The 144,179-nt window shown below is 42.4% G+C and overlaps 1 protein-coding gene across 2 annotated transcripts; it reads left to right on the forward strand.

Annotated features, from left to right (window-relative positions):
- Window positions 1-202: 202 nt before the first annotated feature.
- On the forward strand, window positions 203-114,766 carry FAM171A1 (family with sequence similarity 171 member A1; the record flags this gene model as incomplete). 2 transcript variants are annotated; one of them, XM_084253489.1, is made up of 8 exons in its annotated part: window positions 203-299; window positions 63,813-64,040; window positions 68,850-68,942; window positions 81,319-81,477; window positions 85,904-86,080; window positions 109,278-109,394; window positions 112,359-112,473; window positions 113,062-114,766. In XM_084253489.1, the coding sequence occupies 8 exons, from the start codon at window positions 203-205 to the stop codon at window positions 114,764-114,766; spliced, it is 2,691 nt and encodes an 896-aa protein (XP_084109615.1). The 2 variants fall into 2 exon arrangements, with proteins under 2 accessions (XP_084109615.1, XP_084109616.1); XM_084253490.1 differs by having other exon boundaries at window positions 203-284.
- Between the last annotated feature and the right edge of the window lie 29,413 nt (window positions 114,767-144,179).

Consider the following 144,179-nt stretch of genomic DNA (forward strand, 5'->3'; position numbering starts at 1 on the left):
CGGGGTGCGCGGAGGAGGGAGCGGCCGTGGGCTGCGGCGCCCGGCCCCGCGCCGGGGTGGGGGGCGCGGCCAATCGGGCGGCGGGCCCGGCGCGCGCGGAGCCAGGAGCCATGGAGGGAGGCGCGGCGCCCCGCCGCCCCTGACGCGCCGCTCCGTCCCGGTGGTCGGGGAGCGCGAGCCGCCCGGGCCCCGCGGCGCGGAGATGGGCAGGTCCGCCGCGCTCCTGCTCTGCCTGCTGGGCTGCCACGTCTGGAAGGCGGTGACCAAGACGCTGCGGGAGCCGGGCGCGGGAGCCCAAGGTCGGTGCGCGGCGGCGGGGCCCGGGAGGCGCAGGGCCGGGGCCGGCGGGCTTTTGTGTCGGCCGCGGGCCTGCCGCAGAGAAGGGGCGGGCGGGGACCTCCGGGCCGCATTGTGGCGGCGGCGGCCGGAGCCCGAGCTGCAGCCCCCGCCGCCGGGCCTGCACCCCCGCGCCGGTGCCCGAGGGGGCGGCGCCGCCCGGGGACGCCGGGGTGCCCGGGGCAGATGCTCCCCGGGGACCCGGCCCGGGGGCGGGAGAGACTGCGGGTGGCACCAGCTGTCGCTGCTTTGGGGAGCCGGTTTGGATGCACCCGAAGGTCCTTTCTTTTATACCGTGACACGGACACGCGGCTCTGGATCCTGGGGTGAAGGGGCTGTCTCGGGGTCGCCGCTGCCTGCGCCCTGTCGGGGCTCAGGGGCTGGAAGCCGGAGCACCCAGGCTGCGCTCGGCCCTTTTGTTGTGGTGGGCCACCGGGTGGCCGCCGACCCGGGGATGCCCCCTGCGCCCCAGGACCCCGGCATTTGCGGTCGCTGCTCGCCACCAGCCTGCCGCAGTTTGGGAAAGTTTCGGGGTCTCCTCCCCCTCCCCATCCGACGTCTTTAACAGGCCTTAAGAGATCTGCTTAGCGGCCCAAGAATCATCCCAAAGGGGAGAAAGAATGGGAACCGGGAGGCCCTAATCACTAAAAAAAAAAAAAAAAAAAAAATTCATTTCCAGGTCTGTATCTCGCCAGCTCATGCCTTTTGTTTAATCTTTGGCCTCTGCAGATCTGCTTTCCAGCCCTGGGAGTAATGTGGTCGCCTCTGAGAATGGCCACGAGCCTGGCTTTTGTTTTTAAAATAAGAATTTATTTGGGGGGACCCCGAACCTTCCTTTGCACGCGTTTGTGGGCACCAAATCCATTGCTTCTCTGCTGCTTCCCTTTTCAAAAGGGTGATTGAGCATCTGCATCCACCAGTGCTGGGCCTCTCCGAGGCCTCTGGGTCTCCCTCTGGGGAGTTGCCCTGTGGAACCCCCAGACTCCTTGCCCTTGTCCTTTTCTCCTCGAAAGGTGGGTGCCCTGCAAAGTCTGCTCTGCAGACTGAATGAGCTAGGATCTCCATCCCAGCTTCCTCTGGTTGGAAGTCTGCCTTTCCCCTTTCCTCAGGCTAACCCTACTCCCTTTTAAAATAAATATTCAGAGCTTCTGGTGTCCAGAGCTGAAACCCTGCATGGCCTCCCACTCCTGATTCCCTGACAGGGAAAAGCAGTGCTGCCCACAGTCTGCTGTGTTTAGTTTGCTACCTACACATTGCATTAAAGGTTCATCACTTGCGAAACCATTTGCCAACATCTTTTTCATGCATTGCTTTTTCTATTGCCAGAGTATACTATGAGCATTATGAATTGTGTATAAATTTAGTAATATATTATGGAAGGGGAATTATTGACTAGTGCAAAGACCCACATGTCTTTTCATGTAGGAAATGAATGGCTAGGACATTAGATCATCCGTGTTGAATTGTAGCCTAGTTCATTAATACCCTACAGCTATTTTAATGAATATGATATTGGCATTTAAACAAGGCCATTAGTTCCAAAGATACAGGTTGATTTTTTGTTGTGTGCTTGAAATAGGCAATATACAGAAACATTAAATTAATGCACTTAAAAAATAGGGGATGGCATGGCCTCGGTTGAAAAAAAAAAATGATGAAAAAGCCTGGTAGACTTAGGACCAGCACTACATTTTACAAGATATTGCTGCTGAATATCAGACCAGGTAGCTCTCAGAAATGGAATATTCTGTGAATTGAGTGAGAAATGGTCAACCTTGGAGGATATTTATGTCACAGTTAGGAGTATCTTAGAATATAGTGTGTCTTGAGTAGAAGACTGGTCTTGGAACTGCTTTCCTCCAGAATTATTTCCATGATCGGGTACGATGGCTTTTTAAAGAGTTGAGCCTAAAAGTCAGGCTCTCACTGTATGGTCACCAGGTTTAGAGCAAGCACTGTTTTTTAAGGGACTGGACACTTTCCTTTTGACATTCCATGGTAATCACCACCCATTGAGGTTCTTCAAACCATCTTGACACTTACACATTGTTTTCAAATTTATGTCTTCTTGATTCTCCCAGATCATATAAAAACATGAAGACAAATGCTCCTTCTGATTTTCCACAGCAGGTCGTAGATGTTTTACACATAGTAATGGGGAAGGGGTTGAAGATGTTAATGCATGTGCTATAGTGCAACATGTGGTCATCTTTGTTAGGTTGCATTTTAAGAAGAAAACTTCAATGTTTACCTTCTCTGAAGCCTAATTTACAAGAGTTTTGCTTTTATTGTAGAAACTTATTTGAATCACACATTGAATATACATTGTGCACACATAGATAGTGTGTACCAATAGGATTTAGAAACTACTTAGAAACTTAGAACATGCAAAAGTCATATACTATAGATTGCTAGAATTAGGTGATACTTTCTTTATTAAATAAATCCTTATTAAACTATCTGAGGAAACAGACATCTGCAAAGTTTCTTGGCATTAGTTTGCCATTTATATATTCAAGATAAAATTTGAGGTTTGGCTTCAAATTCTCCCTTCTTACTATTGCTGCTTTGAATTGGCAGAGGATTTTTGAATACCAACAGTTAATTGTAACTGCTTGGAATCAGAAGAGGAATTTAGAACACCAGCAGTTGTCACTGTGAGGCTTTTCTTTGATAACCATGAATTTGAACTTGTTCTAGCATATGATTGCATGTTTTTATTAAGTGTTTTTGTCTATAAACTACATATGAAGTGTTTATAGTACTTACTTTTTTTTCCACTGGGAAATCTGCAAAAACTTATTCCAAAATATTGACTAATTTGACTCTTTTGACCTCTACAAAATTGTGCATTAAGGCCAACTTGATTGGGGTGTGGGGAAGGGGGCCTCCTTGAAGAACGGTAAGCCATGCAGATACACTGTACAGAGATGTACTTCTGAGGCCCAGCAATCTCTTCATGTGCCAAAAGAAAGGTCAGAGCTAGGTTAAAGCCTTCGTGCTCAGACTGCCATTGTGTGATCTTCATTTTGCTGCTCATTATCTAATAATAAGGCATTTTGCAATGATGTGCTAACTTCTTGTTCATCTCAGAAAAGCTACAATCTGTCATAACATTTGAGGTGAGAGGTTGGCTTTCTTCTCTATAAGAAGTCCTATTCTTTGCCAGACTCAAATTTCGCTTAGAACACCATGATCAGCTGAGAGACCAGTGGAGGATCATCCAGCGAGCATGACTTATGCTGACGTTATATTAAGAACATAACATTTTAATACTATTCACGGGCTCCCAAGTCCCTGGAAACTGCTGGACTTGGACTTGCAGAGGCAGTTGGACTTCATTGCGAGTCAGGTGTGAGAACTTGGTATGGAAGCAACAGCAATGCCTAGAGAATTTCAGAATTTTAAATTACTCTATGAATTATTTTTGTATCCTATTTGCCCTTGCCCTATAATACTTTGTAACGTACAGTTTATTAGCTTAAAATCCTAGCCAAAAACAAGGAAATACTACATGGGTTTCTAAACTAATAGCTTTCAAATGAAAATACTTCCTAAGTTTTTTTTTTAAAAGATTTATTTACTTATGCATACAAGAACTGGGGTACAGGCCAGAGGTGTGGGGGTGGGGTGAGAGGATTCACCAGAGACAGAGTTGGGAACAGAACAGGCAGATCGAGGGAAATACACTGCTCACAGGAGCAGCGGGCGAGTCAGGAGGGGTCTGTTGGGCCATGTGGGTTGCTCCCTGGCCTGCCTGGGATCGAACTTGTGCTGCAGAGGCTGCAAACAGCTTCATAGGTTGCGTCTTAACCCCTTGCGCCACCGAGGAGACACACTTTCTAAGTTTTAATTAGCTCTTCATTTTTTAATAAATTACTGATATTTCTGTAAATCTAACTGGTCACTTTTATTATTGGCAGATACTAATTTACTGGCTTCGGTAGATTCTACTTACTAAAATAAGGAAATAAGTTGAACAGTATACTGGTATAAAACTGTACATTGATGGAAAAGTGACCAAAATAGCTCTGAAATCTAGATGGAATAATTTGTCCTGCAATAACTACCTTTTGTATTTTCCTTAATGTAGGGATAATATTGGATTACACTGTAGAAGTTATTTTAATTTTAAAAGATTTGTTTATTTATGCATACAAGGACTGGGGTACAGGCCAGAAGTACGGAGGTTGAGAGGACTCACCAGAGACAGAGTGGGGCGCAGAATGGGCTGATCTACTGAAATACACTGCTGAGGGGAGCAGTGGGCAAGATAGGAGAGGTCTGATGCGCCATGTGGGTAGCTCCCTGGCTGGGGATTGAACTCGTGCTGCAGAGGTTGCGGACAACTTCACTGTTTTGTGCTTAACCCCTTGCGCCACTGGGAAGGCCTGAAGTTATTTAAAAAAAAAAAAAAATTATTTTGTCACTATTGAACAAAACGATATTATTTGAGGACCTGCAGTTTTTAAGATGATTCACCTTTCCTCTGATCAAGCTTCTGTTTGAAATGATTTGCCAAATCCCCTTCCACGTGGATTCAGTCAGTATGCAGGCATTTGCTGTTTTGTCTTCCATTTACCCCTTACAGGATGTGTTAATCCATACAAATTCCAGTAATAAAACCCTTGTATGTGGATGACTCCAGGTTTTCTCTTGGCTTAAGCTGGTGCCCTAGTGTATTTCTTTCTATTCTACACACTACTAGGCTTCTCCACTTCAATACACCAAGTCTGCGTCAAACTCATCTACCAACCTCCTTCTCCAGCCAAGCATACCTTAGGTTCATTATCAACTAAACTCAGAATCTGTGTGTCCCCTTAGACTCTGTTTTCGCCCTGTTATCAGTACAGTGAGTAATTTTGCAGATGCATTTATATTAAGTGTCTTGAGATCAGGATAGCTGCATTTATTTAGCATAGGAAGGATCTTGGAGGTCAAATTTATACTTGTTCTGGAGACCAAGAAACCCAGGCTGAGAGAAGCAAAATGAGCTAAAGTAATGGTTCTTTCTAGCCACACAGTGCTTGGGGGTGTATTCTGCCTGATAGTAGGTAGAATAACGCCCCCCAGACATGTCCATGTCTGAGACCCTGGAACCTCTGAATATATTACTTTACTGGCAAAATAAATTTTGCAGAACTGATTAAAGAAGGATCTCCAGATGGGGAGATTACTCTAGATGATCTGGGTGGACACAGTATGAAAATCACAGGGATCCTTCTAAGAGGGAATCAGGAAGACCAGAGTTGGAGGAGGACATATGAAAGTCGAGCAGAGCTTCAGAATCAGAGGTTGAAGATGTTACACTGATGATTGTGAAGATGGAGGAAGGGGCCACACGCCAAGGAAAGCAGGCAGCCTCTAGAAGCTGGAAAAGGTGAGGAAATGGATTCTGGCCTAGAGCCCTCAGAGAGAATGCTGCCTTGCCAACACCTTGACTTGATTTGGGGCTTCTGACTTCCAGAACCTTAAGATAGTGCATTCATGTTGTTCTAAATCACTAAGTTATAGCAATTTATTGTATAGTAGCAAGAAAACTAACATAGACCATAACTAACATGGGCCATAACCCCCAAACTGCTGAAGATAACGTTTGGGGAGATGCATGGAGTTTTTGCATCTTTTAAAGACAATTCTTGTGTTAAATCAAATTGGAGCTATGTTGGGGATCCTTGGCAAACACCTGAAGGGCCTCCCACCACCTCTATCAAAATAATTTTTATTCCCTGTTGAGTTCAGTGATCTATAACTTTTGTTTATAAGCAAGGTGTATCAAGTCTTCCATGTCACTTCCAGAGTTGAAATTATTCACCAACTCCTGCCAAAAGCTACTTTTAGAAATCTTGCTTACTTTTCAACTTTTCCCTGGTTTTTTTGCTAGAACATGTCTATTGGCAACTAAATGTGATTTAAAAAATATGATTGGATGTCAATGTAGACAAGAATGCCTTTATGTCATAAAATGACAGGGACTCCCCAGCTTAGAACTGAGAACACCCCCTCTGATATTTCTCCACCTTTCTTAGGCAAATGAACCCCGCCAGCCTTCCAAACCATGTGGGTATTTGAAGATATCCCCCATGTAGGCAAAGGGCAGAAACTGTGTGGAGACCCCTGGATGATCCTTGACCCTGAGCCTGTTAGGGAATACAGAAAGAGTGAAATTTAGCATCTTGTGTAATTTCTATCTGACTGGGATCAAAAGCATTAAGTTCATCATAGCCCAGACGGGAGGCACATGCCACTGGGCAAATCCCAGAACAGTTAAAGGGATAGTAGAGTGGTGGAGTGGTGTGGGATGCGAACTTCATGGATTGGGACCAGGGTAATGAAGTGTCTTGGCACAAATCTGCCCCAGAGGAACTGAACTCAAAAAAGGACAGGGTTTTGATTTCAGGGATTTAGCCAAAAAGTAAACAAATAATGGAGAAAGGAGGGGAATCACTCAGTTATTTTAAGCCTGTTTTTTGCTAGAACATGTCTATTGGCAACTAAAAGACCTTTCCACATGTTAAACTATTGTATTTACCTTCCCAGTATCTTACAACCATGTATTCAGGCCAGTCTCTTCATTTTCACCACCATGCTTACTTGGCCCTCATGAATGTGGAATGACTTTCTGTCTGTTTTAGTCTCTTCTTCCTACCTAAGCTATCCCCATGCTATCCCTCTCCAACACTATTTTTTTCATATTTCTCTTCTGCAGAAAAACATTTAATATTTTCCAGTGAAATCTGAATTGCTAAATCTGGCTTACAATCTCCTTGGCTTTTCTCCTCTGCTTGTTCCAACTTTATCTCTAATTCCTCACCAGTTTAAGTCATCTTTTCTAGCTACAACATTTCATCTATCACCGCTGAAGAACTGCTGCATATCCTCATTTCTTCATCTACAGCTACGCTTCTCTTTTGTGCTCTTGCAAGCCTAGATATTCAGCATCTGCTCTGTGAAGACAGTATATACTAAATATTCCTGAGACAAAAAGAGATGGTGTGGAGGAGGATAATATACTTTGGGGCAAACTTGATTATTCAGAAGTTCTTACAATGTGATATTTTACAGTCTAACTCAAAAAGATATGGAAAACTAATAAAATAAGAAGGATATCACGAGAGCTCTTTTTTTCTAATTAGGCAGAAGTCTCTTGAGTAAGATAAAACCTTCTAAAGGATGACTAAAAGTCCATCTATGTCTGTGATGCTCATTTCAAGGATTTACACATGGTAGAACTTAGGAAGTTTGCTTTCAGAGAGCGTAATAAGCATGCGGAGGATCACTCAGTGCTCCTAAAAACTGTAGGTTAGATATGAGATATGGTGATCAAGTATTGAAGCAGGGACAGCATATATTGGATGTGGCTGTCACATTACTTAAATTGGATGGGGAAATACCATGATCAAATATGGATTTAATGTGTTCATCAAACAGTTTGAAACCTTCATTTTCCTTAAGACATATAAACACATACTCAGGTGTTAAAATTGGTAAGATCTTTTACACTGTGGAAAGTGGCAGATTACACAGGAAAAAGTGACAGGAAAAGATACCTTGGAAGTGAGTGTTGAGTATATAAGAAATTGTTTTGTTTTAAACTGTACCCCACAGGGATAGAGAAAGCATGAGTTTAATGAAGACAGACAGCTATTTCTAAGTCAGATGAACATTTCATTTGCTTAGTCTAACTTTTTTGACCTCTGAAATTGAGTAGAAAACATTTTTGGTTTTTATTATTGAGGGAAAGATTTTTAGTGTAAAATTAAAAGTAATTTTGACAGAGCTAACCTAAAGACACAGAACACTTAGATGAAAGCTGTCCTCAACCCATAGGTGTGTCATATCACCAAGGCTTTTGATATCTAAACAGTAATTAGTACAGTCTCAATGGACAAGGTTCACTGTCTTCTTTATAGTGGGAGAGTTTTTTTTTTTAAAGATTTATTCATTTATGCATACAAGAGCTGGGGTATAGGCCAGCAATGCGGGGTAGGGGGGAGTGAGAGGATTCACCAGAGACAGAGTGAGCAACAGAACAGGTGGACTGACTGAAATACACTGTTGAGGGGAGCAGTGGGTGAGACAGGAGAGGTCTGCTGCACCATGTGGGTAGCTCCCTGGCCGACCAGGGATCGAACTCGTGCAGCAGAGGCTGCGGATTGCTTCACAGTGCGGTGCTTAACCCCTTGTGCCACCAGGTTACTGTGGATGTGTTTTGGTTCCTTTGCGCCACAATTACACCCTGTATCTCTCCTCTCAGAGAGAAACTCAACACAAGAAGCATTTTTTTTTCTAATTGTATCATTTTTTATTGAAGTAAAATTGGTTTACAACACTGTATATGATTGAGAGGTATAGGTTCATACCTCTTCAGATATTTGTTAGCACACCACATACACCACCAACGCCCAGTAATCTTCCACCATAGTCCCTTGCTCTTTTCCATTTATTCCCCACCTCCACCCTGTCCTCACTCAATTCTGCAGTGAGATTTCTGGGTTTGTTTAGGTTTAGTTTTATCTGCTTCTTTGTTTTGTTTCTTTATAGTCTACATATGAGTGAAATCATCTAGTATTTATTTGTCTTTCTCCACCTGACTTATTTTGCTTATCATAATCCCCTCCAGTGTCATCCATGTTGTAAATGGCAAGATTTCCTTTTTTTAATAGCTGAGTAGTATTCTATTATGTATATGTACAACATCTTAATCCTCTCATCTGTCATTAAGCACTTAAGTTGTTCCCATAACTTTGCTATTGTAAACATTGCTGTCATCAACAGAGGAGTGCATGTATCCCTTTGAGTCAAGTTTTTGTATACTTCAGATAGATACCTAGGAGTGGGATTGCTCTTGTAGATTATTTTTAATAATTTCAGAAACCTCCATATTTTTTTCCGTAGGGGCTGGACAGGTCTACATTCCCACCAACAGTATAAGGGGTTCCTTTTTGTCCACATCTTGCCTACACTTTCTGTTTTAGTCTTTTTAACATGGGTAATTCTCACATGTGTGAGTAGAAACTCACTATGGTTTTGATATGCAGTTCCCTGATAAGTGATGGTGAACATTTTTTCATATTCCTGTTGGTCAAAGTTATCTTAATACAAGATTAGACGAGTACAGACTACGTGCTATGTGTGACTTGATTACCAAAGCAGCCAGGATGGTCTTGGGCTGTTCTGATGCACATGAAGTTTCTGGAATAGCTGATTTGGACGGGGACTGCTGTGTCATGTGCTGGTTTGCTCACACTTGGAGCCTTGTGTTTGATCCTAGATGCCAGATTGCTTGACCCTCTAGCACTCATTCAAAGGACAGCTCGAAATCAGGTCAGTTGACTTTGTGTGCCATGGTTATCCATCTCATGTGGTCACCCACCCATGATTCAGCTAAGTGCCGGCCTGGACCCCAGCCCTCCAGGAGAACCTCACCCTCCACGTTATCACAGGCTCAGCCTCAGAATTGCTGAACTGAATTAATCAGATAGAAGAGTTCCAGGCCTGTTGCTGACATTTCTGTTTTTAAACCTCAGCCAGCTAACTGGTTGGTTTCAAAGTATTATTTGTAAAGAATGGTCAGTGACAGGATATTTCATCTAGACCAAAAAAAAAAAAAAAAAAGCTATAGGAAGACATGTAAGAAACTTCAAATATTTTAAGGGCCTTTGCATTAGTTTTCCATCTCTACCTTCACAGCACATAGTGACTTGAAGTAGTACCCATCATACAGTTTCCATGGATGGGAAAGTTTAAGCATAGCACAACTCAGCTGAATCACTGCTTGGGTTTCCTGAGGCCAACATCAAAGCGTCAGCAGGCTGTGCTCCTTTTTGGAAGCTTCCAGTCTCTTTCAAGTGGTCAGAATTCAGTTTCTTGAAGACAGTGGGCTGGATTCCCTGTCTCTTTGCTGGTTGACATCTAGGAGCCTTTCTTTGCTTGTTAAGGTCACCTGCATTAATTTGACACCTGTCCCTTTCATTGCTAAGCCAGCAAATAGCACATGGAGTCCTTATATTACATTCTTCAGCGCTTTGACTCTTGGACCATAACCAGACAAAGCTCTCTCCTTCAAGGGCTCATACAATTAGATGGACTTGCCAGATAATCCAGGAAAATTCCCTTTTTTAAAGTCTATAACCTTAATTACCTCTGCAGTTCCTTTTGCCATTTAATGTAATATATTCTCAGGTTGTAGGTGTGAGGGCATGGACATCTTTGGGGTCACTCATTCTGCTTACCACACTGTAATATATAGTCTGGGTCACCCCATCTCCCTCCAGTGTGCAGAGGCGAAGAGGAGGGGATTTCTCAGCCATTGGAATGTTGAAGAGCTAAAGGTGTTCTGGACAGGTCTTGAAAAGTATTCTGTCTCTTCCCTCCCTGGGATGAGAACTCTGGCATGGACTTGTATTTGAGGAAAACCTAGGACAGCTTATGCAGTCCCTCCAGTGCTTGAAAATTGAGATTATGGTGAGTTCTGCGTAAACCGCATAAGCCCTTGAGATATTTGAGGTTCTCTACAAGTCTTCTTGATCTTTTTAAAAAGAGGTTCTGAGTTTTTGTATTTTGAGCCTGAGGACCTGAAAGGGAACTTTATTTTGGTAATGGTGATTTACTAAATTCCTTGAATGGTAACAATATATATCTTGGTTATACTAGATGTCAACTTAATGTAATAATGATGGGCAGTCTCAGCTTCATTCACCCAGACATGAAAAAATTGTAATGATGATTAGAGAACCTGCACTGGGTGCTTATTGCATGCCAGGCACAATGCTAAATACCTGACTGGAATATTTTATTTATTCTTCACATCAGTGCTGTGAGGTGTAAATATTCTCTTTGTAGAAGAGGAATGTGAGGCATAAGGAAGTTAAACCACCTTCCTAAACACACAGGGAGGACCCTGCCACTTACCCGGCACTTCACCCGCAGATGGAGCAGCTTTGTGATCTGGGGGATTAAATTCTAATTTTACATGATTTTCGTCTTCATGGCATTTTACCAATATAAATAAGGGGCTCTTAATAAGCTTGGTTATTTTTATAAAAAAGACTAAACGTACCTTTGTTTGGCCCTTGTTTACCTTTGGACCTTGGGGAGCCAAGCTTGAACAGTTATTCACTCAGCAGTTCCTCAGAACAAAGCTATGTGCCTGGTGTTATGTGGACTCCAGATGTAGGATCGATAAGAAGTTTGCACAAATAGCTCATGAGCCCTTGAGGGAGGTCCAGTACAGCAGGGTGGGATTTGGGGTTACACCCATTTGGGCTTCAGAGAATCTTCTGGCTTGTGTTCAGAGCCCATTAGTGTTTGGCAAACTGTTTATATAACTAGGGAAACTTGTTTGAACCCAACCATTGGAGAGTTGGTAGTAGGAAAGGATGTGGTTATTGTAAAACAGTCCTTTAGGTATGTGTGCATCTGTGAAGCATAATGAGATGTCCTTTTTCTCTTTTGGCACCAAGTGAGGGCTTTATCCACTCTGACGTAAGTGTGAAATACCTGTATTGATTTGGTGTTTGAACTTACTTGCAAAAGTTTAATCTTTTTCACTCTTAAGGAAAAAAAGCTTCATAGTTCCTCTTTGCTAATACATTAATTTTAAGATGGCATTACTATGGAATTAGGACAGATTCTTTCCAACTTACTTCATGAAAACTCTTGGCCGTACCAAAAAATTGAAAGAATTTCAGTGTCTCCACATACTCATCACTTAGAGTCTGCAACAAACATTTTACTATACTTTCTTTATTATCTATCAACGTGTTCATCCTCTATCTATCCATTAATCTATTTTTAATGCATTTTAAATTGTGCCTCAGATATAAATGTCCTTTGCTCCAAGTACTGCAGCAGGCATCTCATTAACTAGTGTTCAATATTTGTTCATGTTTTTTTTTTCTCTCATAGAAAGTGTGTATAAAAGGGAATACGCAAATCTTGGGTCAACATATGCATACACTTGTGTAACCCAAATCCCATCATGATACAAAATATTACCATCACCCCAGAAAGTTTTCTCATGCCCCTTCTCAGAAATCCCACTCCAACCCTTTAAGGATAACCACTATTCTAATTCTTTCCTCCATCATTCTGTTTTTTGCCTGTTCTAAGAATTATGGAAATGGAATCATACAGTATGTGCTTCCTTATTCACTAGGACAATTTTTGAAATCCATTTATACTGTTGCTTTTCTCAATAGGTTGGTTCTTTTTATTGTTTTCTACTATGTGAATATTCTAAGTTTATGTATCTATTCTCCTATTGTTAAGCATAAAAGTTGGTCCTGGCTTTTGTTATTGTAAATATAATTCTTTTTTTTTCTAAGTTTTTTTTTAAGATTTTTAAATTTAATTTATTTATACAACTAATGGGTAAAGTCAGAAGCGCGGGAGGGTGAGAGAATTCACCAGAGCCAGAGCGGGGAACAGAACAGACAGACTGACGAAATACACTGCTAGGGGAGCAGCGGGCGGCAGGAGAGGTCTGCGCGCCATGTGGGACCCTCGCCCAGTGGCCGGGGATCGAACCGGCGTTGCAGAAGCTGCGGGCAGCTTCGCAACCCAGCGCTCAACCGCTGCGCCACCGGAGAGGCCCTGTAAATATAATTCTTATACCATTATATTCTGTGGATATAGGTATTCATTGTTCTTGGGAATATACTGAAGAATAGAATTGCTGAGTTATAGAGCAAGCAAATGTCTAGTTTCCTAAGAAACTACTAGACCTTTTCCCAAATTGATTGTAACTTTCCATACTCCCACCAAGAAATATGTGAGAATTATCAACAATTGGTGGTGTTAGTGTTTTTCATTTTAGCCATTTTCGTGGGCAGATTTAAATATTTTAGATAGGTAAGTAGATAGGTAGGTAGGTAGAAAGATAAATATGTAGATGCAAAGAGATAGGTAATATAGTACATACATTTTGTTTCACAGATATAAAGGGCTTTGGTTTCTGAAGTGTGTGAAGCACTTTTAGGTACCAGTATTGAGATTTCACCATTATGTTTGTTTAATTTCAACAGTATGTTCATACGGACTTTTTTTTTTACATTTTATTATTAAAGCCCATCACTTGGCCAGGTTGTCTCTCAATGAAGATCCATCTGATTGTGTAGATATATTTTATATATGCGTGGCGTGTACCTCCATGTGCGAGTTTATGAGGGTGGAAAAGAAACGGGAAAGATTAAAATAACCCAGATTTTAGCATTTGCTATTCATGCAAAGCTAGAGTTTATATAGTACTGTTTTAATGGCTGTTCTCCTCTTTAAAGAAAACCCAAATGTATTAATGCAAGTTGTAATGTGCACTACCTCAAACAAGTGCCTAGATCTCCTCGTGACTGTGCAACTTCTAGGATTTACTTGGACACTTCATTAGCCCTTTTGAGTCATAGTGTATTATGTCAATTCCTCAAGGTTTTCTAATAGTTATTATTTTAAAGTTCAGATACAGTTATAAACATATGTATAACTGAAGTCAGGAAATTTGAATCAGTGTTTAACATATCAGAAGATGGTTTCTAAGACCAGTAAAAAGTGAAATCTCTTGAAATTTTAAGGACCGAGTATTGGAAAATTAGGTATGATCATTTCCTTATCTCCTCTGCTTATGTCATAAGCCTCTTGTCTGTTGACAAGTTTCAGTGATAGGAGTATTAGTCTAATTGCAGTATCTGTTGTATAGTAAAAGTTTAGGCTAGAGCACTTTCTAGTTCCAGGTGACTGTTTCAGATGGCGCCTCAGCCCATGTGGTCTCTGTGGGAGGTGCTGGTGGAAAAAGACCTCGTCTATTAGACACAGTGTTTCCCAGGACCCTTCCTGAGATGTGTAGGGAGACAGTCGCCAGCTTCTGTGCTCTCAAGGCCACTGCCTTCTTTAATTCTTTTTAGAACTCTCAGAGAGTGGGAAGGGACAGAGAACCAAAGGCAGCAAGGGTTTATGGTTGCTGCTGTTGAGTGATGACAGCCAACTTGGTGATTGTCCATGCTGTCAGATGTGGGTTGACGCTCACTTGGGTCCACTCCATTCTCCTGCTCAGAAGACACACCTGTGCTGCCCTAGAAGTGACTTTTACAAGGACGATGCATGGTGTTGGCTAACTCATTCATTCTGAGTGGCCACGTGACATGTTAGAACTACACGTTTGTACTTCAAATACAGATGTAGGTCCCCGTGCAGGCCTCAGGGAGCTGAGCCATTCCAGAGGTGTGCTGGGGTTTTTGTCTTAGGCCTTCCATTTCTATTTCTGTTATAGTCTCTCCTAATTTATTCTATTTCAGAGCCACTTGATTTTTAGAAACCGTATCCACACAAAGAACAGTGCGGTCTGTATAGTTTTCCTGCTGAATATACTGTTGTCCTTTTAACAACGGTCATTTTCCTCTTGCCCTTTCCCTGGCCTCTTTGGACTTCTGCAGAGATGATTAGTGGTATAAGTATGCCTTCTGTTGTATATTAAAATGGAGATTTTGTAAAAGGAGAGGGATTTTTCTGAATGAGAACATTTTTTGTGTCGATGCTCATGAGATGTTTGTTGGGTCTGATTTCTGAACGTGGACTCTCAGAAACTGAATATATTCATTTCTCATGTGACCAAGTCATCCTCCAGGAACTGCTGACTAATCTGTTAGTGTGTGATTAGTTTTCTGATAGTAAGGAAATCTGTGATAGAAAATAATGGCACTAGGTAAATACAAGTCTGTTGTTCCAAATAGTATAGCTCAAAAAAAACAGTAACTGCTTCCTATGCATGACATAGAAGAAATGACTTATATTTAATGTCATTTGATTACTTAAAATATTCCCACCTAGTCGGAGGTTGGAGGTGATTGGTTTTGGTTGCTTTCTTTGAAAGAAGGGTTGTTACTTTTTGCTCTGCTGATCGATCATTCTTTGTTACCTGCCATCTGCTGTACATGTTTTTGAATGTGCAATAAGGCATATGGGAAAGGGATAGAAAAGTTAATGCATTCAACTGGTGAGGGTGAGGATACTGTCTGCTGTCTGGGCAATTTTGCAGCCCATCTGTTGGAGCACAGGGGGCCCTTGTAAAATGTCGCTTTGCTCTCCAGACTCTGTGTGCGAGAGCCCCTCTGTCCTTTGAATGACCACATGTTACTTGAATGGCCATAGCAAAATGAAGTTTCTCCTTCCTAGAGGACTTCACTTGGCACACAGTGCATATACTCAGTACACGGTTTTATGCATACATTTTTTTTTCTTTTACTATAAACTCAAAGACTGCCTATGATATTAAACTCAGAAAGTGATCCCTTTTGCTCATTTTCCCCTTGGCAGAGAAAACTGTTAAAATGGCCTTTAATGCAAACTTTCTATTTTCTTTAGAATTGATTATTGTGCTCTAATTGGGTTTTTTGGTTGGATTTAAAACTGATAAAAGGCTTCTCTGTGTATTTTCCTTTTTTGAAAGTTTTTTTTTTATTGTCTTGAACCTTATTTGCTTTTTCAAATTAAAAAAAAAAAACACTGCATAGAATGATTTTTTTCAGTGCCTTGATGGAAATCTATTAGATGTCACATTAAATATTAAACTTAGGCATTCTAAATCAATACACATTAGAGTGCTACACAAGTGCTAAGTAAATACAAGAAAGGAATACTGGCTTTCAGATCAGGGGTATTGTTTATGTGCACTCATCAGATGACATTTTGTTAATTGGGCAGGGCTGATTATATCTTCCCTTTTCTCAATTCAGAATCCTAAGAGAGATGATTACACAAAAGAGTGGGGCAAGACTTGAAGTTGGACACTTCTTAACCTTGTCTTCCTGTTCTGCTTTATGGCTGATGAGACACTCTTACCCAGCTACCCACCCACACATCCATCTACTTATCCACTTATCCCTCCACCCTCCCATCTGCCCATCAACCTGCCACCCATTCATCCATCCGCGCACACACACCTTTCCATCCACTCACCTACCCAACTACCCTTCTATCCGCCTACCCATCCATCATTCATTTATCCAACCAAGAGTCTTTTTTCCTTACCTTTTACCACCAAAATGTTGATATTATTACCTTAAATTTGCATGATCCATTATAGATTTTCAAGTGCTTTCACATCCATTATCTATTTAGCTCTTCATAATCCTGAGAGGTAGTCAGGAGAGATAATATTCCTTTTTTTTACATGAAACAAAGCTGACTTGCAATCTGGCTGGTGAGCGAGGAGGCGGTCATCCCACACAAACTCCTTTTTTCTGCTCTTTACTTGTCTCTCTCCGTTGCTTTAGGCACTCACACTCTCTCTTCAGGTGTGCTTTCTGCACAGAGACTGTCCAATCTGAGCTACCAGTTCCAGGCATCCTTCACATAGTCATCATGAAGTAGGCATTATCAGTCATTGCTTATGGGCCCAGGCTCTGGGGAACCAAAGATAATTAAGACCTAGCCTGGGCTTTTCAGGAACTCAGGTTCCTCTGGGGGAAGCATAGATAAACAAAAAGCCCTGTAGGTAAGAGCAAAGTCTGTATGGGTACAGAGGAGGGAATCACTAATTGGGTAGTCAGGGAGGCTTTGCAGGGAAATAACTTTTGAGCTGGGGTTTAAAGGCTAACGATTAATCATATAGAAAAGGGGGGGGGGAAGGCACTCCCTGGGCCTCACTGCTATCACTGAGAATTGTAACTTTTGGGGGGTAGGGGTGGATTAGAAGGGAATAATGACATCATTCCAAACCAGGCCTCCTGAGTTTCTAAAGCATTTGAAAAGGAACCTATTTTTTGTTTTTTGGCAAAATTATCCGTGGAATTACTGAGCCTGTGAGTAAATGCAGTTATGGGTATTATTTTTTCTAATTCTATGAACTGGTTCTGTCTTCCTTTTAAGTTATTAGATTGTATGCACCATTTATTATGCTGCAAGATTGGTTAATCTTCCACCAGATATTCCAACATCAAAGGATCTGGCTTTTACAGCATCTTTGCTCAACCAGAGCCTCCTCTGCTAATCTCATGACATTTATTTAGAACACAGTTAGTCATCCTTGTTACTGATCTCCTTTACTTTTTTCCCTCATTCTTGTGCTTATTTGTCAATTAAGTTAATGGAAAGTGTCCACATCACAGCAACCAAAAGGGTACAGGAAGTTCAGCGTCTTTAAAGTCATTTTCAGCAATACAAAGAGTCTTTGAAAATAACCACCACATCTTAGTTTATATAAGTTTATTGAATATGCAGTGTTTATCTTCTCCAGGTCCTTATAGTGTTCAAGATAAGGGAGCTGATGATATCATAGTGATGGGATGGAAGCAATTTAGTTCCAAGAGGAAAAGGTCTGTCAAACATGGAAGCCACCATGGAGACAACTTACTGCGAGTGTCTGCTTGGCAATCAGGACAAGAAGTTCCTTTATCTTGCCTTTGTAGGAATTGAAAAAGAAGGAGCAGAGTGTTGTTGGGGGGAAGCTAGCTGTAAGTGCTATTCATTTATTCACTCATTCACGGATATTTATTGAACCCCTCTTGCTATTTGTCAGGCAGTATGAAGTAGATTCATGACCTCCACTCTTGCAGAGTGGACAATTTAGTGGATACGATTAACTGTTCACTTGCGAGGTCTGCTATTCCAGATAGAAATGTGTGTGTAGGTCTATTGGAGAACATCTGTCTATATAGTGATTTGTGCATACAATCTTATTTTGTGATTTATAAGACACCAGCCCTCATAAAGGGCTTTGTGTAGTTCTAGTTACATGTCATTTTTCTAGATAAAGTTCTAAGCGATGCCCTAACTCACTGTGAAAATACAGGCTTGCTAATGCGTCAATAAACAGGTCTCAAAAAAGAAAAAACTGTGTAATCCTATCTAACATTGAATGTCAAAAATATTTCCATTTCCTCCTGCCCATTACTGTACATAATTCAATATTGGCTATTCTTTGAAAAATTAAGGCTTATGGATAAAGAAAAGGAAAACAGCTGTATTACTTTAAAGAAAAAGTAATAATACCAGAAAATATATGGTGAAATGTAATCTAATACATTATTAATGTAATCTAAGTAATCTAAGTAGTGCTTGATAACTTCCAGAGGCCCCTTGCATTTGGGGTGACAGTGCAGAAAGCCAGCCAGCCAGTCTTATTCTTCTAACCACTGCTTCCCAAACCTCAGTGTGGGTTTGAATCACCTGTGGATCATATGCACCTACTGGTTCTGAAGACTCAGTGTGACCCCTAAATTGCCACAGCAATTGCTGCTGACGGATGAACTACCTTGAAATGGGGGTGTTCTCCCCTGCCCATCAGGCCCTAATGTTAGAGACACACTGAGGCTGTCTTGAGAAACAGTCCAGCCAATCTGGCTACTTTCATAGCCCCTGTATTCTCTGCTTCTGCTCCTGCCAACAGATAAACAGGACGCTACTTTTTCCTTAGATTTTTAACTTCCCAGTTTAAGAAAATTTCCTAGAAAATTCTTGACCTAGTGTAAGCCTCCCATCAAAAGAGATAGCTTAGTTCATTCAAGTGTTGGGGTAGAACACAAAGGGGGTAGAAACACAAAGGGATGCGGTATATTTTCCTAGGTATCATTGGTCAATAAAATATTCATTGATTATAGGAATTCGATGTGCATAATAAAAACTCACCATAGCTTGTAGTGAACCTAATTGTGGACTTCCGTTAGGTTATCTTTAATCTGCCTTTAGTCCCCTATAATTATACAACATGTATTTCCAACCTATGAAAATTATTTAGGAGGGCAACAGAAATGCCTACAATGACATCGATCCGGTTTGTGCTTGATGTTGAACTACCTTTTTATGTTCTTTAAACAGGGTGCAACCATTATAAACTGTAAACCTTGGCACATTCTTACTGGTTTTATGTAGTATGGTTTTTAGTATTACATAAATGGCATTTTTGAGTAAGTCATTTATTGCCTACTATTTGGGGCTTGTTTTAAGAAATAATAGTTGACTATTGCTACTCAGAGATGTAGAGTATTTGTTTGTCCCCCACCCATTGCCTTTTTTCCTCTCTTTTTTTAAGGACTAAGGAATGGCTAGATCTTTGAGTTGCTTTATTCAAAAGTCATAGTTTTTCCACCACACCCATATAATAGTGGAAGCCCTGTCAGCTGCTGCTGGCTGTGATTTCTTCTTCGTACCTATGTAGCAGGTGGTTCTGGCACTGCTGAGACAGCAGAATTCTGGAGTGACCTTTCAGTAATTTATCTCCCTAGAGATTCCTGGCTGCCTGCAGAGTCCCAAGAGATCTTAGAGGAGCCAATAGAATGTGGTTTTTTGATGAGATGTGTGGGCACTTGTCTTTCCAGCTCAGTGGGTTTATTTTATTTTGTGTTTTTAACTGGAGTGGACTAAGATTTGGTCTCCTAATCCCTTATCTCTTGAAATGTTCATGTCCTCACCTTCAGTAGAAGTATCACTCACCTAGATAAAGCAAGGGCACTCAGGGGTGGGCAGGGCTCATTCCTGTTGTAGGGAATCTGGAGCTTGTGGAGGGAACACAAGGGAGAGGGGGGGTGAGAAAAGTCACCCCATCGTCCTTGTGCCCAGCTTTCCAATTTTCAACCAGGAGCTGTGTTATCTCCCTGTCTATAACCCATGTCTTCACTTAATGCAGATCTGAGGCCTCTCTCACCATGTGAGATGCACCCCCTTTCACCTCACAGATCCCCTCAAATTTCATTTCTTCCATTCCACTCCAGAAAAGCTGCTCTCCACACTCAGTCTCACCCCTAAATTCATCCCTTAGCCTTTTTGCTCTCTGTCTTGGTTGATCCTGGAACCCTGTACCCCCCAGGTCTGTGACAATATCTCTGTCTTCCATGACAGTAGCCGCTCCTGGCTGATTTTCAGCTACGGCTGCCCTTTCATAGTCTCCTTTGAATATGTCCTGATCTCCAATTCCCCTTGAGAGGAAGATGTAGACAAGGGCTTTACCTCTGAACCCCCAGAACATCCTGTTTACACTGGGACTTCAGTTTCCAGCCATCTTCTTGGTGGACTCCAGGTCTCCATCCCCAGTTCAGAGCCCTCTACTCCCCCTCTCCCCCAAAACACCACCCTGGACCTCAGAAGTGTGTTGGATGACCGTACACATGGAGTCCCACATGCTCACCTTCCTGCACCCTGGCACAAGCCGCTCCTTCTGAATGGAATTATTTTGCCTGATTAACTCTTACTCTTCCTTAAGAAACAGGTGTTGCCCACTTTGACAAACCATCTTCAGTCTCCTGTTCCCTCCTTAGGTTTGTGTTTTGCTGTGATTCAAAAATTGGAATGCTTCTGTGTTCTAGACACTGTTCTAGGTACTGAGGGCACAGCAGGAAGTCTCCCAAACCCTTACCACCCAGTACCGAGCAGTTGTGCTATAATATCCATAGTACATTGTCTGTCTTGAGCCAGAGTCACATCTCTGCCATCTGGTCCACAGTCAGTGTTCGCTGAACGAGCAGACTCGGTGATGCCCATTTTTTCCCCCAGCTCTACTGTATGTCTTTCCTCCAACTCTCACAGAGCAAAAACAGGAAATAGAACTTCATAATTACAAGATTAGCCAGATAAAATTTCATCACTGGTTCTGATTTCTACATATAGCTTGTTGAAGTTTTTTTTGTGTGAGTTGATGCAAAGTGGGACTAGAATGCCTCCTTTGTTTGATAAATTTGCTCAGCTGCAGCCAACAACAAAAGTTTCACTTCTGATGTGGCCTTTGTTCAGAGCTGAAGAGTTCAGTTCTTTGAAAAGTCAATGTGAGAGGAATATTCTGCTTATTCTTAGATAGTCCCTGTGCCTGTGAATAAATAACAGAGCAGTTTGTTGGGGTATAAACACAGGATTTTCAAATGTTTTTATCTTGTAGCACTATCATTCTTTTCTCCTGAAACAAAACAACTCAGCTAGACATTTTACTTGGTGACTATTAACCAGTAGATTTGCCAGATATAATACAGGACACACAGTTAAAGCTGTTTTTCAGATCAACAGCGAATTAAGTTTTGAGTAGAAGTTTGTCCAAATATTTTATGGGACATAATGACACGAAAAAATTAACTACTTGTTCATCTGAGATTCAAATGAAACTGTGCATCCTGCACTTTTATCTGCTAAGGTTGATAACCCTTGTAACTGGCAGAAAGCAGTTGCATTTTTAGCTCTCATTTTCGGTCATCTGATGTTTCGAGGGAAATCCCAGTATTTGGTAAAAGCTGCTGCCTTTGCTAACTAATCCCAGCCCCACTTAGAGTGCACTTATCTACCATCCTCCGGACTCACAGGAGCCTCATCGCTCCCCCTTCCACTGCAGGTGGGATGCTCTGTGTCCCAGCCTGTACAGCCAGAAGGTGAGATCACAATGGCAACCCTGCTATAGAGCTGGGAATCGTCTGATGTCTAAATATCAGTTAGTTCAGCAGTGATTTAAGTATGCCATTTGTGAGGCAGAAGAAAGGTGAGCTTGTCCCCCTTAAGACGCCCACAGTTTGGGGAATATGAAAAGCCTTCCCAGGGGGACTGAACCCCTGGGGGCATTATCATACCCAGGAGCATTTTACTCTCCAACCCTCTCTTCCAGGACACACCCGAGAGAGTCTGAGTGAAGGATCTGGTGGGCCTGAGGACAAAGTATTCCACCAAGGTTGAGACCTACTGAGATTTCAGTATCATGTATTGTTCCGCAGTCTTCTTGGAGTGCCAGTGTGGAGGAAGAGTGTTGGCAGAACAAAGCTGACAGAACCTTGTTTACAGGTTATGCAAGTTTAATTCTGGGCATGACTCACAGACGGGGCTCCAGTATTACTTTCGGTAGTCACCAAAATGATCAGAAACCCATGTGTGTGCCAACTGCGTTTTAGAAATAATTGTGATCAGTGGAACTTGAGAAGGTCAGACTTGGCACCACAGAGTGTCTCAAACTGCAGTTAAAACAAAATAGGCTCTATTTTTATGCTTACTTTCCATTTGTCATTAATCCTTCACGCCGTGCACTTTGTTGACGTCATTTTGATAGCATTAACCTGGAGGAGTTAAAATATTGACTATAATTAAATATAAGAATTTTCTGATAGAAGCCTGTTACAGATGCTTACTCACACACAATAAATGGTAGCACCAGGCTGTTGATGAAACCCTCTCCCAACCAGGGTGCCACCTAATTTGGTTAACAAATTTGTCCATTTACTGAAGTCTCAAGGGACAAATCCCAGGTTGGAGTGAGCTGGTCTGGCCTACAGATAGCCTGTTTTGTAGCCCCAAGACACTGTTTCTCAAAGTGTCATTAAGGACCTCCTGCATCTGAATCTTGGGATGCTGGTTAAACATGCAGATGCTGAGCTATACCTGTGAGCTAAGGGATCAGGGGTAAGGTTGATTTCTGGGGTAAGCCTATGAATCCAGGAAATAGCCCCTGTGATTCAGTTTCTGAGGCCAAAGGGTTCGCCTGACAACGTTTTGTGGGTGACAGACTCAGATGTTGGAGGAGGGTAGAAGCCAACCTTCATCATCATCATCATTGTCATCACCATTATCACCACATCGTCTTCATGTCCCTGGCCCTCCCTCTGCTTGGGGCACTGGCATGTAGCCTCTTTCCTTTGCAAAAGGGCCTCTCTGCCCCCTGTGATGTGTCTGAGGACACAGCGGGCATCCTGAGAAGTCCCAGGCAGCTCCAGAGTCATCTCCAGGGGCATCTCCAGCTCTGTGCAGTAGCTGAGGATTTGGGCTCTGCTGTGCTGCAAACACTTTTCCTCTTTAATACTTTTTTCTTCCTGTTTTGAAGGCAGATTGATTTTTTTTTTTTTTAAATCACAAGTGGAGTCTTCTGTGTTTAACTCATAAGCAATTCCATGTATTTTATATCAAATCTTCATTAATGCTTAACTGAGCCAAAAATAGAACATTGACTGCTGTCAGGATTTGGGGGAAAAGGAGCTATTGAATAAAGATTTTAAAATTGGTATTGTGCAGCCTCTTTATTTTTCACTAACTTGGATTTTGTAGTGATTTAGGCAGAGAATGACCTCTTATCATTAGCTGCGAACAGGATTTGTTATACAAATTAGTCATGTTGTAAGCCAGCAGTTCTCAAATAGGACTTTTGTAAACTAAGCAGAGTGTTTTGATAATCAAAATTGAGACATTTAGGGGCTTACCCCAGTTTATACTGGGAAATACAGTATCATAGTTTTAAATTTTTCCTCCTATAAACCCTTCTTGCCCATGCTGCTTGTTTATCTACTAGGAACTTTGCGATGATGAATTTTATGTTAAGTTTGTTATACTCAGATATCAGTGCAGATTTCACCATAATTTCTAGGTGTTCCACCAACTGAAAGGTTTGAGATCTGTTGGCATTAAATAAGATTGCAAATTTAAAAGAATTAGATGTTATTTTTAGGGACTTTATTGGGTAAGAGGTATATGGGAACTCTCTGCGCTATCTTTGTAATGTTTCTGTAAATCTAATACTGTTCAAAATTGAAAGTTTATTTAACAAATGAAATAAAATAATCCCAAGGAGGAAGATAACTGTGCTGGGGGCAGAAGTGAGCAAGTTTTAGGGCCTCCCCTGGTAGCGCAGCGGTGGAGTGCTGGGCTGCGAAGCTGCCCGCAGCCTCTGCAGTGTCAGTTCGATCTCCGGCCTGCAAGGGTCCCATATGGCGCGCAGACCTCTCCTGCCGGGCCTGCTGCTCCCTTCAGCACTGTACTTTGTCAGTCTGCCTGTTCTGTTCCCTGCTCTGGCTCTGGTGAATTCTCTCACCCTCCCGCGCTTCTTACTGTACCCAGTGCAGTATAAATAAATAAATAAATCTTAAAAAAAAAAAAAAAAGAAGTGAGCAAGTTTTAGAAGGTAACACTTATTAGCTGTAAAAAATTTTTAAAATTTTTTATTTATTTATGCATATAAGAGCTGGGGTGTAGGCCAGAGGTGCGGGGGATATGACATGGAAGGTGAGAGGATTCACCAGAGGCAGAGTGGGAAGCGGAACAGGCGGATTGACTGAAATACACTGCTGAGGGGGGCAGTGGGCAAGACAAGAGAGGTCTGCTGTACTATGTGGGTTAGCTTCCTGGTCGGGGATTGAACTCATGCTGTAGTGGCTGCTATAGCTTGATAGTGCTGAGACTTTAACCCGTTGTGCCACCAGGGAGGCCCTATTAGCTATAAGTTTTATAGGAGAAAATACATGCCATATTTGAACTTGACGGCTTTTAATACTGTTAGAATTCTCTTTGGTCTTGTATGTTTTAATTTCAGATAAAATATATATAAAAAATTAAATCTGTTGCATATTTATTTATGGGCACTAAATAAGTCTAATAAAGGTAATAGATGTCAAAACAGATCATTAGTGAAGACAACAGAAGCAAAAGCTGTACCACAATTACTACTTTGCTAATAACTGTTTTTTTTATTAATTAGCATTCATTTTTTAGTCTGGCATACCCATTGTAAATATTGTTTATTTTTATAGCTATTATGAGAGAGCATATGAGATAGTAACTTTCCTTCTTAACTATTCCAGATGTGAATTAGATCAAGATGAAATTCTTTTTTTTTAAAGATTTATTTTATATATTTATACAAGAACTGGGGTACAGGCCAGATGTGTGGGAGGGTGAGAGGATTCATCAGAGACAGAGTGGGGAACAGCAGAACAGGCAGACTGACGAAATACACTGCTGAGGGGAGCAGTGGGCGAGACAGGAGAGGTCTGCCGCACCATGTGGGACCCTCGCCGGCTGACCAGGATCAAACCAGCACTGCAGAGGCTGTGGACAGCCTCACAGCGCAGTGCTCAACCACCAGCTCCACTATGGGAGGAACTTTTTTTTTTTAAAGATTTTTTTATTTATTTATACAAGAGCTGGGGTATAGGCCAGAGGCGTGGGAGGGTGAGAGGATTTACCAGAGACAGAGTGGGGAGCAGAACAGGCAGACTGACTGAATGCACTGCTGAAGGGAGCAGCGGGCGAGACAGGAGAGGTCTGCCTCGCCATGTGGGTATCTCCCCGGCCAGCCAGGAATCAAACCCGCCCTGCAGAGGCTGCAGACAGCTTCACAGTGCTGCACTCAATCCACTGCGCCACTGGGGAGGTCCCCAAGATGAAATTCTGCTTGTGTTTAGCAAGATCACTTTTAAGAATGTGGAATTAGTAACTTTCCCCTGTAGTAAGCTTATTTTTTGAATACGTGAGATGCAGGTGAAGAACTGGTTTCTATAACTGAGCATTCATGGTCAGGTCATGTTCATCCAAATCAGACCTCAGGATTAATTACAAAGTGAATATTTCAGTGAAGATGTTAATTGGACTGTTTATATGGAGTATTCTGTTTTTTAAATAGGCATTTATTTAAAACCATGGTAAATGAGCTGTAATAATCTTGAAAGTATTTTTTCCCTACCATTAATTCAAGTGGTAGGTTCCCCCTCTCCCAACACACACACTTTAAACACCAGTAAGTGTACACTGCTCTTCTTTCCTTGCTAGCAGAACTCCAGTTTTGTTCCAGCTTCAGGGTAGGTGGGCACAGCCTCAGGACTGGGGTGGCCAGCTCAGTCAGTTAGGGTATGAGCCCAGATTCCAGTCCACCAGGGGCCTCTGGAAGTTTCTGTGTCCTTATGAGTGTCAGGCTTGTGAAAATGGGAGTGTCTTGCCCTCCTTCCTTCCTAGGCACTTTGGGATGAGCCATGCTTGAGCCATGAGACTTTTGACTAGCAAGCAATAAAAAGCCAATCTGCTGAGGATAGTGAACCCCTGTAAAGACCCCAAGTTTTTGACACCACCACTGAGCAGCTGAGCACAGCCTGCGATGCTTCTTCCAGACTTCTTGTTCTGAAAAATATAAATGTCTACTCGTGTAAGCCACTGCTCACTGGGTTTTTACTACTCTAGCCAAAAGCAATTTCTTAAATTTTCTTAAAAATCAGGGAGGTTTCTGGGCCTCCCTGGTGGCTCAAGGGGTTAAGCCCTGCACTGCAAAGCAATCCACAGCCTCTGCAGCACGAGTTTGATCCCCAGCCGGCCAGGGAGAAACCCACATCCTGCTGCTCCCTCAGCAGTGTATTTCAGTCAATCTGCCTGTTCTGTTCCCCACTCTGTCTCTGGTGGATCCTCTCACGCACACACACACCCATCTCTGGCCTGTATCCCAGCTCTTGTATGCATAAATAAATAAATCTTTAAAAAAATAAAAATCAGGGAGGTTTCACTTCCAGCATTAATTCCCAACCTTGCCTGTGGTACTGGGCTTGGACTTCTAGAGCAATTGCTCCAGCCATGGCCTGGGAGGAGACAGCATGTTCTGTTTAGAGCTCAAATGTGCTACAGGAGTGAGAAAGTCAGTGTGATCCTGTCACTCTCCACCGTGTTTAGAAAATTCAGCCCCAACATTGATTCAAAATTATTGAATGTGAGGGTCTGTTTCTTATCAAAACAGTTTGTAGGTGGTACTTGAAACCATTGCATACATATTATGATTGAATAGGAAAATACAATTATTCTTCACACTTCACACTTAACTGGAATTTCATTAGCTAAAACTATATTTCTAGAGCTGAAAATAATGGGAGGGCATAGACTTGATGGTAAAGAAGCATTTCTGGTTGGACCTTATGATATCTTAGGCCCCTGTTGACTGTAAATTATATCCTCATTTCAGAAATATTAAAATATAGTAGAAAAGTTACATCCTAAAATCACATTTTTAGATTTTTCAGTTCACTAAAAATGTTTCCATACATGACTTTGCAAGTCCACCATCCCCACATGCTGGCAACCTCTCCTCTAATGTATCAGGTTGGGTCTCCCCCTAATGTCTATGGACTTCAAATGTGTTTTACTGAAAACTCTGCCCTCTTTGGTTATTATCCATTGATTGATTGATTGATTGGTTGGTTGGATAATTGATTGATTGTCTGACCTGGGTCTTTTTTCGGTCAAACTTTGCCACAGGAGGGACATGCACAAAACACCAATGACCCCAGTCTGCCTGGAGGTGACAGATGCCCCCCAGATGTGGTCTCACATCCTGGTTTGTCTCTATAGGTTTCCCTCTATTTCCCTAACTCTATTTTTTGAGGGTAACATGCTCTGAAGAACATCCTTTTCATTTTTAAACCCTTTCCCTTCAGAATACTGCATTGTTGACTTGTGTGTAAATCAAAGATTTCACAGTTGTCACTCATAAGGACCTCTGACACCAGATGTTGTATTAGGTTCCTGATGGCTGAGTAAGAATCTGAGGACTGTTGCAGAGTTGAAAAGAATTTCTCTCTATCACCAGTCAAGGTAAATAATGAAAGCTTAAACAAGCCAGAAACTTGAGACTTCGGGAAGATAAAAATGAACCTAACCTTTATTATCAATCTTAAGAATTTATTCTTACTTCCTCCTTCATTTTTTAATCTACATTAGAGAAAAAAGCAATATATCTTTATGTACACACTTCTACTTCACTGGAATGGAAACAAAGATAAAGTATAGTTGTGCACACTGTTTGCTTTTGCTGAAAAATAAATACACAAAGAATGTGTCTGGAGTCTGCACAGAAAAAAAAGATTGAAAAGCTGGTGTCACTTTCAGACCATGAATCAAATTTAGCATTTTATTTTTCCAATCTCCACATTATTGCTAAACAGAAGCATACCTCTTAGAAATGTTTAATTGCTGTTTACAATTTAATAATATGCTTTGGCCCACATTTTGTTCTCCTGTTTGAAAATCCTGACTGATTTCTTTATTTTTTAGCAGCAAAATCTTTCCATCAAGCAAATAGATATTTTAAGCAGTATTATTGGTGTAATTTTATTATTATTTAAGTTGGCCTATAATTGTCATATAACCATGTAATATCTTTAGGTATACAACATGGTGATTTAATACATATATGCTCTTAAAAATCCACAGTAAGTTTAATTAACATCCATCACCACATATAATTATGCTTTTTTTATGATGTTTTTAAAGATCTACTCTCTTAGCAACTTTCAAATATACAGTATTATTAGCTGTATGCTGTAACATTACCTTCCCAGAGCTTATTCATCTTATAACTAGAAGTTTTTACCTTTTGACCACCTTCACTCACTACGCTCCCACCCCCTCACCCCACTCCTTGGTTATATAAACCACCAATCTGGTTTATTATCATTTCAGAGTTATAGTCCTTCTCTTACAAAATAAATGAGAGCACTACTATAATGTAATATGTTGAGTGTGCATGTTGATAATCCTAAATCTATTTTTAATGCATATTCTGAATAGGGATTTTTCAGAACCCTGATGTGATTTGGAAGGCACTTAGGGAAGCTGTGTTCCTGGATGGTGGGTTCTGAAATTACAGATTTCTAGGATAATTCTGTGGCATAAAGTCTGTTCAGCTGTTTTCAGAAGACAGGCAGAACATTCTAAAGTTTTTTGGGGCCGTGATATGTTAGAAACGACTTTGGACCTCCAAAGTAAGGTGCACTGTCAAGACAGGGACCTTTGCTCAGCCCAGGCTTCACCAGATGTATTGTGCTCTCCCCACCACACCCGCCCCAAAGCAACTGATGTCCTACAAACACAGTATGGCAAACACCATTTTAAGCATTTGAAATCTTTTGTTTGTTGTCTTTAAATATATCTAAAAAGTTCTGGAAAAGCACTGTTAATGATATTAGTAGTTCACCACCAAATGTTTCATTTGCTGAAATTTTTTGTGAGTCAGTTTAAGGTTTAAGAGATGCTAGCTCAGCTCTCCTCATTCCTAGAGCAACATCGATGCTGGGAGTGTTTGCAGTGCATGGCAAGCAAGGAGGTGATGGAGTCTCCCTTGGTAACAGAACCAAATTCTAAAATCTAATGCTAAAGAACAGTTTCCATTTTTCTAATGCTGTATTTCTCAGAATTAGAAAAAGGAGAAAGGGTCTCTAGAAAACCCTTACTGCAGTTAAACCACTACTCAAGCGGTTCTGTAGAGAGAAACCTTAGTCTTGCTGGAATACAGAGACAGAATACAGAGCTATAACATCTGGGCTAGTTCATGTCAATGCCCATATTTAGAGTTGGGAAATCAGGAGCTGGAGATCTGGAAGGAAGGGCTCCCTGAGGGAAGGGACTTTGGATATTCAAGAGGCAAATCTGAAAAGCTAGGCTTGTGATTGTGGTGGGAAGGCCAGTGAAACCTTGAACTTTGAAATGGATTCCTCAGAAGGCAGGGAAATGGTGAGCAGGGAAGGTTAAGATGCTGTGTGAGGAGCCAAGGACCTGAGCAACCCCAGGTCCCAGATGCTAGTGGTGGACGTCCTGCAAGGAAGGGAATGCCTTGACTGGACTGAGTTCTCCCGGAGCTGAGTGTAGGGTTTAGGGGGTGTCAGGTGGGAACTTGAATGGTGGGTTTTAATGGTGAGTTGTATACTCTAATGGGGTGGTGTTGATGATACAATGAGCCGTGTGTGTGGTAAGTGACCGCTGCTCTGTGTTTAGGATGTTGGGGGGCATTAGGCCCATTTGCAGGAATATCCCTTAATAGAATCTGTTCACTTTTTCTTCTTTCTTTATCATAAATACTGTATGATTGCAAAGTGGTTCTCTTAACTGTTCCTTCCTACCCATACCCAGACAGATTCGCTGGAATTTTTTGCTCCCAGCCCACCCATTCCTTAAATGAACTTCAAAAACACTTTTGTGAAGATCAGGAGAGAATTGCAGAGGCTATGGAGCAGAGCAGTTGCATTCTCCAGACCCACCATAAGCCTGTAGTACCATTGCTCTGACCTGATTTGTACCAGAAGGCTCCAGCTATGATTCTTTGCTGTTGTTAGTTATTTCAGTTTGGTAGGTTCTGTCCAGCAAACGAAGATTTTCTACTTGTATTCCTAATTCCACGGGATAGAAGATTGAAAAACCATTTACATATTATACAAAAGAGAGTGTTGTGCAGGCAGCCCCCACATCAGCATCTGCACTCCTGTGGAAGAGCATAGCACTGCCTCCATTAGACCCCAGTCAGCTTGAGAGGTATAAAAACGCTCAGGTTTAAAAGAATAAAAGGGGACTGTGGGGCATCACAGAAACTGAGGGTGTTCCCAGTAAATCAAATACTCTCTCGTCTCCTAGGAAGGGAAACACTGGATTGAGACTTGGTTATATTTCTAAGAAGCTGAACTTAAAATACAAATGCCTCAAAATGCTGATATCTGTTTTTAGGTATTCTAGATAGTAGCACTTGAACTTTTGGATTTTAAATGTATTTTTTTTAATGTAAAAATCAATGCTGTAGTATATATGTGACTTTGAGTGCAGGGTATTTCAAGTACCAAACAAAGCCTTTTGCTCTCTGAGGATGCGACATGGCTACTGGAGGCAGAAGTACAATGGAGTACGTTTCTAAGGCTCATTTTTAATTTTCATATTGCTAGTTGCATTTTTAGAGCACTTGTTTCTTAATCCTTTGTTCTGCCTACTCACTTTCCTTGGCAGGAGATACTTGCAAAACTGGAAGCGATGAAGTGATATGTTAGAAGGGCCTTGGATTTGAGTTATAAGACTGGGGGCTTCCAATTTCTGGTTCCTCCAGCTGTTTAGTCCTGTAACCTTAGTCCTGTAAGCCAAATTTTGTGGACCTCAGTTTCTTCATTTGCGATAACATTTTCTAGTCCACAGAGCCTCGTCTGGTTGCAGGCGATGCGTGTGAAAGCGTGCTACAGACTACGCACACCCTTGGGGTGACGGAAGGCTTCTCAGGCAGAGGCGGAGAAGACTCATGGAAGGTGCCTGTGGGTGGCAACTTATATTTGTGTCAGAAGAAATTAACTGAACAGCTTTTGATTAGTGTACCTCTCTTATTATAGGGTGAAATGAATAACAACTAAAAGAAGGTCTTAAGCTCCTCTGTGACATCTGAATATCTGTCAGCTCTCTCCACTGGACTATTCCATAGAAGCTTTGCTCTTCTTTCTACTTATGTTTGCCTCCTCCTTGGCTTCCCAAAGAATGGCTTTACCTTTAAAAATGGAAGGAAATCATGATTTTGACAATAGTAAAATAATGGAATCTGAAACAAACTAAAGCTTATTGATTATACCAACCATTCCTGAAGGGAAAAATGTTTGCCAACCAAATTAAACTCACAGACAACAATCCTCTCTATCCTCTCCCAAAAAAAAAAAAAAAAAAAAAAAAGAGCATATCTTAGATGTGTTCTGGAACAGGACACTTTAGACTGCAGGTAATAAGAAACACAGCTCAAGACTGACAGAAATGATAGAGCGTTTGGTTTATGAAACTAAAAAACCAAAAGGCACAGCGCTGACACATGGCACTGTAAAAGCTCAGCTCTTCCTTCTTATGGGATCTGCTCAGGTCACAGGTCCAGCACGGAAGTCATGACAGCAAAGGGAATTGGGCTGTGCTGATTGGCTTAATCCAGATTCAAACAGATGTCACCCTAGGACCTAATGGAGCCCCCACTGGAAACTGGGGACTCCTAGTCAGCAGAGGTCCTCCCGAAGTGTCTATCCATTCATTGTGGCTGGCTCATCAAGATTCCTATTGATAAACTCTTAGTTATTAGTTTAAGAAAAGTGTGCATTTTAAACTTACAACTGAATTTCTGGGGGGACAAAAATGTGCCTTACTTGACCTCGTGCTTTTCACGCTGTTCTGTACCTACCCCAGAGGCCCTCTCAGCCTTTTTCCCCTCACTGCACCTGAGGGTCTCCTTCCACCTGGAACCATCTTGGAAGCCCGCAGTCACAGTGTCTCACTACACTGGTTTTGTCGGTGCTGCTCATTTGTTGTATGACCAAGAGTGAATTACTTAACCTCTGAGGTTCTTCATATAATTTACCCTCTTTGCAGGATTACTTTGAATATTTTCCAAGATGCTATCTCTGTCACAGGAAGCAGCTTCATGGTGGACTTGTGGTTTCTGACCTCGAACCTGATCATCAGAGGCCAAGTCTGCTGGTGCCCTGGAGATACTTTCGGAGGCAGGATACCAACGTGTGGGGTGGCGGTGCTTGCCAGGCGCTGAGCTGTTTGAAAACTAGGTTACCAATTCCTCAGGGCTAGATAGGAATTGGAGGCAAAAATGGGTGAGGAAATCAACAAAGCCAATGAAGGAAGAATGCTGATTTCATCCCAGCAGGAGCAGCCACACTCCCACAGGACCGCAGCCACAAGACCCAAGCTGCGACCCCCCATGAAAGCAGGAAGGGACAGGGCGTGCCCTTTCAGCAGTTCTTGAGAGATTCAGTGTTTCCGTACTTAGAGGGTTAAACTGCAAGGTACTGCCTAGTCATGTTTAGAATAACTCAATTCCTGATGAAAACCAGTAATTGGATATCTAGTTGTAAAAAGATTTTCTTAAAGGGTGTATAAGTACTACTAAGTACCCTGTTTGTTCTGAGGCAAGTTTCCTTACTGAGATAGAGAAAATTGCCAATTGGGTCATCTTTGCTCTCCTCAGAGAAATAATATGGGTAGCTGGCACCTGGGGAGCACCAATGCCAGACTCTGTTGCTGGGGGTTGGGGGCTGTGTGTGTGTGTGTGTGTGTGTGCACGTGAGCGTGTTTTACTCTGCTGCTATCCACAATAAGTGGTCTCCAAGCGGTGGGCACTGACTGCAGGTTCCTCAGCTGACTCAAGAGGCAAAGCTGGGACTGGAACCAGTATTCCTGTGCCAGAGTTTTTGACCCCCAGACAGCTTTTGGCCTAGTGAATTGATCACAGTTAAATATTTTTTAAGAGAACTTAAAAAACAGTGCTTCCATTGATGCTGATTGGTGGTTAAGGGGAGAGATGGTTAATCGTTTCACACACATGTGTTGCCACTATATGTAGCTTTGTCCTCCTGACCAAAAAAAAAAAAACAAGAATAGTAGGAAACTCTCACTCTCACCAGGGGCAGCCATGTGAGACTTGTTTTTAACTATTTACTGAGCCTACTTCAACAAACCGACTATGACTGAGATAGCAGTTCCTGGGGAGGCAGGGAGATTAGTAAGTCAGTTGACTCTTTAAGTTATTTATGGAACATAAAATAGTAGAATCTAAACTTGCCCAACACATAAATTAGAGGATAATTAACTGCAGTGGAAAAATTCTTTTACTGAACACTTCATCACAGATTTCCTAATCCTGAACATCTTCGAGTTTTTATAATGAAATTTGGTCTAGATATGTCTAATCTGTACTAGGTTGAAGTCAGAAATGTAATGTACTAATAGTGAAGTGATAATTATTTAAAAATGACTATGAGAAGATAAGCTGATGGCCTCAAACAGGCTGTTTCTCTGTACATCTTATAACTGACCTTCACCCATATCAGAGTAAAATGGCATTTTGCTATAGTGTTCATACTCAGCATCCACCCCAGTCATTCCCTTACCAGTCTGATTAAAGATGGAAGCCACTCCCACCCTGGGCGGGCTGAGCATGTCATTTGGTGATGAGAAAAAGGAATGTAATATACATTCTAGGATTTATCTAATAGATCTAAGTTTAATTCTACATGTTGGCTCCCACAGAACACAGTAAGCTTTTGCACAGCCAAGTCCAGCCCAATGTAAATCCTGACATAGACTAGAAATGTTTGGGGTACACAGTGTTGGGACAGAAAGACCTGGAACGAGGGCAAAGAACAGATGGAACTGGGCCACGCCTGAAAAAGCAGTGGGGGTTAAGCTAACAGAGAGGAAAGGCCAGCAGGAGGGCTGGAAACCAGGCCCAGACTTAGGATAGTCAAGGAACCCTCAGTGGAGATGGAGGGAGGGGTATGCACTGTGCAGGAGTTCTACGTGCCTCTGCAGGGTCGACAGTTGGAGAACCAAGGAAGCAGGGAAGATGAGGCAAAAGGCCAGTTCTCTACCGCAGAGTCTTGAGCAGCAAGGTCATCTGCAGAGATGACCTTGAAAGAAGAGGCAATTTATAAAACAGTCCACTTAGTTTTCCTGATGGTAGATTCAGGTGTCATAAGTACTTGGAGCTTGCAGGTTCACTGGGCGTCCCACAAGGAATACCAGGTGGGTGCCCAGAGCTGGCTGAACGCAAGAGAGAGGGTAGGGCACGGGAGAAGGGGCAGCGGTGGTAGTCCACCATGCAGGGCTGCCCTGGGAGCTAAGTCTTGTTGAGACAATTTTGTTCCCAAACTCTTATCACCAGTTGATCATCTGTCCTAGCCGGTTTTAAGTATCACAACAAAAACGTGAAAGAACGTTTTCTTTCCGTGAGACACAGTAGAAGTTCTGGAAGGACTCATGAAAGGCTAGCCAGTGAAAAAAGGGTTGGGTGAAACACAACGGTTAAAAAAAGGATTGGAAGGGGAACAGTTGTTAAAAGTTAGAATTCTGCATCAGACTGCTTTAAACGTGTCTTGAAAAGTTCTCTCCATGTGAAGGAACAGAAGCTGGAGACTGTACAAGTGCATTACGTGGAGATTCCACAAGAAAGTGACTTGGAAATCCACCAGCTCTGAGGAAAGCCGTGCAGAGCTCATCTCGTTTGAACCGATTGCTCCTACCTGTCGTTGACAGCCCAGGCTGTGCGGCTGCCTTTTCTCAAGTCTTGTCACTTGGTTGCTTTTCCATTTTGTTCAGAATCCTCATATGTGGGAGCAAGTGCTGGCGGGAAGGCCTCGGCACAGATGTTTCTACTCTGCGAGTGATTAGAAATAAAGACTTTTGTTTAGTGTGGGTCGGTCTGTCTGCGACTTGTCGTTAAATCCATGACTAAACTGCAGTTCCTATCAAGTCAGTGAGGGTATTGATAGATCGGTTTGATTTTTTGTTCTTTTTTTCCGCAGACTCTTTTCTTCCTCATCCGTATATACGAGGCTTTTATAGAAGCTGGTGCTTAAGCAGATTTTAAAGTTGTCGATAGGAATCCTCTTAACCATCCCCTTGAGGAGATGTGTGAGTAAAACCGCCTCTGAAAACAAGCCCTGACCCTCTGCTGGGTGTGCTTGGTGCGGCCAGAGGCCAAGGTGTTCCACGCTGCGGGAAACACCTTCACCGGGTGCTGGGATTGCAGGAGAGTATGAAACATGGGAGGATTAACAATATGTAATGCTATGGGGATCAAAGTATATTTGATTCCAATAGATAAAGAATAGCGCCCCGGCTCTCCATAATAGGACCTCTCGAGGAGTGTCATTTTGAGGACTGGTCAGAGATTCTGTAACACTGGGTTAGTCTGACATTCACACCCTGCTAGGGGTGGACTTCTCCTGCACTTAAATACTATCACCTTCTCTGAGAAGAAGACAGAAGAGGATGACAAGTAGATCCCAAATGTTAAATTCCATGTTAATCTAAGCCAGACATTATCCAAGTCATTTTCCATTGACTCTTACTCATTTTTGGGAGCAGATTAAAGCTTTATCTTGCTGTCATTCACTTCACTTGCCATGTTTTATGAATGTGAAGAATTCTACATAAAAACTACCTGATAACACTCTTCCGAAATTAACCACCATCCTTTCTGTCTTTGATGGTCTGTTTGGAAATGGTTTATGCCCTGTGTGTACTTGTTCATCAGCGTGTTTTTGGTAGTACTGAAAGGAGAAGCTTCTCCTGGCAAGGTGGCCATTACTTTATACTCTTTGCACTGCGTTTATGGATTGTAGTTGTTGAAACTAGACTAGGTACTGTATCACCCTGGCATCTTAGTACCAAGTTCTTTCTTCCCACCTGTATTACTTTCCACTTGCTCAAATAAAATCATAACACAGAGGGTAGGAAATAGCAAAGTCCCGTTCACAAGACTATTCCCATGGTAGAAGTGTATGCATTGAGTTAGTTTAGCCTGATGCCATCTTGTACTTGAATCCTATAATGAGCTCTCATTTTTCTACTTCTTTATGCCCCCGCCACCTACATGATAAATAATCTAAGATACTTAGATAATCTAAGTAAATGTTTGATTATAAGTTGGCTTCTTGAGTTGGGCTGCTTTCAAAGGAGGGAACTACAGGTTATTTGATGGAAGTGTTGCCATCTTAACGATGGGTGTATTTTTCTTTGCAAATTAAAACTTCAGTATTTTGTTTTCATATGTCACTCTCCATTAGCCTGATAAAGGTGGGGTCCATGCTGGGGGCAAGATCTCCATCAGGGCTGAAGACCAGACCCATATACAGTGAGGAACTTACCAGAAACATCCCGCTCTGGGAAACCACTTGAAAGAAATCCCCTGCTACTTCTACAAGTACCATCCTTTTACTCTTCACCGGGAACGTAAATAATTACCATTCAGTTGTTTTGTGATAGTGACAAATAGTGTCAACTAGGACTCAATACATTTGAGAGTACTGGAGGTAACTTAAAGGTAATCAGCCATGTCTCACCTATTCTAGCCAAAGTTTAGGCGAGTAGGGTAACCTTAAGTTCTATCTCCGTTAAGTCCACAGTTTAAATTATCTACTGTGGGTAAAGCATGATGGGAAAGAATTAAAATAAGAATCATCTTTTTTAATGCACTTAAGATAAATAAGACTAGTTAAGAGTATTGAAAAGCATTCTGGAAAGGAAACCCTGGTAGCGAACCAAATAGAATCTCTTGGCAGCTAACTCTCTCTCCAGCTGTATTCAGTTATTGAACAGCTGTCAAAGAAAGCAAAGCATTATTTGTCCATTTAGAACGATTTCAGAAAGCTGTTTTTAACCCCCAGTGGTTTTTTTGTGTGCAGTCTTCTAATCTCTGCAAAGGTTTTCAAGGATCTAATAACCCAGGGTTGTTTCAGGCCTGAGGTTACCACTGGAGCATAAAGAGACACAGTTAGTACTCAGGAGAAAGGAATTATAACCATTAGAGTTTTATTTCCTGAAAAATTCTGCACCGTGGCCCATAATCATTTATAGCTGTACTGGCTCATAGATATAGTTAAAGCAGTTTATCTACAATTTGCTTTCTCAACTACATGATAAATAATCTGAGATAAAAATCAGAGTTACATGTATTCCTTGCCTAATTACAGAACTGGAAACAACTCTCGGGTCAATTTCTATTCTAAACATTTCATCTTATAGAGAAGCGGGTTGACGTAGCTTTGGGAGCTAATGGTATATGTAATACAGTCAACATGGTCTTTTTGACTTGAGGCACAAACCATTTGACTGTGAAGCTTTAATTTTTTTCTTTGTTTTTATAAAACGGTTTAGGTTTCTGATGGGGTATGCTAGTATTTGAATATATAAAAATTTTATCCTTAAAAATTTTGAGAAGTTTCTCTTTTGGTTTTCCTTTGTGGCTTCATGTTTGCCAAAAAAGTTTATATTTTAGTGAAAGTTTTGTAAAACTGTAAATCCACAATTTCAACATGAAACTGAGTCACAGTTTTAGTGAAAAAATTTCATAAAGATCTAATTGGCGGAATCTAAGATTTGAAACTGAAACTAAGGCTTTTTTCTTTGTGTTCCTAAGCAGTCATCCTGAGAAGTACCTTGGAAGGTGTGAGAAGGCAGAGGGCCCATCTGAGAAGCAGAACTTAGCTTCTGTTAAGTCCTGGCCTGGGTTCTGCTGGAGTTCTAGGTTCCCCTCATTTTCCTAACCAGGTATTACACAAAAATCATATGTGCTATCTTCTTTCTTAGTTAAAATATTTAATATTTTGAATATTTGGGAGTTATCTTGGTTACCTTTCCCAAATAGCAAAGTTGAACACATAAGGACATTCTTTTATATGGTAACCTTTTTGAGTCAGGCCACACAATGTTCAAACATGATACCAGCCAAGATGATGGTACGAGGTCAACTTTGAATGCCAAGGTCAGTAGAAAAATCTGCCCATGTTCTATCGCAGCTACACTCTTTTCAAAGCAGCATCTAGTCACCATTTGATATAGACATTTAAAATTTGGCTGAATTACCTAAACTCTTTCATACCTCTTATTGATAAGTTTAGTACATCAATTGCACAATATAACTATATAGATAAAATTATGAGATGATTTCTTATGTGCATAATTATGTAATAAATTATTCTATCTGTATGCAAATGTCTTTTTACCTGCTGTTTTCATTTCTTTCATTAAGAGGGCTATAGATGGTGAACAATATTATAAAGAAATGTTTTGTGTTCTGTGCTTTTCTTGGGTTCTTGAATTAAGGAATTGCTTTTACTGTTGGTTTCCTTTCTCCTCCTCCACTCCAGTTGCAAGAGTGCTTTTTTTTTTAAGAATTTATTTATTTATTTATATAGAAGAACTGGGGTATAGTCCAGAAGTGTGGGAATGGGGGGAGGGGATGAGAGGATTAACCAGAGACGGAGTGGGGAGCAGAACAGATAAATCTACTGAAATACACTGCTGACGGGCCTCCCCAGTGGGGCAGCGGTTGAGCGCTGGGTTGCGAAGCTGCTGGCAGCCTCTGCAGCGCTGGTTCGATCCCCGGCCACCGGCGAGGGTCCCACGTGGTACGCAGACCTCTCCTGCCGCCCGCTGCTCCCCTCAGCAGAGTACTTTGTCAGTCTGCCCATTCTACTTTCCGCTCTGGCTCTGGCTCTGGCTCTGGTGAATTCTCTCACCCTCCCGCGCCTCTGACTGTACCCAGTGCTTGTATAAATAAATTAATTAATTAAAAAAAAAGAAAAGAAATACATTGCTGAGGGGAGCAGCAGGCAAGACAGGAGAAGTCTGCTGTGCCATGTGGGTCAGCTCCCGGGCTGGAGATCAAACTCAGGCCATAGCAGTGATAGCGCTGAAACTTAACTCCTATGCCACCAGGGAGGTACCAGAAAGAACCTTCCCATATGTGTTCAAAATCCCTGTCCATCTTATTTTTTTATTTTCAAAGAGATGTGTCCTTTTTCTTTTGTGGTGACATGGGCTTTCTGATGGAATGGACAGGAGACAGAAAAGAGAGGCAGAGATTCTGTGATTAGTTGAACAAGCGACCCATCCTCAGGCTCGCAGTGAGGGATGGGTTTGGGCTCTGCTTCCAGAAGCCTCTTCACCATCCTCAGAGTTGAACTGTATCCCCCCTGAAACATAACCCTCATGTCAGCCTTCCTGATTGGTCTCTGAACACCTTGATAGTCTCCTTTAGACTGAAATGGGGGTGGGAGTGGTCTTCCCACTGGTGACTTTGTGGTTCTTGTTCTCTCCTGCTTGTCCCCTCCAAAGCCTTTCATCTTGCTTGGAACCATTACGAGACCTCTGAAATTTCCTTCTCATGCTGTCAAAATCAGGATTTCACTCCTTTCCCAGAACAATCTGAAATCACCTTATCCTTTGCTTCACCAAGCAAAACAGTATGAATAGGTTCCCAAAATAGTAAGGGTTTCAACACCCCCAGTGTGTGGGCCCAGGAACTACTCCCGCAGTAGCACCTGGAAAGTCTTAAAGGGATGAGAAGAAAATTAAAATGTGAAACACACTTAGATGAAGGAAGTAAAATTAAGCATATATTAACAAGAAATATGAGACTGCATACACCAAAATTAAAAGTAACTGACCAGTTACTGAACTTTCAGAAAAGCCTAAGAGGAGCCATTTTTAGCATTTGATAAGGGATTTTGTCACCCAGGATCCAAGGGGGAGCATTTTGGGTGACATGGACTGCCCAGCAGAAGGTGAATGGATTTCTCTGCAAGAGGCCAGAATTGACTACCCTTTCTTCTTTAGAACTGCCACCCCCAAATCATATTGCATATGATCACATATCTCAAGCTTCACAGCCCTTCTCTTGCAGTGTGATCTCATCACCAATCTTATTATCTGCTCCTACCCCAGAAGAGCTGAGCTGGATCTCAGCACCCACTCTCCAGGCTTCCCTGGCAACCCTTCGCTCCTGCAGATTCATTGCTCCTGAATTAAGAAGGAGCTTCAGGCTCCCTATGTTCTCTATAACAATAAATTTAATCATATCACTTTCCTGCCAGTGAAGTTCCAGTGCTTGCCACCCTGGAGATGCTCGTATGTATACTTCTCTCATTGCTTTTCTCTAGGTATAGAATGGAGCATGTGCCCCAATATGTGCATATTTATGTATGGTTAGGTCATAGATACAGAATAAGATGTTAGTTCAACCTGACTTCTTTATTAGATATAAATATAGCTAAGTGGTTTCTGTGTTTCATGTTAATGACCATGAGCATGGGGGGTGGATCCAGACTGATCTGTGGTGTGAGGATCGTTTCACAGTTACCTTCTTTCTGCATACTCTTCACTGTCTGGCATAACCGTCCTCTCTCCTGCCCCCTTGAATCCTATTGGCCTGCTTTTCTTCCCTGTGCAGCTTTTGGCCCCTTGTAATTTTTCTTCAACCTCACCCAGAAGAAATCTTTTCAGACAACTCCTACTAGATATCAAGTATCTCAATATTGGTCAAATGTGGCCTCCCTGTGTCCCTCGAACTGCTATAGGACACCCAGGGGGCTTTTACTTTGTGTCAGAGAATACATGAATCATTGAGTCTGTAGAATAAATTCCTAAAAGGAGAATTGCCTATCGAAGCATGTATACATTTGTAATTTGGACAGATATCATCATCCTACCCTCTAGAGGAGTTATACTAATTTATGTTCCCACCAGGAATGAATATTGTGTGTCCATTTTACCAAAATTATGCCAGCATAATTTATTATCAAACTTTTGGATTTTTGCCCAAGAGGTGAAAAATGGTATCTGACAGATAGTTTTGTCTGTGACTCTACTTATACTTTGCCTCTTCTTGGGAACTGAGGAAAAAAGTTTTTGTGTCTAAGAGGTTAAAAAAAAAAAAGCAAAAAATCCTTCAATGGAGGTGTTCATCCTGCTTCAGTCACTAAGCCAGCCACTGCTAAAAGCTGGAGGGGCTTCTTAGAATTAAAGGGGTCAAAGGCCCTGGATCACTTAGGCACTGGTGCTCTTGTCCTAAGAGTGTGGCTGTAAGAGGCCTTTCATGTAACAAATACTAACTTTGCTCTGGAAGGACCCCCTCCAATGCATGCAGAGTGAATGGCCTGGAGGGTGAATGGCCTGCAGAGGAAGGAAGCCACCCTCTGGCGTGATGCCCACACATTTCAAAGACAGCCCAAGCAGTATGAACAGAAAATACAGCTGCTCTGTAAGCCAAGAAATACCTGTCACTCAAAACAGGTAGATTATACACAAGGATATTCATAACATTATTTATAGTAATGAAAAACTGGAAATAATCTACAAAGTCCAAAATAGGGAATAATTATATATGACACAGATGGACTAAATACATGATATATGAAGGAATGTAATAAGTTTTTCATGACAAGGGAGGTTATATGTGATATGCTGAATTTAAGTTAAAATGTAGACATGTACATGTATCCTAATCTTCATGCTTTGTAAAGAAAAAAAGACAAAAAATCAAAAACATAGAGTAAACCTAAAAGGAAATGTGCCCAAATGTTAGCTTTAGTTGCCTTTAGGAGGTGAGGTTGTATCTTGGGAGTTTTTTCTTTCTTTCTGCTTCTTTATAGTTTTTCTATATATTCTGCCTTGTTTGACGATCAGGCAGGAAAAGCTTAAACAAAATCTTTATGCCCTCAGTGGCTCCTCCTTAACTCCAATAAAAAGGACATCAGAGCTTTTGAAAGCTTTCTGTGAACACCACATTTTCAGGGAAGTGGAGGTGTCTTGCCAGTGTGATCAAGCTCTCAGTTATCCTGATTAACTGGACTATAGTAAACTCTTACAGTTGAGATAGAGTAATCTCTTCCTGAGACTTATGAATAAATGTGTAGCATGTATATTCATCCTGGGATAATATGGTTTTAAAAGCAGGTCTCATGGGGAAGACCCTATCACAGATACCCTCTGCCCTAGGGGAGTTCAGTCAGATAATCTCAGCTGTTTATGGTATTGGGGGTGACAGTGACAGCCTACAGGGACAACTGTGACTAGGCAGGGCTTGCTGTGCCAAGCACATATCTAATGCTCAGCTTGTATCACACCGTATAATCTATCCACCGGGTGCAACCTTTAAGATATTATTGCTGTTCCCATTTTGCAGATGAAGAAACTGGGAAAGAGATTAGATAACTCATTTGGTCCCATAGGTACTAAATGGCCGGCCAGCTGACTCCAAAGGAGACCAGAGGACAAGGGAGCTTTGGAATACTGCGGAAATGTCCTCTGCTTATGTACCTCGTGGTGGTGGTTAATGTGGGTGTAGACATTTGTCCAAATTCATACACCTGAACACTAATTGTTCATGTCTTTGCATCTAAATTATATCACAATAAAGTTGATTTTAAAAAATAAAGACCCGAGAATGACTTCTTTCCCTAATCCCATGCTGGAGTCTGAGAATTGACCCTGTCACAGGAGAAATGGCAGAATCAATCCGCAGAACACCGCCCACTCCAGAGGAAAAAGGACAGACAGAGTGGGTTGAGCCTCCTCCCCACTGCAGTGACCTCACAGACATGGGGTGGTGGGTCAATTGCTGGGGCATTTTTTCTGGCCTTCCCTGAACTCATGAGAGAAGGGAGCACTGCACCAGGTGTTCCCCAACATTTCACTCAGGAACAGCAGGAAGTTGGGGTATTTGGAGACTTGTTCGCCCCATCTCAGGGTCAGGGTGAGATGCCTCAATTAGCCCCAGAGATGGGAAGGGATTCTGGGTTCCTTTGAGCTCTTTCCCAAGAAGTTACTTGATTCTTACAGAAAAGTTGCTGCCAGGTTAAGCCTGGGGCATGGGGACATGGGCCAAATGTCTTTCTTGTGCAGGATGAACACCCCTGGCAAATGGCAATTTCCCCCACACTGCCAGCCTCAAAAGACTTACAAATAGGCAAAGCTACAAAAGTTAAAATCAACAAGTTCCCAAGCCTGTTGTGGTTTTGAAAATGAATATTCAGTTAATCAACTAAATCAAAGAATTCTAAAACATGCCAGAGAAATGATTTTTGCGGCAATGGCAGATCTGAGTGATGTCGTGGGGTGCATTCAGGCCTGTGATTTTATACCATCCCTGTGGCTTCCTGTTTTGAAATCCCCTCCAATCTTAGGGTGGTGGTTTGTCCTGCCATATGCCATAAGCTCAGACACCTGGCTTGCCTTCCCTCCCATCACCAGGCAAAAGCAGAGGAGATGGGCTTCTCTGGGCTTCATCAGGGAAGTACGTCATCAACAGGAAAGAGTGACATGGACTGAAAGATTCTGAGAGGGGAGACCAGATCGCGGTCTGGTGTTTAACTCTGGGGACCAAGGACACAGGGCAGGAGCAGCTCCTACTTGCTCGGAATGTAGACCCATCACCTTCTTTCAGGGATGTGGAGGTTTGCTTTTCTTGGATCACACACTACTGCTCATCTTAAAATGACCTGCACAAGTACATTGTATTTGACCTTTTCAAAATTAGCAATAAGAATGTGAATAGCGAGGGGCCTCCCCAGTGGCGCAGGTGGTTGAGCGCAGCACTGTGAAGCTGTCTGTAGCCTCTGCAGTGCCGGTTCGATCCCCGCACCCTGCAGAGCAACCCACATGGTGCAGCAGACCTCTCCTGTCTCGCCCGCTGCTCCCCTCAGCAGTGTATTTCAGTCAATCTGCCTGTTCTGTTCCCCACTCTGTCTCTGGCCTGTACCCCGGTTCTCGTATAAGTAAAATAAATATTTTTTTTAAAAAAACAATGTGAATAGCGAATGGAATTATCTATGCAGAAGGGTGAATTTTCTTTACTCTCAGAATGTTTATGCACTCTAATTTTCCTTTTGGTTTGGATATTTCTTTGTATAAAAGACTTGGAAAGATACAAGGACACAGAAGTTAACATCTATAAGTAACCGGGTGTCCTGCATATTAAAAATGGCCAGTTCCTTTATTTTGATAAAGTTACCTTGTATATCTAATTAGAGACAGTCTATATTTCAGATATTGTCGTCTCTAAATTCTTGCTAGGCTGCCTCTTGAGCAGGGAAACTAAGTGTTAATCCTTCACTCCAAGTCCTCATTTTGGACAGTGAAGAGAGTACAGTTACAGAAGGGAAACTTTTAGCTCAGGAAAAGTAGGATTTTCTAATATCCGGAGCTTTCCAGTTTGGAATGGGCCGCTGCCCCGGGCAAGGAAGCTGGTGGCAGACACTAAGGGCTTTGAGCCACGGGTGAGGAAATTCTCCCTTAGAAGGCTGCCAGGATCTCCCCAGTTCCCTTCATCCAGCTGCCAAGTTCAGAAACAGAGACGGTTCTGCTGCTGCGAATGGGCATGGAGGAGAGACTCCTGCTTTCTGAGTAGGGGCTGCGCATGTGTGGAAGGCACAAGTCCTAACCGAGCACTGTGAGACTCCAGGATCTGGGGCTGGTCCCCTAGGATGGTGCCCTGTGCCTGACTTGCAGGGGATGCAGAGCTGACACCAGGATGCCATCAGCGCCGCTCTCCTTACTTTATCAAGAATGTCTTGGTGGAAAATTAAAAGGTGCTAAACCCAGAATGATAGTGGATTGCATTCTGGTGCCAAGTTTAAAAAAAGGTAACTTTTTTCAGTGAGCAGATGGGCACTCCTGTGAAACTCTGCTTAAGTGGTATTTAAGGGTGAGGTGGAGGTCAGGCTGCCATGCCCTCTCTGACCTTGCCTTGCTGCTCCAACCAGAGCGGACTCCATGCCCTCTTAGCTTTGGCACAGCATTTTAAAGAAAGGACTCTAAGGCTAAACAATATTGGAAACTCCTGTACATATTAGTGGGCCAACATCTTAGCTCAGCAGCAAGGTAGCAAGGTAGGCTTAGGGATGCGAGTGAAGTCAACATCAGTATCGTTCATTTCTAGCCTCACTTCTTTAGAACTTGGGGCAGACTTTACTGCTTTTTCCAGTGCACTTTGCTAAATGGGGATTTTTTTAAACCTCATTTAGGTGACCTTTAGATCTGGTCAGATTTGCATTGCAGGCAGTTTTGGTGTAATAGAAAGTGCACCAGAATTCGTAGAGGCAGCCTAGATTTCAGTTGAAGCCCCTACCCCATCTTGGCCCAGCAGTGTTTCAGCACTTATTTAAGGAGAGCCCCGGGATGAATGGAGATTATGCTATACTTAGTATTCATTTTTAGTGCAGGGAGTTTACATCTTTAAAAGAGAAAAGGAGGGCCTCCCCGTTGGCGCAGCGGTTGAGCGCTGGGTTGCGAAGCTGCCCGCAGCCTCTGCAGCGCCGGTTCGATCCCCAGCTGCTCCCCAGCCACCGAAGGAGGGTCCCACATGGCCCGCAGACCTCTCCTGCCGCCCGCTGCTCCCCTCAGCAGTGTACTTCGATCCTTCTGCCTGCTCTGCTCCCTGCTCTGGCTCTGGTGAATTCTCTCACCCTCCCGCGCTTCTGACTACCCAGTGCTTGTATAAACAAACGAACAAACAAATAAATAAATAAATATGCCTCTATTAAAAAAAAAAAGAGAGAGAGAAATGGATTTGCACAGGTTACTTCATGCAAACTTTAAGTGCCTTTACCCTTGTAGCAAGCAAGTCAAAACTAATTGAAAGGGAATATGGGCCTTGAATTTTTTTCTGTCTTCTTCCTCCGTTCTAATAAGTTTAAAATGTTAAATGCAAATGGTGGGGGGGGGGGATTAAAACAATACACTGAGATTAAACCTGTGCTGGCAGAAAGCTTGTACCTGGTATATATGTGCTTATAAAATGCAAATACCTGCTCAGTCTTTCAAAACAGAAATGCTTAGACTCTCGGTTTAAAACAAGTGATCAGGGTTGTTTGGGGAAAACTTGTGAGCTGCAGCTGCAGTAGGAGCAGAGAGGAGGCCCAGAACAGAAATATGTCAGGACAGCCTTCCTGCAGGCCCCGGTTCTACACCCTCCAGCGCCACATGCCCCTCATCACCTGGACTCACTCCTTTCTTTGCAACTCTCTCCTCCTCACACCTTGTGCTTCAAGTCCATCTGCTGCAGAACTGTTTCCCAGACACAAGGAGGTCGAAAGGGAGGAAGACTTCTGGAGGATCAGTGCCTAACCCAGCAGATTTTTTTTTTAATTTTTAATTTTTTTTTTTATTTTTTACATCATTGCTCATTTTTGAACAATATTTGCTTCCCTCCACTCCCTCAGGTGTAGTCCCCATAGAATTTTCTTCACCAATGCACCCGTGCACCATCACCTCAGTCCCTGGTGCTCCTCCCACCCTCCCTCCCTCTGATCCCTCTCCCTCCTCCTCCCCTGCAGGATGTCTCTGAATTATAATTGTCTGTTTTTGCTTTCTTGTGTTTTGTATTGTTATTTTTTTACAGTGATGTCTTATTTGGTTCCCCTATATTCCTGCTATAAGTGAAACCATCTGATATTTTTTCTTTTCCCTTCTGACCTATTTCACTGAGCATAATCCCTTCCAGCTCCATTAGTGTTGCTGCAAATGGCATGACTTTATCTTTTTTTAAAAAAAAAGATTTATTTATGCATACAAGAGCTGGGGTACAAGCCAGAGATGCAGGGGGTGAGAAAATTCACCAGATTGGGGAATAGAACAGGCAGATTGACTGAAATACACTGCTGAGGGGAGCAGTGGGTGAGACAGGAGAGGTCTGCTGCGCCATGTGGCTCTCTGGCTGGCCTGGGGAACAAACTCATGCTGCAGGGGCTGCTATTGCTTCATGGTGCGTTGCTTAATCCCTTACACCACAAGGGAGGCCCTGAGTTTATCTTTTTTGATTGCTGAATAATATTCCATTGTGTATATATACCACATCTTCTTGATCCAGTCATCTATTTTTGGGCATTTGGGTTATTTCCAGGTTTTACCTATTGTAAATAGTGCTGCAATAAACATAGGGGTACAGGTGTTCTTTTGAATCAATGTTTTTGGGTCCTTCGATTTTATACAAGAGGAAATTATTGCTGTAAAGACAGGGCAGTTGAGGAGAGCTTTCAGTGTAGGGTTGGACCCAAGAGGGGGCCAGTTGCACCCTTGGCAGAGCAGCACAGGCCAGCACAAGGCTCAGCACTGCAGGGCCACAAGATCAGACTAGTTAGCATCTCAACTCTGCCATTTTTAAGGCATGTAAAGCTTTTTGGGCCACAATTCCCTCTATTAAAAACCAAGGACGTAACCTAAATTCTGTCATGAGATTACTGCTGAGATCAAGCATAGAATCTATGGGATAGTTATTTAGAGACTGTAGTATCCCAAACATAGGTTTTTTTCTTTAATTAATTTTTCTTTTAATTACTTTTATGTTACTCTTTCCCACCAAATTCATCCCTCACCAAAACTCTCCCACAACCCACACCTGCCCCCATGCAGACCATGGCAACAGAAATTAGAAACTGGTCATTCTTTGACATATTTTGTCATTCAAAGTCAGAAAGATAATTTAACTGAAAGTGCAGTTGGTGAATAAAACTCAATTCTCTTTTATCATCAGACTGGCGGGGTCCTGGATCCAAAAGACAGCTTGCATCTGTTGCTTAAGAACAACCTCCAGATATCTACCAACCTTGGGGATCCAAGTTCAGAAATTAAACACACCACTTATGTTCTTCTTTCCTCCAAATTAAAGATTTGCCCTATTAATAAGAATAACAATTTAATGATCACTGAAAGTTTTCAACACTTAAATATTAGCATTTTCTGGTTTTAATTGACAAGTGGTTTTTCACATTGCAGAAAAGGCATAGAGAATGCAAATATCCTTCAAGCCCTTAAACAAATACTTAGATGTAAGATTCCTAACCTCCAAATATTTTGTTTTCTTTGTGGATTTAAATTCACATGCTATTGAATATTTAATTTTAAACTTGTCCTCCAAGACTATACATACTATGGTTTGCTTTAAATTGTGAATTGTAAACACATGCTTAGCTTACGGGAATATTGATAATTTCAGTAAATATGTGTATTAGAAAATAAGATAAACTGGATTCTCTTTGCCTCTAATTCTTTCCTTCTATCCACATGCATCCAAACATGAATAAATTATGTTCATATTTTAGTTATCTACATATGCTAATTTATTGTTTGCAAATTACATAATAAAAAATTAGCAAGCAAACTAGAAGTTCAAGGGCTTAAAGTAGAACCAGATTCACAGTAAGGGATATGTTCATGGTAAGATTGTATTTGTTTTTTTACAGTTGAAAAACTAGAGCAGTTATTTATGGAAACAATGATCAAAATAGACTTTGTTGAAGTAATGTGTCTAAGCTGTTCCCTACCTTTAAACCTAACTTTCTGTTTTTAAAAACTAAATGTTAGCAGATGTGTATCTGTTTACAAGACTTTATTCTTCTAGCATGTGCTAACTTTCACAATGAGGCTACGATTTTACTTTCTGATTAACTACAGTAATCTGTATGTACTTGAACATGAAGTATAATATAATGTATATAATATATTGCATTTGGATTTTGTCCATAACAACCACTGATTTTGAAAAATTTAGGCTTCAGTCTGGCAGTATGAAAATGGCCAAAATGTTTAATCCTTTCTAATCTTACAAGTTTTCATTGCTCTACATTGCCTCCATGCTCCTAAATAAGTACAAAATACTCACTGATTGGTTGATTGGAAAGACAACATCACAATGTTGGAAGAATATATTCACATGCTTCGTGGAGATAGATGTTATTTTTGGGGGTCATCCTCCAGTCTTTTCCTACTTTAGGATGAAATCTTAACTGTTATTTGTTCCTATGCATGGCCTGTTAATTCAAGCTTTTGGAACCCTGTATGTGTCCCATCAAGGTCATGGGTTGAGCCTCCATATGGTCCATGGATATGGCATCTAATGCATCAAGCAATTGAATGGGAAGTTGTAGGAAACTACAATTTTGTGCTGATTCATCACTTCCTAGAGAACAAAAGTATTGCCCTGTTGAGTATAAGTAAATTGTGTCATCCTGAAATTCCTGGGTCAGCACATGGAATTAGGAAATAAAATAATACAACAGAGACTGTTGCAAACAGTGAATTGCACCTCAGTATGTATCTGCACCTGCAAAATGTCGCAACCCAAAGTCCTGAATAGTCCTGGAGTTCACTCCAGAATTGTTGTTCCCTTATGGGAACTCTGACCTGGCAGAGGTTTCAGCCATTGCGGATGCTTGCTGAATATAGCTCAATGAGAAGGTAGATATGACCTAATTGAGCAGAAGAATTGGAATGCTGAAGTAATTGATGGTTCTAGTGAGCAGATTGTTGTGTTTAGCAGGCTCTTTTCTGCCACTGCCCTCATTTCTGTTTTTTGGGTCGTCCTTGAAAGTCTTCACTCTGAGGTGGTCCTGACAGTCAATTTCAAAAGAACATCTCACCCTAAAAAAAGCTAAATAAATGATTCACATTTACTGATATTGATGACAGGGTGATTTAAACATCTTTCCTCTGCATGATTTTAATATTTCAATGTGACTTTTTCAAAGAAGAACCAAAAATACTTTGCCTGAAACATCTAAACCTAAATCTATAACTTAAAATCTTTTTGAATCAAATGATTCTGATAGATGCTACTTCTGAGTGTGAAGATAGGGGCCAGCCCCCAAAAGATATACAGTCAAGTTGCTCCCCGAAGTGATATCCAGGATGTGCTCCCCATATGGTGAATGGACTAAACTCTGCTTTGGGAAGTTCTTTTGCAGACCAGTGTCCATGCTTATGATGCTTCTTGTGATATTTTGGTATCTGTTCCACCAAGGACCTCTGCTCAGCCCTTCTCTCCTCTCCTGGCTGGAGAGAAATAAATTCAAGTTTGTATTTCTCCTGTTTTTGTCATGCACATAGGCACCCACAAGCTGCTCTATAATCTTGAGACTGGACTTCAAAAGCAATCTCCTAATTATCCTTTCCGCGGACAGTCTCCCTCTGTTGCAGTGCATTTTGCTTTTTGGTTCTAAGATGAATCACAGCACTTCCCTGCTTAAAAATCTTTAGTGTTCCTTTGTTCTTTGTAAGTCTGCACTTTGTCACTACTGCCTGATACATTTGGTCATTTTACAACTGTCACAGATTCTGTAAGGTAACTTAGAGGTTCATCAGGGCTGATCTGAGTCCTCTGTTGTGCCTCCCTGATGTAGTCATCTTTTCCTCTCACTGCTGAAGTATATTCTGTGATGTGGAACATACTGTTTATTCATGCAGCCAAGACTTTTTAGAAAATTCTTCCTCATAGTAAGTAAGGTGTAACTATAACTAGTTTTGCACCTACTCTCTCCAAGTCTTATCCTCAGCCTGGAAAACTTTGCGTCATCTAATGTCTTAAGCCAAGGTCTTATATTATTCAGGTATGGCAAGGCCAATAGATCAGAAAACCATCGCCATTGAAAAGATAATTTATTATACTCACAGTTACCAAAAGGAAGGGGCAGGGCATGCCATGGAGTTACATGGGAAAGAACCAGGGTAGATTAAGAGGCAGAGGAAGTGAGGAGAACATGGCAAGCACCTTCTTTTTTTGTGTGTGTGATTTCTTGAGGAGCGAAAACAGCATCAACTTCCATGTGTAAGACAAAATATGGCAAACCTTTTGTTCTACATCTTGGAAAAATAAATCTCCATTTTATGTTGCAGAATTATTAATTGAGTTGGCAGTGAAGGCATGTGGAACTCTTATCAAGGCAAGACAGAAAAATAAAATCCCTTTATTAATAACATCGATGCCAGCACATGAGCTGTAAAGGTTAGAATGCTAAACGTTAATCCTTTTGGCACAAATTAAATACCATTCTATAAACTTAAACTGTGTGGAAAATATTGTAGGTTTATGTTCACTATGGAAAAAAATTGTAAGGACCAGTACTTTGTGATCCAGAATAGTCACGGAGCAGGAAATATATGATGTTGTGAGACATTTTAAATGTCCAGGAAACCTCTTCACATTGGATTTATAAATACTGATGTTAATGTGAACATTGTGAGTCTACGTAACACGTAGGAGTGAGCCTACAGTGCTGCCTCATTAATGCAGAATTTATTCAAACAGATGAGAAAAGCAGAAATGGTATTTTACTTAAACACGGACATTTTCAAATGTTAAATGAAAAGCAACTAGCAACCTAATGAGCACTTAATTTTGCCCATCACTTATAGCTTGTGGTGACCTACATGTGGTTTTTTTACCCTTAAGGTTTAACAGAGGGCTAAAATGGGCAGTGCTTTAAAAGCAAACAAAACACCCATTAAGGTTGATGGACTCAAACTGAGACCACACTACTCCTGGAAGCGGAGCCCAGACGATGTGGCCCTACAATGTGTGTTCTATTCATACTCCCCACGGCCGTGGACATTCACTTCCAAGACTCGCGTGCCCTCTGCTATTTAAACTGCTTCTGAAACAGAAGAAAGTTTTAATAATCGGATCACAGTAGCTTGTTTAATAGTTCTATTTCCTTGAAAAGATAGGCCCATGTGTATGATTTAATCACTGCATTGACTAAACTGCAGCTGTTTCCAGGACCTTTATCTTTCTTTCATATTTTTTCAAGTATCAGAGAGCCTCACACACTAACACCATTCACAGCCTTCCAGCAAGCCACTTGAGCTTGCCATTTTTGGCCCTTTCTTTAATTCTGAAAGTAATGAATGAGTCGACTTCCTCACTACTAGCTCCCTCTTAGCACTTTCTAACTGATCTCTTCCTAGAGAGAAAAATGACTTGCTAAATACTGTCGTAGTAGTCATTATCATCATCTGAAGACTGCTTATTCAAAATAAATGCCATTTAACTTTGTTTTTGGCATAGCCTTACACAAAAACTATTAAAATGCATATCCATAGATGTAAGAAAATCTGGAAGAGCGCACGCACACACACACACACACACACACACACAGAATTTTTCCTCCAGTGGTTCCCTTGGCAACCACTCCACTAGCGTCTTCCAACAGATATTTAAAATTTGGCAAAGGTGTATATGTTAATTTTATCGACATGCTTAATATTGCTTATTAAGTTCACAGTTCCCAGATCCTTCCAGATTCTCTTGAGGGGACTTTGTGCCTTTGTGAGAATGTTAAAACACCAACAAAACAGAAGCTGTTTAAAGTGGTTTCTTAGAGTGATTTCCTTACAAATACTTGTGGGTCCTCTCCTCACCACAGAGTTGCCTTATCGTAATTCTCTTGTGTAATCGTGAAGGATATTGTATGAAGCTTATAAACACATCTGCTGTATTTACATTTCCGTGTTATAGTTGTTACATTTCTGTGTTATAGTTGTTATATATGGTTGTTATATACAATCTCATATCTGACTAAAATGAGGATATTGTTTGATGTATGTGTGTATTGACTTTATGGAAAAGTTCTTAAAAGTTAGAACCATAGCTTTTTAAGCTATATTTAGCATCACTTTGGTGTTAGATAACTGCTTCAATTCTTATCTCTGAATTGCTAAAGATTTCTTTTATTTAAATCAGTTTGAATTTTTTTGGAGACATCTCCCCCAAGATAAGTTCGTGTAGCACTTTAAAGCTAATCTAAGCAATTCCTGCTACCACATAAAGAGAATTGGGACTGTGTCAGCTTAGTCTGCTATCAGATACTATGTTAGGTAAAATCATAAAACACTCTGTCATTAATTTTGCTTGAGAACAAGCGCTTAGCTACACCTGTAAATTGTATAGTTGAGTCAGCAATAAATTTTTAGATTATCACGGGGATGTTTACCTAAATAATCCTTGATTAGTTACAATAATGTAGCACTTTAAAGTTACTCTTTTAGCCTAACCCATATATGGAACCAGCCTTAGGAAGCCTCATTTTGTACTAGCTACAGAAACAGAGAATGACTTCTGCTCTTTTACTGGTAAATGGTTAGACTTAATAAAATTCTTAGCCAAAAGCTTGTCAGAAGCTGAGGGTATTTGAATATTACCTTTTCTGTTTCCATTCTCAAGTGTTCAAAGTGAGGGGGAAAAGGCATCCTGTCACTTGAAGAGAACAGAATGTCAGTGTCACACATATCATACGTGTATATGTCAGCTTGCGTTCTGTATGTGTATAGCATGGCTTCTTTAATTGCTGTACTTCTGTGAATGTTTATGGTGTATTGGCAACTCACTGATGTTGGTTAGGAAACATGGTTTACACAATGATTGTCAGTTCCTTGTACAAATGTCTTGTTGGAGCAGAGAGTGTGGGAGGAATTCACTGATTGATGCCCAGAGATATCCTGGCAGCCCTGGAAAGACAGAAGTTTATATACCGGAAGGGCAGAAAGACCAGGAGGTTGAGTGGTGAGAATGAATTGTATGCCAAGCCTGCTGAGACTACGACAGGGAAAAGTTCAAATCGCATCCCCTCTCCCAAGGGGTTGGGGTGCAGCTGGCAGGAGCAGCTCTTGAGCTCCCTGCACAGCTCTCTTCTCCTTACTCCAAATGGGCTGTAACTGTTGGGTCTACCACTCAGCCATATTTTCTTGAGACTCAGAGTCTGGAGACTGCAGAACACAGAAAGTCTCAAAATGGGATTCCATTTTGCCAGCTTGTAACAGCAAGCTTATCACATATGTTTTTTCAAGTGAAGAGAAAGTCAAATGGACATACAGAGATTATTGTCCTCCACTGAAAATTAAGGGACACATTACAAGGAATACTCCACATGAGTCAGAATTCTGTATCAGATACTGTAACCTCAAATTAAGAGAGATTTCAGGACAACGCTCAGTACAGTCAAGAGCAAAAGTTGTCTAAGTAGAAAATGGTTGCAGAGGGGACATTGGGGGGACCTGGAGGAACATTTGTCTTTCTGAAATATCCCTGCATTTGTCCTTTCTCATCTTCATAACAGAACAGAAATCGTGTTCCTTGCAGAACAACAAACTGAGTATTACTTTTAGAATTAAATACATGTAAGGACTGCCAGTGCTTTAGAACAGCTAGAGATTGGATGTAAATCCTAAGATGTGTGAGTTGTAACATGATTTTATTGTGCTATATGCTATATGTAATATGTAATATTTATTATACATGACATATATTATTCACATATAATGTATATGAGTTACTATATCACTATAGTATTACCCATTATATATTAATGCATAATATAATTATATAATTCATGTGTGGCATATTATATATAATATTATATGATATTTTATAATGTTAATTTCAGGTCTTTTTTAGAACATATAATTTGCTTGAAGAACAAGACTCATTACATTTTGAGAAGAAAATTAAATTGAACAATATAAAGTTACATATACATTATGTGAAATAGAGAATATAAATTATAAATTACAAGAAAAACAAAGTGCATTCTAACTTTGTCAGAGTACAAAGTGAAGTAAATCTTTCAAATTTATCAGTGAAATAAATTAATAGAAACCGATCCTTAACCCGTTGGTTATTCTAGGATGTGTGTTTAATTGCTCTGTGAAGACACGGAAATTCTGTGGACATACTGGCACTGTGAGATTTTAGTGCCACGGAACATGGGGCAAACTCTTTGAGCAAAGGTCTGGTAACATTTTAAAAATAATCGTATATTTGGAAAATATTTTTAAATAAGCAAATAATTTCCTGTTGTTTTAAAGTAAGCTGAAAAGCCATTGTGACTTCCTCGAATTTGGGGTAAAGATTGCTCACTGTGGTGCTGGAGGCTCAGTAGAGCGACTTGCTTTTCCTGTTTCCCTGGTCTTAGGCAGCTCCGGGAAACTTGGGGTAAAGCCTTTGTTTGATATGCTGGTGGCAATGGCCTTGCTTTCTGCCAGGTCCTAAGACCATCCTAGCAAATATTGGATTTCCAACGAGGTAGGTCACTGTTGAAGTCAGCAGTTCTAAACACCAAAAAGAAAGTAATAATTAAAATTGCAGAACAGAGGCCAATTTGAGGGAACACAAAGTGACAAAGAAAGCCAAAAACTTCACAGAAACAAACAAGAAGATGTTCTCCACAAACTTCACTTTCTCTTCCAAGATACAGCCAGAGGTTGTTAGAATATGGGTGACGGCCGGTAGTGTCGACTATCCAAAGAGCAGGTTCAGGTTGTTCTAGCTCTGTTGCCAGTGAAAGCCACACAGATTGACATTATGATCTGGAGGAGGCCATTGTTAGCAGGTGATTATAAAAAGAGATTGAGAATGCTGGCTTTAGAGTCTGGATGAGAAGTTAAAATGTAAATGCATTCTGTTATTTGTAGAAAATAACTGTGAGTATAAATTATTATTTGAAAATGAAGACGGAGAAGGAGGGAAAAACGGCCTTTTGCCATTTGCAGGCACTTTGTGAGGTATTGGTTGAGGGCTCTTGTGTGAGCCTGTGAAGTACGCATTGTCCTTCCTTCCTGATGTGGCTGCCATTATGTTTGCTCCAAACTTGCTACTTAGTGGTGTCCTCTCTCAAGCCAACAATTTGAAACCATGTTGCTGCATTTAGTTCTAAATCTGTGGCAGATAGAAAGGAAATGACTAAAAGATAATATTACACTAAAAGATGGTTTTTAGTTTTCTACCCACAAAGCAGATGCTCCACTTAAAACAGACTCGTTTGTTCCCACAGAGCCAGATTCTTTGTGCCTGCCCAAAGCAAAGGCTCTCTGAATCCTGGCGGAGGAAGAATTCCTGAACGCTTGGTTCTATCTTCCTTGACTCCCCATTGGCTGATGGAAATTCGAGAAGAATGCTGTAGAGGCAGGGACTATATTTCTAATCATGAAATAATTCACTGAGTAAGCGTGTAGAGCACCCATTTTCGGGGCATTCCCCCCAACCCCACCTCATGAGCAGGCAAAATTAGAACCTATGATGAGGACAATGTTTGTCAGGATTCTCAGAAAAACAGAATCAAAAAGATGTGTGTGTGTGTGTGTGTGTGTGTGTGTAGAAAGAGTCATTTCAAAGAATTGTCTACATGACCGTGAAGCTGACAAGTCCAAGAACTTGAGGGTGAGTTGGTCATCTGGAAACCCAAAAGAGCAAGTGGAACAGGTCTAGCCCAAAAGCTGGTGAGCTTAAGATCCAGGGAAAGTCCGAGTTCAGTTCAACTCTGAAATCAGGAAAATGCCGGTGTCCAACTGCAAAGATTGTTAGGTGGGAGGATGTCTCCCTCACCCAGGTGAGGGTCAGCCTTTTTGTTCTGTTTAGGTCCTCAAGTGATTGGATGAGACCCACCACGTTAGGGAGGACAACCTCATTCTACCAATTCAGAAGTTAATCTCACCCAAAAACAGCCTCACAGAAACATCCAGAATAATGTTTGAACAAATATATGGACACATGGTGGCACAATGAAATTAACTCATGAAATTAACCATCACAGGTATTGAAAACCAAAGGGTGGGGAGAAAACTAGATGGGTGCATTTTCAGGATGGTTGACAGTCCTCAGTCATATTCTGTCATGCCGAACAGCACAGAGCCTGCACAGTGCAAACACCACAACCCACGCTGGCTGCTTTAACTTGAAAGACATTTATGAGAGCTTCTGGTAGCTCACAGAACTTCTGGGAAGATGAGCCTCAGAGCCAGAACAGGGCCAAACCACATGGCAAGACTGAGCCAGGGATACACTACTGCCTTCCTGGACTGAGCCAGGGCAGCTTGCACTGCTGCCCCCAAACCAGATGCCTCCTCCCTAGTCCCTGTGATCAGAAAAAGTACCTGCTTCTCTCTGTTACTTTCTAAATCAAAATCAAGGGTAAGAGCATCATATTTGCAGAGCCAAAGCCTTAGACACTAGAAAGGCTAGGAAAAGGTTTATGGCTTTTACCTGGTGCTGAACATGTGATATGGGAACAAACTCAAATGGAGGAAGGCTCTTCAAAGATATGAGGTCACGCTTACTACATGCTGCACTTATCCATCCTCTTGCAGCTTCACTTCTCATCTGTTGCACAAAGCATTACCCACTGAAGTCAATGAGCCACAATCAGGGCCAGTATTCATGCAGTATGGACCCAAATAACCAGAGCCCATTCCATCCAAGTCAATAGAATGGCTCCGGGATACCCCTGACTTGCCTCTGTGCTTACTTTCAGATCTTTATTCTTTGTTTCTGGTTCTGTTTTTAAACTCCAGGCTTCATTAAACTCTTCTATATTTTTTACTCTGTCTTACCCAGTTTTATTCTTTTTACTTTCTGCCACATTGGGTTGGTCTTACTAAATCCCAGCTCACTCCAAAACTGTAAACTCCTTAGAAATAGGAGCCATGTCTTTTTTCTTCTTAATCTCCCACTGTATCTAGTATCATACTAAGCATGTAGGAGCAGCTGAACAATAAATATTTTGATTATGTGCAATAAATTATTCATCTGAATTAATCCTTATCAGGTGAATTTTAATAGTATCTAGATTATAAATGTCTCTGGAAAGTTGATCATTGCAACTTGTTTATGGGGGAGGGAGGTTAGTTCTCATACTATTCTGTTTACTTTCATATGTGTTCAAAATTTTCCACAATAAAAGTTTTTAAAAGTGATGTGACAGTTATCATTCAGGAGGTAACATTTAAACAGACTGGAGGAGGGCCTACCTGGTGACGCAAGGGGTTAAGTCTGAGCACTGTGAAGCTGTCCGTAGCCACCGCAGCATGAGTTCGATCCCTGGCCAGGGAGGTGACCCACATGGTACAGCAGACCTCTCTTGTCTTGCCTGCTACTCCCCTCAGCAGTGTATTTCCGTCAATCTGCCTGTTCTGCTCCCCACTCTGTCTCTGGCAAATCCTCTCAAATTCCCCCTTCCCCACACCTCTGAACTGTGCCCCAGTTCTTGTATGCATAAATAAATAAATCTTAAAAAAATAAACAGACTGGAGGAGCTAAAGAAGATAAGGGAAAGAGCTGTGTGTGTGTGTGTGTGTGTATGTGCGTGTAGGGAATGTGCCAAGCAAAGAAATAGCCAACACAAAGCATACTGGCAGAATGCTGTTCTCCATGAAACCCTGAATGGAGGAAGGTATAGGAATAGGTAGGAAGGTAATTTGTTTGGGGGTTTAGGTCACTTTAGTGACTTCACATGAAGGTCATATCCATCCATAAGGGCTTCAAAGACACTGCTGCAGAGTTGGGTTCAGATGTATTTTCCTTGGCAATTCATTAAACCATTTAAACACCCTGCATTTCTTTACTTTGATTCTGAAATAAGAATCTCTAATACATATTATCCTCACCATCCAATAGCACTTGCTGTCATAATGGAAGTGTTCCCTGTCTGCTGTCCAGTGTGAGAGCTACTATCCACTTGTGGCTGTTGAGTGCTTGAAGGTGTCTGGTATAACCAAGGAGCTCAATTTTTAATCTAATTTTGTTTTCATTAAATTGAACTTGAATTTCTATGCCCATGATAAATAATATAAAAGAGGAAACAAGAGTGCCATCCAGAGTCTGGGTAAGAACCAAAGAGTTGGGTGGGTCCATCCCAGGCATGTCCAGGCACTAGGACAGGTTTAGGCATGCCCAGGCATGTCTAGCTCCTAGACGACCACTCAGAATTGAGATACAACCAGTCACCACATAGGATCTTTCCACCCATTAGAACTTCACTGCCAATGACTTCATTTGCATAAAGCATAAACGAGTGGTGACTACCCATCACCCCATGGAAGCAGCTCACAGCTCGAGTTCTTGAATCTATGCCCTCTGGATTGTAGTTCTAAAGTCCCGAATAAACATTTTTCCGTTGCTGCAACTTGACCAGACTTGGGTTTCTCAGTCTGCATCCTCCTGTGGCTGGTGTCTACCATATTGAGAGATGGTTCATTCATTTGGCTTTTCCTTCCCCACTGGTTTTTATTTAGTTCAAGCATCCAGGTCAGTCTCACCCCCAAGCATATACAAATTTTTTTTTTAATAGAGGCATGTTTTATTTATTTGTTTGTTTTGTTTATACATGCACTGGGTACAGTCAGAAGCACGGGAGGGTGAGAGAATCCACCAGAGCCAGAGCGGGGAGCAGAGCAGGCAGAAGGACCGAAGCACACTGCTGAGGGGAGCAGCGGGCGGCAGGAGAGGTCTGCGCGCCATGTGGGACCCTCCTCCAGTGGCCGGGGAGCAGCCGGGGATCGAACCGGCGCCGCAGAGGCCGCGGGCAGCTTTGCAACCCAAAGCTCAACCGCTGCGCCACCGGGGAGGCCCAAGCATATACAAATTTGCCTGACTATTTCCTGTGTATCCTTCAGGTCCGAGCTGAAGTGATATCTTTCCTGCTAGAAGTAGGTCCCCCTCCTTTTTGCTCTCATGGTACCTAGTTTTCCTTGAAGGCACTTCTCCCCATGCACAACTGCACTTTGGTACTTAATGAATATCTAAAGCCAAAAGCTCTTCAAGGTTGGGGTGTGGTCACCATTGTCTAGCCACATAGTAGGTCTACACTAAATACTGACTCAAGTGGAAATAAGGAAGGAGCCTTGTCTATGTATACGGTTTGAGGAGGTGGAAATGAGGGGCCTCTAACCCAGTTTGGGGAGGGGGTGGTAGTTAGGGAGTAGTTTCTCCAATAAACCTTATTTAGGATTTTAAAGGATAAGTAGGAATGAGCAACATGAAAGTAGGTTGTAGAAAGCTATTTCCTACAAAAATGAAAGCCAACAACAGGAAGAAGTAGGAAAAGTATGGGACAGTTTGGGGGTCCATGGGTAGTATGTGGCGATTGGGTGGGGACTGAATGTAAGGACAGGGGTTGCCTTGAAATGGATCCTATTGGTCTAGTGTTGCCAGAGGTTTTCTTTGTTTATTTCTCTTTTTTTTTTTTTTTCTTTTTAGAGTCATAAGTAAATAGTTCAGCTTTGCTGGTCAGAAGCTAGGTCAAAGTTTCTAAACTTCTGAATTCTGCAATACAAAACCCGCCTTAGACAATATACAAATGATGGGGTGTGGCTGTGTTCCAAGGAAGCTTTGTTTATGGACACTGCAATTTGTATTCCAGATAGTTTTCATTTGACATATCATTTAAAGGTTTAAACAACCATTCTTAGCTTATGGAAGTTATGAAAAGAAGGAAGCTGGCCATACATGGCCCTTGGTAGTTGCTCTGGGGGAAGGGAAGACACTGGAGGGTTTGAAGGAGGGCAGGGAATGGCCAGACCAGTTTAACTGTGGCTGCCTCCCTCTGCCTTCAGTGGGATCTCAGTGGTCCTGTCCATAGCAGTTTTGGTTGAGAGACTGAGCAGCAGTCTGGGTGATAGATGGTGAGGGCCTGAACCAGAGCATTGTTAACAAGGATGGGAGAGAAAGGCCTGCTTGGAGACATACATATTGGAATCAGCTGGACTCAGTGATGGATGTGCAGGGTAGGGAGTAAAAAAATGATGTCCCAGCTATGATTCAGCAATCATCTCAGCAGGATCCCTGTGTTCTCATTGACCAAAAAAGAAACAGCACATCCTAATGCATGTTTAGTTCTGGGGCCATTTGTAGGGTCTTTCTTTAATCTGCAAGATATCTCACCTGGTTCTAAATTTATAACCTACTTGTTATAATATATAGCAAATACAAACTACATGCTATTTAATAGGAATAGCTTTGTTTGCTGGTGAATGGATTATCTAATTCTGTTACTTTATAAAAATGATACCCCTCGTGGGAAATTCCTTTAACTTTTGTTCAGTTTTGCTGTGAACCTAAAGCTGTTCTTAAAAACAAAAACAAAAAATAAATAAACTTTTTTTTTTAAAGGTACTAGATCCAGAGCTACTAAACTGGGGACTGCATGACATAGTGTCATACAAGTAAATTGCAAAAGTAAAGAATATTGATACTCAGTCATCTGTAATCATTGACATATTTGCACATCCTATAGCACCTGAAAAAGTAGCTAAACAATCTCAAAGTACACAATTGCAGAACATAAACTTGGCATCCCATGTTAGAAAAACTCATGTACTGAAACCTAAGATTTTGAGTGTAGTTGACCTCCTATAGCTTTTTCCAAATCTCAGTTGCTTTCCTCTTTACTGTAAACAGTGAAGAGGGATTAAAAATCTTGTTATTCCAATTGTTAGTAAATGTTGCATTACCATAAAATTGCATAAATCATCAATGCAGCCCTATAAAGCCTCCTTCCCACTTGCCCTGGTCTAGAGGATGTCTACTATGTGAATGTTAATGAAAACTGAATTCATTTGTGAGATAACTTTGAATACTACTTGAGGGCTAGAGCAATCTAGTTAAATAAGAAAATTTGTGGTGTGTGCCCTGCAGATCTGCATTAAGATACCACTGATAAGGGACTCCCTGGTGGTGCAAGGGGTTAAGACGCAACCTATGAAGCTGTCCATGGCCGCTGCAGCGTGAGTTCGATCTCCAGCCTGGGAGCTACCCACATGGCACAGCAGACCTTTCCTGGCTCGCCCACTGCTCCCCTCAGCAGTGTATTTCGGTCACTCTGCCTATTCTGTTCCCCACTCTGTCTTTGGTAAATCCTTTCACCCCCAGCACCTCGGGAGCCTGTTCCTCAACTCTTGTATGCATAAATAAATAAATCTTTTTAAAAAAAGATACCACTGATAAGATTGGAGGGAATTGACTGTTTTTTGTAATGATGTCCTTGATTTTTATGGCGTTGCTTTTATCCCTGTTTAGGCATTCGGTTTTGCCTCTGGTAGGAAGTAACCAAGTTCTGATTTTGTAGTATTGTTTTTCTGTCTACAAGATTCCGAGAGATTTATTTCTTGCAAATCTGTAATGAGGTCTAGGATTCTTTACCTATTCTCTGTGGTCGTCTAGTTCAATAAATGTATTAAGTCAGTATATGAGAAAGCAGGTGAGAAAATGATGGATTAACTGAAATTTACAGTTAGTAAATTAACAGCTAGTAAAAGGTTGCCTTATTATCATAAGATATTTGTCAAAAAAAGCAAAAGAAATTCTCAATGTGGTGGTCCTAGTTAAAGAGCTTTGTGTAGAAAGTTATTACCCCTAAGAAGAATGTCTCACACCTCCTCTTTGTTTTAACCATCCCCTCCCACCTCAGCTCCCTCCTTAGTGCCTGTTTTGCACCTTTGGACACTGTGACCCAATAGTTCAGCCCTTGGCATAACATAATGGTGATGGCTTGTGTCTATGCTCACTGTCAGCGATTATCCTGAATGTCTCTTCCCATGTGTCATTACCGCCCCCTGCATGCAGATGAGGAAACTGAGACCTGAAGAGTATAAGCCCCTTGCCCAAGACCACCTGGCTAGAACTTGGTGGAGCTGAAATTCCAACCTAGGGAGTGAGCGGCAGTTCCAGCCTTGACACAATTCCTCCCCTTACTACAAGGCCACGGCCTCAACTAGATTCAAATGAGCTAGATTCAAATGAGCTTCTGTGAACATGTTCTTTGCTATTCCTTGCCCCCATCTTCTATTCCAAGTCCCCACTAGGGCTTTCAGATCTGAGGAAACTCAAAATATATGGCAAGTGGCGGCCAGGAGTGGGCTTACAGGGCTTACGGAAATTTACTAACTGTGAATTTCACTTAGTCAATCATTTTCTCACCTGCTTTCTCAGTGCCTTCACACCTAAGCAAAAGGGTTTATCACAGAAGCAGAATATACTTCTGATTGTTCTGGAATGTGATTCTGGAATTGGTGTCCTTTAATGGACTTCTACCATGATGCTGGAGTCTGGTCCTTATCATCTCTTCTGGATCACTGAAGAGGCCTTTTAATGACATGTTCAATCTCCAAACTTGCCTCTCCCAGTTTATTCTGTAACCAGTGCCTGGGGTTCTAGAACATAAATTTGATTTGAGATCCCCTTTTTAAAACCTTTTTGACATCCTGTTGCCCTTGGGATAGAGAATGATCCCTATAAGTCACATCTCAAGTCCTGAGTGATCCCTCTGCTTGCCTCTCCAGCCTTGTTCTGACCTTTCCAGCCTCACACCCCTCATATTTTCCATCCGGCTTGCAGAACCTGTTTGCATTTCTCCAGGAGGCATGGCTTTCTTGCCCCTGAGCCTGTGTCCCCAGCACAGCACTTTTCTTCACTGCTGCAGTTGTGCGTACTCACAATTCTAGGTAGTAACACCTCAACAAACATTTCTTGCATAAATAAGTGAAAATTGTCCATTCCATTTTAATTGCTTAACATTTTAATCTCTCAATTTCCCATATTTATGATCTGTTTTTGGCAGTAACTAAATTTCATCTGTCTTTCAAATGTTTACTTTTTTTTTCCTTGCCTTCTCTTCTTCCACTCTTTGGCACCTCCCTTTCAAAGATAATGTGGTCCTGTTTTTTTGGCTTAGTCTTCTCAGTTACCAGCACAATGATCCTGAATTGCTCATTTCTATCAGGACTGTTGAAGAACTTGGCTGCATATCTTAGAGCTGGCAGGGTCCTTCTGTAGCAGTTCAAGCCTTGTTTGGGCTGTGTTTGCCTGCAACTCTGGGGAGGATAAGCGAGCATTGTGTTTGTTGCACAATGTCTTCAAGAGATAGAATTTTCCTTCAAGTTACTTGTTATGAGCAGGGAGGAATGAAGAGGAAGGCCGTTTGGGTGGAAATCATACAAAGAAGACAAGGGTCTCTAAGAAGAAATTTTCCCTGGTTAACATGATTCATATTTGAATATAGATATAGATTAACTTAGAGTATCCACTTCCACTTGCTATCATAGTTACAAAAGAATCACTGTAGAAGGGGCCCAATTAATAACAATTGTTCTGTGTTGCTTTTTCCTTGTTCCAGAGGTTACTCTGAAGGTTCATGTCAGCGACGCCAGCACCCATCAGCCCATCCCAGAGGCTCTGATTGAGGTTTTCACCAACCAGGTCTCCATTGCCTCTGGCACCTCGGGCTCAGATGGAGTTGCCTTCATCAAGTTCCAGTATAAGCTGGGCACTCAGCTGATCGTCACCGCCACAAAGCACGCCTACGTACCAAACTCGGCTCCGTGGAAGCCTATCCGATTACCTGGTAAGGTGCTCTTCACCCTTCGTGTAAACGGAGTCAGCCACAGAAGCAATTTTGAAAGTGTAAGACAGTCAGCAAAGTGTTTATTCTCTGCTTTATATTTGGGGCCCCTTATGTGACGGGACAGTGGGGCTAACATATGAGGCTTTTTAACATACACAATGTAATCAAAAGCCTTAGTTTATATTTATTCCCCTGACATTCCATTCTCTACCTTACTGACTTTAATTGGAAGATGGGGCTTGGGCAGTGCTTCCGAATGGAGCCTCCTTGTTCTGCTTTCTGGGGCCTGAGAACAAGGCAGTCAAAGAGTAAGGGCAAGACTGTCTTTATCTTTCCCCCCTTCTTACCTACTGAGGATTAACACTCCAGTGTATTCAATGCACCTTCAATAATACTCTTCATTTGCACACTTCTAATCACCAAAATGTGTGGGGTTTTTCCCATGCATCAAGCAATTCACAGATTCTCAGACACCAGCAAGGTATCCTACAGTTTAACAACTCTGACGCCCATTTCTGGACGTAGAGTCAGATCCCACAGTTAAGGCCTAAGTTCCACAAGTCTGTCCCCTTGGCCCCAGTTCAGACCGCAGTCCCCAGACCAGGTTGTCACCTGTGCTTCTGACTGGCGGGCTATGAGTCAGAGATTCCCATGATTCCCTCCTTGGGGGTTCATTAATTTGCTCGAGTGGCTCACAGAACTCAGTGAAAAGATCCCATATGACAGCACAGTTTATTACAAAATGAACAGCCACATGGAAGAAATGCTTTGGGCAAGTTATGGTGTGCTCTCGGGCCACGCCACCCTCCCAGCAGCTCCATGTGCTCATCTACCTGGAAACTCTGAACCCCATCCTTTTGGATTTTTTTTTAAGATTTATTTATTTTTATTTAAGAATTGGGGTACAGGCCACAGATGCGGTGGGTGAGAGGATTCACCAGAGGCAGAGCGGGAAACAGAACAGGCAGACTGACCGAAGCACACTGCTGAGGGGAGCAGCGGGCGAGACAGGAGAGGTCTGTCCCTCCATGTGGGTAGCAACCTGGCTGGCTGGGAATCGAATTTGTGCTGCAGTGACTGCGGATTGCTCCACAGGTTACGTCTTAATCCCTGTGCCACCAGGGAGGCCACTCCTTTTGGATTTTTATGGAGTCTTTATTATTTAGATGGGTTTGATTAAATCATTAGCCATTGGTGATTGATTTGACCTCCAGTGCCTCTTCCTTCCTCTGTGGTTATGGTGTTGGGACTGAAAGTTTCAACTCCTACTTCATGGTTCCTTCCCTTGCCTGCCAGCCCCTAACCTCAAGTTATCTAAAGGCTTTTCAATAAAACACTATGTTAAATTAACTCCAATTGAAAAGGAGCTTATTATGAATAACAAAAGACACCTTTATAGCTCTTATCACTTAGGAAATTCCAAAGGTTTTAGGAGCTCTAAGCCTGGAAGAGAGTCCAAAACCAAATATATTTCTCTTATTATAAGTCACAATATCAGGGCCTCCCTGGTGGCTCATGGGTTGAGCGCTGTGCTGTGAAACTGTCCGCAGCCTCTGCAGCACAGGTTCAATTCCTGGCTGGCCAGGGGGAAACCCACATTGCGTGGCAGACCTCTCCTGCCTCTCCCGCAGCTCCCCTCAGCAGTGTCTTTGTTCTGTCTGCCTGTTCTGCTCCCAGCTCTGTCTCTGGTGAATTCTCTCACCCTCCCGTGCCTCTGACTGTACCCCAGTTCTTGTATAAATACATGAATCTTTAAAAAAATTAAATAAATCACAATATCACATTACCATTCACCTCTTCAAAGAGGTCAGTATTCCACAAGGGGCTGATGAAGATTTGGCTGGGGTGGCATAGGTGGAGAACAGCCCAAGGTCCCCTTTCTGTCCTCTGATCCCAGGCTCCAGGCAGTACCTGGACCACATTATCTCTGGGCACCAAGATGAGGTGAATAACAAGGGTGGAGATAAGAGCCAGGGGAGGAGGGAGGAGCACGGTTCTGGCTCCCAATCTGTGATTGGGTCCCTCTTGCTCTAATGACACTTCTGTAAAATGGAACTAATACCTAGAGTTGTTCTGATTAAAAATGAGTTAACATATATCACCCACCTTCTAGTGCCTATAACAGAGTAGGGGCTCCATAAATACATGGTACCTGGCACAGGTCCACTGTTAGTGCTCATCTCTGCTGCAGCCACACCCCATCACCATCCCTGCTGCTTATTTATTAAGTCCCTACTGTGTGCCAGGCACTGCCCTGGGCATCAAGAACAGATCTAGGAACACAGAACTTGCCCTGAGGAAGTTTGTAATTTAGTTATGGAGTCATCCATGTACATGTACGCCACCCCTATTTAATTTGGAAAATGCTGAGAGATTTGCAAGTCTCTGTACATATGGGATGCTGGCGGGGAGCTTCCATGAGTGAACACAGGCTTCCTGAGGGGGCGAGAAGAGAGCTGAGTGTTGAGGATGAATAGATATTCACATGTCCTGACATGTGAAAACATCAGACTCAGGGACTCAGCCATTCAGTCTGGGATGAGGCGACCCAGGAGTCTGCCTTTTTGTCATGCAACTCCTTCCTGCTCAATAGTTATGAATAAAAATGTTCACCAAAGTGTGAGGCCACTGCTTTGTGATACAGATACAACTGGAGACTATGTAGAAAAATTTTAGAGAAAAAGATATAAGCCCAAGTGACATTTAGCAGGCAAAAATCCAGCAAACTTTGTGGACTAGATGGGAAAAGGTAAGAGAAAGGGCAAAACACAAGAAATGTGAGTTGAATCTCAGGTTTCTGGTTGGTGATGGAAGGGACCGAACAGATGGACAGTGGGTGGGAGACACACACCCTGCTTCCTAAAGCGGCCGTGATGTGATAGGTTCTGTGAAGCCCCCTTTCTCCGTCCCAAGCTCAGAGGGATGGCATGTGGGGGAGGTTGGGGGGTGGGAGGAAAAGGTTGAGTTCTTCACCCACGTCCCTAAGCACTGATTGGCTCTTACCCACTCCCCCCAGCCCCTGGCAACCATGCCTCTCCGCTCTGTCTCTGTGGGTTTGCCTGTTCTGGACACTGCAGAAAAGTGGGACCCATTGCATGTGGCCTTTGGTGGCTGGCTGCTTTCTCTTCGTAATGGTTTCGAGATTCATCCACGTAGCCTGAATCAGTTCTTTATTCCTTTTTATGGAGGAACAATATTTCATTGTATGAAAATACCACTTTTTTTTTCATTTGTTCATCACTTGATGGATATTGGGTTGTTTGCATTTGGGGGCTGTTATGAATTACATTCATGGGGACATTCTCATATGAGCCTTTGTGTGTGTTGGTGTTTTCACTTCTGGAGTGGGTTTGCCAGGTCACATGGTAACTGTGTTTAATATTTTGAGGAACTGGCAGGTTTTTTTCCCATGGCATTTGGCACATTTTGCTGTCGTACAGCCACGTGTTATGTTCCGAGTCCTCCTCTAAGATAGTGCCCTTGAAGGACAGCCTGCTGCCCCTGTTGATCTGCTCCGCCTGGGACCCAGCACTGAGCCCTGTGTATAATGGCAGCTCTAAATAAACTGCAGAGGGTGTGTGAAAAGGAGTTGTGGCCAAGGCTAGCTCACTAGTTCCCTCTGTACCTTTAAGAGTTAGCAATGCTTGCTGGTGGGAGTGCAAACTGGTCCAACCACTATGGAGAGCTGTGTGGAGATTCCTCAGCCTACTAAAGATAGAGCTTCCATATGATCCAGCAATTCCACTCCTAGGTGTTTACCCAAAGGACACAGAAACATTAATTCAAAAGGGCACCTGCACCCCTATGTTTATAGCAGCACTATTTACAATAGCCAAGCTTTGGAAACAACCCAAATGCCCAAAAATAGATGACAGGATCAAGAAGATGTGATACATATACACCATGGAATATTACTCAGCAATCAAAAAAGATAAACACATGCAATTTGCAGTAACACGGATGGCACTGGAAGGGATCGTGCTCAGCAAAATAAGCCAGAAAGAAAAAGAAAAATACTGGATGGTCTCACTCATAGCAGGAATCTAGAAAACCCAAATAAGAAACCAGGAAAAAGAGTAACTATAAGAAAGAAAAAATCAAAATCAACAAACAACTATGAACCAGAGATACTCTGTGGGAGGGGGGGAGGAAAGGAGGGATTGGGGACAAAATAAGGGAGTTGCAATTGTATGGGGAATATAAAAATAAAATTTAAAAAAAGAGTTAGCAGTGCTATGTAATTGATATTCTTAGCGCTTGATATCTCTGGTTCTCGATATTTTCCTCCAAAGACACTTTACCGCTCCAGGCCTTCCTTCCTCCTCTTTAAATTCAGAGACAGACTGGATGAAATGCAGGGGACCTTAGAATTTAAGTCCATGTAGCATAGCAAGTGGTTGAGGACAAACTAAGAGTTTAAGTTCCAGCTCCAGTGTTTACCACTTGTGGGATTGTGGGGAATTTGATTCACTCCCTATAAATCTGTTTCCTTAATTGTCAAATGGGCATGTTAATACTATCAATTTAATAGTGTTGTTTTGACTTTCAATAAATTACTAAAATATGAACAGTCAGAATAATGTCTGACCTGTTAGTAAGGGTTCAGTAATGTCAGTGGTTATTTTTACTCCATAATACATTCACTTGTTTTCTCTTAAATTCATATTATACCCAGAAATTTGTAGGGTTTATGTATTTTTTTTTAGTTGGCAGTACAGGTACACAGGCAAGAATTTTAGAATAGCACAGGTTTTGTGGGCATTTTGATTTAAATGTCAGAATTCCCTTATATTCATTTTGTTTCTGCAGTATTTTCTTCACTGAGCCTTGGCCTGCTTCCAGAACGATCTGCTACTCTAATGGTGTATGAAGATGTTGTCCAAATAGTATCAGGATTCCAAGGTATGTTTGATAACTAAATAGAAGAGAATAGTAACTTTCAGGCAAATTACTAAAATCTCAGGGATGGCTTGTTGTCAGATAGTGATGGTGATGAATTTATCTCGTGCCTGGACAGAAGGTCTGCCATCCCAGTGAGTGCCCGACACATTTGAATTTTGGTTGAATTGTCTGTTGCCCTTGATTCTATTTCTTTTTTGGTCCAGCCTTTAAGTGTATATGAGAAAAGAAGGTTTCTATTGCACTGTTTTTACCACATCTCTTTCTTTCCCAAAGGGAAGAATATTCAAATCATGACATCAGTTCCAGAATTCACCTTGGACCTCACTGACCAGGGCACTGGACACTCTTAAAAGGTCCACAAGCATTTGGGGGAACAGTTTCAGTTTGCAAGATGAGATTGTTCTAGAGATCTGTTGCATTGTGAATATGTTTAACACTACAGAACTAGACACTTAAAAATGGCTAGCGTGGTTAATGTTACATATATTTTTAACACAATAATAAAAGTCTCCTCCCCCCCCCCAAAAAAAAATGAAAAGAAAGGTTCATTGGCATTTGATCATGGACTTTTTCTTTCATCTCCTGGCCTTGTTTTGTTTTGTTTTTAACCCACATCATATACATTGATGTGTATGAATGTGACCTCCTCCCTTCAAACTTCTCTTGCAGAAAAACTAATTCAGGAAGTTGGTGTTGGGGTTAGAATTGGGAATAAAGCTTGTGTAAGGTCAATTTGTGTTGGGGTCATTTTCCGCCATCTAAATCATGATCCTGAGAATATTTCCCAGTTGTTAATGTTTCAGCAGATTAGTTTTTATTTACTTTATTCCTTTATTTGAATACCATTTTGCAGTAGTTATTCTCTACCTGATCACATTCGTGTGCCATCTGCAAGTGAGGTGGGCACCTTTCTCCCTGTTTTGAGTGACTATGAACAGTCTAAGATATGTTGAAGAACCAGTCTTTCTCCCAACCTGGAGTATATGGGTTTTTAAAACAGATTATCTTGTTACATGTTGTTCTAAGGGCTATGATTTTCTGTGATTTTCATCGCCTGTTCATCAATTTATAAATGCCTCCCTTCCTTTTCACTGGTCCTTTCTCTCCATTTATATTTTCCCATAGTTAATCACCAGCTCCTGTCTTTCCAGCCAGTCTCAGCCTGTGTTTCAGGTTTTCTTCTGCTTGCTTTATTTTTTTTTTTAAAGATTTATTTATTATTTATTTATTTATACAAGCACTGGGTACAGTCAGACCGGTGGCCGGGGAGCAGCCGGGGATCGAACCGGCGCCGCAGAGGCTGTGGGCAGCTTCGCAACCCAGTGCTCAACCGCTGCGCCACCGGGGAGGCCCTCTTCTGCTTGCTTTAAATGGCCCATCTTTTCCATGAGGTACCGGTCTACCAGCAAAACCTTCTGTGAAAAGTTCTCAAGTAGGTGGGCAGCAAGGCTTCTGTGCTACAGCCCTGCCCCTGGGCCTTTGAAAACAGACAAGAGCCAGGCCATGGGGTACAGTTGAGAAAGGGATGTTTTCCAGTGGAACCCCACATGCACCCTCTTCCCCAACCCTGAGCCTGTGTCCTGTGCGACTCAAACATACGTTCAGCCTTTCCTCTTCTGCTCTGAACATCGCCACTCCCTGGTTTGAAATGTCCCTGAGGACATGCCTTCCTTGCAGCCTTTGCTAGTGGCAGCTGAGTTTCCACACAGTGGCTTACTCTATTGCTCCCCTGTAACTCTTTCAAATTATTCTGCCTCCTTCTGCCTTCAATCAATGTAGCTCCTTTGGAAGCTGATTAGAGCACTGGCCACTTTTTGGTCAACTTTCCTCCTGGAATGAAGACTTTAGCTCTTGGTTCTCTGCTTCACACTGTTCTCGTAATTGCATCTGGGTCTATTAGCATCCATATGGATGGGGCCCCCCCTTCACACCCCAGCTGCTGTTCTACTCCAGGAGTGCTTCTCCTCTGCCTACCTCAGTCACCTACATCCACAACCATGCCCTTGAGCTCATTGTTCCTGCAGCTGTGCTACCTCTAGGCTCACTCGCCACATTCCAGCCTCCACTCCACAGCATGGGCTCTACCCACTGAGACCTTCAGTATATCCTGACTGCCATGTTCTTCCCCTCACGATCGCCTCCCTTCATTCCTGGGTGCTGTGCTTTATCCTTGGGAGTGCTCCCTTGCAGACATTCTCAACACTCTTGCTCCTCTTTCCCTCTGCCACCTTTGCCTAAGTAACTTCTGACCCTGGTAGAGCTCAGCTACTGATGGCCGCACCAAATAACTGCATGTGGCTCAAGGAAACCTCAGAGTTGCATGACTAGTTGCAGTGGTCATAACCACAGACCTCAGATGGGCTCTCAGCCCTGCAGGAAGGAGGACACTTCCTAGTAATTTAGTTTTTGAATCTCCAACATGGCTATGTCATCTCCTGTCTTCTAGCTTCCTGTCTTAGGTCACACACACAGTCATACACACGTATTCTCACATTCTTTTTCAGCTAATGACACCTCTACATAGTTCATTGAGAAACAGAGCCCTTACCTTCCCACCACAACCCACGCCCTCCTGCTGCTCCCTGTCACACAGGAGGAAGCGTCCCTGTCGATGACATGCCAGTGCTCCTGTTTGTGCTCCACACTCCATCTCTTCTTTGTCACAGGGACTCCTTTGCCATACTTCGCCCCCTCTCCTGCACTGCTGCTTCCTCCCACTCTGTAGTGGACAAATTTAAAGTCTGTGCATCGCTAAAAAAGTGCTCTTGTGACTGTATTCTGCTCCGGCACTGCCCTGCTTCTCTGCTATCCTTTGCAAGGATTGCTGCATCCTTGTCTCCGCCTTCTCACTACTTACTCCCTTTGCAGCATGCTCCAGTCCGCTTTCCTCCCTCATTGCACCACACAAACTGCTTTGTCTGTTTCGTGTGACCTGCAATTCCAGATCACCAACACTTGTGCATCCCTCTGCCTGGACATCTCCACCGCAGCCAGAGGAGACAACTCACCGCCCCGTCCTGGGTCTGTCTTCCCTTCACTTCCATGACATCACGCTGTGATTTTCTTTTTATCCCTCAGTCACATCTCTGGACACTCCAGTGCCTATCTTTGACCTACACTTCTTTTCAGTTCTCCCTATATCCATTGCTTTAAATGTTCCCGAGACACCTGTGACTCCCAGTTTCTTATCTCCAACCCACACTGTCCCCTGAGATGCAGGCTTAGGGCTGGCTGCTTATTTAACCATCTCTATTTGGATATCTAATAGGCATCTCAAACTTAACAGGCACACAGAACTCTGGATGCTTTTTATCTTCCATCTCAATAAACGTATATCTGAAGTTGTGAGCAACTACCCTTAATTTGCCAGAAACTACCCTTAATTCTTCTCTCCTATGTCTGTTTCTCTTACAGAACATATTGTCTCTTTCTGCACTGCCATCCCTTTAATGCAAGATCTCTCTAGCCCAACTTCCCCCCAGAAAGCTGCAGTCAATCTTTAGCGGGTCTTTAGCTGGCCACTCTTGCTGACCTAGTGGCCAGTCTTCTCCACATAGTCAAAACCATCAAGTCATCTTGCTTCTTCCTTGATTTTTCCATTGTACTTGGAATAAAATCTCAAGTCCTTATTCTAAGGCTTTCTACCCTGGCCCTGGCTCTTGTGGCTGCCGGGATTATCTGAAAGGCGACTGTAGATGAGGAAGGTATTTATGATAGAGCTTCCCACAGAGAGGGTTCCATTGCTCCCCCTTTCAGCCCCACAATGTTCATCCTCAGCCTTTTCTCTTCTCCTTCACAGCCACCTTTGACATTCACCAGATCCACATGTGTGATCCCTTCCCTGTCCCTCACTCCCTGGGAGTGACACCTTAGTGAGGTGTTTGTGACAAGGGCTCCAGCTACAACCTGCAGGGCCCATTGCTGTGACCACACTCTGTGCAACTGTGGCAGCCAGACCTCCTGCTGCTGCCTCGTCTGCTCCTCACTGTCACCTGCCAGCCCTGACACCTGATTGTCTCCTCCGGTGGCTGTGATGGGTGTAAATGATCTCAGCTACCGTGCCATCTGCCCTCTTTAAGTGGGCAGTTGTGTATGACCTTCATCTCCCCTTCTTATTTATACTCCACGAGTCAGATAGCATTACAGTGAGCCTGAGCCTTAGCACCCGAGTCCTTTCACATGCCACCCTACGCTGACACACACTGGCATGCCTTCTCTGCAGGTACACTTTGTGCTCTTGTGCCAGCCCAGCTGAAACCCCACCCAGACCGTGTAACAGCCTCCCTGGTGTGCTCTTCTTCAGTCTGTGCATTAGGGTGGAGCTGGGCCCGAGAAGGTTAACCAGATTTCCAGCCTCTCACACCTCCTGAACAGTGGACCTTGAGCTGAACTGAAATATAATCTTCCTGAAGCAAACCTCAGCTCTTCCACTTCCTTCAGAGCCTCCCCTCTGCCCAGTGGATAAAATCCATTCTCCTTACCCTACACACAAAGGCCTCCCTGACCTGGCCTCAACCTCCTTTCTAGTGTTCTTCTTCCTGTGTTGAATTCCAGCCTAACTGAATTTCTTTTGGTTTCTTATCTGGGATGTCCTGTCCCATCTTCCCATGTCTTCAGTTCTTCACTGGGAATCAAGACCTGCTTCAAGCCCACACCCTCCAGGGTCTTCTGTGTGTCTTCCCTGGAGATGTGACTCATGTGCCTACCTTGCCTGTCTGCCTCGGCTGCCAAGGGGCTGTATCCTGTGATCCTCCAGACCAACTCCTTGAGTCTGGAGCAAACGCCCTACTCAGGGGTAACCAGTCCACAGTGTGACCAGGGACTGGGAACTAGTTGGAAGAAAAATGCCAGAACCATCAACTCTTGCTCTTCCTTTTACGGGGACTGAACTAAGAGCGAAAATGAAAGTATCGCTTGGTCATGAGATGCAGCCGGGTCCATGACCATCCGGGCCACCTACAACCCCACGTTAGAAGGGGACAGGAAGTTTGAGTAACTAAAAAGGAACGAGTTGACAGCGGGTGGGAGAGAACAATGGAAATTGATGGAGTTAAGTAGCTGCACAGTGTGAAATCCATACACTCAGTCTTAGCTGTCTAGAGCTGCCCTGTGCCTCCCTTGCCCTCTGCCCTATCCCTGCTTTCCCCCACAGCCCTGTCATCCTTAGTCCTCCCTCATGTCCTTCTCAGTAACTGGAGCTGCAGGGTAAAACAACCCTCCAGCTGGGGGCTCTGTAATTTTTATGGTACCTTTCTAGCATATTTGTTAATATCCCTTAAGCCCCCACTAAAATTTAAAGACCTAAAGGTCAAGGACTGTGTCATCATTTCTCAGAGCCCCCAGAGCTTGCCCCAAGCCTGCCCTACAATAGGTACCCCAGGACAGGCCACACAAAGATCAAGTAAAGAAACCAAAAGCCAGTCAAAACCCCACTGCTTGTTTTTACCTCCTATAGAGATGGTGTATGCCATCGTCAATAATTTTCCTTGCTGTGGCTGCTATTAAAAGTACATTTCACATGTGTGCACATGCACACACACTTGCACACATGCACAGTGCATGTGCAGACAATACTTGAATAGCACTTTCTCTGCCATCGTCAGTGATTTTCCTTGCTGTGGCTGCTATTAAAAGTACATTTCACATGTGTGCACATGCACACACACTTGCACACATGCACAGTGCCTGTGCAGACAGTACTTGAATAGCACTTTCTCTAAGGAACAAGACACATGGTCACGTTACAAAACCAAGGATATATTTCATCCAGGTAGCTTCTGTTCCAGGTAATTGACTCAGCCTGTTCTGTCACTGTTCTCTCTATAACCAGAAAGTATATAGAGGACCATTTCTTTCTTTTTCATATCACTTTTTTTACATTTCACTTTTTTTCATCACTGGAGTTTTGTTCATTTTTTAAATTTCTCCTGCCTCACTAGTTTAGTCATGGTAGTTCTACTTTCCTCCATCTTGGTGGAATGAGACTTGCCATAATTATGTGACTTTGTTTCATGTTCTCTTTTTTTTTTTTTTAAAGTTTTATTTTATTTATTTTTTTTATTATTATTATTATTTTTTTAATAGAGGCATGCTTATTTATTTGTTTGTTTGTTTTTGTTTATACATGCACTGGGTACAGTCAGAAGCACGGGAGGGTGAGAGAATTCACCAGAGCCAGAGCGGGGAGCAGAGCAGGCAGAAGGACCGAAGTACACTGCTGAGGGGAGCAGCGGGCGGCAGGAGAGGTCTGCGCGCCATGTGGGACCCTCCTCCGGTGGCCGGGGAGCAGCCGGGGGATCGAACCGGCGCCGCAGACGCTGCGGGCAGCTTCGCAACCCAGCACTCAACCGCTGCGCCACCGGGGAGGCCCTGTTTCATGTTCTCTTACCAGTAAGAAGAAGGGCTGCCTATGTACGGCACTCTTTGCCATTCTGGTGTGTGAAATCAAGATGCTGAATTTATACATGGTATATTAAATTTTTTTTCTTGAACTGGTCAGGTGGATTCAGAGGGGAGGCACTTCAATTCTTACCTGATGAGAAAGGGCGGTGCCCTAAGCATTAGGATTATTGTGTCACTCACATGGCATTGCACGTGAAACCCTTTCTAGAAGGGAGTGGACAGCACTCGATGGGTTGGGGATGCAGCTTTGCATGTGTTACATGTGTTGTTTTGAATGATGCCCCATTGTTTGGTTTTATGGGACCCTACGGTAAAAGATGCAGAAGAATGAAGGTTGCTGAGCAGGGCATAGGGAACATGCTCAGTACTTCCATTGAAGTTTCCATTTTGAAATGTTCATGGTCAAATAAAATATAGTAAACTCATGGTCAATGAGACGTTTCCTTGGAAAATAAAAAAATTGTGCTCTTGTTTTCTTCTCTGTAGGTGTAGTATCTAATGCAGACCATACATGTCTGCGGGATGATGGACAGTGCTTGTTTCCCATACAACCAGCCTTAGCAGTCAGCAACTTTTTTGTTTTAAATGTAACCAAAGTGATTGTGTGTTTATGGTTGATAATGTTTTAAAGAAAGTCTGGTGCAGTTACAATGTGTGACTTAGTAATTGGTTAACTGTAGTGATTTTTCCCAACATCCGCTGTATCTGAAGATGTACCCATTGTTTGCAAATTGCTTTCAGACTTTTTAATGATATGGGAAGAGAATGAGAAGAGAGAATACTTCTCAATTATTTTACAAGAATCATTTTCTTGGAGAGTGTTTTGTACTTTGCTGACGAAAACATTCACATTGAAACCTTGTAGTGGAGGAGTTTTGTGGTAATTCTAAGATTTAAATCACAAGATTATTAACCACTAAGAATGGATAGTAATGTTGGAATTGTTGGATGATTGGAGACCAAACAATGGTGGCCAGCCTGCAGTTCTGGCTCCAGAGCATCTTGCAGGCCACACTGTCTCAAGAAGAACAGAGCACTGTGATGATGATGGAATATGATGATGGTAAATACACAGGTAGAAGAAAGATGCCCGTGATGGCTGGTGGCTTCACTGCCATCAGGACAACTGGCACCACCCATATCAGTGCTCTCCATCCGCTCCTCAATGGCAGTAAGTCGAACATCAGTTTTGAGGTAGACTGTACTAAAAAAGGGTTCAGAGGTTAGATAAATGACTTCATTTCTTCCTTTTACAAATAGTGATTTTCAGCAAGTCAGTTAACCTCTCTGGGCTTTAATTCTCCACCCCACCCCCACCACCAAATAAGGAGAGGAGAGAGTTCCTTCTTCACAGACCTGTTGTGAATAGTACGTGAAATCATACTTACATGAGAGCTTTGTGGATCGTAGCGCACTGAACCACACCTGCAGTACAGTGCAGTAGTGGCTTGGGTCTGCATTGGTTTCTGATTGTCACCACCATGGTCAAGTGTGGAGATCCGTAGGTTTCTGGACAGAAGCAGGATATAATCAGCATAGAATTTAAAACAGCCTGTGTATAAACAGATGAAATAAAAAAAAGGGGTCATCCAAAAGTAGAGGGAACTTTCAGAAGGCTTTTGCAATAGTTAAGGCAAGGGGTTATGAAGAGTAGCATAAAGTAGGGGCAGGAAAAAAGGAAAAGATGATGCTTAGAAGTGCTGATAAGAGAAGCCGCTTGCCCATGAGTGAACATGTGAAGTAGTGCAAAGGGGGAAATAATGATGAAGACCTGGAATGAGACCTGGGTGTGGAGAGGAGGGGGTGCTGTTAAACGGGAAAGAAGGTAGTTTTAGTGTACCTGGTGGGCATCCAGCTAGAACTATCTAGAAGGCAGAGGGAAATGCAGCCTGGGGCTTGGACAGGCTCCAGGTTGGAGAGGAAGGTAAGAGCTGAGGTTGTGGCTGTGGAAGGGAATCCATAGGGAAAGCGTCAGAAGAGTAGAGACAACCGCGTTGAGAAGTGTTTGATCAGGAGGAGTGAGGCCCGGGTGAGTACTGGCAGAGGGAAAAGCAGGCTGACCCTGGGGAGAGCAGAATGCCACAGCATGAATGCCCAGAAGGAGGGGCTTCTGGGCGTTGGGAGCTGGTGAACAGAGTTGACCATTGTGAGGAGGTCTCCAAAGATAAAGGCTGAGAAATGGTATGGGGCTGGCAGATTGCACAGCCATCAGTTGACATTTCCAAGGGCAGCCTGTGTTGTGAAGAAAAAGCCACATCACTGGGGGCGGGTAGAAGGAGAGAAGGCATTTCTATATAGGCATAGCAAAGTTAAAGTCCTATTTTATCTTTCTAGAGAGGAAGAAATGGGCCTATGTATTGCTTGGGGCGGGAAGCTGCAGAGAAAGATTATTGACAAAGGCAAGACTAGTTGGTAGGGTCAAATCTTACAGTAAAAGATACAAAACTTGGGATAGTTGAATTCACCCTGGAGGGAGGAAAGCAAGGACAGAAGAGACATTAAGGAGAAGGAAGAAAGACATTTTAAAGTTCAGAGAGAAGAAGTTGTGGCCCCAGTATTTCCAGTAAAGTAGGACCTGAACCTTTGCGGGATGGTGGTAGAAACCTAAGTCTGAAAAGAACAGAGGAAGTTTGAAACAGCTGCTCCAGGGAAAGTGGGAGAGAGGCATCCAGAGAAGACTGACAGACCTGCCAACTCTCCATCCTCCCATCCCTAACAGTCATATCCCTTTCTGAAACATGGAAATTTAGCAGCTTTCATACATAAAGATTGGCTTAAGAACAGAACCACTCCCCAACCTACCCCACCCCCGCCCCCCACACATACTTTCGATTCTGTTGACATTGTCACTTGGAGTAGCTCCTACCCTTAAATATCTCAGGTGTTTCTGTGGTCACATGAGTCACCAGTGACCTTGCCTTTGCTCCATGGTGGAAAGGATGTCTGGTCCCTCAGCAGGAGAGGTGTCCATGTCATGCCAGGCACAGCATGTGTCCAGTCAGCAGGAAGTCTCACATCCAGCTCTAATGGCCTGCGTTGTCCCTCTGTGGCCCCAGCCCCAGATGTCTGGTCAGGGAACACGTTCTCCTGCACAAAAAAAAGGAAGGGGCCTGGGGGAAGAAGGGGTAGAGCAAGGGCCTGGAGGAGGGAGATGCAATGCCCACTGAAATGCACGACGTGCCAGAAAATAAGAGTGGGCATGAGAGAGAGTCGTGGTCTCTGAGAGGTAGGGAGCAGCCTTGGCTTGGAGTTTCTGGGTCCCAGACCAGTCTCCTTAAGGCCTGGGCTGCTGACCTGGAGTTCAGTATGATTCATTCTCCCCTCATCTTTCAGCAATAGTCGTTTTTCCTTGGTCTAGTTTGAGTGGATTTCTGTTCCTTCTAGCTAAAGGAGCCTTCTCAGAGATCTCACAGGGGCTATTTCTGAGGCGTAGAAGGGCACACACTCTCCCTTGTTCTCATACCAGCCTGGATTGTGTTTTCTGCCTTGACCCTTGTGAGGACAAACCCCCCCCCCCGCCCTTTGCCCTGTCACACTGTAGATATGCACCACTTTTTCCCACTTGACTTCATTTTTTAAAAAGATTTATTTATTTATACAAGAACCGGAGTACAGGCCAGAGGCGCGGGAGGGGGAGAGAATTCACCAGAGACAGAGCAGGGAGAAGAACAGGCAGATGGACTGAAAACACTGCTGAGGGGAGCAGCGGGCGAGACAGGAGAGGTCTGCTGCGCCGTGTGGGTATCTCTGCGGCCGACCGGGGATTGAACCCGCACTGCAGAGGCTGCAGACAGCTTCACAGTGCTGTGCTCAACTGCCTGCACCACCGGGGAGGCATGGCTTCATTTTTTAAAACATTTTTATTGAAGTAACATGAGTTTATAACATGTTTCAGGTATGCAGTGTTATAACCTGATGTCTGTATATATGACATCACAATCACCACCAAACCTCTAGTTTCCACCCACCCCCATAGAATCAACCCCCATTTGCCCACCACCATCTCCCTCCCCATACCACGCTTTTCCTCAAATTAGAAAGTCCTTTGTTTCCCTGCTCTCTGAAACCCAAGCATCAGCAGCATTGTTTAGACTGAAGAATAAAGGAGAAAGGGAAATAGTCCCAGAAAGTTCACAATCATTAAAAAAAATAGAAGCAATGAATGTTGTTGTGTATTTGGGAATGAGGGCATGTTAACTTTGACTTTCCATCTCTGAGAGCACTGCAGAGAAGAACAGAAGAGGCAAACAGCATGTACGGGCAGGGGAAGAAAGGGAGCAGGGAGAAGCAAACTGCTCCTAGCAGTGTGGAGAGCCCCAAGGAGCGTGCAGTGTTGGAACTCTCTGCAGTCGAGGGAGATTCAAATCAGACTTGTATCTTGTATCCTCTCTAAACTGCTGTGTAAAATCAACCAGACCATAAAGAGTTGAGAGTTATAAGCTACAGAGCTGAGATGAGTGCCTCACAGCAGGTTTGCTGTAGGCATAGAGAAGGGCCCGGATGGTCTGGAACAAGCCCTTGTCCAGCTAGTTTCAGTGGAGGTGACCCTAGTCCCATAGGATTGTCCTGACCTTGGTCACCTGGTTCCCAAGACCCTGAAGATGGACCTGTGTTTCATGAAGCAGAGAACCAGCCACTTGAGAAAATTAATCTGGGATTTTCAGAGGACTGATCACATCGGTCCTATGTGGTCAACCCAGCCTACCCCTGCCCCAGAGCTAATTCTGCATTGGTGGTCGGTCCATAGGGCTTCCGTGCGTCAGCTCTAAGAAGAGAAAGTGGGCAAGTTGATTCTGTGAGCTCTGACTCTCTTCTTCTAGAATACGTCCAGACAGGCTTCTTCATGCCTTGATTAAGTTTCTGATCCTGATTAAAAGGGACCCAGAGTCCGTATAGGGACCATCAAGTGTGGGCTGGGCAGTTGCACCAGGACAGTCATGGTCTGGTGAGAAGGCACCCCCAGCCAACCATAGCAGAAATATGGTCGCCTTCAAGCCTAGGGTTGGATGAATGAGGGATGACCAGAACTTCCAGGCACACCATCGCTGTGGAGGGGCCGCTTTATTTTAATCTGGAGAAATGTATATTTTCATTGGTAAATGCTTTTACTTCCGTTTCTACTAGTTAATGTCATGGTGTTTTTGCGCAAAAGAACTTAGCATTTTCACCTCTTGCCACTGGAACTAGAGCGCTAGATTAAAACAGATTGGGGTTTTACCATCAAAACAACATCTGGAACAGAGTGAAACTGGCCAAGTTGCCAGCTAATTCAATAGGGCCTGTGGGCTCCACACGTCCTTCTGCACAAAGGAATCGAGTTTGATGAAGGGAGCATTTCCTATCATTTAAAGTGTCTCACCACAAAAGTCTCACCACAAAAGTCTGCCTCGAATAGAACCCCCCCTTAGAAGAGACCAACTTCCAAGTGACAGCTCCCACTGCGAAAAGAGGGCCCACCACTGCGGGCACGTGGCAGTTCTTGGCCAGGCTGGCTACTGAATCCTCTGGCTCCTCCTCAGCTTGGCGTGTGGAGTTAAGCCATAGTTTCCCAGGGAAATGAAGGATGTATTTGTAACACTATCAAAGGGTATCTCCTGCCTTATTTGTGTGGGAAACCAACACCCTTCATTACCTTGGACTTCTTTCCCAAAATGTTACCCCATCCATGGGGTAAAACCATCCATAGGCACAACCCTGCAGCAGAAAGCCTGCTCACAAATAGAACTTGGAAGGCTTTTTGTTAAAAGCCTAAATAACATCCTGTGTCAAAACAAATGTGACAATGGACTATTATTTCTGTCCCCATAATAGCATGTTGTCACATCTTTGTGTCCTGTGTGGCTGGGGGTAGGGAGGAGGTGAGGGGTGGAGGGGAGAGACATGCTGGAACCTTAGAGAAGCACTTCCTGGTTTTGCATTTTCTAAAAACAGAAACTGCTCCTTGGGGAAGTAACTCAGAGGTTGATGTCTGCAGGTGCCCGGCCGCAGCCTCGAGTTCATTTCCAGAGGAGGGCCCTGCGCTTGCCGGAGAACACCAGCTACAGTGACCTGACCGCTTTTCTCACAGCAGCCAGCTCTCCCTCCGAGGTGGACAGCTTTCCTTATTTGCGAGGATTAGATGGAAATGGAACAGGTAATTGAGTCTCTTCTCTTTTCAGCGGCACGTCTGTATTTTATCTTTATATGTGGCTGGAAGTAGTAGTAATAATGGGAGAACCACGGTTGCCAAAGAGGAATATTTTCTACAAGTTCAAGTGCATTGGAACTGTGTTATTTAAGGAAGTTGAATTCGTCTCCGTGAGCCTTTCTGCTGGTAGCTACTCCTGGAGCACTTTCTTCAATATATAAACTACATATATTTTAATTCAGAGAAGCTCTTTTGACTGAAATTGTATTGTTTTAAGTGTAAGATGAGAGATGTTTTCTAGCCCCCTGTCCTGGCCGCCTTCCACTTGCCCCTGGAACGGGTGTTCAGTGAAACAGCCTGCCTCGCTGTCCTAACAGAGGACATTTGTCACAGAGGAAAGGAAGGTCGGAGGGGTGGGGGACGCTGGGTCTGCTTGGGAGGTGGGAGATGCAGTAACCGGGGGCTCTCTGACAGCATGTGGAACATTTAGGAGTGGGGGACCTCTGCTGCCTACCACCTGAGTCTGTCCAGCCTTCTCTCACGGCTTCCCTTGCCCCTGCCTTTGGCCCTGCAGAGCGGTCAGACTTTGAAGCTGACTTTGCTTCCTCTCCCGCAGACCTCTAAGTCAGCTCTGTTCTTATGGCCCCACTCTCACATGACATGTAGAGCTAAACAATCAGAGAAACTCAAAGGCGCCAGTCAGGAAATATACAATAATTCCTTTTCAGAAAAAAAACTGGGGATGTGTGCTTCCGACCCTGCTCACATCCAAGGAGGCAGCGCAGGGCACTAGGGGTGCACTTGATCCCAGGTCCCCCTCCTGTTGATGGAGAATGGCATATGCTGAAGTCCTGAATTGTTTTCTTGTCCTGCCTCTTTTCTTTAGACTAGTCACAGCACAAAACCAGAAGTTCTGATTTAAATCTCCTAAGTGAAAAAGTTTTACATTTCTCAGGGATGCTTTTATTGAATTTCACTTAATTATCCAGAGTTTTACATAAACTTGAAACATCTGATCTATTTTGCAGAATATTAATACACTTCTGGTTATAGATCAAGGTAACCTGGCAATTTATCATTTGCTTTACTTTCCTCTATTGTATCTGCATTCAGAAATATTTCTCCTTCCCATTATTTTTGCTTGATGATGGTCATGTGATTCATATGTCAGTAACTGACCATCAGATAGGGGCGTGCTTGTCATCAAAAGTCAGATAGTGGGGGGAAAAGTTGACTTTTACTTTAAATGTTCAGGCTTGGAAGGAAAGCACTAGTTCAGGGAACTCGACCAAGTATAATCTGAGACCAGTCGCCCAGACAAGCTGTGGCACTATCATAAAGCCTTACGTTGAAGTGACCACCTCATTCCTCAGAGCTCATTAATTTTTCTGTGTCCCACTTCCAAGTGCTCTTGAATAAATTATGAAATTCAAGATGCCAGAAGGAGGAAGAACATGGAGATATTAGGACTATTGATTTTTAGAAGAGTTTGTTTTATTTTAAAATCACTCTGTTATTTCAGAGGAAGGAGGCAAATTCTTGGCAGGTTATATTGAACTCCTTTTCCTGTGAAATAACCAGCAAGTAAAACGAGAAAGAACCAAGACTTTTTTTGAGTCCTCCAGGAAAGGCTGCTACCCAGGGGTACCCTCACACACCCACGGGGCTATGTTTAGCACCCAGCAGCCCACAGGGTAAGTACCATATCTAGTCCCACTTTTTCCACAGCCTCCCTTCTGCCCCACAGCTATTTGCCTCCTGTCTTATAAAAAGCACCAAAGAGATTTCAGCTTAGCATAAGAGTCACACATAGGCATCCCTGTGTGTGAGTTGACAGGTCAAAACTAGAGTTCAGCTACGGTGAATGGAAGCACAGGGGTGATTGGAAAGTGCGCTGAGTATCCTAAGAAGGGTTGTATCCCATTAGAGGGCGCTTCTAGAAAAATCCATCCAGAAACATAGCCATGTGGGATTTTGACTACTTCCTCTCTTGCTTGGTTTGTCTATCTGCTCCATTTTTTCCAAGACTTGCATACACAAGCCAGAGTCCCTGCACCATAACAACGCCCCACCCGTTGCTAAGAAAGCACAGAAACATTCTGTGGCACTCCCAAGGGAGAGTCAAGCAATTACTTCATCTAGTAACTCCAGAAAGAGAGGGAACAACCAATAAAATGAATAACATGAAATTTTCCTGCAGTTGGGAAAAATTGGTAATAGGATGCAGAGTCAAACAGAACTCTAGATGTTATCTGAACTTGCTCTCATGTTCCAAGAGAAGTATCAGAGGCCCCAGTGACATAGCTGGCCTCCTGACGTGGTCTGGGGTGCTGCCCCTTCCTTGTTGGTGCCTTTGCCTTACTCCTATCTTTCTTCAGACATAATGGGAAGGCAGGTGGCATCAAGGTAGAACAGGATGGAAAGCCGTTTTACATAGAGAACTCAGGGTTTGTGTAGAGTTGTGATCTCATAACAAAGACTGGAAGGAAGCAATTTAGCCCTTCAAAGTATTCATTACTCCAGAATGAAGAGAGTTGGAGGGCTGAAGGAGAGTCCTAGGGAAGACGCAGAGCAGGAGCAAGAATTTAGTGGTACACAGTGACAGCAGAGAGGCCTCAAGAAAGCAGATATGATTGCCTGCGGTGTCTTCAACCAGTTAGAGATCTTTTGCAAGAACACTAAATCCCATCAACCAAAAGCACAGTGCTTCTGCTATGTTGCACACACTTCTGAATGTTTACACCTAAGTATTTTCACCTCCATATACCAGAGGAAAGCATCCACTCCAACTGCCTTAGATGTACAGATAAGAAAAACCCCAGAGGGGGTAAGTAACTTACTGGAGGCCACATAAACTGTTAATGGCAGGTCCAAAACTGGAACCCTCTTTCGCCGGGGCCAGGAACATACACGATGATGGGGTGTGAGAATTGGAAGGTAATGAGTGGGGGATGGAGGGGGTGTGCCATTTCTGGGAATCAGCAGACTAAGTGTAGTGGAAAAAAAGATGGATGATAAGTCTCAAGTGCTTTTCTACTCTTACTTGTTGGTTCTCTGTTCAGAGAGACATCCTGCCCCAGGTTTATTGAAAGTAACAGCAGCACCTAATTGAAAACATTATCTCTCGGTTGTTTATACAAAGTCTGGAAAGTTACTTAATCTCTCTAGCTTTAAGCTCTGTTGCATTGAGAGAGTCTTACCAGAACCTGGATGGTTCACTGTGGCTTTGCTTATATGTCATCTTTGGGCAATTGGCACATTTAGGTCTCAATTCAAAGTTAATTTCACCAGAAATATGGTAAGTATAGGTTGTTGGGTTTTTTTTTAACCATAAACTGAAGTTACTACACTAAAATTTCAAGACTTGAATCTTTGGGTGAAATCTCCTTTGCCATACCTTTCCCTTCATTGAGAAACAAAGGTGGGTACAAGTTATTAAAGCTCTCACTGTCATTAGCTGTGTGGACATTGTTCTGTGAAGGACTTAACTATAGTTGAAATTCAAATTCTCTAGATTTGCTTTAAATGTTTCATTTTGTCCTAATTGAAGGTTCACATTAGCTTAGGTAGTTAAATGAGTGGGTATGTATGTAAGTCGATTAAAAAGTTCTATAGATTGTGTTCTAAAGCAGCTGAAAATTTTTATCATTGTGTTTTCATCCTTGTGTCTCAGGAAAGATTTAAAATCATGATAGAATATATTTTGTCTTATATTTCACTGAAGAGAAATTTTTCTAAAATGGATCGCTTAAATATATAAATACAATATTGCTCTCACAAGCATTCCCTAATATATCTGTAGACAGTCATTAGAGCATTGACTTGGATAAAAGGTCTCTAATGCAGAATAATTGGTATATTAAATTCCTTTTAAACAGATCAAAATACCAGTGGCAACTAAAATAACTCATAAATATTTCAAGTGCAAGTTTTTAATCGTTTACTTTTAGTAGATGAATAGTTTGAAGCACTCCTTGAAGAACTTTTCTTTAAGTGATCTCTAATTTTAGACATTCAGTTTCATTATGGTGATCTGCCAAATCATTAACAAGTGCACAGGGTACTCTTTGTATTGGGGCCCTTTTCAACAATATCTGCTTACACCTTCCTCACATTTATAGACATGTCCTTCCCTTTTGAGGCAGATCTGAGCCCACATCCCAGGCTTACCACAAAACGCCCTTAGGCAGATCCTATTACCACCTTCTCTGAGCCTCTGGATGTTTTGTGGAGATTTTTAACCTACTTTATAAGATGGTAAGTGTTATGTATGTAAAGGGGCTATAACAGTCCCTGAACTAGGAATTTTTGCAGATAGGTAGCACAGTGCCCAGGAAATGGTACCTGTTACTCTTTTCTTGCAAATGGATCCCACAGCAGCCTCATGGGGGTCTTGTGTAATCGTGTGATAGAAGATGCTTTTTGCTTCCAGGAAATGGCACCAGGTATGACCTGACGCCGGTGACCGCTGTCAGCGTCCACTTGCTCAGCAGCGATGGAACGCCAGTGCTGGTGGATGGCCCCATGTACGTCACTGTGCCCCTGGCCACGCAGAGCGGTCTAAGGCACAATGCCTACGTCGCAGCCTGGCGGTTTGACCAGAAGCTGGGTAAGCAAGACACCTGTGCTGCATGCTTGAGCACGACTTCATTACTATTTGCTTTTCGGTTTAGATCTGGGACAGTCTCCATTCCATGAAGCTTCTGGGTGCTGCTGCTCTCTGTGTATCACATGGTTCCTAGTGGGTAAAACTTACTCTGCTGTGCCTTTCAGGCCTGCTCTCTGCAGTTTGGTTGTTCGGCGTTTTTTGTTTTGGTTTTCACTTTTAAGCTAACTTACCTGATAAGAATCTCTGAAAGGTAGTAGAGGCAAGAGGACTCTCCGAATCTTTACCCTTTTATTCTTTAGAAGGTCATGTGATCTCTCTTGGTTTTGTGATTTTCTTTTTTTTTTTTTTTTTTTCTGAAAAGGAAAATCATTGCCAACAGTATTGAAAAAAAGAAAGAAAGAAGCCTCCCTGGTGGCTTAGGGACTAAGTCTCAGCACTTTTCGCCATTATGTCTGAGTTTGATTCCAGCCAGGGAGCTACCCACATGGTGTAGCAGACCTCTCCTGCCTCACCCATTGCTCCCCTCAGCAGTATATTTCAGTAGATTTGCCTGTTCTGCTCCCCACTCTGTCTCTGGCCAATCCTCTTATCCCCAGCACTCCTGGCCTACACCCCAGTTCTTCTACACAAAAATAAAATCTTAAAAAAAAAAAAAAGAAAGAAATGGGGCCTCCCTGGTGGCGCAAGGGGTTAAGCACCGCACTATGAAGCAATCCAAAGCCTCTGCAGCACAAGTTCAATCCCCAGCCAGCCAGAGAGAAACCCACATGGCGAGGCAGACCTCTCCTGACTCGCCCACTGCTCCCCTCAGCAGTGTCTTTCAGTTAGTCTGCCTGTTCTGTTCCCCGCTCTGTCTCTGGTGAATCCTCTCACCTCCCCCACCCCTCCACGACCCTGCTGCATCTCTGGCCTGTGCCCTGGCTCTTGTATGTATAAATAAATAAATCTTAAAAAAAAAAAAAGGAAAGAATAATAACTCCACCTAGAGAACCATTAACAGTATTTTTAATTATATCCTTTCTGTTATTTCACTGTGCACGTATCTATTGCTACATAACAAGTTACCCAAAAACTTAGCTTTAAATTATAGTGAACATGTTACCCCACCGTTTGGGTTGGAATCTAGAATCAACTTAGCCAGTGCTACTGGCTCAGGGTCTCTAAAAAGATTGTAGCTAGGCTGTAAGCTCAGATTCCATTCATCTCAAGGTTCACTTGCAACCAGCCAGGGCACTTCAGGTCTTCTGTTGGAGGCCTCAGCTCCTCACTGACTTTGGCAAGATGTCAAGTACTTACCTTCTCCATAGAGCTGCCCACAGCATGGTAGCATGTTTCCACTAAAGCAAGTGATGCAAGAGAAAAAATTTAAAAGAAGCTAAAAATACAAAGGCACAAGCAAAATGGAAATCATGGCCTTTTATAACATGCAGTCAAAGTATCTTGTCATCACTTCTTCCCAGAAGCTGTTGGTCACCAGCCTAAGGTTGGTCCTGAGCTTATGTCACCTAGGGGATCACTGGGGACCCCTGGAGGCTATCTTCCACAAAATATATATTTATATTTATAAATATTTATAAATATATATAAATAATTTTTAGCTATAGTTTTAATAAATACATAAATATTTATATATTTATATATGTGTATTTAATATATATTTAACAGAAATGCTCTGTATTGTTCTGTAGCTTGCTTTAAACATCATCCATATATCATGAATATGTCTGCACAGCATTGACCATTATTCTGCAATAGTATTCCATTAAAGAACCATGTCAGAATTTGCCTGTTTAATTCTCTACAATTAAAAAATGTTACTATTTTAAGCATTGTTGTGATCAGTATCCTTGTAACTAAATCATTATGAACATCCATGATTATTTCCTTAGGATAAAATTTTGGAAATGGAATTTCCGGGTTAAAAGAGGAACACAGTTTTGAAGTTAATACATATTTCCCAGTTCACTTCCAGAGAGTTGTAGCCCTTGGAATTCATACTTACAGGACGCAAGTACATGTCTGTGCTTAAGATTTTGATAGCACAGTGGTTTTCTAAACTCTTTTGGTTCCCAATCCCATGCACACCATGCTTGAAAAATATCAGTTTTGAAATCACCCATCTCCGAAGTGTAAACTGGTAGACCATGTATAAAGATTATTGGGAGATTTTTGATATCCAGTGTCTTTTCAAGGATACTTAATTCCTTGAGTGAAATTGTAGTTATAGGTATTTATATTTGGAAACAAATGCCTGTTGGGATTTCTGGGACTTATTTGTTATTTTCCAAATAATGAATAACAGAAACACATTGTTTGTGTGGAGTTCACTGATTTTAACAGATATACTAAACATGATGTTGTTGTGTGGACTGTGGTGCCAGTTAACTTCCTGTGCTGTGTAAGATGGCTGTTTTACCTGTGGTGTGTGATCTCTACAACGTAGCCATTTTATGAGGCACTGTGGTCACAGCCATGGCCTAGGAGCCCTGGACCTCCCAGGGGAAAGCAACTCGAGGGACATAACTGAGAGACTCTGAAGAAACAGAAAATCAGAAAGGTCTTGAATAACGAAGAATGGAGAGAGAGTAGGAAAGAGAAGTGAAAAGTTTGCATTTTTGTATGCTAGAAACCTGGAAATCTAAGTTAGGAAATCTAAGTCCCTCCTTGGGCAAATTACTTATGTTTGTTTTCTTGTTTTTAAGACAGACATCTGCTGAGGGTCTCATTCCCTTGTATACTCTGGCTCTCTCCAGAGCTTCCTGGCTGACCCCAACATACTGGGGTCAGTGCTAGGGAGCAGCACTTAGCATGTGGTTATGAACAGGGGCTGGATGGATGATCCAGTCCTCCCACCCACTGGCTGTGTGACCCTGGCCATGGTACTTAACCTCTCAGTGCCATAGTTTCCTCCACTGTGAAATGAGGATAATAATAATCATGCTCAGTGTTATTATAGTATATTAAAGATAGCCGGAGAAACACACCAACAGTGTGTGCGTATATTGAGTTTAATTCAAATATATGCATAGAAAAGGGTTTTCCCATTAATGGAATTAGGTAATTTCTAGGATGTATATTAATTTCAGTTTTCATTTGTCGAACTTTTATTAACTAAATTGTTTTTAAAATCTCAAAAAAGAGGGCCCTCCTAAGTACATTGTATATATTGCAATGGTACCAGAAGTGTATAAGGATATGGCCTTGAAGTTTTTTACTACTACTTGTGTCCTCACTGAGTCTTATCTTTAAATCCTTGTAATCAAGGACAGCTCCTGGTAGGCACCCAGTTAGAATTTTGTTGAATGATTGGCTCAGATTTGGATCATTTAGATGTCTTAAAAATGAGAGCAGTTTAAGATGTTGCAACATAATCTTTGTACTTATGATGACTCTATACATAGAATTTACCTTTAAGCATCTATATATGTATAAGTTTAATAAAAGGCTAATGCTTTGAGCTCATCTCTAGAGAGAGAATAGTTATATTGGGTTTTCTCCACCCTGGAGATTCCATTCCTGCTATTGTATTTCCCTTCTGCCTCCTCTTTTTTGTGTGTATATATTTGAATATAGATGAGTATGGAGTAGGAGTAGGGGTATAAAAGTCTATGTTCTTAATATGATAAAGTTTTCAAGAGAAATAAATATATACACATATATGCCATGTGTACCAACTGTATAGTGCAGGTATATAAAAGTAGCATTCTAGTTCTCATTAGTTTATTTGTATACAATTCACAAGCAACAATAATGTAGTAAAAATATTTTTTATGTAGCAGATTGAATAATGGCTTCCCAAAAAACCACATCATAACCTCTGGACCCCTTTATTCTTATCACATGGTAAAGGAACTTTATGGGTATGGCTAAGAATCATGAGATGGGGAAATACTCAGGATTTTTCACATGGCCCCACTGTAATCACAACAGTACTTATAAAAGGGATGCAGCAGAAGTCAGAATCAGAGGAGATTGAGGAGATTGCAGAAATTAGAGTGATGGTGCACTTTGAAAATGAAGGAAGGGGGAAAAAAAAAGAAGATGAAGGAAGGGGACATAAGCCAAGGAATAGCAGTGGTCACTAGAAGGTAAAAAGGCATTGTCTCTGGAAGGAGCACTCCTGCCAGCACCCTGTAATAAGCCTACTGAACCAATTTTAGAGTTCTGACCTCCAGAACTATAAGAGAATAAATTTCTGTTGTATTTAGCCAATAAGTTTGTGGTGATTTGTTACAGGAACAAGAAGAAATTAAGACAATATAGAATCAAAGTGAAAACAAGTCTTTGTGAAAACAAAGAAATGCGTATTGTTATGAATCCTCTAAAATGTAAGTTATTCAGTTCTGTTTCCTCTCTGGAACTATTCCCTATGGCATCAAGCCTTTTCAACTGAGAATCTTATTGTGTAGTTAATCTATTTCCATTTAAATGATCTTTTTTAACTTAGCATCTACTGTGAAAAATGTAACTGCCAAATTTCTAACTATAACAGATTGTATGTATGCAGGAAAAAGCCAACATTTGGATTGTCATTCAAAAATAATCAAATGAATTAAAACATGTATTCTGAAAACTTTATCTTTAATATTGGATGGACATTTCAAAGAAAGCATATATTAACTTACTAAAAGTCAGTGGAAGCCTATAGAATTCATAAAGGTTTTTCTTTTAGCTCTTGTATTTAATCAGTAATACTATGAGTTAAGTAAAAGTTAAATTATTTCATTTAAATGAAAAGTTCCAAGTATTATCAGATCAGGAAAAAAATAGGAATACATCTCAAGCATAAAATACAACTTACTATTTAGCTGCTATTTATGATTAATTTGAATACAATAATCACCTCAAACAAGTTAATACTTTAAATTCTCTACTGTTGAGGTATATCAAAGTAATTGCAATTACATGATTAATAGCTAGAAATAGCGATTTGTGAAGAATCCATTAAGAATTGTGTGTCTAGGGCCTCTCCTGGTGGCGCAGCGGTTGAGCACTGGGTTGTGAAGCTGCCCGCAGCCTCTGCAGCGCCAGTTCGATCCCCAGCCACCTGGTGAGGATCCCACATGGAACGCAGACCTCTCCTGCTGCCCCACTGCTCTCCTCAGCAGTGTGTTTCGTCAGTCTGCCTGTTCTGCTCCCCGCTCTGGCTCTGGTGGATTCTCTCACCCTCCCATGCTTCTGACTGTACCCAGTGCTTGTATAAATAAATAAATAAATCTTAAAAAAACAAAAACAAAAAAAAAATTTAAAAAAAAAAGAATTGTGTATCTAAATAAGGGTTGGCAAAATATGGCTTGGAAGCTAAGCATGGTTTTTTACATTTTTCTATTGATTGAAGAATATTTCATGACAGACAAAATTATATGAAATTTAAATGTAAGTATATCAGAATAGTTTTACTGGATACTGTGAACTGAATGAGATCCTCCCCGACCAAAAAAAAACCCAAAACATTAACATGTTGAAACCCAGTCCCTAATGGGATGAAATTAAGAAGTGAGCTTTGGGTGGTGACTGGGTCATGAGGGTGGAGTCCTCATAATGGGGCTAGTGCTCTTATAAATGAGACCCCAGAAAGCTGCCTCACCCTTTCATCATTCTGAGGTCACAGGGAGAAAGCACCATCCACAAACCAGGCAGCAGGTACTTACCACACACTGAATCTGACAGCACCTTCATCTTGGGCTTCCAGCCTCCAGAACCGTGAGCAGTGAACTAGGGTTGTTTATAAGCCACCCAGTTCAGGAATTCCTGTTACAGCAGCTCAGGCAGATCTAAGACATCACAACAGGACCCTGCCCTTTGGTTTGCTAGGGTCCATGAATGTGTTCTCATTTTACTGGTGGAACTAAGTTGTCTGGACAGCCTCTGTGTCCCCACAACCTGAAAGTATTTATTCTCTAGCCTATTACAGAAAAGGTTTGTGACCACTGATCTAAAATACCTTCAACAAGGATGCTTTTTACCATTCCTGTCTTAGAATGCAAGTATATCCCAGACTCTGCAGGCCACAGAGCTGCCCAACTCAGTCACAGACCCACTTCTTTTATCCAGGTTCAATGCCCTCATTGTGCAGGAATGACACATGAAGCTCGGGGTGATAACACCTCCATTATAGCGCAAGATTTCAGTCTGTAAGGCAGGTCTGTCTTAGTTCCATGAGACTCGACTTGGAAGATAAAACCACATTTTAGCACTAACTCGAATACTTTCATGCCTGACTGCCAGATAACTGAAAGTTTACTCTTAGGAGAGACATCCAGAAGTACACTTTCAAATACCTTCAAAGTAGAGTCAGGATTTGATGCCACCATTTATCGCAGTTGTTTTCTTGTTGTTTTTCATGACTACAATTGTCTTTTAATTTTTTTCAGGCAAAGAATTTCCCATTATAAGAATTAGCCTTTCCATATTTCAGCCCACATACTATTCATAAGAGGGTGACCTAATAGATGAACTGTATGAATTGGCTCATTGTTATGTGTACTCGCAATAAAAATCATATTTTCAAGTGCAAATTGCATACTCTATGATTGAGAGCTTTACCACACTGACTGGCAGTGCTGAAGCCATCATGTTAAATGCCACTGAATGCATCGTGCGAGGGAGGATCTATATAACAGGTACAATGCTATTGCCCGTGGCCAGGTCAAGGTGTGTCTGTGGATATGGAATCAGTGGGCATATGTACCTTCTTATCAATCGTGTGCAGAGGCTGTGACCTTGAAAGAAGAGGGTTTCCTTCCCTGGTCTGGAATGGGAAATGAAGTTTCATCGGTCAGATGAATGCATCTTAGCTGAAATTTTGGGGATGGTAAGAGATGATTATGTCCGTTCTTTGCAGGCATTTTGCTTGCTCTTTAGCCTGTAGCTTGGACAGCAGATGGCTGTCTGGTGTTCCAGGTTGTCAGACTGCGATCTGACTTGTTGCCTTAGGGAATGGTCACTCATGAGCAAGTAAACCAGGTCAGTGGTTTGGATTTAAATCGACAGGCTAATATTTAATGGCAGAGATTGAGATTTAAGATTCTGTAGGTGATGGATTTTTGCTATTTAATGATAGAGTACTTGATTAGAATACTCTCATTCTAATGAGATGACAGAAATAAAAGTGTATTCCAAGTGAAGCTACACTGTAGAATCCAGTTTTAACTGCCTTTCCAAAACACAGCCTGCAGAGTGTGTGTGTGTGTGTGTGTGTGTGTGTGTGTGTGTGTGTTGGGGTGGGGGGTGGTGGTGAAGAGGTTGCTATAGAAATGGTGGTTACTGAAGCAGCATCTTATCATGGATGGTACAAATGTGTCAAGCATTCAGGAAGACCCACTTATAATTGACCTGCAGTGGATTTGACTCCGCTTCAGAGGGTGAACATTACCACGGTGCTGTGCTCACTGAACTAGTCCTTTTAGGTAAGTCATGGCCAGCCTGCCCTTAAAGATAGAGCTTGATTCAAAACATATTTAAGATGTTTTTCCATTTTAGTTTTTTTTGATGTGGAAGGATGAGTAGCTGTTCTTAAAACACTAAATGATGTTTGTAACTTCAAGAAAATGAAAGTATTACTGGCTTATCTTTATAGATATACATATATCTGTGTATGTATGTGTATACATGTATGTCCATATATATCATCATGAGCCACATGTCTAGCTGGAGCAGGACATATGTGCAATACAAGTTGTAGTGATTGAATTACAAGGATGAACTGCATTACATTGTATGTACAAAACTTAGGAAGCCTGTTTGTCTAACAGTTGTGTACTTAAATATATGGTATTTATTTTAGAGCTATACACCTCATCTTTTTTTTTTTTTTTAATGAGAATAGATTCAACTGTCAAGAGCACTAAGCAAAGAAGGAAGCAGACTTACCTAACTAACTTAAGAAAGGTGTTATCAGAGGGCCTCCCTGGTGGCGCAGCGGTTGAGCGCTGGGCTGTGAGGCTGCCCGCAGCCTCTGCAGCGCTGGTTCATTCCCCGGCCGCCGGCGAGGGTCCCACAAAAAAAAAAAAAAAAAAAAGAAAGAATAAAAAAAAGAAAGGTGGTATCAGAAATAGGTTTTCTAGTGAAGGTTATTTCTTAGAAACAACTATAGCTGTTAAAATTATCCAAAAAAGTGAGTCGAGCATCTATTAGATATGTAGTAGAGGAAAAAGGTAATTTACCTGCAAACAAAGCTGAATGAAGTCATGTAATAGGGAAAAAAAAAAAAAAAAACACCAAAGGCATAGATTTCAGTTGGGTAAACCATGACCGTCCATTGAAAACTTTGTCTTGCCTGAGATCTCATCTGCCAAATGGCTAAAATTTGTCATTTGTTTTTGAGACACAGATTGGCATCTTTCTGCCATGACAGGCCGTCTCATCACAGTGGCCGAGTCCTGCCCCTGTTGTCCGAGTAGAGTGGAGCAAGGCAAGGATCGCACGAGCTGCCCATGGGGAGAAGAGCAAGTGAAGGGTGACCTCACAACATGGACATTTGTTTTTCAAAGTTGCCAGGCAACTCAAAAAACAATCTTGTAATTCCTAAGAATTATTAAGCCTTTTGTGTTTGTTGCTGCCTCCCCCGCCCCCCCGCCACCCCCCCCCTCCGCCCTGGCCCCCATCCCCCAGTGAGAATTTTCAGAGAATAATACCATCACATTAGCTACATTGTAGTTGTGGTTCAGAGCCACTTTTGTTTTGAAACCCTATTCTTCGAAACTTAATTTTCTTAAGTTGTCATTTTATATAGAACTAGAACTTCCCCGGGACTGAGTCTAATGGGAACAGATTTTAGCAAGTTTTACAATTGATTATTGTTTTGTGGTCTTAGAGGATACAGATCGATATGTTCCTCCTGAAGGAAAATGAATCATATGTTACAGCCAACTCTTTACCATTCATGGAATATTCACTTTTCCCATTATCTGTGGCAAATAGGTATTCTCCTGCTGGCTTTCCCATCACCTAGAAGCCTCCATCTTCTGGCTTTGCTGCCTCTTGGCCTGCATTTTAAGCACTACTTAAATCATGCTTGTTTTAATATCCCTGAGTAAAAAATAATTAGGAAGGTAAAACTGCGACAATTTATTTCAGAATCAAATGTATTTAAGTGTCTTCTGTTTTCAATTATCTCCACTGGAATATGTAATTAAATGGTAAAATTATTTTGGTGTATTTGAATATCAGGCTGTTGCACAGCCTATAGCCAAAGTGTATGGAATATAGCTACCATGTATCCCTGCAGTTAGACAACTGGGACTTGAGCACTATCCCCTCTCAGGTTAATAGTTGCACCATCTTGAGTAAGTCCTCTAACCTCCTAAGTAAGGTCTTAGTTTTCTCATCTATAAAATGGGAAGAATCATAATCATCATCATCATCACTTTTACCTCATAGAATTGTGAATAGAAAGCATTTAAAACAGTGTGGGCACTTAGTAAAAAGCCCTATAAATGGCAGGTATTATTATTTTATTCATCATTGCCTATATTTAATTGGTGCATTTTTGGAGAAGCAATGATATATAGAGAAGTTACATTGAAGTCCTACGGTCTTTAAAATAACCCAGGTTGTCACGTCGCTGGTATGCTCCAGGCATCCAGTCTAATTACTTGATAACTATCCTCTACCCATTGCTCCATATTTGGAATGTCATTGTGGTTTCCAAGTGGCTTTAAGTTATGAATTGGTGATGTCCTCATTTGAGTGGTGTGCAGAGCACGTATTTGACCGGGGAGCAAGCTTGGTGACTCCCTGACATCTGAGCTTGAATGCATCTTTGCTCTTCGAGTCATCACTCTTGGTCTTTGCAGGAGCCTGTGCCATTGTCTTTAGTTCACAGGTGAGGACACTGAAATCTAGGGCTTGGGATTGACAATGATCCCAGATGTGCAGACTTTTTCACGTAAGAGTCCATGTTCCTCAAACTGGAGCTACAGATCCAAAGAGCTTCTTGAAATCTGGGAGTTTTGTGCAAAAGGATTTTTAAATCCGGGATTTTAGTTTTGATAATAATCTTTTAAAAGTTAACATGAAAAATACTCTCATTCAAACTCAGTACAGAATTTAAAATAATTAGGTTCTTTTAATTGCCTGGATTTACATTGATGAATGACTATTTGATAGAACAGGACTAAAGACAACTAACCAGCAGAAGATATCATACATAAAAGGTACAACCTTCCATATTAAAGAAAAGGGAAATCAGAGTATGTACAAAATGGAAAATTTCATGCTAAATTTAGGTAGAAAAGATTGTAGGGAATCAATTCATAAGCCAACCTCCAAAGAGCCTCACCCTAACCTTCTATGTCAGATTTGTGTTGCAAGTGACAAGTTCCCTTTCATTAACCTATCAAGAACTACCTCAAATTGGGCCTCCCAGGTGGCGCAGCGGTTGAGCGCTGGGTTGCGAAGCTGCCCGCGGCCTCCGTGGCGCCGGTTCGATCCCCGGCTGCTTCCCGGCCACGGGAGGAGGGTCCCACATGGCGCGCAGACCTCTCCTGCCGCCCGCTGCTCCCCTCAGCAGTGTACTTCGGTCCTTCTGCCTGCTCTGCTCCCCACTCTGGCTCTGGTGAATTCTCTCACCCTCCCGCGCTTCTGACTGTACCCAGTGCATGTATAAACAAAAAAACAAACAAATAAAAATAAATAAATAAAAACATGCCTCTATAAAAAAAAAAAACTTAAAAAAAAAAAAAAAACTACCTCAAATTGATGTTTTTCATTTAAATTTTATTTTGAGATTTTATAGTCTTTCTTTTATAAATTTGTTTTGGTCTTTATTATTATATGAGCTGCACATTCTTTTATATTCTTTTATATATTAAGACATTTAACATTTTTTAATTTTCTAAATTAGATCAATGCAGTTTATATGATGTAAATTTACATTTACATCAATACATTTTAAGTGATTTTGTGCATTAATCAGGTTTGGAAATCTTTGGTATGATAATTATGCAATGGCATCTTTACTTTAGGTAAAGCTTCATCAACAGTTGATTTGTAATCTTGGAAAAATATACATTACCGAGTAAGCCTTGTAGATAGGTTATCTTACCTTTTGGAATAGTTTTACCTCTTCATTGCTTTCCCCCTTGGACAGTGCAAGAGGGACCCCTCCTCTTAGTCCCACATTTTAAAGGACCTCACTCTAGCCCTTTCCTTCTGGAATAAGGAATCCTCTGACCCAAAGAGTTGTGGCCACCTGGAAATTGAACTCCCCTTCTAGAATACCCCTTTGGTACACAAGATCCTAGAATTCCCTGACCAAACAGACCTAAATTGGCTTTCAGGCCCTCTCTCCCATATCTCCTCTCGAAGAGAGGTGCTCCTATTGTCTGCACATGCCATGTGCACAGCCCAGAACAGAGGTGTGGCTAATGGCAGGGGCTTGAGCTTAGACATGAGGGTTGAAGTCCACATCCATGTGCACAAGGCAGGAGGGGCTTGGGGGCATGAGTTGAGAAAGCACGTAAGTCAAAAACCAGCTCTGTTCCAGCATATTTTCTGAGGAAACTAAGAATTCTGCAGTCCACCGTAGCCTTTAGATTATTATAAAGTTCTGGTGGGAGGGTAGGACACATTTATTTCACAATGTGGTTACCTGCTTTACAGTTTTAAATATTTAGATACAGTGGGGGCCTCCTTGGTGGCACAGCGGGTTGAGCACAGCGCTGTGAAGCTGTCCGCAGCCTTTGCAGCGAGGGTTCGATTCCCGGCCGGCCAGGGAGATAACCACATGGCACGGCAGACCTCTCCTGCCTCGCCTGCTGCTACCCTCAGCAGTGTTTTCGGTTGTCTGCCTGTTCTGCTCCCCACTCTGTCTCTGGTGAATCCTGTCACCTTCCCGCACCTCTGGCCTGTACCCTCGTTCTTATGTAAATTTTTTAAAAATCTTAAAAAAAATTTAAAAAAATATTTAGATACAGTATATATTGACTACCATTTGGAATCTCTGGCCTTGAGTTCCGCAAATATTAAGGGTAGGCTTGTATAGAGGCAAATTACTAACTTGTCTAAACCTAATGTTTCTAGTCTCAAAAATGAAATATAAAAAAAACTTGGTTATTTTTGCCTCTTGTTCTGAAGAATCACCCCTTTAAAATTATTTGAATGCACAGAAACATCAATTCCAAAGAGCACCTGCACCCCTATGTTTATAGCAGCACTATTTACAATAGCTAAGCTTTGGAAGCAACCCAAATGCCCAAAAATAGATGACTGGATCAAGAAGATGTGATACATATACACCATGGAATATTACTCAGCAATCAAAAAAGATAAACACATGCAGTTTGCAGCAACATGGATGGTGCTGGAAGGGATCATGCTCAGCAAAATAAGCCAGAAAGAAAAAGAAAAATACCAGATGGTCTCACTCATAGCAGGAATCTAGAAAACTTAAATAAGGGACCAGGAAAAAGAATAACTATAAGAAAGAAAATATCAAAATCGACAAACAACTATGAACAAGAGACACTCTATGGGGGGTAGGGGGCGGGGAAAGGAGGGATTGGGGTAAAAATAAGGGGGTTGTAACTGTATGGGGAATATAAAAATAAAATTTAAATTAAAAAAATAAATAAATAATAAAATTATTTAATGCACATATGTGTGTGTGCACACGCAGAAAACGCACCAGACAAATCCAACCTGTGCAGAAATTAAAGCAGTACCCAAAACAGTACCTAAAACAGTACTACAACAGTGCAAAAGCAATGCCAAGGACAGTGTTAAAGGATAGTGCCCAAGGTTGGAGACTGTTCACTGTCACTTGCACACACAATTGCAGGATCGGTCAGGCTGAGGATCCAACAACAGGGTTTATTTAACAAACAGGAGATTGGGGAAAAGGAAACAGTTACAAAGGACCCCAAATAATGCCCAGTGTCCAAAAGCTCCATACAAAAGTCACTTGTGGAAGAAAAGGTGACACTGCAGCAGCCCACAGCCACAGTCTAAAGACTGGGTCAAATACCAGACCAGACAGTTGCAGACTCAACAGCACCAGGAGGTGGTGCCAGAGAACCAGAGGCTGTGGACAGCTTTTTGTGAGCTATTGGCATACACGAACAGCTAACGGGGCTATGAGACACTGGCCTGCTTCTTGCAGGTAATGTCAGGTACAGCAGCCAGGTCTCTGCAAAGATCTGTGGCGATCTGATGAATCCCCCGGAGGTTGTGTGCTGAATCTTTCTTTAAAGGTGGTCCAGTGAATCCTACTGTCTTCAGAGGCTGGCTGCTGACTAATTCAAACTGGCTCTTGTTCTGTCTTATATCCTCTTCAGGGTTCCCCACCCTGCAAGACTGAGTGGACCTTTTTTGTTTTTTTCAAGCCTAAGCGTCTAATTGGGCCACTTTGCACCAATCAGCTCACGTTCCATTTTGAATCAGAATAATTAACTCAAGGTTGAGTGATATCTGGAGAGCTTGAACCTTGTTGGTCCTTTTAGCTGCAGCCTGATTGCTCCAGATATAAAAGGGAAAAACCCACTCCTGCCCAGACTGACTTGCACTGAAGTCAGTGTAGGACCTTGCACCAGAGGTCTTCAGTTTCCAAGGCACTTCATTGGAGGTTCCTCCACAAACACCCTTGCTTGCTTTGAATACGACACATAGAGGTGGTTGTATGTGGCAGCTCAGCTGTTTCAAAGGTGCAGAATGAAGGGTACCAAAATGGAAGGAAAAGGGAAATCAGACCATTTCGAAAAAGATTTTTTTTTCTGCTTATTTTAGACCGAGCTTATTCATTAATAAAGAGGTGAAACTGTAAGTCAGCTCTTTTCCTCACTGTTCTCAAAACAATCCCGGAGGTGGGAGCCATCATCTATCTTTTTTTTTTTTAATATCCTTTTTTTTTTAAGATTTATTTATTTGTTTATACAAGCACTGGGTACAGTCAGAAGCGCGGGAGGGTGAAAGAATTCACCAGAGACAGAGCGGAGAGCAGAACAGGCAGACTGACAAAATACACTGCTGAGGGGAGCAGCGGGTGACAGGAGAGGTCTGCGCACCATGCGGGACCCTCCTCCGGTGGCTGGGGAGCAGCTGGGAATTGAACCAGCACTGCAGAGGCTGCAGGCAGCTTTGCAACTCAGCGCTCAACCACTGCGCCACCGGGGAGGCCCAATCTTTCTTAACCAGAAAGCAGCCCAAGCCCAGGACAAGTAAGTGCTCAGTGTCCATGCCCAGCCTAGCGAAGGGGAGATGCAAAACGTGATTTCCTTCAGACTTCAAAAATCCTCTTCCTCTTCTAGTATATTTGATTTTTGTGCATTCCTGCTTCTATGCCAAGACTTAATGTAGCTTAATAGAATAATGGACTAAATCTGGGAATGCACAACAGCAACCCATTCCCAGATGTGTTTGGTTTGGCCCATACAATTGTTTGGGGGGCATTTGTTTGTTTGTGTTGTTTTAATTTGCTGCCAAATCAGAAACTGAAAGATTTCACATGGAATTCTGTTCTGGGTGTCTCTTAAAAAATCAAATCATTCATTTCATCAAATAATTTATTGAACATCTTCTTTATGCCAGATATCACTCTATTGTAGACTCTTGGGATAAAACAATGACAGTCAAGGAACGGTCCTAGAATTATGAGTGTTTTGTTCTAAATGAAGGAGACAGACAATGAACCTGTTTACTTCAGATAACATAAGGTCTGCAAGACAGTGAAGCAGAGTGATGTCAAGGGTGAATGATTGGCTGGTCAGAGCCTTCAGAGAAATGACATTTGACCTGAGAGACTAACAATGGACTGTTTGGGGTGTGGGGTCTGGGGGAAGAACAGAACATCCCAGGTAGAAAACAAATCAAGGAAGAGGTCCTAAGTTGGAACTGATTTGGCTAACCTCTAGCAACCAGTTCATGAAGCAGCACTGCCCCTTTAAGCAAGTGCACAACAGTATCTGTAGACATTTGAGTTTGCCAACCCCTAGCTAGTAGAACAAGTGACTAAGATATTTCTTAAACCTATTATAAATATTTCAGAAGTTTCTTCAAGCACTAGTTGCCCTTTGATGCACTATATGACATCAGCATTTTCTAAAAGCATCATCACACCCACAAAAGTGCAAAATAATTTAGAACTTTGCTACTTAAAAGTGTCGGGGAGCTTGATAGAATGGAGGAATCTCCTGTTTTACTCTAGACCCACTAAATCGGAATCTGCATTCTAACAAGATGTCCATTTTAACCAGCTCTTTAACATTACTGGTTAAGAGCATCTTATCACATCTGTCCAGATGTTTGTCAAGTTCTCTGTTACAATGTCCTTCATTTGACTGAGTTTTCTAATGTGGGGGGATTAGAGGCTAAGCCTCCCCCAATCGGGATGTGCTTCCCCCATCCAACCTCTTCTGATGTGTAATTGCAAAGTGGATATTGGATTTAGTGGGTTATAATCAAATTGCTCTCCATATTGGCCTAATTAGCTTATGCTCTGGAAATTTATATATACCGATTATTATAAAGACAGAATTCTGTCATTAAATTTTATTAATGCTATTGTATATCCTAATACTTCTCACTACCTATTTAAGATAGATGTTTTCCATAACTCTGCCAGAATCTTTATGTTTTCTCATTACTGTTCTTTCTTAAATCTTGTGATAGCTCAGCTAAAACTTAAAGGGAGAAAAAAATCAGTCACTTAGATTAAATTTATTTTTAAGAATCTGTTTCTCAAAAATTACCCTAAAAATATCCAGGGAACACGTCGTTGCTGAATATAGATTAATTCCTTACAACTCAACATATCTGTGACTTTATGCTGCAAACAGAAGGTTGTTGGTAATAGTGAATTGCCTTTAATTTTATTCTTGTTGAAACCAGTCCTGAAATTTATTTACCCAAAGCTATAAGAATCCAACTATCTGCACATAACTTTTGCTCTTCAGTTTGGTGGCTTTCAACAAGAATGGTTAAATAATTGGCCACCAGGAAAATATTTTGCTATATAATTAACGAAGAATGTTTACCCTCACAGATTTCATGGAAAAATAATGCCACAGAAGGAAACATAGCTATTCAAAGGCACAGATTTTAATTTGGAAAGAAGGCTACTGTGCAATATCAGGAAAGTAAAAATTTCCATGTTTCAGCTATACACAATGAATGTGACTTAGGGCAGATGGATTCATATCCTGCTTTTAATGAGTGATCCTATCCCAGTTTAGTTAAAGCATGCAGTAGAATAGACCTAGACTTTGCTTGTTCAATAGGTACAACTAGTAGAAAAATATAGTGGAGTTTATAGCTTATGATAATGCAGATGAATACCCTGAAAAGCAAGTCATCTGGTTTATAGAGAAAGTCAACATACTCAGGAATCTGGAAAGACACCATAACTAAAACTACCAATAACAATAACAAGCTCTTAATGGCTCTGAGAAGTGCATATGTCTTAAAGAGACTGTTCCTCAAAGGAACCAGTGCCCACACTGTGCTCATTCTTTAGCACATCCCCACAGCACAAGCAAGGAGGTGGTTGCTGGCTGTAGCCAACATGGAGAGGCAAGACAGCAGTAGGTTCCTGTTGCCCTGAATTCTAACTAGCTCATGCATATAGATGTGTCTCATCTCTCACCATAAACAGTCCCCCACAACTTCAGTGTGAATAATCACCTTTTGATTGGTAGAAACTTTTTTGAGAAGGGTATTCTGAGTGACTGGGTTATTTCTTCGTGATTCAGACCTTACAGACCTAGTGGAACTCACTCCAACCTCTGTCATAAGAATTATATCTGAATTAGAAGAGTAAAGTAGAACACAAAACAAATGCTGAACCAATAAGGCCATTTATTGTTTACATGACAAAAAAGAGGCCTCCCTGACACCGTGAATGATCTTCCGTTTTTCTGCTGCGCCTCCCTCAGCATGTCCTCGGTTCACACAGCTAGGAAGTGGTGAAGCTGGAGTTCACATCCAGGACTATCTTAATGCCAGGAAATTTGTGCATGGGTCAGTTGGCCCTTTATTTTTATTTTCATTTTTCAAGTATGTAATGACTTTTAGTAACTTCACCAAATGGAATAACTAACACCATAAATCAGTTTTTGAACATTTTCATTGCCCCAAATTCGGCTTCTCAGGGGTTTTAAGTTAATTTCCACCCATGCCTGTCCCCCACCTCCAGTGCTAGACAACACAAATCTATCTAGTGCTGGACTTGTATCTGCCCCTGTTCTGAGGTCTGATGTGGTAACAAATCTCAATGTAAGAGCAGTGACTTGCATCCTTGTACAATGCCAACTTCAGTTTGTAACCATAATTGTGGGCTTACCTTATAGTTTCCTTTTCAAAATCAAAAGAGTGCTCATAATATAAATGCTGGGAGGTAATGTGGTCGCTAATATAAGGGTTTTCTAGGCAGAACAAATGTGCCACACAGGAAAAGCAAGATAAGTCAGCAGCCTAGAGGCTGTATTCCAATTAGATGTTGTCTTTCGGTTCCTTTTTCTGATTTTAGAGTTCTTTTCCCTTTTGATAACCATTGTTACATTTCTGAACTCACTTTTCTTTCTATTTTGCAAATAGAAGCTGATTTCATTATTGCTTGGTAACCAAGCAAGAAAGCAGCACCCTCATCGATTGCTAAAGAGACCCCCATCAGATCTTACAGGCAAACATAAGGCATATCTTTTTTTCTGCCTGTCAGTGATTTTGTGTAATAACCATTGTAGTTAAATGCAGCTTCCAAGTTAAGAACTCTTGGTGCTTTTTTACACAATGAACCTTGCCAGCTGAATGCATAACTAACTCATTTTCAAAAGATTAGGACAATTTTTCAACAAAGTATTTATCTTAACAATATATCTAAATCCAATGTAGAAGGTTTAACTCTAGAGAATAAAAATTCCAACAAAAACTGATCTAAGGGTGTAGCATTGGGGGAAAAAAATGCTGTATGCAGAATACCACCATTTGATATCTGATTTTATCCCCTGTCCCTCACCGTGCTGTGGGCATTCCAGACACAGTCCTGCAGGCAGTGCTGAGTGAGGAGTGGGCCTTTGGTGGTTAGAAAGCAGTGATAATAACAGAAACACTGACAATCTCTGAGGGAAGAAGGACACAAGGGGCTGGGTGGGGTATTTAGTGTAAGAGCTAACTGTGTTGTCACTCAGAGCCCAAGGCATGAATATTTTGGACCCACCATTGTATTTGATCTTCATCTTAACCCTGAGTTACCTGAAAAATCAAAATTATATTTGACTTAAGAAGTAGGAGTAAATGATACTTATTTAGAATTTTAATAAATCTGTCTTTTCAATTTTCCACAAATAAGACCCAAGTTATATAGAACAATAGCTTCCACACCACATTGAGGAGATATCCTGGAGGTTACCATGGGGAGGGGAGATTCTCTTCACCTTCTTGCAGAGAAGCTTATCTTTTCTCTTTTTTATATATTAATTTCTGCTTCAGATTCCATTAAAGAGAAGGTGCAATTGCATTCAAACCTATTTAAAACCCAGTGATCTAGAAATTTTAGTAATGGAGAATTTATTTCCTTGATGGGGCTGGGGGGTTGCGGGGGCAGGGCAGGACTCTCTATATAACCTTTGCATACACGGAGTCCCACTAGTAGACACTGCCAGGCCTTGGTGAGAGCACAGAGGTACACGTGGCCACCAGCCTGCTCCCCAAAGACCCACTTAACAGCCAGCTGCCCTCCTTGTGCAGGAGCTGAGCTTGAAGTTGGGTGGCAACCTGGCTGGGCCAGTGGGTAGTGCACCTGCACACCTTCACCAGGTGACCTGCCTGGATGCTACATGCCCCAACAGCTGTCTTGACTGCTTGTGAAGAGGAGCCTGAGAGTCAGTAACCATCCTTGCAGAGGAAGTGATGGGAAGAGGCTGGAAGGAGCAGGTTGGAGGAAGAGAACCAAGGAACCAAGTGGTTCTGAGGGAGCAGCTGTGCCAGCCTGTGTGTCTGGACCACAGAGGAGACAGCCTTCACAGAAAGGCCTGTCAGGCCATTGTACTGACCCGGGAGGATGCAGAGGCTGACCCCAGCCAGGAAGAAGTTGCACGGATCACAGAACAGGCAAAAGGCCTTGCAGTTGGAGCTTTCCTGTGTCTACCAGCAGAAATCACCTAGCGTCGCCCCTGCCCCCCATTATGTCTGAGAGCTGCTTAAAGCCCCCACAGAGATGGAAGGGAAGGGTCAGTGCTCTTCACACCCCATTACAGGTGCAGTGTCACAACAGCTGAGACTGGACCAAGTCAGTTTTTCCTGCCGTCCGTCTGTTATCACCAGTGATGCCGCCAGCACTGGTGCGCCAGCCGTGAGTGCAGGAATCTTCCAGGGTGTGACAGTCTCTCAGGAGGGGGCTGCATCCTCACCCTGTGGCATCCTGAGTCAGTAATGAGAAGCGTATGTCTCCAGTACACAAGTCATCAATTCTCATATCCCCTGTAGCTTCTTTCCTCCCACAAAGCACAGAAAGCTCGGAAATGCTTTTGCCAAAAACAGCAAGATTGTTGAAACCCTGGCCAGTGTCACCCTTTATTCACTGAATACATGTACATTTGTAGAAAACTTAGGCCAAAATAAATGCCTGTCCCCCAGATGACTTTGCTTGCTTTAGTGTGACTCTAGACTGCACTTCCTCCATATCTTTCCTGCCCACCGCACCCAGCTTCTCACGGAAGGCACACCTTGGAGATACTGTGTAGTCACTTCCAGACCCCTGCAATTAAACAAGTACTGCTATAAAGTGAGTCACACAAATGTTCTGGTTTCCCACTACACATAAAAGTGGTGTTTACACTGTCCTGTCATCTGCTAAGTGTGCAATAGCATTATGTCTTAAAAAACTATGTGCATACCTTCATGAAATAATACTTTATTGCTAAAATTGAAAAGCAAATTGAGCCCATGCTGTTAGAAAAATGGCTCTGATAGATGCCCCATGTGAGGTTGCCACAAACCTTCCAAAACAAAAACCAGTGTCTTCAAAGCACAATAAAGTGCAGCACCATAAATGAGGTACACCTGTATTTTAGGGCTTTTGCACATCTGACTTTCCCTTCTTCTCATGTACTACTGAGTTCCTAATCTTGAGGATATTTCTGGGTGCTGAGAAGATAAAAGGAACCTACCAACTGGTAGAAGAGTTGAGACATAGGACAAGAGGGTAGCAACTCAGACAAGGTGAGGCCTTAGAACAGCTGCCACGTGGAAGATCCTTGCTTGCTGGGGGGATTCCAGAAAAACATGACTTGACTCTTGAAAGACAGGTCAAATTTCAACAAGTCCAGGACAACTGTGAGGTTGGAGCAGTGGTTGGTGGCACAGACTTGGCCAACTGAATATTCTAGGGACTCACCTGGAAGAACTGAGATGGGGTGAGGCGGTGATGGTAAAGGGCAGATGGTGAGGAAAGCTTTGACCCTGTCATCCTGCTTGCATGAGTGGGTCCAGGAGCGGAAGGTGCGAGAATCCCTTTCCAGGCAGACTCCTTTCTAACCGCAAACTGCTGCTCTCCCTCCCAGCGCCTCCACCTTGAGTCTCTAGCCCATTCTTGTGTATCTGCATCCCGCATGCCCCTATGCGTTCCATGCCATTGTGGATGCTGCTCTCGTCTCTCAGCTGCCTTCTCATCCCCCACTGACAGTCTTGCTTGGTCATCAGAGCTCAACTCATCCTGAAACCAGCTCAGCCCTCTGTGCTCCCTAAATAGCGTGTTGTTTGCAGCTGGTGGCTCTTCGGGCCCCCACCAGTATGGCCCTCCACCCCGCCCAATTGTGGGCCTCCAGTCTTGACTTGGGGACATAGGGAGGACTTGTTAGCTTGGTGGTGGTGGTAGTAGTGGTGGTGGGTGTCCACCTACTTGACTGTCCTCACTGCAGTTGGCATATATTTTAAAAGTCTGTTTCATATTCACATGTTCGCACTGTAGAAAACAAAGGCAATTTAGCATTAAATTGAAGTAGCTTAGTTTTGAATTATGGTAGGAATTGGGACAGGTGCTTCCAGTTCTTTCCTGCTGGGTCCCCTTTAGCCTAACCTGGTATCTGCTCCAACTGAAGAGTGGTGACTCACTAATCTAATCTGGGGAAAACTGCAAACCAAAGAATGCAGGCCACTTCCTGGCTGATAGAGAGGCTGTCAGTGCTGCTATTGTGGGAGGTGTGTGGGCATGGTATGTAAATCCTAAGCTAAACAGCATGGGATCCCCCAGGGGGAAACTGGAATCTTTTGCTAACAGTCTGCTCTTTACCTTCAGGGAAACTCTCTTGGCAACAGAGAAACCCTTTAGCTTCACTTGTCAAATGCCCTGTTTTCATGTTCTCTGTAGCCCTGGACAAGCTAGTGATGCTGGAGCTGCTGATGTCTCAGTTGGTGTTCTTCAGCAAATGAGCTGCAGAGGGCATCCTTGCTTTCAGAGTCCTTTTCTCAAGTGCACCTCTATTCTCACCTCACAGATTTGAAACCCTCACAGCAGTAATTCAGCCTGTTGCATGAGAAGGTCAGACTATGCAAAGCGCTCTGATTTTCCATCCTCCTTTGTTTTACTCTGAGCAGGGGAGGAGGTGTGCAAAATGGAGTCCTCACCACCAGCACCTTCCCACCCATTCCATTTGAATGTTGCTATGGCAACTGATAGACCTGAAGCAGCCCCAAGTATTGTTTCTTTCTTTAAGGGAAAAATAATCCACGATTGCCATCTCTTGCCATCTCAGTGATGTGTGTGCACAGGAAAGGCGAGGATTTGGAGACCATTGGGTAGAATATTTGGTGCACAGATGACATGTGTAGGCCTCCAGTGGCATGGGTTCTACAGGTGGCAGATGTTTGTAGGAGCTGGCAGATCAGAGGAACTATGTGGGCATGAAGGCAGAGGAGATGCCCTATATAAGTGACCCAGGTCTGCGTGCTGGTGGTTTGGGTGGGCATTCACATGCATCTGGAGGCATAGCTAGTGCTCTCCCTTGCCTTCTATTGCCAGCTGCAGGGGAGACTGGAGACGGTGAACACCCATGGGCAGGTTAACAAACATCATTGGGCCTCTCCTAGAAACCTTATAAAGGGAAAAGGTCATCAATTGCTGGAAGGTTGACAGGAGATGTGGCACAGTAGGTGGAGAAGTTGCAACGGCCTTGAAGACACAACTAAGTCTGCACCTACTCTTCTCGCTACCATTGGGAGATCTCAGAAAAGTTATGTCACCCACCGATCTTGTGTGTCCTCATCCAAAAAGGGAAGTGAGTCTACTTGTAGGGTTGTTGTGAGAGTTATAGAAATGTATGTAAAATACATTTACTATGATTAAGTACTAGTTAACATAATAACTGAAAGGTGGAATGCAGAACTTAACTAACTCAGCTTTTCTAAGCATCAGAACCAGCTGGAAGCTTTTTCAAATATTCACCTAAGCCTGGCTTACTAGCTTAAAATATGCAAAGATGGGACCAATCTATATATTTTTTTTAAAATGCCTAAGTAAGAAAGTTAAATACCGGATGATTTTACTCATACGTGGAATATAGAAAAACAACACAAAAGAAATAGACAAATCTAAACCAAAACAAAACCTAGAAATCTGACTGTAGAATTGGCTGAGGGAGGGGGTTACCTGAGGGGGGCAAAGTGTAAAGGGTGCCCAGTAGACGCTGGTGGAGGAATATGAGTGCTTTGGTAGTGGGTGTGGTATGGTGACATACACCTGAAGAAGTGTGAACCTGTATCTCAGAATCATATACAGTGCTGTAAACCAACCTTAGCTCAATTGAAAAAAACAACACAGTAATTAATTCTGTAAGTAATTCTGATGTAGCCAGATGTAGCCAGTAAGTAATTCTGATGTAGCCAGAATAGGAAATTCACTTCTTTGCTTAGGATAAATACGCAGTGCTGGAACTCCCCCTACCTTCTCCCTCCTCCATCCATCTAAAGGTATCATGCTCCCTTTACTCTGTTTTCTAGCTCCAAAGGCTTCTGAGTGGAAGCAAGGATGTTTGCTAAAGTGGCTGAAGGGAATTTGATCAGGAAGGCAAAGAAAAACAAAAGTTGCTCAATTTGTACAGAAAGGAATCTACCGAAAGCTGTATGTGGTCCCTAGATGTCATTTGAACTATTCTTGGCTATCTCTTGGGTTATTAATATGACAGCTAAGGTGACTTACACTACAATGTGGTTAAGCCTTAAGTAGGAGGTCAGCATGCATGTAGCTGAAGTTTTGTTCTTCACCCCACAGGAACGTGGCTGAAGAGTGGTCTGGGCCTTGTGCACCAGGAGGGCAGCCAGCTGACGTGGACGTACATCGCCCCTCAGTTGGGGTACTGGGTGGCAGCCATGTCACCTCCGAACCCAGGTAACATGAAGCCAGCGGTTACAGTGATGAGGAATAATTTCTTGGAGGGGTCACACTATGTAATGCTTTTAAAAATAACTTCAGCAGGAGGATTATATCTTGCTGCAAACAATGGATCCATCTTTTTCAGTGGAAAAATCAAATGATGAAACTTAGGTATTTCAAGGAAGTGGGGGAGTTCTGGTTGGGACTCTTCTATCTAGGATAAGAATAATGCATAAAAAATAGTTTTGTCTCATCCTCTGTTTTGCTCAGACAGCTGCCATGGGGAATTCTTAATCTAAAACCCAAAGAGGCTCTTTTGACCTCCTCCCTAATTCCTAAAACAGCTGTGGCTTGGTGTAAGAGAACATGCAGGAAAACACACTCAACAGAGGGACTAATAGAAAGTCACCATTGGCGACTTCTTGGGATGAAAAGCTTGAATTGGCTTAAAAGTCAAAATTTGAAAGCACAGGCCATTTGCTTTGTGTCTGAAAGAATATTCATCTCCATTATAGAATCTGTGAATTAACTCACATTTTTGAAGTTTAACTAATTTTTTTTTAGCCTACATGCCCTAATTTATCCCAATGAGTAGTCAAGAATTATTTTTCAAATAGTCATCTTGGGAAAATTATTTATAGGGATGGCTTCTGTGCTCAAAATGCCTTTAGAATCTGAATCACTTGGACTATCTTCATTAGTGAAACTCTTCACTAGTGACAAATCTATATGCTCAGAGGGCCCCTTTGATTTTTCACAGACACATCTAAAAGTCACGCATTTCCCAGTCTAGTGAACAAAGTCACTGGTTGAGATGGCTGCACACTAACAGTGTGCAGTGATTAAAAGGTGTCTCTGGTAAATTACCCACAAAGACAGTTCTGAAATGGGAGTTCAAAATATTTCAGAAATGGAATCATCTCTGGAATGAAGACTTAGACTCCCAAAGTAAATAATTTGATGGAGACCATCCTTTAGATGGATGTTGAAAAATATGTCCCATTTACTTTATAGTCCCATACAGAGAAAATTGGTACTTTACATCCATGTTTTAAGGGTACATGTTTCCCTTTGTGATATTGTTCGTATAGCCATACAGGCATGAACCAGGTACAAAAATGCCCAGTCTCTAAATCTGAACTATCAGCACTATGAGTAAGAGGAAGGAAGGAACTAATGAAGGAGAAGAAATTCCTTAAGTACCAATGCTGAGGCCGCAAAGCCCCTGCATTAAAGTTAACTTTTATTTTAGATATATTCCAAGCAGCCATGGCTGTCAGTTTTCCCATCATGTGACAGATTAATAGATGCTTTTATAAAGAGGGGAGAGAGCAGTGCTGGGGGTAGTAAGTCCAATGTAGCCTCCCTGCTGTGAAAGAAGAGACAAAAACTATTAAAAACACATATAGCTCAGCCCCCGATGGTGTTTTCTGTAGAAACACATGTATGTTGGTAACCTCGGAGCTTTTACTTTCATTAAACAAAGTACAATGATGCTTTGTACCTTCATGAACCTAAACCCAACAAGAAAATCCTTAGGGTTTTTTCTTTAATTCCCTGGTTAAGAAGGAAGTGAAGTATGGCTTTGAATTTCAGTTGAGTGATTTTATGTTTTAAAGATTTTAATTGACAGAAGTTACAATAATAACATTTAAGTACTCAAAGGACTGAACTGCAGTTCTTTGGAATGATTTTTATGTATGCCCAGATTTCTTGGTAATTCCTGCCAAGGCACTGCCTATGTCTTTGGGGGTTGTCTTTGCGTATATACTTGTTTCTCCAAACAATTTAGGCAATATCTAGTTTGCAGGTTTTTTTCCTACTGTTGTAAACATCAACTCCACCCTTCTGCCCCCATTGAACTGAATTATATTTAGAAGAGAATGAGCTTTCAAACCATAAATATTGTCACTATTTTCAAAAACTAATAATTCTCCTGAGGTTATCTAGTTCTTAAATTAAGACTTGTCTGCCTCAAGATTTTCAAAGAAATCTATCCTGTGAAATATTAAAAAAATCATTATAGTAAATGGGTGTTTAGTGGTCATAGCCATGCTACTCTAATAGAACGTGAAGCCACATCCCTTCCCAACTATTGGTGCATTGCCAGGATACCTAGACACCAAGAAATGTCCAAATCTTATCATTTGGAGAGGATTTCATTGTTCTTTTCAATCTCTCATCAGTTACATTAGGGTCTGTCCTAGCTACATGGAATATAAAGAGTCTAAGTTAGACTACCTCTTAGGATTATTTGCAATGTAAATTCAAAGGAAAATATGCTTGTCTCTGATAAGCATTTGTCTTTAAATTCTGAAAAACACATAAAGTTAACCATTTTGAAAAGGTAATTAGAGAGGAAGATGTTACTTGTAAAAGTGGAAGGCATTTTAAAAATGTTTAACACCCCCATAATAAGCTGGGGATTTTTAAAAAGTCATAGTAAATTTATTTTATACTTAAATTTAAACTGATTCATTTAGGTGAAGGGCTCTCCACACAGTAATTGACTGCCCAGGGAAGTGAGAATAAAATCTTGTGGATTTTTTTTCCTCCCTGCAGTATAAAATCCCCAGTTATTCAAGCCATCTCTGAATGTAAGAGTCCCATTCATTATATTTTCATGCATCCATTTTCTTTTATTAAAAGATCAAGTACTTAAAATGCTGAACATGCTACCAGATGCAGCTCTCTTCTTAGCCAAGGAGGGACTCTTGACATTGCATTTAGTATTTGTGTATTCAGCGTGCTCCCAGCCACAGCTGCTGCAGTAATGGACGTGTTAATCCCTTTACGCTGAGTGAGATTCTGGTGCTGCGGCACAAGCGCATCATCTGAAGGGGGTTTCCATCTGGGTACTTCTCCACCCCCCCCAGCCAGGAAGAAGAAGGAAAAGCCTTTATGTTCTGGTTGACTATCTATCCTTCTTTTTATTTAAAGGTTCTCACAAATCTAAAATGCCCTTTTCTGACCTTCTAGGTCCCGTTGTCACACAGGACATTACCACGTATCACACGGTGTTTCTTTTGGCCATTTTAGGAGGAATGGCTTTCATACTTTTGGTTTTGCTGTGTCTCCTTTTGTATTATTGCAGGTAAAGTTTTACCATTTTGGCAATATCTTTTTTAATTTGGAATTTCTTGTGCAAGTATTGATATTGAGGGTTTTTTTTTTTTTGAATGAGGTCCTTTTTTACTCATGAAAACCTATCTGAGAACTAAACATTTGTCACCTAAGTTACAAACAAACAAGCAGGACCAGTGAGACATGCTGTGTCTAACCTTGCTTAGGAGAGTTATTTTTTAAAAGTTTGATAGTTGTGATGTGATTCATTCAGAATATTCCAGAAGACTAATTCAGAGATGATGTTCTCAAGGACAAAGCAGAAATAGTCTCATTTTGATACCTCATCTGTTCAGTTTGTGAAAATGTTTCTCATAGGCTGTGGGTAACAGCTTTAAATGAATACTTGGATGCTCTTATATAAATGGCCATGGGGGAAATCTCTGGATTGTGCTGCTGTGAATTAAAGTAAGGATGGGGGTGTGGGATGAGAAGGCTTTTGGCTGCCAATTTAGTGGTTTGTCTTGTTGCTTCCTGTGGAAATTGAGAATTAAGACTTCACTTGAAACTTGACTATGACTCTTTAATCTTTGGGTTTGGATTCTATCTTTGATTGCAGACGGAAGTGCTTGAAACCTCGTCAGCACCACAGAAAACTGCAACTTCCCCCAGCCCTGGAGAGTTCCAAAAGAGATCAGTCGACTTCCATGTCCCACATAAACTTGCTGTTCTCTCGTCGGGAGTCAGAATTCCCTGGCCCGCTTTCTGTCACCAGCCACGGCCGCCCCGATGCCTCAGGCACAAAGGAGCTGATGAGCGGAGTCCACTTAGAGATGGTCTCGTCCAGCGGAGAAGTGGACATGCACACCCCCATGCTCAAGCTGTCCTACAGTACCTCACAAGAATTCAGCTCTCGGGAGGAACTGCTCTCCCATAAGGAAGAGGACAAAAGCCAAATCTCCTTCGATAACTTGACACCAAGTGGCACACTGGGAAAAGACTACCACAAGTCTGTGGAGATTTTTCCCTTAAAGTCCAGAAAGTCTCTGGAGAGAGAAGGCTACGAGTCCCCTGGCAGCAGTGACTACAGGAGGAGTTACAATGCCATGCTCTCGCAGTCTTTATTTGACAAGCAAGACAGAGACAGTCAGGCCTCCATCCACCATATTTCCACAGGAAGTAAGCTCACCATTCAGGAACACCTGTACCCCGCACCCTCTTCTCCTGAAAAGGAGCAGCTCCTGGATCGCAGGCCGGCCGAATGTATGATGTCTCGGTCAGTAGACCACCTAGAAAGACCTACATCTTTTCCACGGCCCGGCCAGCTGATCTGCTGCAGTTCTGTTGATCAGGTCAATGACAGCGTTTACAGAAAAGTATTACCTGCCTTGGTCATCCCCGCTCATTATATGAAACTCCCAGGGGACCATTCCTATGTGGGCCAGCCCCTGGTGGTCCCAGCTGACCAGCAGCTTGAAATAGAGAGACTACAGGCTGAGCTCTCCAGCCCTCATGCAGGGATCTTCCCACACCCCTCCTCCCAGATCCAAGCGCAGCCCTTATCTTGCCAGGCAATCTCCCAGCAGCACTTGCAGGACGCTGGCTCGAGGGAGTGGAGCCCACAGAACGCATCCATGTCAGAGTCGCTGTCCATCCCGGCGTCCCTGAACGATGCTGCCCTGGCTCAGATGAACAGCGAGGTCCAGCTCCTGACGGAAAAGGCTCTGATGGAACTAGGGGGTGGGAAGCCACTGCCACACCCCCGGGCATGGTTTGTCTCCCTGGATGGCAGGTCCAATGCGCACGTTAGACATTCATACATTGATCTCCAAAGAGCTGGAAGGAATGGAAGTAACGATGCCAGTTTGGACTCTGGTGTGGATATGAATGAACCAAAATCTGCCCGGAAGGGAAGAGGGGACCCCTTGTCTCTTTCACAGAACCACCCGCCTGTCCAGGAGCATCCCCAGAAAGAGCTCCGGGCTGCGGACAGCACGGCCTACACGCAGCTCGTCTATCTGGACGACATGGACCAAAGTGGCAGTGAGTGCGGCACCACCGTCTGTACCCCCGAGGACAGTGCCCTGCGGTGTTTGCTGGATGGCTCTAGCCGGAGGAGCGGCAGCCAGCTGCCCAGCCTGCAGGAGGAGACGACAAAACGAACTGCAGACATCCCCCCGGAGCCGCTGGCCAGTCCCGAACAGAGAAGACCTGCTCAGGAGGAAGATGAAGATGATGATGATGATGACGACCAAGGAGAAGACAAGAAGAGCCCCTGGCAGAAGCGGGAGGAGAGACCCCTGATGGCATTTAACATCAAATGAGCTATTCCAGAGCCACCCAACGGTGGAGTCCAAAATTGCCAAAAATTCTTTCTTACAGAAGCTCTTGGCTGCTTGTGAAGGAAGCCGAACAGCGCCAGCGTGGGAAGTGGGCTTTGCAGTACTGTGCGCTATACATGCTAGTTACTACTCAGAATAGAGGATGATGTTCATGGAGGCCTCGCCTCCCGGAAGGTGGCTGAACGTAGTAGTCTCTGAATGTTGTTCCACGCACTGGACACATCCGTCCAAGGACACTGAAAAGCCGCACGTGATGTTGCTAGGTTCTAATAACCTCAGTTCTCCCTCAGATGCTGGGAGCAGATGAAACTCTTTTTGCATTGCTTGAATCAGTTGTATCATGATAATGCTACTATGAAGTTATCATTGAGAAATGAGCTTGGCACTTAGTGTCTCAAGGTATGCATTATCTCAAAGGAAAGCTATGCATCGCTGCTTCATGATCTGATTTTGCTTAGATTTTTGCTTTGGTTAGGTTTCGTTTCCAGTTTGCTTTTTTTAAAAAACACAATTCGGCTGTAAAGATTTCATTCCTTTGTTTTAATCTGTTCTGTTTCTCGGTGGTTTATTTCAGTGTCTCCTTTCAGGAACTCCTCAGTGTCATCTCTTAACAGCCAAGCCTTTTAATGAAATCATACTGAAATTTCCATCAGCTAAGAGTCCTTCGATCCTGGTCCCATTAACTCCAAGTGCCTTTTTTACAGTGACAACAGACAGTCCCTCACTTTTTTGTTTTGTTTTTCTTAACTCCTTTTATTGAACTGCCTGGATTTTATAAGGTTATTAAACGATACCCTTTTTGTTAGACTGCATGCTGCCAAGTGCCCATTTGTGCTCAGAATTCTCATTTCAACGCAGTGTACTCTCTAGTTCTCATGTGTGATGTGGATTCTGTTTAGCTAAGATAGACTAGAGGACACTTTAGAGATACCCCTCCCTACTCCATCCCTTTGGCCACCGGCCACCATTATGGTTTTATTGGCTGTTTGTATATATGGTTACGTATTAACTCTGGAATCCTATGGGCTAATCTTGCTCACCAGACATGGAGTATGGAGTGAGCGAGTGGGCTGAATGTGACTATTAAAAAAATCTTATGTACTATCCAAAAGTGCCAGATTCACTCTTCTGTGCATTCTCCTTAAAGAGCTGCTTGGTTATCCAAAAATGAACATTCAAAATAAACTCTGAAGAAAAAAAAAGCTGTCTTGTGGGCCTTGTCCTTCTTTCTAAGCCATTATTCTTTCAGAGTTTTCCTGGAGAATGTGTTATTCATTCCTCAGCAGCCAGAAATGCTGGTTATTGCAGTAATATTCAAAGACCACCACATAGACACCCAGAAATTTACACCACCATGGTGTTTAGTTACATTCAGCAAAACAAGGGAGCATTTGTTGTGCTTCAGATCAGGAGTAGTGTCTGCACTTAAGAAGAAAGTGATATTTTAGCCTTTTATGTTCAGTATTGATCCACCTTAGGACAGCTTCAAAAAGGTTCATTAATATGACCAGAACCATCCCACGTGTGTATAAAACTATTCATCAACATCATTAATGGAGATGTGGGGACAGAGATTGTGGAACTAAATTAAGTGAGCTAGGTTTATTCAAAGTCTATTCCCTGAATTCCATGCAGACAGAAGACTAATCAAGCTTATTCTCATTGTCCTCATTCTCAAATGTTGATGATCAGTAAGTTGCCTTTAAGAGGGGGAAAGTTGAGTGCCTCCAGACTGTTTGGAGCATCTAAATGGTTGGGAGCCTGTGGTCCTACGATGAGGGGCTGCTTGGGGGTGGGCATCCTCACCAACAGGTGGCAGGTGAATGTTTTCAAGCTTCACTGAGACTCCAGGGAGGTGCCATCAAAACAAAAAGTAACTGGTCTCTCCCAGAAGACCTGAGACCAGACAGGTGAGCTAGAGAGTTCTGGAAAATCCCCAGCTCTGCTAAAAGAGGCCAGAGGAATCATCTCCTTAAGTCATCAGTTTCCAGAAGAGTTTACATTGCTTGTTACCTGTGAGAAGTAGGGAGCACATTAACAATCTGTGCTGATTATGGGAGATGTGGCAGGAAGAGGGAGGGTGGTGGGAAGGGAACTTCTCTGACTCTTCATTAGACAGTGGACCCTAAGTGTGGAAAGCAGAATTGAGCAGCAAGCAGTGGTCTCAAGACTCTGTGTGCCTAGGAGGACAAGGTATTGTGTTTGCCAAAGGGAAACCGGTTCTGCCAACAACAAACCTTTAATCATTTTATACCTGTCCAAAATGAAGACCAGAGGTTAACATTTTTGCTCCTGGTGCCAACGTTAATCACCAGACTAGAATTATCGAGAAGTAACTGGTTTAAGTACATTTCTCTTCAGCCTGGTAAGGGTAAAATGTATTACAGTAGTCTGTTTCCTAATCCAATCAGATAATCTGTGTCTTTTATTTTTTTTTTTTTTTTTTTTATATGATGCATATTTTTATTTTTTTTTTTTTTTATAAATAAATTTTATTGTTATATTCCCCATACAATTGCAGCCCCCCCATTCTGACCCCAATCCCTCCCCTCCCGCCCCCCTAAAAGTGTCTCTGGTTCATAGTTTTTTGTTGATTTTGATTTTCACTATCTTATAGTTATTCATTTTCCTGGTCCCTTATTTAAGTTTTCTAGATTCCTGCTATGAGTGAGACCATCCGGTATTTTTCTTTTTCTTTTTGGCTTATTTCGCTGAGCATGATCCCTTCCAGCGCCATCCATGTTGCTGCAAATTGCATGTGTTTATCTTTTTTGAATGCTGAGTAATATTCCATGGTATATATGTACCACATCTTCTTGATCCAGTCATCTATTTTTGGGCATTTGGGTTGTTTCCAAAGCTTAGCTATTGTAAACAGTGCTGCTATAAACATAGGGGTGCAGGTGTTCTTTGGAATTGATGTTTCTGTGTCCTTTGGGTAAATACCTAGGAGTGGAATTGCTGGATCATATGGAAGCTCTATGTTTAGTAGGTCCAGAAATCTCCACACAGCTTTCCACAGTGGTTGGACCAGTTTGCACTCCCACCAACAGTGCAGAAGAGTTCCTTTTTCTCCACACCCTCGCCAACATTTGTTGTTGCTAGTTTTTTTAATATGTGCCATTCTCACTGGTGTAAGATGGTATCTCATGGTAGTTTTGATTTGCATTTCCCTGATGACAAGTGATGTTGAACATTTTTTCATATGCCTGTTGGCCATTTGCATTTCCTCTTCAGAGAAGTTTCTTTTAAGCTCTTCTGCCCATTTTTTGACTGGATTATTTTCTTTGTTGTTGTTGAGTCTCATCAGCTCTTTGCAGATTTTTGTGATCAGTCCTTTATCATTAGTGTTGGGTGCAAAAATGTTCTCCCAGTTGGTGGGGTTTCTCTTTGTTTTTGTTATTGTCTCTTTTGCTGTGCAAAAGCTCTTTAATTTGATGTAGTCCCAGCTGTTTATCTTTGCCTTCACTATCACTGCTTTGGGTGATGTGTCTGTAAAGATGTCTTTGATGTGCAAATCACGTAGTGTTTCGCCTATATTTCCTTCTATATATTTTATGGTTTCAGGTCTTATGTCTAGTTCTTTAATCCATTTTGAGTTGATTTTTGTGTATGGTGTGAGGTGGTGGTCAAGCTTCATTCTTTTGCATGTAGCGACCCAGTTTTCCCAGCACCATTTATTGAACAAACTTTCTTTGCTCCAATGCATATTCTTTGCTCCTTTGTCAAAGATTAGTTGACCATAAATCTGTGGGTTTATTTCTGGATTTTCTATTCGATTCCATTGGTCTGTATGTCTGTTCTTGTTCCAATACCATGCAGTTTTGATGATTATGGCTTTGTAGTAGAGTTTGAAGTCTGGGAGTGTGATGCCTCCATTCCCTTCTTTTTTTTTCAGGAGAGCTTTGGCTATTCGGGGTTTTTTGTGATTCCATATGAATTTCATCAATAATTGTTCTATTTCTTTGAAGAATGACATTGAAATTTTGATTGGAATAGCATTGAATCTGTATATTGCTTTTGGAAGGATGGCCATTTTAATAATGTTTATTCTTCCAATCCATGAGCAGGGGATGTCTCTCCATTTCTTTGTGTCTTCTTCTATTTCTTTTAACAGTGTTTTATAGTTTTCTTTGTATAGGTCCTTTACCTCTTTTGTTAGATTTATTCCCAAATATTTGATTTTTTTTGTTTCAATAACAAAAGGGATGGTCTTTTTGATTTCTTCTTCTTCAGATTTATTGTTTGTGTATAGGAAGGCTACTGACTTTTGCGTGTTGATTTTGTATCCTGCCACTTTACTGAACTGATTGATGAGTTGAATTAGCTTTTCTGTGGAGTTTTTGGGGTTCTCTATATATAATATCATATCGTCTGCAAATAGTGATAGTTTGACTTCTTCTTTTCCTATTTGGATTCCTTGGATGTCTTTCTCTTGTCTTATTGCCCTGGCTAGGACTTCCAGTATTATATTGAAAAGCAATGGTGAGAGTGGACATCCTTGTCTTGTTCCAGATCTTAATGGAATTGCTTTCAGCTTTTCACCATTGAGAATGATACTGGCTGTTGGCTTGTCATAGATGGCCTTTATGATGTTGAGGTATGTTCCTTGTATCCCAAGAATTTCAAGGGCTTTTATCATGAATGGGTGTTGCACTTTGTCGAAAGCTTTCTCAGCATCTATTGATATTATCATATGGTTTTTATATTTCTTTTTGTTGATGTGTTGGATAACGTTGATTGATTTTCGGATGTTAAACCATCCTTGTGCCCCTGGAATGAATCCAACTTGGTCGTGGTGAATTATCTTATGGATACATTGTTGGATTCTGATAGCTAAAATTTTATTGAGGATTTTTGCATCAGTGTTCATTAGGGAGATTGGCCTGTAGTTTTCCTTTTTTGTGTTGTCCTTGTTCGGTTTTGGTATTAGTGTAATGTTGGCTTCATAAAACGTGTTTGGTATTGTCCCTTCCTTCTCAATTTTTTGGAAGAGTTTGTGAAGGATAGGCACTAATTCGTCTCTGAATGTTTGGTAGAATTCATTTGTAAATCCATCAGGTCCTGGGCTTTTGTTTTTGGGGAGGTTTTTTATTACCATTTCAATTTCGCTAATTGTAATTGGTCTGTTTAGGTGTTCTATTTCTTCTTTATCTAGCTTTGGGTGATTGTAGAGTTGTAGGAATTTGTCCATCTCCTCTAGATTGTTGAACTTGTTTCCATATAACTGTTCATAGTAGTTACTGATTATTCTTTTGATTTCTGCTGTGTCCGTTGTGATTTCTCCTCTTTCATTGATGATCCTGTTTATTTGTGCTTTCTCCCTTTTTTCCTTTGTGAGCCTGGCTAGGGGTTTGTCTATTTTATTGATTTTTTCAAAGAACCAGCTCTTGGTTTCATTGATCTTTTGGATTGTTTTTTTAGTTTCAATTTCATTTATTTCTGCTTTGGTTTTTATTATTTCTTTTCTTCTACTGGTTTTGGGGTTTTTTTGTTGTTCTTTTTCTAGATCTTTGAGCTTCGAGATTAGGTTGTTTCTTTGCGTTCTTTCTTGTTTCTTGATGTGAGCTTCTATTGCTATATATTTTCCTCTTATTACTGCTTTTGCTGCATCCCATACATTTAGAATATTGGTGTCCTCCTTGTCGTTCAATTCAAAAAATTTTTTAATTTCTTCTTTGATCTCCTCATTAGTCCAATGGTCTTCCAGTAGTGTGGTTTTTAATCTCCATGAGGTATGAAAGTTCCTTGCCTTCTTTTTATGGTTTATTTCTAGTTTGATGCCTTCATGGTCAGAAAAGATGGTTGATATGATTTCAATCTTGGTGTATCTGTTGATGTTTGTCTTGTGCCCCAGTATGTGATCGATCCTGGAGAATGATCCGTGTGCGCTTGAGAAAAATGTGTACTCCGTTTTTTTGGGGTTTAGTGTTCTATAGATGTCTGTTAAGCCCAATTGCTCTAGGTCCTTATTTAGAGCTTTAGTTTCTTTACTTATTTTTTGTCTTGTTGATCTATCCATTGTTGATAGTGGTGTGTTGAAGTCTCCCACTACGTATGTGTTTTCTCTGATGTCTGTTTTCAGAGAGGACAACAGTTGTCTGATATATTTTGGTGCTCCTTCGTTTGGTGAGTATATGTTAATGAGTGTTATTTCTTCTTGAAGTATTGTCCCCTTGATCATAATGTAGTGACCCTTGGGGTCTCTTTTTATCTTTTTGAGTTTGAAATCTGTTTTATCTGATATAAGTATAGCTGTTCCTGCTTTCTTTTTTGGTCCATTTGCTTGTAGGATTGTTTTCCATCCTTTAACTTTGAGCCTATTTTTATCTTTTGTAGCTAAATGTGTTTCCTGGAGACAGCAAAAGGTTGGGTTTTGTTTCTTAATCCAGGCTGCAACTCTGTGTCTTTTTATTGAAGAGTTTAGTCCATTTACATTCAGAGTTATTATTGATATGTTAACATCTGTATTTGCCATTGTGTTTGTCTTTCCTTTGATTTTATTTATTTATTCTTTTAATAACTTTTTTTTTTGGCCTTCTTTCATTGTTATTCGTCCCTCTGAGGTTCTGGCTTTAGGACTCCTTGTAGTATTTTTTGGAGTGGGGGTTTAGTTGCAATGAAATTCCGGAGTTTCTGTTTGTCTGGAAAGGTCCATATTCTTTCTTCAAAGAGGAAGGAGAGCTTTGCGGGATAGAGTATTCTTGGTTGGCATCTGTTTTCTTGGAGTCTGTTGACTATGTCCCTCCACTCTCTCCTTGCCCGTAGTGTTTCTTCGGAGAAGTCTGATGTCAGCCTGATTGGTTTTCCTTTGAATGTTATCTGTTTCTTCCCTCTTGCCAGCTTCATTATTTTTTCCTTGTCCTGGATTCTTGGGAGCTTTACTATTATGTGTCTTGCTGTATTTTTCCTTTCGTCGTGGAAGTTTGGTGTTCTTCTTGCTTCTTGTATATCAATTTTCAGCTCCTTCTTCACATTTGGGAAGTTCTCTTCAATTATCTCTTTGAATATTTTCTCTGTTCCTACATCTCTCTCCTCTCCTTCTGGTATTCCTATAACTCTTATATTTCCTTTCCTCATGGAGTCAGATAGTTCCCGAAGTCTTTCTTCGTTCTTTTTCCTTCGTACTTCTCTTTCCTTTTCTGTTTTGGTTCTTTTTATTTCTGTGTCTTCAAGATTACTTATTCGTTCTTCCATTTCATCTATTCTGCTTTCATTGCTTTTCCCAGAATTCTTTAGTTCTTCCAATAATTCTTTGATCTCCTGCATTTCTTTTACTTCCCTCTTTAGGGACTCAATTTCTTTCTTCTGACCATCGTTTTCCCTCTCTAGGGACTCAATTGCATTCTTCTGATCGTTGATTATTTTTCCCTTATCATTGTTTTCCTTTATGACTTCTGTTAGTTTTTTAATCACGGCAATTTTAAATTCTCTTTCTGGAAGGCTCAGAAATTCTTCCAAGTTATTGTCTTTGCAATCTGGGGGCTGGCTTTCTTTTTGTGGTGTGCTTTTTCTCTGGAGAGTTGCTAGGTTGCGTGTGGTTCTTCTCTTCCCTACTGTCTGTTTTCTAATTTGCCGTATGCGTTGGGACACTGTGTAGTTGGGACTGGCCGGCATCTTGGGTGGGCTTCTCTGTTCCCCTCTGGTTCTTCCAGGAGTCATCTGTCAGTTTCAAGCAGTCTTTACTGGAGAAAGGTCCCTGTTCTAAAATGCCGATGTAGGGACACACTCCCCTGTGCGCCTGGTCTGCCCCGGCGGTGGGTTCCTGCTCCCCTCTGGGCTTGGACTGCAGGCCAGAGGGGGTCTGGCGTGGGCGAGCTTACCCCGCTCACCTCTGGCTCCTGAGGAAGCCTTCTGCAGGTAGTCTTTACTGAAGAAATGTCCCTGTTCTAAAATGGTGATGTGGGACACACTCCCTGCGTGTCTGGTCTCAGGCACACTCTTCTGCGCACCTGGTCTGCCCCGGCTGTGGGTGCTCGCTCTCCCTGTGGGCTCAGACTACTTGTTCGGAAGGGGCCCGGTGTGGGCAAACTCCCCAGCTGGCCACTAGCTCCTTCAGGAGCCTCTGCTGGCTTCAAGTCGCTAGGTGGTGCCAGAGATCTCTCCTAGAGCCCTTGGGGAGCTGATTTTCCACCCCATGGGACAGGGAGCAGAGCGGGGATGGTAGGGTACACCTCAACGGCTTTGGGGTGCTGTGTCTGCCTTGTGCCCCACCGTCGTGGGGAACCCACGCCCCTAATTTCGTGCCCCGGGTCTCTGTTCCAAAGCCCTCAGTTCCAGGACGCGGGCTGTAGCCCAGATCAGTGGGGCGGGAATGGCGCCTTTTGAATCCTGCTCCCCTGCCTGGGCGCCTTGTTCCTGCTCACTCAGGATGGGCCTCCGCCGTCTCCCCCTAATTTCGTGCCCGGGTCTCAGTTCCAAAGCCCTCAGTTCCAGGATGCGGGCTGTAGCCCAGATCAGTGGCGCGGGAATGGCGCCTTTTGAGTCCAGCTCCCTTGCCTGGGCGCCTTGTTCCTGCTCACTCAGGGAGGGCCTCCGCAGTCTTCCCCTAATTTCGTGCCCCGGGTCTCAGTTCCAAAGCCCTCAGTTCCAGGACGCAGGCTGTAGCCCAGATCAGTGGCGCGGGAATGGCGCCTTTTGAATCCAGCTCCCTTGCCTGGGCGCCTTGTTCCTGCTCACTCAGGGAGGGCCTCCGCAGTCTCCCCCTAATTTCGTGCCCCGGGTCTCAGTTCCAAAGCCCTCAGTTCCAGGACGCGTGCTGTAGCCCAGATCAGTGGCGCGGGAATGGCGCCTTTTGAATCCCGCTCCCCTGCCTGGGCGCCTTGTTCCTGCTCACTCAGGGAGGGCCTCCGCAGTCTCCCCCTAATTTCGTGCCCGGGTCTCAGTTCCAAAGCCCTCAGTTCCAGGATGCGGGCTGTAGCCCAGATCAGTGGCGCGGGAATGGCGCCTTTTGAATCCAGCTCCCTTGCCTGGGCGCCTTGTTCCTGCTCACTCAGGGAGGGCCTCCGCAGTCTCCCCCTAATTTCGTGCCCCGGGTCTCAGTTCCAAAGCCCTCAGTTCCAGGACGCAGGCTGTAGCCCAGATCAGTGGCGCGGGAATGGCGCCTTTTGAATCCCGCTCCCCTGCCTGGGCGCCTTGTTCCTGCTCACTCAGGGAGGGCCTCCGCCGTCTCCCCGCAAGCCTAGGTCGCAGGCGCGGGGACCTGGGCAGCTGCGATCCGGTCCGGATCCGCGCCGCTTTCCGCACGCAACCTTACCGGGCGGCCAGGGCTGTGTGCTGGTGCTGGTCTCCTCCTGGGGGGCGTGGCTCTCTTTAATGGCGCCTGGAGCTCACCTCCGCAGCGGATCCTGCAGGGTTCGCCTCTCCCGTTCACGGGGTGTGGTGGCTGCAATAGTTCCTTTCCACTCACAGTCCCACTTGCTGCGTCCGTTTTTCTTGTTGGCCGTTTTGGTTTGTTGTTTCCCTCCTTTCTGCCGGTCGGAGAGTGCCGCCTCTGTGGGCGGGGGAGGGGAGCAGGGTTCTGCGCTTCCCTCCCTTCTGGTCCTCTTTTATGGCAACTTTCTTCTTCGGGCAGTTTGCTGGAGTCGTCCGTTTATCTTCCGTGTCCCAGTTCTCACTGGGACCTGCCGCTTTTCCTCCCTATTAACTTTTTTTAATGGGAGATCTTACTCGCAGCGTCTCCTCGCCGCCATGTTGCTCCGCCCCCAATCTGTGTCTTTTAATTGGTATTCTTAATCAATTACTCTGTCTGAAGAACTAAAGCCAGCAAAGGCATCTCGCTTCCGCCACCTAGTGGTGAGTTTTCACCTGGCTATTAAGAGACCACACAGCCTCCAGGACCTGCTCTGGGAAGATGGGGGTGCATGTGCACAGGGAGGATTTAAGTCAATGTTCTGTCCTCCAGGAGAGGTGGGTGAGGAGGTGAGAGCTGACATTTTTGTTGAGTCTCTACCTTAGAAACAGTAGTTTGGGAACATGATGCATTCACTTCTCAAAATCTTGTGAGATAGGTATGTTTATTCTTTGTTTTATGCCTAACTAAATTGAGGTTTGCAGGTTAAATAATTGAGGTCACTGAGCTAGAAGTAGTGGTATGCTACTTAAACTAACTTTCTGGAAATTAATGCAGTTAAATTATAAATGTTCCTGATAAAGGATGCATAGGACACAAGTTACAAATCATAGTAAAATACATAATAGTAAATTCCATTTAACAATTGATTCTCACAGAATACTTTCATTGATCTTTGTCATAGCCAACCTGTTTTTGCAATTAGTGAAAGGATGTATTGCTGACATGAACATTGGTTGATTTTTTTATATTAATGATTAAAATGAAGCTGAAACAATGAAGATGCAGAATTTCACTGGTTCATCAATCATGAAGGAATTTCTTTACTGCATCAAACAATCATTTTTGAATACTGGAAGGATATTTCCCTAATTTTTTTTCTGCTATTCTCAATGTAGTAGCTCCAGACATGACACAGTTTTAACTTTAATCTACATTGATAACATTTTCTTTTCTTTTTTTTTTTTTAAAGATTTTATTTATACAAGAACCGGGGTACAGGCCAGATACGCGGGAGGGTGAGAGGATTCACCAGAGACAGAGCAGGGAACAGAACAGGCAGACTGGCAAAATACACTCCTGAGGGGCGCAGCAGGCACAACAGGCGACAGGAGAGGTCTGCCACGCCATGTGGGATTCTCGCCGGCCGGCTAGGATCAAACCCGCACTGCAGAGGCTGCAGACAGCTTCACAGTGCGGCGCTCACCTGCCTATGCCATCAGGGAGGCCCAGCATTGATAACATTTTCTCCATCACTTTCTTGAATCTAGACAATCAACAAATCAAGCCTCAATTATAGCATTTGCTTCGGTGTAAAAATACCACATGGCCAATTTTAAGCAACTGGAGTAATACCATCACACAGAAGAGTTGGAAGAGAAGACCCTAAAACAGTTTCATTTCTACCAAACAGACACAATAAAGGTAAATAACCTCAATAGCATAGTCAAATATATAATTTCTCCTCATAATAAACATAAACTTACCTGTAACCTCAAAATCAGTCCTCACTGTGCTTCTACGGTTATTCATGGCATGCTAAGAGCAAGGAAATAATTGAATTGCCCAACACTCATTCCCAACTGAAGATGAACCATGCAATGCTGTCATCTTGCTTCAGCTTGCATACTGCAAACAAGTTTCCCCTTTCCTGCATTTTTGTGCTTTTTGTTATGAATTTGCTGCTTGAAATAGCCCCCAATCACAGAGCTGAAGTACTGTCTAGTCTCACAGCCATAATACCATAATTAGCTTTACGGAGAGAATATATGTGTGAAATAAACTGTTGATATATGAACTATAGTGCTCTCGGCCATGAGTTGACTCTTAGAAATGGTTAAAGCAGGTGATGTTTCTCTGCATTTGCATTCAAAGAAGCTGAAAATAAGTATATCACCCAAACAGTGGTATCAATTCGAGATTTGAACAGAATGCTTTGCGCAGAAGTGCAGTAACTGCTCACCCAGCTGCCTCACAGAGATGCATTCCAGGCATGGTAACAGCACTAGCAATGAGTACTTTCCATGTTTCAGGCAGGTTTTAAGCATTTCCCATGGATCATCTCATTTAACCTCACTATAGCCTGGTAAGATCAGCACATTTATCATTTTTTGGACTCTGAAGCAAGACACAGAGTAACTTAGCTTGTGGACCTGTGCTTTTTGCCACCTGGCAGTGCTTATGAAATAGAATTATTCTCTTATGGGAAGCTAAAATTTTTGTTTCCCAGAATGCTAGCAGTTTGATAAATAGTATAACATAATTATAACCTCCTGCCAGACATGTAATGGTAGTCATTGAGGTCTATCTCATATGAAATAGAGTTTTTTTTTAAGAAGTCATTATTCTGTAATGCTGAAGCTAGCTCCTCTTGAATATTTATTGGAATGAGGGGGTATCAATCCAAATAGCCAAGGATGGCATAGTGAACTGCAATGAAATGTTAAATTTTGTGAGCTGTTTAAATAGAAACTAGAACTGCAGTCATTCCTCCTAGCCTTATTAAATACAGCATGTTGTTTTATACTTAACATTTTTTTGGACTAACAGAAAAAAAAATTGGAACATCAGGCAAATGTTACGGTTGGAAAGGCACATGTACTTCCAGAGACATGTGTACTGAGCTAGTGATATGGGCAATTCAACTAAAATTTTAGCACACTGAAGGTGAAAATCACAGGGAAAGAGGAAAAGTAATTGCTTTTCGGAACAGAAACCTCATCTTTCTTTTTTTTTTTTGTATTCTAAGACTTAGAAATAATGGTATGTATGTGTGAGTGGGTGGATGGGTGGGTGTGAAGGGGAAGAGAGACATAAGAACTCAAAAGAAATACTGATAAATAAATTTACTAAAAAGCTAAGAAAACAACTGCTGAACCATGTAGTGACTTTTGGTGTTTCCTATATTTATAAAACAATATGAAAAGTTGTTTGCTAAGTTTTCCCAATAATCCATTTTTCTTTAAATTCTTAGATACTTTTTTCTCATGCATTTAAAGAAGAATTTTCTAAACCTCTTTCTGGCTAATAATTCCTTCTTGTAAGGGAATGATGTCCAATAGACAGGGTGGAGCCCAAAGGCCATTTACTATGGGAGTAATGTGATTGGGCCAAGGAGCCAATCAGTTTCTCTCTTTCTCTCACTCTTCTCCTCTCTCCCACCTCCCCCCAACTAGAACTGGGAATGGTAGTGCTAGTAATAGAACTGCAATATGCAAATCTCTAAAGTTGTTCCGAATCATATTATCTCATCTAACTCAAGCTAACTTCTGTCAATGTCAATCATAGGTATCATTGTTAGAATAAGTACCTTCTCTGATGATGCAAAGCTCCATAGACAAAACCAAAATCCAAAATAATTGGGTAGTGTACCATACCAGTAACTTTCCAGTGAAGTCCCTATTTTGCCTGGGCAGCGAGACCCCAGTAAAAGAAAATGAACTTGACATACACGAGACAGGGTTCAAAGGAGAGTCCTGGCAATGTTTAAGATTTCAATTCTTGAAGTTGCTTCTGAAGCTCAACTCTATCACAAGTCATGCCCATCATTTTTTTTTATTCTTTGCATTTCATTATTTAAAATGTCCCAATAACCTTCTAATAAATTACCCTTTGTTTTCAATTGGTTCAAGTTTATTTGTCATTAGTGTCTAATAGAACCCAGAATTTCTGGCCAGATGTAAACCAATAAACCGAGGAGTTCTGCTCCTGGTTAAAAACCCTTTTTGGGTCCAACCAGAGGCAATTACAGAACTTTGCCTGCCAGGCCTCAAAGGGGAAGTAACCCTTCCAACTCCAAATTTCAGGCATGGCTAGTATGCTACCCACTTTCCCTGAAAGGAATTCCTGCATCTGCATTCATGAGATGGTGGGAGCCTGCCTGGTTGTTAGGGCTCCTCACTAGTAAGATGGTCCCAGATCCACTGACCCTAACCTGGTGCCATTCAGTAGAAACAATGGAGCTTGGGGGAAGCTAGTGCTTTGTCCCACTTGGCCCCTTGCTTATACTATCTCAGTAAGTTACTGTGAGTAACAGCCCACTTGTGGTCTTGAGCACCTCGACACCTGGCAGCTCAGTTCTTGAAACAAACCAGTCAGCAAAAATGCGATATGTTTTTGCATTAAATTATGCAAATACAACTCAGATACTAATAGATACTGTGCTTGAAAAGGTAATATTGGATATATACATATATATGTGTGTGTGTATATATATTATATATGTATATATATATATACCACTTCTATGGAAGTATGTGAAAGTTTTCATTATAGAGCCCTAGGTAATTCACACTACCTCATTATTATACTCATAAGTCACCTCAATAGCAATCATAAATCACCACGGCAAAACAAAAAATTCCATTTGGATGGGTCTGAGGTGCTCTCCACTGTACAAATGAGAACTAAAGAGCATTCTTGACTTCCCCTACCTTTAACTTATAGCATTTTATCATAATCGATATAGAGGATATATATAAGAATGACGAATTTTGTGAACAGTGATCACAGTCATTCCCTAACGCAGTTCACAAAAACATTCTCTGCCATTGATATTAAGGAGGGAGTGAGAACACAGATTTTTATCAAAACTAAGCTACAGGGGGCCTCCCCGGTGGCGCAGCGGTTGAGTGCTGGGTTGCGAAGATGCCCGCGGCCTCTGCGGCACCAGTTCGATCCCCGGCTGCTCCCCGGCCACCGGAGGAGGGTCCCACATGGCGCGCAGACCTCTCCTGCCGCCCGCTGCTCCCCTCAGCAGTGTACTTCGGTCCTTCTGCCTGCTCTGCTCCCCGCTCTGGCTCTGGTGAATTCTCTCACCCTCCCGCGCTTCTGACCGTACCCAGTGCTTGTATAAATAAATAAAATAAATAAATAAAAATAAATTTAAAAAAAACTAAGCTACAGAAATTGTCTAACAAATGGGTTTTTTTTTTAATTAATTTATTTATTTATACAAGAACCAGGGTACAGGCCAGGTGCGCAGGAGGGTGAGAGGATTCACCAGAGACAGAGCGGGGAACAGAACAGGCAGACTGACGAAATACACTACTGAGGGGAGCAGCGGGCAAGACAGGAGAGGTCTGTCGCACCATGTGGGACTTTCGCCGGCCAATCGGGATCGAACCTGCACTGCAGAGACTGCGGACAGCTTCAAGCATGGCGCTCAACTGCCTGTGCCACCAGGGGGGGGGCAACAAATGGGCTTTTTAATTAATATACTTGTGAAGTCTCATGTTTGTATTGATTCAATTGGTTTTTGATTCAAAAGATCTACTCTTCTTCTTCTTCTTCTTTTTTTTTTTTTTTTTTTACTAAACTCATCTTTCTTATTTCTTTTAAGACCTGCATCTAACCTTCTATATTCTCTGGCAGGTACTTGCATAGGGGAAAAAAAACTGACTTTGTGGCTGCATCTTGCCTTAACATGCACCATAATATAAGCCCAAAGCACAGAAAGTAAACATATGAACAATTCATGGAATGCAAGCTTCCATGCCGGTGTCATCACAGCTGACATCTTGAGAATCAGTGCCTTTTCAGTTAAGACAGAGTCCAGTAGATTTAACCACAATCCAAAGGTAAAATAGATAAGGATATGGATAATAAGGAAAGCTTGGAAGGAGGGTGGGGCCTACGAAGTGAGACTTGCACTAGGGATAGAAAGTCAGTTTTCAGAGAGAGTAGGTGGGCTTCGATCTTATTTACTAAGGACTCAGCTCTCCAATTCCTAATGTATTTCTTTGGATGTTTATTCTCGGTGAGCAAGACTCTGGATAGCTGTACCTGAGAAATGTAGAGCTAAATTAGTTACCACATAACATCCTGAATTTTCAACTGTACCTTAACTATTTTAATTGAATAAAAAATTTTCATCCCACATTTTACAACACGAATGACCCTGGAGGACATCATGCTAAATGAAATCAGCCTGGCAGAGAGAGACAAATGCTGCTTGGCATCACTTCTGTGTGGAATCTTAAGTAAAAAGTCAGACTCCTAGAAATATAGAGTAGAAAAGTGGTTGCCAGAGGCCATGGGTGGGAGAAATAGAGATTGGTAAAAGGGAGGTAAAAGGGTAGAAACTCGGAGCTGTGATGAATAAGGTCTGAGGAGCTAATGTAAAAACAGTGGCTTTAGATGATAATACTATATTGTTTAACTGAAATTTGTTAGTAGGATTGAAATGTTCTCAAAGGGAGATAAATCTGTGAGGGGATGGATGTGTTAATTAACTGACCTTTCATCAAAACATTTTCTTAACCTTTGTCCTTGGGATATTAGCTGTCAAATGATGGCATCTGCTGTGAGGACGAACCTCTTGTTTTCAAGAACACCATAGTAACAAAGACTTTTTTTCCTCATTAGAAAAATGCTTCAGTATGACTCAATTTTTTTCCCTCCTTCTGTCCTCTGAGGCCTATAACTTGACCTGTCCTAGGAATTTAGGATTCCAGAAACCCTTGGTAGATGAAGTCATTGCATTCTCCCTGAGATTACTCACAAATTGGATTATCTGTTATCTGTTTCCTTTGATAAAGTCACTGCCCATTGTTTCAATGTGAATCTACAGATAAAATCCTATGGTTGCACTTCTGTCAGCTATTCATCCCCTAAGAACTGCCAAAGAGCATGCTGATGACTGCCTGCAGCCTCCTGGTTCCCACTGTAATCAACCCCAAACAGAAAAACATATTAAGCTGTTTTAAATGGATGTGACTAGGAAATTCTCACCCCAAGAGATCTCTATTCACATTCTTGCTTTGGAGTTCCACATGAACTCCTCATTAGTCAGTGAACCCTCCAAGTCCTATAGGGGAGCATTGGCTTCTGTGGAAGGAGTGCCACCCTCTTTACCCATAAACCTGCTGCCATCCCAAAGAAGCAGGCTTCCTCACACACAGTGCATGGCCCCCCACCCTGCATTTGTCCAGTAAACTTCCAGTTTGCTTAGGAAACAAATATATATATTTGAGAAATTAAGGCACAAGCAGTCAGGATGTAACACCTGGATGTCTAATGAAATTCTCCCACCCCAGGGATGACTGAGTAAAACAAAAGGGAAGGGACTGAAGCCCTGGACCCCCTAGAAGATAATGAAAAGAGTTAATAGTCAAAGTTCATATGCTTCTCCCTCAGAACTGTCCAAGATCTTACTGTTGTGATCAGAGCTAGCATCTTTAACAGATAAATTCTGCCTGTTGGAGGCAACAACCCTGTGGGCTAACTTAAAGTGGACCCACAGCTGCCTCTCTGTGCGAGCAGCTACACGGCCCCCGTGGTTAAATAATGTGGCAGTCACACCCAACAAATTGCTGAGAGACCTCAAAGAGGTCAGTCAGATTTACCTACAAACTTCAGCTTTTACTGTAGTAAGAATGAGAGCTGGTCTTGCAAAGAATCCTTGGGTGAGTCAGAAAGGGAAAAGACTTCTCCAGGCTGATGCTGGCAGAGCAAAAGGTCATTGTGCAGAAGTGACAAAGGAAATGTTTGGAGACTGGTGCCACAATTCATAGCTCACTCACAAAAGGGATGAGAGAGAGGGAGAATTTCTTTAGACAAAATGGTTCTGTGAACTCCGGCCACATGCCCCCACGCCTGGGCAGATCCAGTGAAGGGCAGAGACTGCTGTGAGCCAAGAGGCTGAGTGGCAGGAGGGGTGCTGCCCACACCCCTGCACTATGATTACCAGGGGAGAAAAATCCTAAAGATGAAACAAGTAGAAATTTGAATCCTTCCAAATTGGAGCATTGTGATGAATAAATTGATAATCATATGTCAACGAATGTCCTATGAAACTGGTGTTGCCTGAGTGACCAACCTGACAGCTTTTAATAGATGGACAGAGGAAACCTCCCTTTTGTGCACAAAAGGACAGCAGGAGAAAAAACAAAGTTCGACTTGTGTTTGATGATGTTATGAATCAGATTTCTTTGACATCCTGATAACAGTGGCACGGCCTTTATTTTCTCCCTTCCAAGCATTTAGCAGAATCTACTTCATTTCTTTGGATCATCCAGGTTCACACACTGTGTTGAAACATCAGCTATTAAAAAGATTGTGTTAAGAGTGGCTTGGGGAGACAGGAGAGGAGAAGGAGAAAAAAAAAAGTGCCTTTGATAGTTATAAGAAGGAGAAATGGTATTTTTAGGGATTAAAGGAGCAACAGTAAAGAGAAGGAACAGAGGAATCCAAAAATACGTGGCAAGACAAGGGCTGGTTGTGGGGGGAGGTCAAAGCATGCTGGGCCTGGCACCAGAGTGCCCAGTTTTGCTTAAGATGATCCTACCCTACCATGACTCTAGTCCAGGGGCACTAGAGCCGCTGGACCTAGAGGAATCATATAGGCTTGGACCACGAGTATTTAGTAGCAACCTGTCGGGAAATACACTCCGAAAGAGTCCCCAGTCAGCACCCCAATGCACTGGCCAGTTAAGATCCTTGGGCATCTTTGTACAACCTTGAGGGAGAGGAGGTGGCCCACTAATGAATAAAATTGAATTCCCCACTCATCCAAGGGCTTAGGTCTCCATAGCACATCTAGATGCCCTGGAAAACAAAGAAATGGATATTCCTTTTATAAGTTTGTTGATTGAAATGCACTCCCATTACAATAGCAAGAAAATATTTGGTCTTCTGATCTGATGGACAAAGAAATGGTTGTCAGGTAGGCCACAGACTGAGATTTTTACCAACTTATGATTTTCAGATTCTAAGATTCACTTTTTTATGCTAGTTAAATCTCTTTTTTCATTCAAAATTATTTTTCCACAGAAATAATGAAAATGTATGCAAGTTGACCGGCATGGTATTTTAAGGTATCCATTAGAAGGAGGAGAGCGTGTATTTCCCTTAGTAATGGACACACCTGGGGATCTGTCCAGGTCCCTTCTCGCTGCTCTCCCATGCCACCTAACCATAAGCCACAGGAATGGGCTACTCGCAGGCACATTTACAGAATATAATACTGTCCCTAGTAGTTGATAATCCACAGATTCTCCACAGAGTAAAGGAGGGCCTCCTTTACTCCATTGCACAGCAGATATATAGCTTGGGTAGGATTGACTTCAGAGGTAGACCCTTATTTGGCCAAAGATAATGAAAATAAACATATTTTGCTTGCCAGTGACTGGTCAAAGAATGAGCACATGCTCTAAGTTAGTCTGATTAGAATGTAATTAAACACTCTTTTTGTTCTCCCACTGGAGGAAAAAGAAACTTTTTCAGTATAGTGAAAACTGAAACTGATAGTTATTTTGCTACCAGGAAAGAAGTTAGAGGGTGTAACTGAAAAAAAATAAAATAAAAAAATAAAAAGCAGGCGATCATGCTAAAGGAATTACAAAGAAACTGAGTTGGAGCCCTGATCAAACCATACCTTAAATCTTACCTTGCCATTGGGCTTTTAGAGTATGGCCTAATAAATCCCTTTTTATGGAACCCTTTTTAAAGTTAAATTGTGGGGCCTCCCTTGTGGCACAGGCAGTTGAGCGCCGCACTGTGAAGCTGTCTGCAACCTCTGCAGCACGTGTTCGATCCCGGCCGGCCAGCGAGGGTCCCACATGGAGCGGCAGACCTCTCCTGTCTCACCCGCTGCTCCCCTCAGCATTGTATTTCGTCAGTCTGCCTGTTCTGTTCCCCGCTCTGTCTCTGGTGAAGCCTCTCACCCTCCCATGCATCTGGCCTATACCCCGGTTCTTGTATATAAAAAAAAAAATAAATCTTTAAAAAAAATAAAAATTAAAAAATTAAATTAAATTGTGTTTTCCAGTCCATCCTGACATAAATTTTGTCCTATGTGGAAAGGAATTACATGTAACAAACCCTGAAAGGTAAAACTGGCTAAGTAAGTAGAGGGGAAAGTAGTGAGAACAACTCTCTACTAGACTAGGAAGTTGGGAGTCCTTTTATGTAATAGCAATAAATTGGGATTCAGTGATGTGACTACCAAAATCTAACACAACTTTTTGTAGAAAAATTCAAGATGCTGGAGTGTGTTGATTGCTTATTGCAGCTCTCCATAAGATCCTACCAGAAAGAGACATGCTTAGGCTACCAGAGAAAGAAAATACTGTTCGGTTATAACATGATGCTAGCAAATGTCTTCACAGAGCCTGCAATTCAAGAAATAGCTGACAGTATCAAAATCTGGAATCTGATATGGTGGAAAAGCCAAACTCTTTACTTAAACAGAAGAAAATCTTGCAGGAGAGATGGGAAAGGTTCGAGGGAGGCACGATTCTCCCTACTAAACGTGGAGCTGATGACTCCAGTCGCACAGATGGCAGGCTGCAGCAGGAGCAGGGGACAGAGTCATTATTTTGAATTCCCCTGGGGCACAAGCAGAAGCATGGCCATTAAACTAAGTGCTGGAGTGTATAAAATACACAGAAAGATAGTTCCACATCTAAAGGCTATGCTAGATATGCTCTCTGGGTTTGGTTACAAGCCCATTCAGTTGACTGTATTCTTACTATACTGAAGTAGTTTGTTTCTTCACCTTCAACTTCATTCTATAATGTCAGACATTTTCTGTTCATCACTTTTTTAATTGAATCTAGTTTTGGTAAAAAGATATTTCAGCAGGACTTACAATCTTTAGTTTCCCATCCAATATATTTTTATTATTTATTTGGTTGATATAGGACATAATGCCTCCATAAATATGAATGGGAAAATGAAAGAATACAATGTAAGTGCTTCTGAAAACTGGCTTAACTTGGTCTTACTTCCTTTATCATACATTTATAGCATATTTATATATGTGACCTGTGTAATTACTTTTTCTAAAATGACTTCACTGGATTTTTAAAAAATAACATTGTCCTGGATAATGGCAACAAGAATTTATTAATAGTTCTATTGTGTTTTTAAAAAAATAAAAAGTACCAGTTGGTGGGGGTGTGTTGTGGTAACCACACCTAAAGTGGGAGATCCTATACCTCTAAAACACAAACAACATTGTAAACCAAAAGTAAATGAAGATATATTTTAATTATAAAAAATTTTTTTTTTTTTTTTAGTATCAGAAGGAGACTTGAGTAGGAAGGTGCAGAGGATGACGGAAGAACCACTAAAACAGATGGGGATGATGTTCCACTGCATGGTTTTGGGGCTCACAGCTGGAGGAAAATAGAAGCGCAGTTTCTACATTCATTCAGCATCTTCCACGCAGCAGAATGAGATCTACATTGGCTCTGCAGGACTAGGGAGAGCAGGAATTGCTAAAGTTGAGCCACTTCATGGATTAATTTTTTAGTTAATTTTAAAATTAATCTCAGCAACATCCCTTAAAACTGTATCTCAGAGGAACAGGAGAAAAATAGACACAAAGAGAGGATCCTACTCTCATAGTTCAACACCACAGAGCGAGGATGCAATCTCCTCATTTGCAGATTTAGTCTAAGTTAGACTGAGATTGTTCTCACTGTCCGTAGGAAGGGGACATAGAGCTGTGAAAGACAGTAGTGGCCAAGCAGCCCTTTAAAAATGGATAGTCTAGAATTATTTGAGGAACTTCAAAGGCAATACATTAGGAACTTGATGAAACTGGTGAATTTTTCCCATGCTATTTGCCCTACATATGGATTCCCCAGCATTATCTACCCAAAGCATTCAGCACCGAAGATATTTGGGGGAGCGATGGCTGAAAATATCTATGCATAAATTATACTTTGCCATTTTTATTTTGAATTTGCATTAAATATTCACTCTTCCCTTCTTTATTGGAGAAGGTGACCAAATTCTGTTACATAGTAATTTTCTATGGAACAGTAAGCTTTGGTTCATCTTTCTTTCCAGTTTTGCTAATGAGTCCTCTTGCATAGAAACTCTAAGGGCTGGAATAATAGATGAGTTCTCATAATGCATATGTGGTTTTAGTTCATGCAATAGGGGATATTTAGCTGTTACTTAGTTGTTTTTCTCAAGTACCAACTATCCAATTAGCATAGTCCTGAGAATACTGAAACACAACAGGCTTCTGTCCTCATTCATACAAGCAGTGGGAGCATTAAACACAATAGATCTTTTTTTAAGTTCCGTTTATGATTCTCTCATTTTGTTAGAACTGTGAAAGGCAAGACAATATTCCTGTTGGGGCTTTTTCTAATGTAAGTTGTTATGGCCATGTCGATGTTTAAGCTTCAGAGAGAAATGTTTTAAGCCATTCATGGGATGAGCTGGTAGGCACAGATATACAGAGAAGTGTATTGACATCTGGTGTCAATAAATATTGTACCCCTAGGTAAAAATAAACAGGGCAATAAAAGTTATTCCATTCACTGTAACAGCCTTTGGGAAGGACCAGTAGCCTTCTCTGAAGGACTTGGGGGAGAGCTCTATTAGATGATTCAGCCCCACAAAGGAATTGCTTATTCGGTTGTTATCTTGAGCGCCAACTTGGCCCCTCCAACCTTCCTTAAGAACAAAAAAGCAGCTGAGAGTGGAAGCCCAGAGCTAGCCAAGACATGGCTTAAGAGTGTCATTGATAGGACCTCCCTGGTGGTGCAGCGGTTGAGCGCTGGGTTTCGAAGCTGCCCGCGGCCTCTGCAGCTCCGGTTCGATCCCCGGCTGCTCCCCGGCCCCCGGAGGAGGGTCCCACATGGCGCGCAGACCTCTTCTGCCGCCCGCTGCTCCCCTCAGCAGTGTACTTCGGTCCTTCTGCCTGCTCTGTTCCCTGCTCTGGCTCTGGTGAATTCTCTCACCCTCCCGTGCTTCTGACTGTACCCAGTGCATGTATAAACAAACCATCAAACAAACAAACAAATAAATAAATAAATAAAAACATGCCTCTATTTAAAAAAAAAAAAAAAAGAGTGTCATTGATAGAGGTAGGAACACACACCCCTAAAAGAATAAACAATACTTTTAAAAAATTAGAAAGTGATAATGTTATCTCATGCTTCTCCTACCAAATCTCTGGTGAAGACAAATGCCCAGCCTTTGAGAACCTTCTACCAGAGGACTAGAGTAGTGAAATTAGAACTGGGCAGATGCAATTTACATCTTTCCCTTTTGTTCACATCCTCATAAATAGGTTTTTTTTATATTTTTCTAAAGCCTGGTGTTAAAGAACACCATATTTGATTCTTGGTATAGGAGATAGAACTGAAATTGAAAATATGTAAAGTGCTCATGTGAAACCCCAGATATTACCCCTAATATCTTGCAGCTCTGAAAATGCCACAACAGGGGTGCGCAGCCATGCTCTGTGATAGCTCGCAGTGCCGCCATTATTTAAAAAGGGAGTGAGGTGTGATTTGAGCTATCAGTATAGCAGGTAATTCACAAAATTTTTGTGAACTTAAACCTTTCCTCAACTCTAATCTTCCACAGCACAAAGGATTTCCTTAAGACAGACATGAAGGACACTCTCTACTTTATGAAAGAGAAGGGAACTGAAAATAAAATGTAGGAATTGAGAGCTCATGGGTGCTGGTGCTGACAGTGAGGTTCTGACACCCCTTCCATGGTAATCAGCAGAGGGAGAGGCATTATCCCCACATGTTTATAAAGGCAGAAGCTGCCATTTCAGTGTCCTAACTACTACCAGTGACTACAGGTAGAGGTGCAGCTAGACCTTCCTAGTTCTTGGAAGTAATCATTTAAGCTGCAGAACCTCTTCTGGAGGCAGGCTGACTCCCTAGGGGAAGACTTGTCTGGGAGAATCCGAAATGCTGACTCTTCCTGTCCAGAGAATAGAAGAAAAGAGAATGCCCTCAGGGCACCAGGAGCAGCGAGGCCTGCTCTGAAGTAACCAACTCCTGGAGCTGCTGAAACAGTCTCCAATTCCACGTCTGCTATGCCTTCAGCCTGACGGGGTGGGGGACGAGCCCAGATCCAGGACTCAGCAACAGTGGGTCATAAAAAGGCTCAGAGAAAGGGACAGATCGGACCCATGCTGGAGACAGAAGATGCTTTTACAGCTGATGCCACCAAGATGTCTGCTGCTAATGCTGGTCTTCAATACCCACTCAAAGTATTGAGACCGTGCACACCCTGTGACCAAGTACTACCATCTCTGGGCTGATGTGCCAGGAGGAAACTGCGAAGACTGAGGCCTAAAAACCAAATTGTATCTGCTTGCACACATTCAACAGCCAGCACAGAGAGCCAAAGACCCACTTATGTCCCCAAGGACCTAGTAATGTTTCCCAGCCCCTTCCTGCCAGAAACCAAGGTTGAGCAACTGGGAGAATAAACCTGGGCTAGAAGAACAGAAGGAAACTGTATCAGGTTCCAAAATCCAGGATGAAAGCCAGATGCAAGGTATCAGACAAGGGTAAATAAGCAAGCAGTTCAGAGCCAGCATTTAAAAGAACCTGACTTACCAATTCCCATTCAAGGTGTCCATTCAGAGCTAGGTAACTGTGAATACAGGGCAGGAAGCAGCTGGGAAATGGAAGCCAGCATTTTAGTGTATCCTCAGCCACTCAGCATCCTCACACTCATTCATTTGAGTGAGTGGCTCAACCAGAAGTTTGAAGGGGAACTGGAAATTCAGCCTCCTTGTAACTCAAACACACTCTTTGGCCCTTTGTCAGGCCAGCCTGGGCAGAAAGCAGGAGGACTTGCACTTTCTGTTCTTCCTCTGCTAAGAGCTGGAGTCATCAAAGGCTCTAGGCCACAATAGAAGAGTCCAGAGAGAGCCCAGCCAAAGCCTGAGCTTCACCACAGTCCACCTGACCTTTACTTTCTGTTACGCTGAGTTTGCCCACAGGGGATGTCTGCTTCCTGAAAAATCTCTAAAAAGTAGAATGATACCTGTTATCATTTCTTCTTAGTTATCCAACAGAAGAAAAAGAAAGAAAGATGAGGCTAAGGGCAGAGACTGGCCAGGAAACTGCTGATTTAAATGAGGAAGAGTGAGGACAAGAAAGGGGTTCGTGGAAAATAATGGGATGTTTGGAAGATTTGATCCAAAATTGACTGTTTTTTTTTTAAAAGATTGATTGATTGATTGATTGATTGATTGATTGATACATACATACCTACAAGCACTGGGCACAGTCAGAAGCGTGGGAGGGTGAGAGAATTCACCAGAGCCAGAGCGGGGAGCAGAGTAGGCAGAAGGACCGAAGTACACTGCTGAGGGGAGCAGCGGGCGGCAGGAGAGGTCTGTGCGACATGTGGGACCCTCCTCTGGTGGCCGGGGAGCAGCCGGGGAACGAACCGGCGCTGCAGAGGCTGCGGGCATCTTCGCAACCCAGCGCTCAACCGCTGCGCCACCGGGGAGGCCCCAAAATTGACTGTTAAACTTAATCCTGAGGGGCAATTTTAGCTTGACTCCTCTAGTCTGGGTAACTTTTCTTCTGTGCCCCAAATATGCCCAAAGTTGGGTGACGGAATGCACTGGAAGGTTGTATGAATAAATAGAAGAATGAATGGACCAGCCAGATGATCATCTAAATATGGAAAGTTGTGTGACATCATCAAGAAGCATCATGTTAAAGCGAGGCGAAAGTTAAAAAGTCAACTTCTCTTAATGTCATACCATTAAAAGAGTCACATACACCTCCCCGCACAAGAAGGCGCTTCCTTAGATGCTGTCTCAGGAGCTTTTCAGGAGTCCACACTTCTGGTTGACTTAAATTTGACTTTAGGATACTAAATACCTCTGTAATAATTTTCTTTTTTGTTATTGTGCACTTTAAATCTGAGTCTTTTTTTTAAATGTAAGTAATACCTACTAAAGCTGTTTTTAAAAAAACTATGCATTAAAAAAAAAAAAAAGGCTCTCGGACCTTGAAGCTGTGTGAGCATATAGGAATTGTAGTAACAATATAATTCTAGATTCCCTGGCTCCTGACCCCTTTTGACCAAGACCTCAGGGTCTCATCCCACTACCTTCCACAGCTTACATGGAGTCCTTCTCTGGAAGAGGCTGTCTCACATGTCTCCACATGATCCGCACCTGCTGTTGCTGAGCTACCTGCGGTGCTTTGGGAGGACACAGAATTGACCTTGATGCCAGAGACTCACATCTGCAATAATTTTCAAACATGGATGTCTCCTTGGGTGAGCCCAGTTACGATAACACATTAGAGATAGTGGAGGAGGGAGAGTAGTGGCCTTCAGAGTTTGAATTTCTTAACATTTAGAGAGTGTTTGTTGTATCACACCATCTGAATTGCTTCCCACGCTGGTGTGATTTTCTGTAGCTTTGCTAAGGAGTTGCATGTAGTTGAACACGTAGTCTTGCAAGTATTCTGTTTTAAAAAAAATATAGTATTCGAGGCCTCCCTGGTGGTGCAAGGGGTTAAGCACAGCACTATGAAGCTATCCCCAGCCAGGGAGCTACCCACAATGGCGCAGCAGACCTCTCCTGACTCTCCCGCTGCTCCCGTCAGCAGTGTATTTCAGTCAATCCACCAGTTCTGCTCCCCACTCTGTCTCTGGTGAATCCTCTCCCCTCCCCACACCTCTGGCCTGCACCCCAGCTCTTGTATGCATAAATAAATCTTTAAAAAAAATAAATAAATAATAAAGTCTTCTTGGAATTTTCTCCTAAAGTATATGTATGAAAATTTGGAGTCAGACTTGAGCTCTGAAAAAGATTCTTCGATGAGTTCACTTGTCCTATACAACAAATACATTTAGAAAAATTAAGTGCAAGTTAAAGCATAAAGCGTGATGGTAGGTGTTATGCAGTCCATCATAGTGACTGAAAACAAAATATGAAAAGATAGATTTAACGGTATAAAGAATTCATATAAAAGTTCATTATGAACATTGGATGCATTTCTACATTAAAATATTAGCACTTTTTTTCTCAGAGATCAAAAAAGATAAACTCATGCCTTTTGCAGCAACATGGATAGAGCTGGAAGGGATCATGCTCAGTGAAATAAGTCAGAAGGGAAAAGAGAAATATTACATGGTTTCACTTAGAGGAAGAATATAGGGAAACCAAACAGAGTATCAGGAAAAGCACAACACTTTCAGGCAGACCAAAGATCTGAGGCTTACAGCAGGGGAGGGGGAGGTTAATAAGAAAGTAAATTTAAAATAAATTTGGGCCTCCCCGGTGGCGCAGCGGTTGAGCGCTGGGTTGCGAAGATGCCCGCGGCCTCTGAGGCGCCGGTTCTATCCCCAGCTGCTCCCCGGCCACCGGAGGAGGGTCCCACATGGCGCGCAGACCTCTCCTGCCGCCCGCTGCTCCCCTCAGCAGTGTACTTCTGTCCTTCTGCCTGCTCTGCTCCCCGCTCTGGCTCTGGTGAATTCTCTCACCCTCCCACGCTTCTGACTGTACCCAGTGCTTGTATAAACAAAACAAACAAATAAATAAATAAATAAAACATGCCTCTATAAAAAATAAAATAAAATAAATTTTATGTCATTTCTTAGAGTCTTTGTTATGCAAATAAAAATATTGTCTTTATATTTTAATCAAATAAAATGGTAGCCTCTTCCCTTCCATACAACCACCTCAATATTCCATATGAGAACAATCTTTCCTGAACTGTTCACTAATAATTTTCATAGCCATGAAATAATTCACTGAGGAAAGGATTACATTTTCTAGTAACTCTTAAATAGTTGGTGAAATGTCAGACTATTGTTCTGATTAGAAAGGTTACTTTAGACTTGAAGATATCCTCTCATTCCGAATCTTCCAGACCTCTCGTGATCTTTGTCCTATCTCTCCCACGCTGCACTCTTGTTCTGGCACTTTGGTCTCCTCACTGCATCCTGCCTGCCATGCTGGAATTCGGATCTCTCAGATCTCAAGATTTTCTGGCTGGCCTGCCCTTCCCTTGGCCCCTCTCTATTCCCACCATGGTCCCAAAGCAAACCCACTGCTTAGGGCAAGCTCAAGTCTCGTTCCACCCCCCCCCCCGCCCCGCTCTCTTTCATACTTCCCAAACAGCCCATTCACCATGTCATGATGATTTATAATAAACTGGTTTCAATTCTATGGATGCCACCATCACACGATTAAGCTCCTAGAGGACAAATCATGTCTCAGTCTTCCGTTAAGTCCCCACAGGTGTCTAGCTATGATGCCTGGCACCTGATTTGGTGGCGTTAAACTCTCAGCTCTTGCATTTATTCATGATGACCCTGAACTAGTATTTATTGACAGTGTGGCACATTAGCGCTGTGTTCTGAAAGGGGTTAAAAACTGAATCGGGCACAACTGCCACCATCAGGGTACTATGGACTAAATTGTGCCCCACCCTCCAATACTGCTATATTTGTGGATAGGAGCTCCAGGGAAGAAATTAAAGTTAAATGACACCATAAGAGTGAGCCCTAGTCCAATAGGATAGTGTTCTTATAAGTACAGCAGACCACATGTGCTCCTCTCTATCTTCCTCATTCTCTAACACATGCACACACACACACACACACACACACACGGAGAAGGCCACATGACATCACGTGAGAAAATAACCATCTACAAGCCAGGAAAAAAGCTCTCACCAAAATCCAACCCTGATGGTTCCTTGATCTTGCACTGCAGTCTCCCGAACTGTGAGAAAATCATTTCAGTTGATTAAGCAACCCAGTCCATGGTCATCCAGGAGACTAAATACCCAGGCTGAGTGTGTTAGGAGCGTTGTTTTGCCTGCAGGATGGACGTGTCTCGGCTTATATCAGGTTGGTAGGGGTTCCACACAGTTACTTGTGACAAAGAAGCCAGCAAAAATCCCAGCAGCGGCCTTCCTGCCAGACCTCTTGGAGAGAGCTGAGGAATGGTTGGTTACTCTGGATCTGAAATCCTGGTATGAAGGTCAAGGTAGGCACTGAGGTTACAAATGGCATGCAAGTCTGAAGTACTTAAGAATATACTGTTCTGTTTGGAGGTTTTGGCAAAGAAATAGCCTTGTTCAGATAGTGGAGCATTCCCTAAGCCCCTGGCCTGGAGGACCATCAGGTCTCCAGATTTTTCTAGAATCCAAAGACTTCAGGGAGCACCTGAAACCACTCTTCAATGTTTACAAAATAAACAGAGCTAAAATATCTGAATAGTATACTCTCAGCATGCGCTCACTTAGTCTCCTCCCCCCTCAGCCAATTCTCCCCAGAAACTGAAAATGAAATTGAGAAAAAGGATCATTAAACAGCAGAATTCAGCTGAAGGAAGACTCAGTCCTACTCTACAGAACAAGGTTCTTTCCCAGGCTCATGGGATGAGCACAGAAAATTGGCCCCCACCTGACCTCTTCCCTCTGCTCATCCTGTCTTCCCAATGGGAATTTATGGTCAGACACCCCCAGCAGTGTGCTGCTTTGCCTTGATATGACTCAGCTTTGCTCCTAGCTCCCTTTTGCTGGTTTTTAAATTGTTTTTCTCCTTGCTCTTCTAAATGAAACTTCATCTCCCTGTGTCTCCAAATTCCTAAAAGAGGGAATCTAATATTCAAACCCTCTTTGGGGGATATTTTCATGCAAGGTGGCTTTGACGGTCCTGCCACCTCCAGGCTGGCTGCCCTGGTTTCCCTGATAGCAACCTATGAGGTCCACTAAATGGTGGTGAGAATTCGGGCAGATGGAGGCAAGTCTGTCCTGCCTGAGTAGGTGGAATGCTCTGAGTAGGTAGAGCATAACCAACCCCAAGGAACTAAACACTAGAAGTGTGTTTTTCTCCCCAGCAAGAAGCCTGCAGACAAGTTGTCCTTGACTTGAAGGGGTGGCAGACCACCTCACAGAGGACAAGGTGCTTCACATTTTTCCTAACCAGCCAAGTGGCTCACAGTGGCTGCCATAGTCCAAGGTTTATAGATCCATCCGTTGGCCCCAGGAGGCATCTTTATGCCCCAGTGACATCACAGTGTCTTGGTGCCACCTTTAACAGCAGTGACTAGCTGGCTTTCCCAAT

Source organism: Talpa europaea (assembly GCF_964194135.1).
Source record: "Talpa europaea genome assembly, chromosome: 14".
NCBI classification, from domain to species: Eukaryota; Metazoa; Chordata; class Mammalia; order Eulipotyphla; family Talpidae; genus Talpa; species Talpa europaea.